Source organism: Apteryx rowi, unplaced genomic scaffold (assembly GCF_003343035.1).
Source record: "Apteryx rowi isolate R43461 unplaced genomic scaffold, aptRow1 scaffold_362, whole genome shotgun sequence".
NCBI classification, from domain to species: domain Eukaryota; kingdom Metazoa; phylum Chordata; class Aves; order Apterygiformes; family Apterygidae; genus Apteryx; species Apteryx rowi.
Genome location: NW_020450108.1, coordinates 324,637 through 468,815, shown reverse-complemented (window position 1 = coordinate 468,815; position 144,179 = coordinate 324,637). Strand labels below are relative to the sequence as shown.

Below are 144,179 nucleotides of genomic sequence, written 5' to 3'. Positions count from 1 at the left end.
ATTTTCCAAATATTTCTATTTAATTTAGGATGTTTACAACCAGTTTGAGTATTTTTCCATTGTTTTGGGGGTGTTTGTTCTGAGAATTGAACTTACACTGATGGATTTATGGTTTCCAGCTATTTCTTCATTTTTGGAAATATGCTATATGCTTGTCCTTCCACAGTTATTTAGTACTTTAACTGTTCTCAAACTCTCAACAATTAATGCAAATGGCTTTAAGATTACTGTAGAGATTTTTTTCCCTCGTATTTCAGACTGAAACCTTGTCCCACTATTGTTGATGCTCATTGCTTTAGCTGCATGAACGTGACTGATCTAATGAAGGAGTAATATTTACTCCTTTGCTCTCTTTATTAGCATGTCGTCCTTTATTARGAAAGTAGTTGTCAAGCTGACATGCCATTTTTGCCCTTGTGTAATCCCTGTGGCTGAGCAGAAATTCCCCAGAAGGAGGATCTTTTACTCCCTGTGTTTTTCCCTTGCAGAGTGACTTGACTTTACCAGATTCATGCCAATAGTGAGATGGGTGGCTTTCCTGACTGTGACGTAAACTTTTGTTTCTTGTTAATCCAGATGCCATCTGTTTTGCATTAAGAAAAAGCAAACAAACACAACTTGATTTTCAGATGGATTTTTAAGTCTTCCATTATCATATCACAGTCTGCTATTATATTAGTTGTCTTGACAGATTTCCCCTTCTCCCGACCCATTTTCTCAAATGATTTAAAGCCATATTTGAAGTTTTACATTGCAGCATCCCTTTTCTTAGTATGTTCCTCTGTTTTTATTCACTCATTCATGTTGGTTGCACATTACAGATTGGATTAAGCAAAATATTTTCTATCATGCTTTGCTGAATCAAAGCTCAAATTATGAATCAAGTTTAATTTTCTATTGATGATTTTCCAAATGCTGTGGCACTATGTTTCCCTCAGCAACTAATTTATTTACTATTCATGAACATGCGTGATATTTCAAAACTATTCTAAACACTCATCTAAACACCTTTTAAAATTTGGATCTGAACTTCACTGACTCTTAAAGAGATTTATGAGTTGAAATAATGTGGACACTTTAAAATGCGACTAGTTTCTTTCAAAACATTGACATAAGAGTTTAAATATTAGCTGACGCTTTCTTAAGTACAGTAACTGAACAATATGCATTATACTTCATTACAAAATTGCTTTTTAATGTTTTCTTTATTATACATCTATTTAAGAAGCTGTGCTTGGAAATGGGTTTAAAATGTCATGGAAGTCTGGGATATTCACACTGAATTTAGATTGGAATTAACCTCTATAAATATCTAATGTAGCAAGATGCAAATGCAAGGGTTTTTTTGTTTTTGTTTGTTTGTTTGTTTTTGTTTTTGCATAAACATCATTCTGTGATCTCCTAGGACTTGCACCACAACCAGCTGGTGCTGGTGATTGTCTCCTCCTTCAGTTACTGAATGGGCTTTGGATCAGGCCTATAAGCAACAATTTCCAACTATGACCAACTTGTTTTATTGGCATACTTTCTGATGATGCAGTAGACTCTTTCTAATGAAAAAAAATCATAACACCTCCCAGTCATAGCTGATTCTTCCAGATATTAGAACAGATAACTTGATTATCTGATTATCTGTACCTATCCATTTTGGGTGGTAAAAGGGACACATCTCCTTGCTATCTAAATGTCAGTATACAATAAAGAAACCTGATGAAGCTGAACCCACAACTCCAAGAAAGAACATTTTAGTTCTATTATTCTGCAAAATTGCAAGAAGACTAATACAGCCTGGGGAAGATTGTAAAATGAATTATCCTTAGCTGTATTTTCTTTTATGGTCTGATTCCAAAGCAAAGCACTTTCCTTTCATTCCCTATAAATATCTTTTCCTGTCATCCCCTGGTTTATTTTACTTTAGGGACATGATCAGCTTTTATCTGCTTTTAAAGATCCATTTCTGACAGAAGGTAAYGGCATTTGGAACCTCTTGCCTTCACTGTCGCTTCAGACATTTTGTGCAATGAAACTAGTCTTTTTCCTTCTTAGTTCACAGATGGCAAAAACTGATGCATCAGCCTCCGTGATGTTTCCCTTTGGGCATCAGGAAATGACCAGGCAAAAAGCCAAGTCTGAGTGAGATCAACACAGAGATAAAAATTCAACAACATTGTTTTTTCCTAAACTTTTTATTCAGCTACAACTCATATTGTCTGTACAAAGTAGGAAAGACTGAAACTCTCCAGTAACCCTTTATGGGAATTTCTGGACAACCAAAACCTAAAGCGATCCTTTACTGTGGGTGAAGGCCACCCTGCAATTACTTCAGTCACTTTTCATACTATGATGTCTAAGGTCAAGGAAGCAATGAATGATTCAGATTCCTTGCAGAGTTGCCAGTCCCTGGTTCACTATAGAGTCCATTGGGGGGAAGCAGCTGTATCAAGTTAAGCATTTATATGAGGTAATATGCTCAGCTCCAGTATTGTTACAACTTTTTTTCTGCTGACTGAATAGGGAGATTTTGTCGGGCAGTCTGCTGGTCTGGATCAGTCTTTGCTGTCTGCACACCAGACACTAAAGTAGACCCCATGATGAGGTTAGAAACTACGCAGATTAATATACTCTTTGGTGTCTAGGCCCCTCTTTAGGTTGTTTTTTTGGTCATTTTTACCCAGGTGCAAAGAGACTCTGGAAGTATGATGTACACAACTCAATAGTGTAACTATTATTTACTGATTAATACTCCCAAAAGATGGTTAGAATTTAACGAGCTGTTAGGCTTAAGTGTTAGTGTGCTCACCACGCCTGATAAAGCACCCAAGAGCCTTCGCTGACCAGGCAGATGTTGATCAGGAGGGGAGGCATCAGCCTTCATGGTACATGATACATGGGCAGCTGAACATCTGGGAGGTAAAGGAGAAGCTAATAGCAGATATAACACAGAGAGAAGGTTACGTTAGCCTTAATGAAGCAGTATATCTGAGTTCTCTTCAAAAGCTGGCTGTTTACATTTAGATTTTTAATAGTGAAAACAGCTAACAAATTGCTCATCTTTATCCCATGTACAAGCCCAGTGAGCAAGGCAGCTAGTATAGAGAATAAAAGCTTTGTTGCATTTTGTTTCCTTGATAGCCTCCGAGAAATACAGTGGTAGCATATACCTGGTTCTTAGGGTGCTCATATACATAATTATGACAACTGGCACTAGTTAACCTGGATGACCATATCCTCTGCTGTGTTGACACTGGAATTCAAGAATGAGAATAGTTTTGGAAATCAGCTGCTGTTTCACCTCACAGGAGTCGTCCTTTCAGATTGCTCTTCAAATCCAAAGATAGACTTGCCTGGAGAAAATTTTGTGGCTAATTAGAAAAAAATATTATAGTCATGTGAAAACTACCTTGAATAACTGGTGAAGCATTTTGACAAGAACTTTTGAATCTACCTCAGTCCTGATCCACCAGTCAACAGAAGATCCTGAATTTATCTCCTTTATCCATGGTACTTGACCTACATAGCTATTCTTCAGCCCCAGAATCTCTTGGATCATCTACCTGGGTCTACCTTGATGTTGGTGAATGGCATTAGGAATCCATTTGTTGTATTCAGTAAGCAGGTCAAAGGTATGGAGTGAAGAATTAATGCTCTCTAAGCATTACAGAAGTGTGYCATGCGTAGTCTTAAAACAACTAAAAATAAGCCATTTCCCACTTATATTGAAAGACAACCTAATATAGTATTGAATATTATGTTTATGTGCTGCTTATATTGCAGAATGAATAATTAAGCCAAAAAAGATGTAAAAGAAACAGACAATCAGATTAAACAAAGTATTAATATCTTGGATAATATTAATTTTATGAAATTAAGTAAGGAGGAAATTCTTATTAACATTTAAAATTATGTTCAGAATTTTCTATTTATGAAAGATCTTTTAAAAGTTCATGTCTTCTTAAATTATAATTACCACAGCATAAAGCAAAATGAAAAATATATGCATTGAATGACAATTGATAATATTCAATTATATTTCAAATTCTGAATTGGAATTAAAAACAAAAGGATGACATCACTGAAGTAACTGTGTAGTTATGAACTGGACTGAACTAATCAGGTTATGAATAAGAAATAACAGGAAGTTAAGAAGTAAAATTTACATACAGTAAATTTTGAGGAAAACATTTTAAGTTTTCTAGTATGTATTCTTCTGAGAAGATCATGGAATACTCTTATTTTTAATATACATGACTGTGGAGAGAAACATTCAGGAGCTTTCAATACCTCTTGAAAAAGTTCCTTTGACAGACCAGGAACCTAAAATCCGTGTAGACTAAGCTTTCCTTATAAAAGAGGGCTTTTAGAAAGACACCTCTTAATGTGACTCACTTTGATTTCTTTTTGTGGTCATGTATTAGTGGGAAGAAACTATAAAGCAAAGATGATGGACTTCTGGCAGGTGGGTTCCAAAAATGTGACTACYGAAGTGGTGCTGCTACGCTACACTTCACTATAGTGAAATGTCTGTTTAACTTTTGTAGATACTTTACTGTGTAGTGAAGTGTCACTACAGAAATCAAACAGAACAGGTGATCAGTATAACAAGTGTAGTGTAATACAGAAATCCTAGTGATACACCCAGTATTATATGACCTCCTTACTGAGTATCAAAATTCTTGTGTTCTAATCATGGAAGAAGAAAAAAACCAATGTTTTATTCATCTGAATTAAGATAGGAAACATATAGCTACAATACACAATCAAACTCACTGCAGCCTGATACCTATTATGTTTTTTAAGGTGATGGCATATCTCGCAAGGAGAATGATTCCTAACCTGGGGAAAGACACTTAAATTGAAAAATAAAATGGTTTATTTTGCCAGAAGTGTTAAATACTCTTTTGAAGTTGCACTAATGTGCAGAAGAAAATTCACAAGAGCTAAAGAGAGACTAATAGTGTCATAACCAGAAAGCATACTGGCTCCTAGAATGTGTGTGAGAACTGGGAAGTCTTGTGTTCTGGCCTCTGCTCCAAAACAGTTGTTTGTCTGGGGGTTTTTTTTCATAGGTTTCTCTTTTATGTAGTGGCACATCCATTTCCTTTCTCCCAAAAAACAAGGGTCAGAACTAATGGTTTTGACACAACTTTCTGGGAAGTGAAGTTTAATTCTGTTACTTAGGTATTAGTAACAGCTGACATGTATTAATCTTAAAAATGTTGATTTTCATTTCTTAGAGCACATAGAATACAGAAATCTTTTATGAAGTGTTGTTAAAGGCTATGTATAAACCTGGAAAGTATTCTTTCTGACTTTCACAGGTGAATCTCACTTTAGGCTCATACACCCGTACTTGCCCAAACACGTGATCAGGTTGACACGCTGCTATATTAGTTAATAAAACGAAGCCTACAATAGGAAAGGCAAATAGGCTCCTCAAGTTAACAAGTGTTTCCTGCACTCATTAGCTGTAGTTTTACTAAAGAAACTTTCAGTAATGCTTAGAATTCACCTAAGAGCCCTCTTGGAAATAAACAGTGAAACTTCTTCAATTTCTGAGAAAACACGGTTGTGTTAATGTCAACAATTTGAACATCTGAATTTAAATGCTTTTGCTATTTCTAACTATAATATTAATCTTTTCCCCAGTTTTGATAGCTGTCTACAATAGAACTGGAATCTTGCTAAAAGCAGTATGATAGGCTGTGTGACCACAATGATAATTTTCTGAGTTGAAAGAATCATTCAGAACCGTGAAGGTGATCAGGAAGTCATACCAGTCCAGGCTCCGTTCTGCCTGGGGACAGGATGACCTGAAGCCAAAGGATGTGTTCAGGAGGACTTGATGAATCTTGCCAGAGGTCATCTTGTATTGATGAAAGCAAGGACACTGACAGAATTTTAGAAAACATTGTTTTGCTTAACAAGAGTGACATCTYGCTGATGGAATTCAGGGAACAATTAAGAAACTGAAAAAATCAGAGAGGCCAATAGCCAGTAGCATTCTAGACATGATTGTGCCAGGAGTAGATAGTGATTAGTTGCATGTACCTTAGAACATTATGCAGGGAGAAGAAAAGATCCCTGAAGAATATGGAAAGTCATGCTTAAGGGTGATATCCAAAAAAACCCCCCAAAAAACAAAATGAGGAGCTCTGCTCTCATTAATCTCTCATTTAAGCAAAGTTCCCCTGGAAAATTTGTAAAATCTTCACCTTTGATAGAAGAAAGCATACCTGAGGAGCAAGCCAGTATCTGCAAAAACTGAAGGGCTGCTGAGGCTGAATGTGGACAGTCACAAAGAGATCAACAGAAACCTCTCCAAGTGTTTATTTTATTCAAAAAAATTTTGACTTTGGTTGATTGTGGATGACTGAATTCATTCTAATATGATGAAGTCATTCAGAAGGTACATCTACTGTCTAATAGAAAGATGGACTTGCAAAAAGGACTGCTGGCTACCATCCGTCTACTGCTGACACCATCTCATGGATGAGTTTAACAAAAAAAAAAAAAAGGGCAATTTTTGATACCACAGTGAGGAGGAAGGTTAAATTCTTTGGCCATGTCTGCCTAGTAGAGGATTCTTGTCTACCGGAGACTGTGATCTTCAGTAGTAGCAGACTAAGCAGTAGACTGTTCAGGAAATGTGTTAATAATAGAAGATGGATGGCAAGACAGAAAGGCTGCTGAATAGGCATAAAGGAAAGTGGAGCACAGTGAGTATGTTAAGGGTACCTAACTCAGACTATGGGGCAGAGAAAGGAAGCATGGGCTGAAGAAATGAAGAGAGATGAAAAATTCTGTGGTTTTGGCTACAATCCTAACTCTTCCACTAACTGTCATCTTCCAACATATGAAGTAATTTCATATATTTCCATCAATAGTTTCCTGTGTGGAGTGTGAATAATATAGCTTAGCAAACTGTCTGGCAGAAGAAGAGCAGGGATAAATTAGCTAGTTTATGTAAACTGTATAATTAAATATTAAGAACAGGCACTGTCTCTAAGACACAGAAGATACTAATTCAAGTAAAGGCCCAATATATAAAGCAGGAAAGTAAAAGTACAGTTTAATGACCAAAGTGCTGAATAAGATTGCATAATAGTTTTGTGCTGCAGTGTCATAGAAGAATTAGCTTGTCATATTTATTATCTGTTTTACTCGTGTTAAATGGTAAGAAAATGACATAGACAAATAAGACTTAACCAGATGCCATCCACTTGTAATTCTGTTTCATTTTATCAAGGGACTTTATAATAAAGCCCCATACTGCTCATACTAAAACTGTTTGCCTTTTAGGCTCACATAAATTCCTCTATTTTATTATGCACTTCCCCTTTCATCCCAATCAGAAATTGATTTTTTTCGTATTTTGAAGAGTGGAAAATTTTGCTTTAACTTCGTATTATTAGTTCAGTCTTTAAATATCTTCTGCAGGTGCTTTTTGTAGTGAAATGTATAATCTGTAAGTGATAGAAAAAGAAAGTAGGGAAAAAAAGACCTTAAACATAGGAAGATTAGTGGAAATAGGTATACAGGCTATGATGATTTCAGTATTCTCTGCTAACTATTACATCCTTTGCAATCTGTTGTAGAAATACAATATTTCATAATTAGTTACTAAGAACTATGAACTCTTTGATATTAGTAAGTACCAGTAGTTTATTGGTTCTGCTAAATAAGTAAAATATGTTTTTCATTGATACATTACTTTCTGTCATATACATTTCARGGAACCTAACAGTTAATGAAACATCCCTGGTCATGTGTCAATACAATTAAATCTTACATCTAATGGAATAGATAAGGGCTATAATTTTATATTAGAGGAAATAAAACCTGCACAAAGTCCAGAAATGGTCATCTCAGAAGGCAAAAGTTCAAGTAACAGTCAGCATTCAGTCAATTCCAGTTTTCTCAATGTCAGTTTACAACATGCAGGCTTTGTCTGGAAAAATATATATGCACAAACACACTGACTGGAAAGTCAGTGTTCTTAAATTAGACCACACTTGCTAATTAATGCATACAGTTACTGAACCCCTCAAATCAAAGGCAGCTTGTCTGCAGTGTGGACACAGATATCCAGCAAGTATGGATCTATGAGGACTTCTTTGAACTTGTAGGAATGATCTTACTGTGCCTTTAAACTCCAAATTCACTGAATAAGAATATGTTTTGAAGACAAGAAGCTTCCTGTAAAATTGCAGTCTACAGTCTATGGTATCTTCAGCCATGGCTCCCCCCCCCTTTTTTTTTTTTAATTTCCTCCTTTTGGTCTATTCTGTGTGAGGATTCTGATCCTGAATTATGATCCTGTATTTTTGGAGGACTGCAGTTCAAGCATAGAGCTTAGCTTTCAATAGCTTGATCTTTTAAATGTGAATGTGACATACTTTAAGGCCCTGCATCGATTCTGAAAGCAGGTTATATGCTATTAAATTTATATAACCATAGCCTGCTTTTTGAGATCTAAGGGGATTATTCTGTCAAAGAATGACTGGAGCACAGAAGACTTTTAGCCATGTCTTTTTTCCTTATTTACACCCTACACAACTTGCCATATTTCTGTTGTCTTGAGGCTGTCTGTCAGCATCCAAATCTACACTTTTCATGAAATTTTAGAGAAAACAAGTGTGCCATCATTATGGCCTTAGTTTAGTAAAATGAGTTGTAAAAGTAATAAGGAAAAGGGTTTTTTTCTGTGGGTTTTGGGTTTTTTTGTCATATGAAAAAAATAACAGATAATAGGTCTAGTTCGCTGTTCTTTAGRCAGGCTCTTATTTTTAATCCAAATTATAAAATATAGCCTATTGGTGTGATGTGAGAAATATAGGTAAATGTTGCCCTTTCCCTGCCTATGGAAAAAGTACATTTTTCTCCTGGTTTTCAAAGGCTGAAGAAATACCTTCATTTAAAAAAAAAAAGAAAAAAAAAGAAAAAAAAAGGAAGAAAAGATATAAGAATATGTGTAGGAGCACCACCTATAATGAATATTTTTTGCTGGGAGGATGTCTGTTGCCCCCCCAAACAGGAGTTTGGTATCAAGTGCTGTTCACTGCAGAGCTGAACCAACAACCTCTAGTACATCACTTCTAGTTCCCTGAGCCATTTCAGTTTACTCCCTTCTGGACATTCTTATGTTTKGTAGTAAACGTTTGGGCTAAGATATATCCTTTTTGTTTCTTATGTTACAAATTCATAATAAATCCATGCATTAGTGTTTATGACATTTCCAAGGGATAAACAGAAATGCCTATTTTCTCATATAGACTTAAAAAAAGAATCAGTACAATTTTAACAGAGGACAAAACTCAGCCATCTCTGTGTGCTGCTGATAACTCGTTAAATCAGCTTACCAACATGTCACTCAGAACTGCAATAGCTTGTTTTCCCAGAGACATGACATATATCTTGCATTTTTGATTAAATCTTCTCCACAAATGTATAGTAAAATGCCTCAGTGCTATTCTAGTCATTGGCCAAGTTAAAGGGTAACTTGGTAAGGACTTTCCTTATTAAAATTTTGGTATTAGACTTTGCTTCTCTGCCTTACTCATTTCTTTTACTCTGAAGCATTTTAAAAGAGAAAATGTATAACATGAAGCCTACATGACCTTTTCATTACGTATCTACCTCTTGTTATTGATTGTCTTTTTTCTTTGGTTGGCAATATCAAAATCAATCCTAAGTAACCACTTGTACATAGTGGAGTCTACTCATGCAACAACAGCTAGCTTTTCATGTCAAGCTATTCAGTCAACTTTCTGCCTAGCATTTCTGTTCTTTCTATAGTTAATGACATCTCTTCCAGTGCAAGCTCTGAACTATGCAATATCATCTTCAGTAAAGGCATGAACCACTTTCCTTTGATTTTTCTGTTCCCTGTTTTAGCTTTTTTTTATGGGCAAATATTGTAGTTCTGATTTTCTCAGAGATCTGGTTTTTATTCTCATGTTTCTCACTAAGACTATTATCATTTGTATTCAGAAGTTCCTATACCCTCAATGTGCTGGGGGCTGTATAGCCCTAAAAAAACATCCAGAAGCACAAACATTCAGCAGCACCAAGATCACTCACTATTTTAAAGGTGCAGAAGGTTTCCTTTTGTTTTCCTGCATTTGTTTTTTCTCACATGAGGCAAATTATGTCCTGAAAAAGAAAGTTAAATTGTAGCTAAGCGGTTGCTAACCATTGTCTGTTTGCTTTTGTTATGGAGCTGTCTAGAGGTCTTATGACTGAGATGGCATGTTACAACATGCTGTGTCCACTGTGATGTGCAGGTCACAGAACTACTCTTATCCAGCTTTTTTGTCTCAGTGTCACTGAGGCTTAGGGACATATTTGCAGATAGGTGTGAGCTCATGTGCTCTTTTAAATTCAGGTCTTAGGCTCTGCTTCAGCAATCAGAATTATGTAGGTGTATGGTGTCATCATGGGCACACAGTTCTCTGCTCACTGCGAACGCAATTACATGCTGAAGTCTTTGCTGACAAATCATACTGACACTAGAATGTGCACATCTGTGGGCAGATAACCATTGTTCTTAATTCATTAGAAATGGCATGCACACACACACGCACGCACACAAAGAGGTATGTCTCTGCAGCCCTAATTAATACATTCAATGAAATGTATTAATTAATTCAGGTAATTTTTGAGTAGATATTGGATTCATAAGTAGAAGATATCTTTGAAGAGTCTTTTCAGTAATACTTTTTAAATATGCTGTTAATTTTTTCATTCTTTTAAATGTATTTATAAATGTAATTATATGTATATACATAAATATCCTAATATGTATGCTATATATGTATGTATGTATGTATGTCTGCAGATAAAAATAATTACACATAGCCTTACTGAAGGGTCTTAATACCCAAAAGTACAACTGTTAAGAAGTTGTTCATCAACAAAAGTGAATCCTGTCCCACAGTAGATTGCAAGGGATTTTTCAGGAGAAATATGAGAGCTGTAGCCTTCTCTGCCTTCCAACTCTGGTATGCACGCAGTCATATGATTGCTACTGACAAACTGTTTTCTGTATAGACCATGTATCACAGTTGTGCGGCCAAGGGCTTAGTTCACTGGAGGGAAGCAAACTGACTTTCTTCCACTGTTAAGCAAAGCTTTTGTATGATCTGTATTTAACAACAACAGCAAAAGTGTCTTGAACATTAATTAATAGAAATGGCAATATCATCAAAGCATTTTTTTTCCTATTTCTATTTTTGTGTCACAGACTTCCTTTGCATGCCTTTCACAGAGCCCATTCCAAGCCGATATCTTACATTTTAACCTGAAAATTACATTAAATGTCAAAATTTGGTACTTCTTTTCCTCCCAGCACTGTCAGGAATTGCAAAGATACCTAAAAATAAATAAGGTAGGGGGACAAGAGAAGAGTCAGCTATCACTAGGAAGAATTTCAGTCAAGATTCATTCTTAGTTCTAGCAGTTTGAGTAGTTTTTCATTCTGTGCTCTTTGAATCATTTTTTTCTAGTTGCAGTTAGGAATGCTTGTCCTAAATGTTGCTTAAAATTTTACACCTTCTGAGTTTAAGATATGAATACTTCAAATTAAGGCTTTATATGAAGAGGCTCTAGGGGTACAGAAAATAACACAAAAATGATTTGTCCACTTTAATAGATAGATTTTCTTCTCGTTGCTGACAGAAGCTGATTAGCACCTGGGGGGAAGAGGAAAACAAATCAAGCTAAATAAAAGGAGAGCTGAGGGATAATATAGTTTAAAAAAAAAAAACCAACAAAACAAACTGAAAGAAAAAGACTGCTAGAACAGTGATCTTAGCACTGTGTATTTACCTTGCTCATAATGGCAGATGAAGATAGTGATAGTCAAATTCCTGTCTGATTTGAGCCACGTTAGAGAGGAATGGAGAAGAAATCAAGTAGTTTATACCTTGTAAAAAAACAAAACCAAACAAAACACAGACAAGCAAAAAAATCCAGTCAGTTCTCTTTGTTCCACTAAATAAGATGAAATAATCTCCTTTTGTCACAGCAGACTGTGCAGTAGAGTAAAAACAAAATCATTTCTATGCAGGAAGGAAAGGGTCTCTAGTGAAATAATAAACTACATGAGCAAAGGCTTTAAAATACTATAGCTGCAATTGCTTATAACTTTTACTTTTTGTTTAACGGAAGAAGGGATACAATTCTTCCTTGGATGCAGTAGTGGGAACACAGTCCTGAATTCAGAGTTTTTAATAGCTTTGCTTTTTAGTTTTAGATGGAAGAAGAGCTTTCTCTGTCCCCTGAAGAAAGAGTTTTGAAAGCCACAGACTTGCCATGGAATTTTAAATGAGAAGTGCTTATTTAAGGGAGAAATGTAGCATCCTCTCCTGTGACTCAGCCTTCCCAAAGAAACATTTTTCTAGCCTGGCTTGCTATTCCCCACTCTGTCTCAACCTGTGTAGGTAGCAGTAGTAATTTTCCTCTCTCTCCTACTCCCTGCAACAGCCCCATCGCAAATAAAGCTTATTTCCAAAAGGCCTTTTAAATAGCACAACAGACAGAAGTTCCTAATCCTAGGAGCTGTGACTATAATAATGCCGTCAATGATTGGCCTCCTTCTACTTCCACTGTGCCCATGGGCCCATTGCTGCTGCTGTACTACCATGCTAACAGAAAGCAATGTAAGTGATTTTTGGTCTTCACTAGTGCTAATGTAGGAATGCCTCTAGTTGCAAATACTTCTCTGCTATCCACAGCTATCGTCACCTGTGCCACAGTCTCAGTAACACATACTGACCTGGCTGAAAGATTTCTAATAAAATTTCTAATTAATCCTTTTTGGTTTTCTTTGATTTATTTTATTTTATTTTTTATTTTTTGCTGTTGACTTGGTGGTGAAATCAGCATTTCAGCCTATAACTTTGCAGACAACAGATTTTGCAGTTGGTGTTGCAGTAGCTTGAGGCATGTTTTAGAAGTATTAATTCCAAATATATTCCCTCAAATTCCTGCTCTGACATGTTCAGACAAGAAGAAGAAATATTTGGCTGCACTCTATTACAATTATATATTTACAAGACTAGGGTTGATATTGTATTTTTAGTCTGTTTTCTGCACTCCATTTTCCTGAATGCACCAGTAGTATTATGTTACCTTCTGTTTGAGTTCGTTTGTCTTCCAGGGCTGAAAAACTGTATTTTTCTGTGTTGTCATATCATCTGAAGAGACAGCCTGTAATGCCATGCTCAGTCTTGTAACAGTTTATGATAACATGGAAAGTGGACTTAAATGAAACCAATTTTAGGCCAGTTACTACCCAAAACTGCATGCAAGACCTAATAAACCTGCCTTTCTTTGCTGAACAGTAGTTCAGTAGAATCTGGTTTTACTCTCAGGTAAAATACAATGTGTGACCATTACGTTACATGGTAGGTTACACATACAAAATTTTAATCTTTGTGGCAGCAGTGTGTTGTTAAACATGAAATATGAAAATGTTTTGTTGGATATTACGAACAAATATGTGCAGATGTTTTTAATATTTGAAATATTGCTGATGTGTTTCCACATTTTTGTCTCCTTATTGGACAATAAATTTCCGTTAATATAAAAAGTTGAAATATCTTATTCCCTAAGGCAAAGGGAAAATAAGGATATTTTTTTCTGTTCTTGCATATCTAAGCATAAATTTATTGGAATGAGGGCTAGGTATACTTTGTGCCCTTCATAGTATTCTTCCACCTACTGTGATGTTGAATTTGTGTCCATGTTGTAACCTATACTAGCAAAATTCCTTTCAAAATTGCTAAAAATACATCTCTCTAGACACACATTCATAGAAAACTTCATTTAGACCAATGATGTGGATTCCTGTGGAGAACAGAAGTAAATAGACTCTTCCTTGATTCACAATGTTAAGATCCACAGATTTCAGATCTTCTTCTCTCATAAAAGCGAAGGGAAACTTATGGACCTACAAAAACTTCTTTGAAGGTTAATGTGTATTCTGCTTGTTAAAGAAATTTAGGATCAGAGCTAGTGTGATTAACAATTGTTCTCCTTTGAATATTGTCAATTTTATTGTGTTAATTTAAGCTTTAATGTCTAAATCAAAAGTAATTTGTATAAATAGCTGTTTGAGGGAACTRTAATGTTATGCTCTCCAATTTCATTCAGGAGATACAAAGTTGAGGCTACAGAGCTGAGAGGCCTCCTTGAGAAGAAATTTAGTTCAGGGAGTACTATACTCTTTTTTTTTTTTTTTAACCAACTAGTTAACTTCTGTAATTTTGGGCACCTTTAAATTTTCAAGTCATGCAACTTGGTATTAATAAAAGGAGTACTTCAGGTACTAATCAAAATAATTAAACAGAGTTAAACTGTGAATACGAGGATATTTTCATTATTCTTTGTAAAACATGAAAACTAAATTACATAAAATTAGATGTAGGAAAGGATGATGTTGGTTATTTGGTTTCTCTTTCCCCCACCCTGTCCTCTTTTTGTGWTGCAGAGTATGAAAAAAAAGAAAGGTTGTGAGGTAAATAGAAAGGAAAAGGGACATGTGGAGCACACTTCAGAAACAAGTATTTTTCATTAAAAAGTCTTAAAATACGCTTTAAAAATTGCAGAGCCTTTTGAAAAACAGAATAATTTTAAGTAGCACGGATACAGATTTTCACAAAGCAGCTCTATCATGTTTGACAGGGTCTATAAATTACAAAGCAAACATGAACAGAAAAGTTAATACATTTTGCATATAAAGGATATCCCATTACATGCCTATTTAACATTGTTATAGAAGATGCAACTCTTCCTTAATGAGAAATGAAATTATTTAAATATAGTGAGAAGCACTTCAAACATCCACCCCCATTTCAGAAGTTCCTGGAACTGACTTACTCAGAAATAGATCTATGGAAAAGATCAGATCTAATGCTCTGACTATAGTGAAAGATCCTGACTTACATCAACCATGATGTGAGTCTGGGCCACCACTTTCACCTTCAGGCCTAGTAGACTTTAGTATAGGAGAATACATAAAATTGTATCATACAACCATTTTCATATAGTGGATAACTGTAGATTTCAAACATTATCATTGTTATCCCATACTGTTTCTTACCTTACGCAAAATACTGTGAGATAGAGTAGGTAAGACTGTTAATAGTAGTTTAGCACGTAAGTATCACAACATTAAGTACACAGTAGGTGACTTGCATCAACATAGCATTAGGTTAGGCTAATTAGAAGTGACATAATCAGGAAATTAGTACTAGAGATGTCGGAGAGAGGTGAATTGCAGCTTTGCCCAGGTAAAAAGGTTAGAATAAATAGCTTAAGTGCAAAGTAGCTCGTAGATATAAATTATACCCTATAACCATAAGTGATTACCTGTAGAGATTAAGATAACGTTATATTAGTGACTAAAATGTTAGAAGAAGGATCTGGTACCAGATAGTGTTGCTCTGACCTTGAGATATGTTAATGCAGAAAATTACATCTTGAAACATTTCAGAATTGAGATGCTAGTTAAGTTTTATACTCCAGGAGGTAAAAATTCCTTACTACCCTGCTTCTTAAAATAAGCATTTTTATCTTTATTATCATTTTTCCTCCTTTTTTTTCTTGTTATTTAGTGCCCACAGTGTCACCAACTGCATATGCTTTGTATCATTGTATCCAACATAATAGTTATGTCTCTATTGCACTGTTATTTGCTTACTCAGTACATTACATCATTAGGTTGTTAAGTAATATTCTTTTTATCTATTACTGTCAATAGCTGTTACTACTGTAATTGCAGAGGAATCCTTGAACAAGAGAACTATCATATGGTTCTTAGCAACTGTTTGGGAGTGCGGGTGTCAACAGAAGGGCAGTGGTACCTCTGATACACCAAGATGAGGCACTGGGTATGAATGAATTCATTCAAATTCAAATTTGCAAATATGACATTCAAGAAAGTCACATTCAGGGAAGGAAATTTTGAGCACATTTTTGTAAGCAAATCGTGCTTATATGCTTCCTGAGCTATGAAGGGACTAGCTCACTGGAACCCGGCCCAAGGGTGATAGGCAAATGTAGCATTCTGATGCTGCTTTAGTGGCACCTAGCTTTCTGTACAAAAGTTTAGAGGGGAGCATGCTTTTCATTCTTAACCATGTCAGGATGATCCAAATTCTGTTCAAGGCTCAGTAAACATTTAAACTTGGAATCATTACTGGATTTATGTTTATATATATATATATATTTAAAATAGACTTTTAAAAACATGAGGCATGCACAACTTTGTCAGACCAATAGTCCATCTGTGCAATTCATCCCAATAGGAGTCTCTGTCTCTCAGTGGGAGATACCATTTAGGAAGCGTATGCAAGCCTGGATACCCACCAAGCCTCATTAATTTAGTTGCCCTCTGTACCTTCCCTAAGTCTACTCTGATATTCTTCAGATATAGAGACCTTAAACTGTCCATTCAGCAGAAACTGTGCTCAAGATATAAATGCGCCAAAGGTTTTAAAGACAAACTGATTCCCTCTGTCTTGTTGCCATTAACCTTCTTGATGATCCCCAACGTTTTGCTGGCTTTTCTGGCTGCCACCATGTGTTGAACTGAAGATTTCAGAGATCTGTTAACAATGACTCCAGGATCTTTATCCTGAATTGTAAGTGCCAGTTCCAGCTTCAGCAGCATGTAGGCATGGTTTAGATTATGTTCCCCTAGATGTATGATCTTGTGTTTATCTGCGCTGAAGGCCATCTGCCACCTATTTTGCCAATTAACTAACTCAAGTTTGAGAGATCCTTCTGGAATTTCTTGTCATTATTGCAGTTGTCAGTTACCACAAAGCTTAACCTCAGTGGCACTGGACATTTCACTGTGTGCTCCTTTCTTTAGGTCATTGCTGAAGAAGTTAGCTAAAACCAGTCCCAGTCACAGTCTTTGAGGGACTCCATTACAGACTCTTCCTACCCTGAAAAATGAGGATTAAGCCCTCTCCTTCGCTTTATGTACATAAAGCAGTATTCAGTCCCTTATGGGATCAATCCACCAGTTTTGTGGCAACTTAATTTCTTTAATAATTTTTTATGTGGAATCTTGACAAAGAATTTTTGAAAGTTCAGATACGTCTACCAGATTCCTTTATCTGTGTGCATATTGATATTCTTGTAGCACTCCAGAATATATTTCCAAAATATTCTTGACTTAGATGTTATACATAGTTGAGTGGAAATGAGGATGATTGATAGTAGGTACATGTTTTGTTCATCCAAAATATGGAGATGATCAAAAATATTGAGGTTAGTTGTTTACGTACTCTTCTTCTTTTATATGTTAATATTTAAATCAAGACCTTGTTTGTTTCCTTGAATTTATCTACAACAAAATGACTTTGCACTCACAGTTTCTTTCAACAGTTTCCTTTAAAAATTATGTTTACTGAGATAATTTTCTCACTGTTACATATAAAAGTTCATATTACTGTAGAGAAGAGAAACAAATGTGTTTCTTTAAAAAAGAAAAATGAAGCACACTGTTCACTTCAGAACAGAACAATACATATTTTTAATATTTAATGCCTGAATTAGTGTTAATAAACAACATTTTTTGCACATAGTATGCTTTCACTTTACTCTGTGCATTTTGGTGCTTCTCAAAATTGATGATGCATATAATTTTTCTTTATTGTGTTTYTTACTTTTCTAGTATTTCTGACTTTTTTAACTTAATTTGCATTTTTTAACCTGAATTTCTTTTTTTTTCTAGGTTTCAGGCATGTGATGCATACTGGCATAAGCAATATCTTAAGACCCCCAATGAAACTGTAAAATTGTTGAAGAAAGTCAGATGTTTACTATAGCACAGGCAAATATTTTATTTAACGAATGAGTAAAACCAAAATTATATAAACCAGACTTATTTTTCAAGCCTGTTCTTTTAGAAGAAATCATCTATCATCATGATTGTTCTTTTTAATTCTGGAAAAAAAATAAAAACTCACTCAGGCTTAGTATTTGTTATAAAAGATGTGGAACACAGCTACTTCAGCATTCACAGCTTCTGAATGTTACATCTACACCTCCCTACAGCCATAAACATCTGAAAACTTGTTAGATCTTGGGATCTTTGCTCCTCAGAAACAGAATCTCTGAGGCCAGTTTTTTGTAGACTGTTCTGAAGTCTCTTTATTTCCCAGACACCACTGTAATAACTCTAAATTTACATTAGGCTCCTTCAGAAGAAAAAAAAGATCTTGAATATTTTTAGTTAGTAGTAATGGGAAAACCTTAAAATATAGGTGTATCTTGAAATAGTTATGTAAAAATGATGCCTTATAATATGTGTACATATATCTATCTAGACTTCAAATTGATTTTAAGTTAAAACTGATCATTTTGTGACTGAAAATATTTTAATTTTCCATTTATATTTTAAAGAATCAACAAAGGTATGAGAGAGGGAATTGCATTCTTTTTTCTGATTTGCGAGTTGTCAACAGAATTGCCAGCTTGGTTCCAGTTCTGTAATTTTTTATGATTGCTATAACATGAATGAAAAAGAACAAATATCTCTAATCCATTTGCAGAGCAACTGGTTAATTAATAACCCATATTTTTACAGACAAATTGATTCAAAATGGGTTGCTCATGCAAAATTGTGAAAAATCAGGACTTTATAGTTGGTATCCTGACTACGTGTTTTGACATTTCTGTGAAAATAATCTCAATATCTACTAGCCTGAAATGCTCAAAAATCTTGCATACTTGTATTTTAGGCAAAAGGAAGGTAGATAAATAGAAACCAAAATGCTAAGAAATTTTCAAACTTAAGAATCCCCTTATTCATGCATCTCAATTCTTTCTTGCAGAATTATACTGAAACACCCAGTTCTCATTCCCTGTCCCTCCCTTCCCATGAAAGAATGGTGGATGAGATCTGAAATACTGGTCTGATCCATAGAGAATTTTTTAAGGCCTGATTTTGGGCAGTGTTGCCACCTGATAAGTTTCTAACCAATTTTTTTCCTGTTACTGAGTTTCAGACTGACCTTAAAGACCAGCTGTTTTTCTGTTTTTGTTTTTAATTTTCCTCCAGAGCGTATCAAATCTGTCAGAGTTGATTTACATTTGTATGTAAATCCTTCCATACAGAGTAGTCCTGTGTCCAGTTGTCTAATTTTCATTGTTTTTTAATTGGCAATTCTGATTTTTCAGGGAGACAGAAATGAGGCTGAAAGTTTGTCATAGATAAAAGCTATAAAATTTTAAATATTGCTGCTAGTGTTTCATGGGCTCTGTTTTATTTGACAATGGGTATTTTTCCACATTTTGGACAGATGTCAAAATAGAGGAAGTCATCAATGGTTTTAAAAACACAAAGTTATAAAGCTTTTTACCTTTCAGCATTGTGAGAGTGTTTAAATTGCTTCAAATGTAAAATTCTTATTTCTGTGGCACTCACAATGGATAATGATAAACAATATGAAGACAATGACCAAAACTTGAACTGGTGTACTAATAGTCCAGTCCAATTATATGAATCTTTGAGAAAGTAATTACATGTTTTGTTGACCTTATTTTCAAAATCCAAGAGCATTTTCCTCATCCTTCTGTGTTACCTGTCAGCTCCTGTTGAAATAATTATTATGATTATTATTGTAATTATTTTATTTCTTCCTCATGTTGTCAAATGTCCATTGTGAAAAGCTAATTAAGCGCCAGAAGTTAACTGGATTACCACAGAGCTCTAACCTGGATGCCTTTTCATGGGATTAAAAGAATATAAATTATCCTTTGTTCGGTAGTCRTTTCTTGGGTCAGGTGTGGATATTGCGAAGACAGGACAATAAGAGTGATCAAATCATTTGATGATCTAACTTTTGATCTCTGTTATCTTATTTGGGAGATTTTTGAGAGATGGAGTACAACCATCCAGTGTTCATTTTCTTACCATCCGTTTCCTCCAAAACAAACTTTTGAAGAAACATTAAGGCAACACATAATTGTTGCCTTACTCTGATGTTAAATTAGCAAGGTTTAAAGCAGGATTTTTCAAAGCCTTCTGCACTGAGGTCACTCTTCTTCTCCAAGCCCAGCTCAACTTCTACTGGGATGTTTTCTTTGAAAAAAAAAAAAAAAAAAAAAGGAGCGAGACTGAGTCTGAATGTTTTTGGAAAGCACATACAGGGTATTTATATAAGATCAAAAAATGTCATGCACTAAAGCTGTAATGTGTATTTGGAGAGAGCAAGCTTATGTCTACATTTGACACAATGAACAGTAGGTAAATCCAGTGCTCTTTTACAGCTTCTTTGGCCTCAGTTTTCTTCTTATTTTGTGCAATATTTTGATGAGCGATCCCCAAGGATTTCAGATTTCCTCCTTTCCTTCTTCCTRTCTTCTCCTTTAAATTGAGCATTCTCTCTCTGACCTGTGCATCTGGCTTCCCTTTGCTCTGGCTGATGCAGTCAACAAGTAATAATCCCTGTGAAGTTGTTAACAAATGACATATTAATGGAGATATTTGAGGGTTCATTTCTTATGGTCTGCCTCTTAGAATCTTGATCAGTTAAAATCACTGTGGCATTCATAGTATAGCTAAAGAATACAAATGTTTCATAAAATCAAAGTGGATTTCACATACAGATTTCCCAAATCATCCCAAAGGTTTATGGACAAATTATTTTAGTATTTATAGTATTTATTTTATAGCTTACAAGTAGAGACAATTGTTGCTTCTTCACAGGCATTTCTTACTCTTTCTGCTCTGCAGACATTTACAGCTAGTGTTTTCTAGAGTTGTAAGAAGAGACATCAGTTTTAAATATGAGTTTGCCGAAAAGAGCCAGAGATTTTGTAAGTTGGCCTGGAGACTGGGACTTCTAAAGTATTGGAATTTAGAGACATAGGTGCTATTCCCATTTTTGATAGTTAAAACATGATGATCTTCTAAGTGTCTTCAGTCAGCTGATCTGCAAATGGGGATAGTAATGCTTGCCAACCTCTGAGATCTGCAATCAACTAAGTGCTCAATAAATTGCAGTAATACTTTTATATACAGGCATTGATGCTTTAATTCCTCTTTGAACTTGAAATTTCCCTTTTTTGATGTTGTTATTTTGAGTCACAAATTTTTAAATATGTATCAAGAATAACAGTTTGGTAACTAGGGTTGACAGCCTTGGAAAAGGTTGCTAGAGACTACACCAAGAGGAGGATGCATTTGAAGGGTAGTTGTGGAGTATTTAAAACCAATGATTTTTCCAATTCCCTACAGATGTTACAGAAATAATTAAAGGGTTTACATAGGAAGGATAAAGGTTAGACTGGCCTGTATCTAAGTCTTTATTTGAGACCCTTTTCTTTTCTGTGTTTTGTGACCCCTTAACATGCAAACAGATACAAACTTTTTTGTTCCATAGCCTGTTTAGAAGTCAAATGAACCCATGCTGACAAAATCCTGGATAGCTAGTATAGGAAAAGTAGACTGCATGTGTTCTATCATTCCGAATAAAAGCAAAGTAAGACAGAGCAGAACCATATCCACACTTTTTTCATTTTGTTTTCAAGGCTTCCATACCAGCCTGTAAGACACAAGTCTACATGTACAGTATTGTTAYTGTAATTGCTTTTATTCATAGAAACTCTTATATTGTAAATTTACTGCTGTTTTCAGCTAATGCTCCATTTTTAATGCTCTGGCTTTTAAATTAATTCGATCAGAGCAGCAGTAATGTTGCTACRTCCTCTTGACCTTTCTCTTTTACCTGCTTATTTTGCCATTCAGCATTATCAGTGGAGATAAGACTGATTTTTTCCCATGTGTGCCATTATCTTTTCCTGCCTTTTGCTATTTACCTGTCACAGAGAACTTTGTACTGGTATGTTCTTTTCGTTGCCTAGTTCATAGTTTATGGTATTTTCATCTGTTGTCAGCCTGTAGTATCCAGTGTTTTGTTTTCTTGTCACTATTACCTTTAGATTATTCCCATGATCCACACTTTTTCCCCCCACATAGTAAGGGGGAATACCTTGAGATTGGTCCCATGATCCACACCATTTTCCCTTGCAGAGTAAGGGGGGATGTAAGGAAGCATGTGCATCTGGGGGTTCATAACGAGCTAACTAATTCAACACGACTATGTAAGTTACTTTCTGAACAGAAGCAGTCATGTCAGATTCAGCTCACCTAATTTTAACTATCTAAAAATTAGATATTTAGATTAAACTGTTCTAAAACTCTAAATTAGATTAAACTGTTTATCCACAGTGTTGCAATAGTCAATGAAGGAAAATTGACTGCCTCCAGAAGGAAGTTCTTCTCCTCATCTTTAGATCTCTAAAGTTAGGCGAGAGCCTTCATTTACTCCCAGTGATAACTGCCAGCTCTGCAATCACTTCTCCTGAAGTGAGCTGGATTCATCACAAACTTCCATTCTGGATAATCTTAATCTGTCCCACCTTTTATTTTAAACTGGTAAGAAATGCATCTCTCTTATTCTGAATTAAAATAGGATTCCCCAATTTTGTGTTGGGAATTATCGGCAAAGTAAGTGAATGTTGAACTGTGGATACTTGGAAGTCTGACAAGGTATTGATTGATCTGGAAGGTAGCCTGTGGCATCTTTCTGGACCTGCTTAAGCAAGGGAGGTTATGGTGTGCTTCTTGTTCAAAAAAAAATAAATAAAGTGTGCAAAATTATGGGAAAGGTAGTATATTCCAGTTTTGCTTTCTGTGCAGACTTTTTTTCACCCAGCCAGTCTGAAGAATTACAACTGCTTATGACAGCAGTGCATTTTTAATTATTTTTTTGATGTGGATCAATTCACATTGAGACAGATTGTTTCCCAGCAATCCATTTGGATCATTTTGTTGAACAGTTAATTTTAGCCTCTATTTGTGAACTCTCTTCAAAAGCTGAATGAAACCTGTGGGGTTTTATGCTTTATTTTTGTTAGGCTCATTGGAAGTCAGAATTTAATTAAACTGTGAATGCACAAAACATTCAGCATGGATTTTAGCTCACGTGATACGAATCTAAAACTCCTCAGAATCCGTTTGTCAAAGTCTCAGCATGTTTTCCTTGTAAAGTAAATGTATCAGTTACTTAATTCTGTTGTTACATATTACTGTATTATTTTGTGCATTACACAGTGCATTACACAGTCACATTACACAGTTCAGCAATCACCCCTAAGAAACTCTGATTCTTGTCAGCTGTGTGAGTGAGAGTTCTTGGATAGTAAGTTAAAGCAAACTCCACTTCTCAGATAACTCCATGAGTAGGTCTTACCACTGCCAATAAATCTTTCAGCGTTAGGAGACCAGCCAGATCCCAACTCAGATTTTTCAACAGTTGTTATTCCAATATATACACAGAGACCCAATCTTGGCAATGGTTAGGGACTGAAGGGAGATATCAGTGTCCAACTTCCTTCTCTATCCTCCCACCTTAACCTAATGGAGACCTTGATGACCTAGGCCYCTGAACAGTTATGCTTGTTGCATGCCTCTGAAACAGTAAAATTTTTTGTGTATTCTTGGTCCAAACTGTATGGCTGCAGTGGGGAAATGGAGGCGTTTTTTCCTTCATCCGTAGACTGAAATACAAGTCTTCTGAAAACAGCTGCTGATTCTGATCATCTCACAGAACCAGGTCAGTTATTGCTGAACACTTTTGTGTCCTATAGCATAGCTTTTTCATCATCCCTAGTCCAATATAAAAAAGAAAATTAGCAGTTGCTTACATCTTTAATACTGAATGCACTTTTAAAATTTTTAAAGGGTGTGATCTTGTCTAAGAAACTCAGGATAAGAAATACCGTCCTAGAAAAATGAAGATTCAACCTCCTAGCTGGATTATCCTGGAAATGGGTGAAAAGAGTATACATACAAAGACTGTGTAGTCCTCTGCTAAATCATGACGCTATTACTAATCCAAGACTTGCTGAGTCATATATACTTGACAAGGTGATTGAAGAGAGAATATCACATTAGTGATGTGTGCTGTGCCACTCATAGTCTAGCAATTTTAAGCCAATGGATTACACAGACAAGAAATACATTTTAAGTACCAAAAATATTGATAACTTATTTTGTAAATGAGGGCCATGTTTTTCATTTCATACGAAGTTTGATAGCTCGCAGACCTCATCCTCACATGCAGCTCACACATCTTCCTCATCCTCAATACCTGCAGTTGGAAGAATTAAAGGTGAGTAATTTTCAGGTTTTGGATTTTAAAATATTGCATTGCTGGGAAATTGTGCTTCTGTATGAGCCTCCTTATAAAATTCCATTTATTATGTAACAGTAAAAATAAGGTAATAGTCTGCTTCTGCACTTCAACAGCAGATTGCCGCCTCCCTCTATGGAAGTGTGTGTAGCAAAAGCGACARATCACTTAGCTATCTGAAAACAGCTGCCATAAGAAAGCTGAGTTTCAGTTCATTTTGATAATGGAGGACAAGCCTGTGTGGGTAACCAAAGCATTTTCCCACAGACAGATAGCTATTAATAGAATGTCAGACTTTAGGTATGTTTGTGATAGACTGGGTATTAGAAGAATTATCTGAACACAACRCTCCCTGCTTTCTGTGTCAGCAGTCTTTTTGCCTTCTGCTGGAGCATGATTAAACAAGAAAATAAAAGCAACACAGTAAGGCTATAAATCCTGTGGAGCTGCAGATGTGACCAACTAAAATGTGAATATGTTAGGCTTCTACCCCATCAATGATATGTCAAGATGGCCTAACCTCACATTCACTAGTTTAACTACAGTAATAGTTATGGAAAACTATCAATTACCAATACTTAAATAAGTTGCTAAAGTTCTCTGGTTTTGAACACTGATTAATACTATATTTGCCTTTTTACCATTTAAACTATTTTTAAAACACAGTATTATTGTTTTATTGCACAGTTCACAAAAGGTATCATAAAACTAACACTCAGAAAATAACATGCAAGTGATTACACTAGCTTCCTAGTTGCAAATTGTTTGTCAATAGAATTGAATATTCCAGTTTATTATTTTTAATTTGGTATTATTTTCTCCAGTGAATAATTTCTGCTCATGACCTGTGAATACTCTCAATTTGCAATATGAAGGAAAAGTATCTCTGATTTGGTAACTGCACTGGCTGATGTTCACTCTTTTTGTGACTGGATCAGGTTATTTTGTCAGTTTAGTCATCCAGCAAACCAACCAAACGTAACTTTCAAGAGTCCTATCAGTCTGTAGAGGAAGTGGAAGTCAAAAAACCCAAAACTTTAGAATGATGATCAAAAGAGAAAATGTAGGCCTAGACTGCCGATGGAGAGTGAACAAGAAGACAAATAACTGAACAAGGAGTTAAAGAGGAAGAGCGGGTGAAGTCAATGACTACAGGAAAGTTTGTAGTTATGTGGTTTATTTGTCATTAAGAGACATTGCTGTGAATAGAATTCTTTATGGTGGTGCTATACTACCAATTTTAATTTCTGAAAAAAAGTGATTGTGCAGTTTGCAGTGGTAGCATGTCTGTGTGTGCACAAACCTGTCATTTTCAGTTGCCTCGATCAATTTCTGTGCTTTTTCCAACTTTAGTTAGATCAATATTTGTATCTGGTTTAGTTGCYCCCAGACTTCATGATTTGGCTCTTTATTTGGTTATAATAATCCAAGGGATTTCACAGAAGAAGAAGAAGACAATGCAATAGTCAAACAGGCAGCTATGTACTTGGCAGGCAAAAGGGCTTTGTTGAGTATTTTGGTTGTGAATTATCGAATTATAAGATGCATGCCTTTAAGTTTTTCAGTATTCATTCTGTGACTGGAAACCTTTTTGACTGTTTAAGAAAGGCAAGAAAGAGGATTCAGGAAACTATAGGTCAGTATGCCTCACCCTGGCAAAGTCCCCAGGAATATTGTAGAGAAAGTCTTCCTGGAAGCTATTTTACTATGCTGGAAGAGCAAGAAGGTGATTGGAAGCAGCCAGCATGGATCTACCAAGGACAAATTCTGCCTGTCCAACCTGATTGCCTTTAATGATGGGATGACTGGTTTTGTGGGTGAGAGCAGAGCAATGGACATTGTTTACCTTGACTTTAGTGAGGCTTTTGACATGGTTTTAACATTCTTGTAGCCAAACTGAGTGAGTGGGCTGGGTGGGCTACAAGGTGRGTGTAAAGCTGGCCAAACCATCAGGCTCAGTGAGTAGGTTTGAAGTCCGACTGGTGGCTGGTTACTAGTGGTTTTCTTTGGGGGTTGATACTGGGGCCAAATACTCTTTAATATTTCTGTTAACAACCTGTTTAATAGTACAGAATGCCCCCTTAGCAAGTTCGCATTTCACAAGAGGGTGAGGGGAGCAGTCAATATGCTGGAGAACACGGCTGGCACGCAGAGTGAAAATGGGTTGACAGGAACCTCATGAAGTTCAACAAAGGCAAGTGCAAAGTCCGAGTCTGGGATGGAATAACCCCATGCACCAGTTTAGGCTGGGGGCTGAGCAGATTGTGCGGGTCTCTAATTGCTCTCTTCAAGTACCTAATGGGTGACTGTAGGGAAGATGGAGCCAGACTCTCCTCAGAAGTGTGTAGCAAAAGGGCAAGAGACAAGAGACACAAATTGCAGCAAGGGAAATTCCAGTAAGATATAAGGGGGAAAAAAAATCACTGTGTGAGTAGTCAAACACTGGCACAGGTGCCCAGAGAGGCTGAGGGCTCTTCATTCTTCGAGGTATTAGAAATAACCTGGATACAGACATGAGCAACTTGATGTAATTTCAGTTATCCCTGGCTTGAGCAGGARGTTGGATCAGATCACCTTCAGAGGACACTTACAGCATGAATTGTTTTGTTTCAATGATTCATTATTAATGGTAAGCTAGCATCAGCACAATGCTAATATCTGCCCCTAGTTTTTAAGATTTACAAATGAATTCGAGAAATCATGAGGTTTTATATTCTTTTTTTTTCTAAAAAGAGTTCATAGTAGCACAGACTGTAACATATTACAAACAAATTAATAATAGAAAGCTCATTCTTTCTTACTAGTAGCTCAGGCTCCAGGGCTTGCTTACTAATTACTGATGCCATGACCTTGGTGTCAGCTGGAAAGGTGCATATTTGTTTAGCAGATTATTTACATTATAGTAATCATAACTGGAATTGGAGACTATTCATGCAAGGTAATGTCCTTGGCCAAATTGGAATCAATGTGAGCACATACACAATTTGACTATCGTATGCCAGGTGCTAGTAGAAGAACTGAACTGTACATGACTACAACTTCTTTCACGTCCCATCAGGGTCGTTGCTTAGGACCATCATTAGGACATAAATTCAGAATTTAAGATGCAGTGACATCTTTAGGTAATAGTATTTACCTTTCACTAATGATGTACAATGTCAATGATATGAATAGTTACAGCATGAAAAATATGGCAGAGGAATCCAAAGTCTTTTCTCGTTTGCACGGAACTGAGCTTTGTGATAGAATATGTCTGCTTAGGAACAAMACAGGTTCCAGTGTTGTCTCATGCATCATGGACTAGGCATGGAATAACCTAACATTTTTTCTGTGTGAGCAAAATGAAGTATTCAGAAGTATTCTAAACTTTTGTGATAAAGTGAATGTCCAAAGAAATCCAGAAACCTAAATCACTTGGAAGGAGGGTGTATTCAAGTTATTGCTGAATCATCACTTAAGATTAGAGTTTACAGTACCGTAGTTCAGCAAAGTGTTCAGCAGTGGAGGATAATTCAGCAGTAAAAATTTAATCTGCATAAGGTGTCGTCCTTTTATCACGTATCCCGAGAACTATTCAGAGAAGACATTATGAAATGTATACTTGTTCTATATTTTCTTGCCAGGCTTAAATATGCCATGGGAAGACAAGTCCCTGATGAAGTTAGTGATGCGGACGGCCAATGCACATCCTTAATAAAGTAAAAGTAACATGAACAAACAATGTGTCATCCAATCCAAAGTCTTTTGATAGAAATTKAATCTGTCAAAACTTTTGAACAAATCAAATCCAGAAGAGCAAAATTGTATTCAACCTGTGTTTCATGTCCTGTGAATCGCTGTTTTGACTTTGGACCAGAAGTCCTAAATGCACATTTATTGTATCACATCCATCAGCCCTCCCTTTTGAAATGGAGAATCTGAGCAAATCAGCCCTATTCATGCCTGTAAATGGAAAGGGAAACTTGTCTGAGTCGGTCTTTGGAAAGGAGAGGCTCTGGCTACTGGAAAATTGATAGAAGTGGAGAGTGTAGAGATTGGAAAGAAACAGGGAAGGCCCAAAGTAAGCATCTTAGAGGATGTAACAGTGAAGGCATCTCTGAGAGAATATATGAAATTTAAAGTACTCTAAATCATATTCAAAAATCTTGGGCTGACAGTAGTATCCTCAGTTGAATCTGTTGTTGTAACACAATTAAAGAAATTCAGTAATCTTGCCCATTACTAGCTATAAATAATGTTTTACTTAAAAACAAAGTTAACGAGGTACTCCAGGATTGTGCTTTTTTATTTTAAGGATATATTCAGCCTTCAGCTGAACTGAGTCCTAGCAGTAAATCAGGAGAGCCTGATCATCTTGAGTTATAAAGCAAGAATAAACTTAGTCTATATCCTGCAAATGGAATGGGATCTTTGAGTCATGATATTGGATGAACTAGAGTAAGAACTCCTTTTGTATATATTATATATGACATATATACATACACACACATATGAATATAAATATGTGCATGTATAAATGTAGGTATGTACATATAAGGGGACAAGTAGGTTTGAGCCATAGGCTCTGTTTTCTTTTCTGACATGTTTACCCAAGAAAATAAAAAAAGTTATTTTGTTGTTAAGCAAATGGTAGGTAACAGATAAAAATAATTTAGATCCATGTAAGTACTTAAACCCTTTATTCATATGAGTATTTAGACCCTTTGTTTTCCTCCGATGTAGTTTTAGAGCTTAATACAAAGTCCACTGAGGAGCGGGCTGAAGTCTCAATGAGAGTCTGGATAGACTGGAATTTCTCTACCATCTCTAGTAGATTTTGAATCAGTCCCATGCTGAACARCTCATTTGGCAGCATTTCCTATACATATTCACTTACTTTTTAAGACAAATTTTAAGCGGATAAAAAAGGATGAAAGAGAGAGCTTTCGCTATGTTCTCATAATGGAAGTCATGTATAAAGAATTAGTGAAAAAGTAGTAGAAACAGTAAATCCAACAGCAATCATTTGTATTAATCTTCCCTTGCAAACACCAAATGACAGAAAACAATGCAAATCCAGTGATCAACCTTACCTTTCTGGGGTTTTCCTCCCCCCCCCCCTTTTTTCTTTAAAATCTAGGACTTAATCTTTAGTGCCCCTTTCTGAAGAGATTTGTTTTTCTTCATACTTGCATATCTTGTGTGAATATGACTGTTCAGGAATGCTGTAAAAGCCAATGTCAATGAAGATTTATGGTGTAATTAATTTACAGGCGTCTCCTATAAATATCAGTCCATGTGGATTATTACCCTCCTTTCTCAGGTTATTTGAGTTTTTTTGTCAGTTCTTATTTGATACCAGCTTTCAAGGCAGAAATGAAGCTACGAAAATCATTTAATAAGAAAACTGTTCCTCTCAGTTACTATGAAATTTTGTTTGCTTCTCTGCTCACAGTCTTTGTGTGTGTTTGTGTTGGACTGATTGTACTTTCATGGCTACTAATCCAGAAGTTAGAACAAGGTAAGCAGTCAACTTTTAACCTTTTCAGGGGTTCTTCAGTAGAAGTTCAGACTTTTTCAGACTTTGTCATTATATTTTTCAGATTTCATGCCATGCTTTTAATGCTTGAATGGAATTACACTGACTTGAAATACCTTCAGAGTTTGACCAAATGCTTATTATTATCACTGATACCAGAAGCAACTTTTATTTACGTGGATCTAGATTTTTGATTGTGAAGGAATGCATCTKTATCTATGTATTTTTTTAATCTACCAATCCTAGTAGTAGAAAGAAAAAAATGATTCTGAGACATTAAAGTTACTGATGCCTTCATTAACCAAAAGTTCAAACTAATTCATACTAAAAAATACAAAGCCTAAACTAGCTGTAAGCCACATGTAAAAATCCTGTTTTATCAAAATGCTGCTATTTATTCTTTTAGTTGCTGTCGTTTCATATTCTGGATTTTAAAACTAGTCTCCTTATTTACTTTATTCTCCTGTCACCACAACACAACACAAACATATTCTAGTAAAATAAAATGAGCCTATGTGTAATGATGGTGTATCATTGCATCTAGGTACAGATAAGCTTTGAATTGAAAGGCTTAGTTGGATTTTAGAAGAAGCGTAGGTAGGAATTTCATCATGTACAAATAATAATTTAAAAGCACCCTTTAAAAAGAATTAAATTTGGCATACAAAACAGAAAAAAAAAAGAAAAAAATACTATTTAGAAACCTTTGTTCAAATAGATTTGCACTTGCAAGACGAAATGGCCTTTGAGGAACTTAAAACAGGCTAGTGTTACTGGTTGATATTAGGAAGTTGTTGTTACCAGGCTGACACAGAGATCCTGTGCCCTCACTCATAAATAGTTTATTATAGTGTTTTTTAGTTACCTGCTTTTGTATTAAAACTCATTGTAGCTCTAAGTGCCTTCGATCACAACCTAAAAAATATCACAGGTAGTGCAATTGGTTAGCAAAGGGCATTTTCTATCAACCACATTAATTCAGGTTTTATCTGAACATTTCCAAAGAAGTGCTATGCAGTGGGGAATTACTTCTGATGTATAATGAATTGGATCTCATATGCTGTAGCTTGTTAAAAGTCGAGATTAAATGTGCAGTAGGGACCGATTATCTAGTTTCCTCATAAATTCTCCAAGCATTTCATGTATACATTGGTAAAAGAAAGGTCAGCTCAAAAATAGTTTAACTAGTCTGACATAAGTAGTGTCTTTAGTGTTGCCTTCAAAAATGATGTACATTTATATAAAAGATACACAGCTTTTAATATAGAAAGTGTGAAGTAGTGATTATAGACACTTTACATCCAGACCATACAAAAAATTCATAATTCAGTAGCCATCACCCTTCCTACATGTATTTGTCCCCTGTGTGTTACACATAGCTTGACATATCATTGTCTCCTTTAGCGATTGTCTCTTTCACGCTGCTCCTGGCAAGTCCAGTGTTTAATACAAAATTGAAAGTAATGAGAACCAAGGATACATAGCATTCATAAGAGTGTGTTTATAGTTGGAAGTATTGTCCTTTTAGCATATGAAAATAATCAGACACTTTTTAAAATCAGCATTAGGTAAAGCAGCTCTGATTAGAAAGGAAACCAGAAAGCTAACAGTAYTGATGATCTGTGTGTAATAAAATCTAACCCTGTATTGCATATATTTTTATATAATTCAAACATTTTATTTTTAATAATCCAGCTGAAGCAGTTGGAAATACTCATGGCTACATGGGGACATTTAAAATACTGTCTGGGACATCATTCAGTCCTGGATTGCAAGACAGATCATCAGCTGATTTCAAGATCCTTGCCTTTGATGTTGAACAATTGGTAAGAACCTGCTGGTCTGATTAATTCAAGAGTATATGATAGGTGTATGTTAGCTACATTAATTTCATAACATGGCCTGCTGTTGATGCCTTTTTTCTCTTTCCAAATTGAGATATTTTAGGTATTAAGCCCGGTCAGAACTCAGTATATTATTATATGTGAAGATTAGTGAAGCATCAAAGAAAAAAATTGGCTTCCATAGTCTAGATTTGAGGAGGAAAAATTTTTGAGTATTAGTCATGATTACAATATGCAACTGGGTGTATTTTTAATTATTGTGTTGGTCCACGATTTTTTTTTTCTGTATAGATACAAGAAATCTTTCAAGCAAGTCATCTGAAAAATGAATTTAAGAGATGTGAAATTTTGCAGTTCAAGTAGGTGCAGTTTAATTAAACTTTTCAGATAAACGTAAAAAAGTCCCCATTTAGCAATTTCTTTCAGAAATAGTTGCAAATACCTTTGGAAATTCCTGTATTATTCCTTCCACTTCTTTCAATTGCTGCTGTGGGAAGTTTGGCAACACTGTGTTCCCCTGGGCAAACTTCCTTTTCAGACTTCAGTACATCCATTCCTTGACCAGATCAGTAAGGCTGAATACTAGCCTAGCCACTAGACCTCTCCATGAAACATCCATATTTGAAAGAAATTCTAAAAAAACTCTCTTTTTTTAACAAGGTTTATTAGTTATGCTACATCTGCAGGGCTGTCAGTCCTTGCTAGCTTGAAGAAGGTTCAGGATAGAGGTATAAATTTTCTCCTGGCATAAGTTGAGATGAATGGAAGTACACTGATATRTCTGTACAGCCACAGACCCCAATGAATTCATATCCCTTGAGGCATTAGCAAGTGGGGCTCTCATTTGACACCAGGTAAAAATGTACCCTGTGTGTCCTAAAGAGGCACAGTAGACATTCTTCACTTAGTAAAGCTTGTTTGACCTCATTTTTCAATATCCCATTTTGTCAGTTGTCTTACTGAAGACTGGATGGCAAAAAAGTCCAATAAATACAGTGAGTGACATGGCATTAATCCCATCTGCACTGTTCTAGATAAGATCCTGATTCAGCAAAGCAAGTGTGTAGTACAGTCTCCCATTATTAAATAGTTTCAGAACACGCTTCCATCCTATTCCTCTGATTGTAAACTCAAGGTGAATCGTATGCTAATTTTTTTTCCCACTACAGGAAACGTGACGAAGGTCCTGAAAGCTCCAAGAAGTCTGAAACTGGGTAATTACATGTTTACTTATATATGGGCAAGAGACAATTATTCTATTAATTTAGAAAGTTCTGCAGTGGGACAATGAATGGATGCAGAAATATGGCTTAGAGATGGGATAGGTCCCTCTGAAGAGCATACAAAGCATGCTTCAAAGCATACCTTTTCTGCAAAAACATCCTTTAAGATTAGCACAAAAGAAAATGTAATAATCCCTGGTACTGTCAATTTAGAAAGAAAAATGGAAAGGTACAAGAACAGTGAGATTGGTAAGAAACTAGCTAGAAAGGAAAGGATAGTAGTATGTGCTGAGATTGTTTATGGAAAGTTGCTCAGACTTGGGATTGATCTCACTTGATATTGTCATTAGTAACTTAAGATTTTTAAAAGTACATATACTAAAGATCTGATGACATAGTATGGTAGGCAATAGCAAAACAGGGAAGGATCAGGACTCTGGAAGAACTGAAAGACATTGAGGAATGACAAAATTRGTTGTCCTATACACAAGACCATGAACTTAAAGAAAAGTTGTCATTACATGATGTTAGTAAACAGCTTATCTGTAGAAAATATGAGAGAAATAGGAAATCCTATATATACCAGCCATCTTTTCTATATAACTGTGATTCACTAATATGAACTAGCTGTAAAAAGGCAAAAGGATACAAAGGAAGGAGAGGTAAACATTAATGCTACTTAATAAATATATTCATTAATGATGCATATCTTTGCTGAGAACCAGTCAGAGTTACTGTGTACAATTTTGATGTCCCCTGTTCAAGAAAGATGATTTGTTCCAACTGGAACAGGTGCAGAGAGGGTTACTAGGATGGTCAGGAAATTGAGAACAAACTAGAAGACATTGATTTGTTTAACCTAGAAAGAGAAGGATAAAGAGAGTATATGAATGCCTTCTGTAAAGACATTAAGTGGATAAATTTTCAAAAGAAATTTCAATTCTCAATTTCAGTTGAGAGTGCTCGCAAAAGAACATTAGATATCAGCAAAGCAAGAATACACATGTGCTGAAAATGAGAAGCAGGTTTGAATTAGAATCATCTTTTGACTGGAATAAAAGAGACAAAAACCTAATTAGTTAGAAGGAGGAAGTATGATCACTTTGTGAAGGATTTTTTAACATCAAGGGAATGGAGTAAGTAGTGTGGGAGTAGGTTCCTTTCAGGCTTTTGTCCATGTGAGATGGCTGCAGAGCCGTACTATTTTGTTTTCTGCAAATAAAATGGGATTTATCTCACCAACATTTAAAATTTCTCATAAAAAATATAGACATGTCTGAGCTAGCTGCTCTGGACTCTCTTCATAAGCAATGGAGAAGAATAGTTATTTTAGGGTTTTCTCATCTGGTCTCTTTGGGATGCCTTTTTTAGGAGAGGATCAATTATGCCAAAGAACAGCTTATTTCTTTCCATCAACAAAAAAGGGAATCTAGATAGCTGCACTGAAAAAAATCTATATTTGGTCAGATCAATACAACCTCTACATCTTGAGACAAAGACCATAAAAGTTACAGAAAAACTAATGCCAGTGAGTGCTGGATCTGGCTTTTAATATGTTGGAAAGGATCTGTCTTCCTTTCTTTGAAAATACTTGAAGTACTACTTTGTCTCAAAATTATTTTATAGTTGACTCTTTTCATTAAAAAAGTGTTTAACTGTTTGGGCAATCTGATTGTTGTTTCACCCTTGGAACTCCCCTGAGTCACAAAGATAGCAATAAAAGCTTTTGTTTACTCAGCATGGCCTAGAAATTATCAAAACCATGTAAGAAACTAAAGATGAGAGTTTTTCAATATATTGCAAACTGTGCTCAGCACAATGGGAGGATTAATTACTCCTTATCAAAAAGCACTGTTGAATTAGTTGCAACTGGGTAGTATAAATGCTTAAGAGTAAAAAAAAAGATTGCACCTAAATTAAAGTAAATGGAGAAAAACCTTCTCTTCTTAAGCAAGCATAATTCATACTTTGACACTACCCTAATCTAACTACAAATATAAAATATAACAATTGAATCTAGAAAGGATGGGAGAGAGCAAGGAGACAATATTCTAGATAAAACTGAGGTCCCATAGAAGTTAAAAATAGTTTAATCACTGATTTCAAATGATCTATGGTTTCAACTCTTATTGTTTCCTTATGAGAATCCAGGTAGTCACACAAGAGATTCTCACAGATGTAGAATCCACAGATTGTTACAGATGATTGATTTGCAGAAGTGGTCGCTTTGTATGATATTTTAGTAACATGAATATTTCAAGGCTTACCATCAATATTTTAGGGCTTAAACTAGGAGACCTGTTCAATAATCAGTAAACCTACTTCTCCTTTAGTTTATTCAAATCCAGCTCCACTGCACACATATCAATGGCTTTTAGATTGTTCTTTAACTAATGAAAGTAAGGAGAAAAAGAAAGAAAAAATGTTTCTTCCAGGTTCAAACCTTCCTGAAAATTAAGAGGCATTTCTAGGTGTATTTAATTATCTTGTTTAACTAACCGTCTTCTCTGATGTTTTATGTTGCTAGTGCTTTTGTGATCTTCAACCTTTATTTTACCCAGTGGGTATCAGCTGAGAAAACAAAAAATGAGCTGGTTTGGGGTATAGAAGCAAATAAAACTAGCCTTATCCAGACTTTGAAAGTTGATGTGAACAGCATACAAGTCACAGGTAATAGTAATAAACATTTTTCTCTCTTTAAATCCTTGAGAGGGACAGTTAGCATGAATGAAAACTTCGGCTCCTAACCAGCAAAGGGCTCATTACTTATGCTCATGGGTGCTCTCCTTTCGCCACTGCAGAAGAACTTCCATTATCCACAGAGGAAAACCTGATTTACAAACTAGTCAACCAGAAAGTATGAGTCAGCTTAGCATATGTCCACTAAGGAGGGAATAAAAGGACAAAGTAGTTGTTTCCCAGTGAAAACCATTCAATTTCACCTCTCTTACGGAGCTTAACATTTTTAATTTCTTCGTCCCTCTAATTGATGCAATTAAGACCCAACTGTGTTGTTTCCTAAGTAAAGGCAATTATCTTTCTGTTTTGCTAAAGAATAAGAAGGAAAAGTGCTCGATCTCACAGTGAGTGAGGATTCATTTATGGGAACGATGTGAGTAAGAACAAACTGAATACAGGAGTGTGGCCTTGGGAGAATTATACCCAAGGAACTGAGTTCATATTTCTCTAAAGCTTAAGTAATATGTAAATGAGAAACAGGTAATGTGGCTTTAAAGACTAGGTGGTTTTAAATTCTGTAAATATACAAATGTGGTGATAATATGCAAATACTAGAAAATTTATCAAAGCTTAAGTGGAAGCCCAGCAAAAGCAATGGGAACTTTTCTTTTGCTTTCAGTAAGCTTCAAAACAGGCTTTCACTGAGGAAGAGGATGAAGAGTAATCTGAATCCTTTGAAGTGGAAGTTGATTAGCTGACATTTGAAGACCTGCTGGAGATACTATTAAGTAGCTACTGATTGCCTTAAGAGGAGTGGGACATCTGGTGTGAAATGTCTCTTACTCTACTCTAAAAAGTGCATTTCTTGCTAAGTACTTCAGATATTCAAAGGCTAAATTCAGAGTCTTGACATCTTTATTTCTCTTTACTACTTGCACCACCTATAAGAAGTTGTTCTAAATAACTGCACATCACTGTGGAAAGTGATTGCTCATTATACCTCAAAAATGCCATTAAAGAAAATTATGAAGAGCTTTTTAAAAGGTTGTGTATCTGCTGGTGAACTTTGAAGTAGTCAAACTTTCTTGTTGTGCATCATTAAAACGTCTCTCTTAAAATGAGACATCATCTGTCCATTCCATCAGGAGTGCTGCAATAAAATAACAAGTGGAACTAATTAACAATCATATAATAACGACAAACTAACATAACATATGTAGTACTTTTGCTTCCTATATTTCAATATGCTCTGCAAGAGAAGTCTTATTTCCATTTTAAAGAGGGGGGGAACTAGGACACATAGGGGTGTGACTTGACCGAGAAGAGTTTCTATAGTGACTAAAATAAACTTTTTTTTTTTCTTGCAAATTATCCCAGGTTAATTTTAACAAATTTATCTGCTCTAAATACTGTTCTGTAAGACCCAGGTGCTCTGAAAAAGCTCCATAGTATAAAAAGTGTCATCTCTATGCTTAGAAAGATACATTGTATGTTACAGATAGAGATTTCCCAGATAAAGACATTTTACCTGCAGGAGAATGAATAGGGATTGAGGATAGAAGGGGATTAATATAAACCATTCCTCCTTTGAATAGTAATAGAGTTTGAGGAAAAAGCTGGGAACAGGATGAGATGGTCAAAAGGAGGGAAGGAGGACACTGCTAGTGATTCAAAAAAATTTTTTTTAACTTTCCTTTCTCTCAGTAGTATAAAACTCCAGACTGCATTATAAAGAGAGCTTATAATGAACTTGCTTTTTTCCAGTGGCTGCTGAAAATCTTACTACAAAGCTGCCTTTAACTGCATCAGGTTAGTATCTTTAATAAAACAGAAACTATTTTTTGTTATCAATTAAACAATATAAAACTTCCTGTTCAGCTGGTGTAATTTAGCATAGCTGCCTGGACTGTTGGGACTTGACTGCTAAGGGTCCATTAAGTGATGTTTCAGCTGCATTTTGTCACTTCTGACCGTTTGAGAAACCAGCAGTCTGAAGACTATGAGAGCTTTAAGAGCTTGCTTAGAGGTTCAAAACAAAAGTTGAATCTCTGTCAACCAGCTTGTGACTACAAGCTGAAGTTTTGTTAAGATTCAGATGGGTAGATGAGTTTGGGAGTCCTACTCTTGTGCTGCAGCTACTGATATCTGAGCAATGTTGATGGATTTTCATTCCACTGTCACTGGAAGTCTTATGACAGTAGAATAGGATGCAGACAGAGCTTCTTGGTCTCACAAATTCACTGAGTACAAACTTGCTGAGAGCAAGTCAGGCAGCTGAAAAATACAGTAGGTGCCTTGTAGCGCTAGATCGAAGTATACTTACCACATACAAATTGCAATTATTCTTAAGGGTGGTGTACCTTACCAGACACCTCATGCAATTTATGTGGGTAAAGAAATACACCCTATATATAGACCTATGAATATAGAAGAATATATTTGATCATCTAGTTACAGTCTTAAGAGTGAAAGAATTATTATTAGTCCAGTTACAGGGATACTAGCATGTATAGTCCAAAGTATCCAATTATGACAGCTTATTCCCAATAATGATACAATTAAAACTGATCATACACACTTTTTCTCCTACCTATCTCTTTCTCTGGTAATATGCTTGTCCTTTCAATGCCTCTCTGTGTCCTAAGGTCAATGTTGCTAATCATCCTCAAGAAGAAATGGGGCAGGGTGGGAGGGCAGAGGAAGGGGAAGGGAGTCGTGAGTTGTCAGCACCACAGGCTGAAATGGGAATAATGTTGGTGGGGATCCCTTCCTCCTTGCTCTTGGGTCTGCTTGGGGTCATTTTTATATGTTTGTTAACACTGCTTACTTGTTCTTTCTTTATCAGTCCAAAGCCTATGGTATATCAAGTTTTACTAGATGCGCTATGTTTACTATGCTGGATGCTTCTTTTCAGCTTTATCCATCTCACAAGTTCCTTTAGTGAGTTCCTTCAGTAACTGATCATTTGTGATTTGTGTTTATAGCCCTGATGCTTCTGTTGTTACCCTGTGCTTTTGCTTTCCTGGCTTCTGCTATCAGCTTGTGTGTACACTTTTGGGAGCCCCGGTAACGACCCTGTTTTTTCTCAACAGCCTTCAAGATGTAGCTTCCTTCCAACATAATTGTTATATTAGCACAGCCTAGTCATGCATACATTCTTGTTCTGGGTCACTGAGTAGTTCATTCTCTAAAATATTGTAATGATCCATTAGAAAGTAGATAGATAAATAGCTAGCTAGGTAGATAGGTATGGATAAAATACTTTAGTAACTACTCAGAGGGTATAAACGATGCCTTTTTTTGAATACAGCTTTGTGAGAGTTCAGGCATACATGGTTTTATTGTGCTTCGCCGATATTGTGTTTTTTACAAATTGAAGGTTTGTGGCAACCCTGCACCGAGAAAGTCTATCAGCACCACTTTTCCAACAGCACGTGCTCACTCATGTCTCTGTGTCACAGTTTGGTAATTCTCGCAATATTTCAAACTTTTTCATTATCATTATATCTGTTATGATGATCTGTGATCAGTGATCTTTGATGTTACTATTGTAATTGTTTTGGGGCACCACAAACTGCACCCATAGAAGACGGAGAACTTAATCAATAAACGTTGTGTGTGTTCTGCATGCTCCACCGACCAGCCGCTCTCCCATCTCTCTCCCTCTCCTCGGGCCTCCCTATTGCCTGAGACACAACACTATTGAAATTAGGCCAATTAATAACCCTACAATGGCCTCTAAGGGTTCAAGTGAAAGGAAGAGTCACACGTGTCTCACTTGAAATCAAAAGCTAGAAATGATGCAGCTTAGTGAGGAAGGCACGTCGAAAGCCAAGACAGGCCGAAAGCTCAACTTCTTGTGTCAAACAGTTAGCCAAGTTGTGAATGCAAAGGAAGAGTTCTCGAAGGAAATTCAAAGTGCTGCTCCAGTGAACACATGAATGATAAGAAAACAAAACAGCCTTCTTGCTGATAGGGAGAAAGTTTTCACGGTCTGGACAGAAGATCAAACCAGCCACARCATTCCCTTAAGCCAAAGCCTCGTCCAGAGCAAGGCACGAACTCTCTTCAATTCTGTGAAGGCTGAGAGAGGCGAGGAAGCTGCAGGAGAAAAGTCTGAAGCTAGCAGAGGTTGGTTCATGAGGTTTGAGGAAAGAAGCCGTCTCCATACATAAACATAAAAGTGCAAGGTGAAGCAGCAAGTGCTGATGTAGAAGCTGCAGCAAGTTATCCAGAAGATCTAGCTAAGATAATTGAGGAAGGTGGCTCAACACTCAACAACAGATTTTCAGTGTAGACGAAACAGCCTTCTATTGGAAGAAGATGCCATCTAGGACTTTCATAGCTAGAGAGGAGAAGTCAATGCCTGGCTTTAAAGCTTCAAAGGACAGGCTGACTCTCTTGTTAGGGGCTAATGCAGCTGGTGATGTCAAGTTGAAGCCAATGCTCATTTACCATTCCAAAAATCTGAGGGCTCTGAAGAATTATGTTCAGTCTCCTCTGCCTGGACTCTATAAATGGAACAACAAAGCCCGGACGACAGCACCTCTGTTTACAACCTGGTGTACTGAATATTTTAAGCCCACTGTTGAGACCTACTGCTCAGAAAAAAAGATGCCTTTCAAAATAGTACTGCTCATTGAGAATGCACCTGGTCACCCAAGAGCTCTGACGGAGATGTACAACGAGATTCATGTTGTTTTCATGCCTGCTAACACAAGATCCATTCTGCAGCCCATGGATCAAGGAGTAATTTTGACTTTCTAGTCTTATTATTTAAGAAATACATTTCGTAAGGCTATAGCTGCCATAGATAGTGATTCCTCTGATGGATCTGGGCAAAGTAAATTGAAAACCTTCTGGAAAGGATTCACCATTCTAGATGCCATTAAAAACATTTGTGATTCACAGGAGGAGGTCAAAATATCAACATTCACAGGAGTTTGGAAGAAGCTGATTCCAACCCTCATGGGTGACTTTGAGGGGTTCAAGACTTCAGTGGAGGAAGTAACTGCAGGTGTGGTGGAAGTAGCAAGAGAACTAGAATTAGAAGTGGAGCCTGAAGATGTGACTGAATTGCTGCAATCTCGTGATAAAACTTGAGCGGATGAGGAGCTGCTTCTTATGGATGAGCAAAGAAAGTGGTTTCTTGAGATGGAATCTATTCCTGGTGAAGATGCTGTGAACACTGGTGAAATGACAACCAAGGATTTAGAATATGACATAAACTTAGTTGATAAAGCAGCAGCAGGGCTGGAGAGGATTGACTCCAATTTTGAAAGAAGTTCTGTTGTGGGTAAAATGCTATCAAACAGCATCGCAGGCTACAGAGAAATCCTTTGTGAAAGGAAGAGTCAATCGATGCAGCAAACTTCACTGCTGTCTTATTTTACGAAATTGCCACAGCCACCCCAACCTTCAGCAACCACCACCCTGATAAGTTGGCAGCCATCAACATCGAGGCAAGACCCTCCATCAGCAAAAAGATTATGACTTGCTGAAGGCTCAGAGGATGGTTAACATTTTTCAGCAATAAAGTATTTTTTAATTAAGGTATGTACATTGTTTTTTTAGAYATAATTCTATTGCACACTTAATAGACTACAGTATAGTGTAAACATAACTTTTATATGCACTGGGAAACCAGAAAATTTGTGTGACTTGCTTTATTGTGATATTCGCTTTATTGCGGTGGTCTGGAACCGAACCCACAATATCTCCAAGGTATGCCTGTAGTCCATCCAGCTGTATCATCTCCCTGCACCTTTGGCTGGACTATCCTATCTTTCTTTGAGAGGAACTGTCTCTTCAAATCTGTTAACATAGAATGCTCACTAATCCATTTAGTATAAAATGGCCTAGCTTAGCTTAATAGAATTTGCTAAATCAGAGAAAATTATTAGGAAGTCTTCATGCAAGTTTCCCCATTACTAGATCTGGGAGAGTGGTAACATCTAACAGAAATAATGCTCTGTGATGGCCAGTAGTCAGCAACTTCTTCTGCCAGCAATACTGGTAGATGATAAACCACAGAGATGGCATTACTACATTACTACATCTCCCACTTTCCAGTTCTTCATGTCATAGGTTACGGGAGAGGCTCCATTAACTGTAATAACATGGGAATCATTTTCAGCTGAGGACATCATCATATTCAAGTATTCGAGTCTTAATATAGTAAATAAAATTAGTGCAGAGGCATGCTAATGCAAAGAGCAAAATGAAGACTTCTGGGGAGCTGGGAACCTCAGGGACACCTTCAGTAAGAAGATTGTTATTAAGAATGTCACTAACGGGAAGGTGTGGTGGAAGTCAGAAATAAGCACTCCATTTTTTCAGGTATTTTTACAATTTTACTATCAGTAATGTAAATACCCATATATCTATGCATTTGTGTATGTGTAAATATAGATACAAACATTTATACATATACCTGTATGTAAACATAAAAATACTGCATAAGTTTGAGGCTCTTTTCCTCATGCTGCAATAACTGATTGGCTGAGCAATGTTATATGTATAAAAATGTACATATACATTTTAGTTCTAATACTGAAGTTCTCATAACTTCTTGTTTCAACAGATCCCGTAAATCTAATTACAAGCTCCCTGACACCAACTTCAGGTCAGAACTTTTTCATATCATGGGAAAATGAAAAAGCATTGTTGTTATTTTAATGGAAAAAAAAAGGCTACTGAAGTTACTAACAAATACTAGATAAGACTAGATCTAAAAGAACAAGACTAGATCTAAAATAACGAGGTTTAAAATACACTTGGGTTCTACATTATTTTTCTCATGTGTGTTTTGAAATTTGATCTTCAGGATCAAGATACTCATTACCTAAACTGGGATTTTTAGATACATCAAATAATGCAAATTTCTTAGCAGCCAACTAGCTACTGCTTAGTTCTGCCCAAGCAACTGCAGAGGGGATCCTAGAGAGCTAGCAGTAATGTTCTAACCTTGGACTGTGTTTACCCAGGTTCAGGACAGCTCACCACAAGCAAGTCCTTAACAACTTCAGGTAGGTAACTTTCATATGGGGAGAAGCAGGGAGGTTATATGAAACAATCTGAAATCTTAGACTTTCACCATTTCAATACATGCTGTTCTTATACCAGTTCTTTCATCCTCTTCCTACAAATACATAATACATAGATGTTCTTTTGATTCGACAAACAAGTCCCCCTCAAAGACAGGGGACTTCTGAGCATGTGCCATCTACATGATGATATATCTGGAATGTATGTTTATATATAAAGATGCTCACAGTGAGTGCTTATTTTTGCTCCCTATTATTTCTGAGGGGTTTTGGAAAACGTGACACAGATAACAAACTCTCATTTGACTTACAATGGATGGAAAACCAATATTGTTTGTATATTTGAAAACTTCTTCTAGCTTCATTAAATAGTGAAATATATAAGACATTCATAAGCATTTTCAAATGGGTCTGATGCATTTAGTACCATCTTTTAGTAGGAACACCACTGTTAATATTGCAATTTAGGGTAATTTGCTCTTTTGAAAGTCAGAACGTTTCGCTAGAAAGTGTTAATTCCTTTATAACCAGTAGATGGCAGTGCTGCTTAGTTTTCTGAACGAAAGACTACAACTGGACTTGATCATGTCCTCTGTAAACGTTTTCTTGCGTATTGAGCTTGTGCTAAACATATTCATAGATGATTGGTAGAGTTTTATTCTGAATCTAGAATGCACAATCTCGTCTCTGTTCATCTGTGGCAATTCATTTGCTGTACCTCCAACACTTCACTAAAATGTTTTGGTTTGGTCCAACTATCAGTTGGATGCAAAATGGCAGGTCCTTTTACTTTAAACTGTCTGTATTGCTAACACTGAAAGTGTTTTGTAAAGCCCTTTGAAATACTACAATACATTCAAATAAATTTTAGTCTTTTTCTCTGTCAGTTATACTGAATATTATGCACAGAATTACTCCGTCTGATTACAGAAATAAAGCTTTATGGAAAATAGAAATATTAAGAGACTACAAGATCAGTTTTACCAATTAATATTTTTGCTTCTTGTTTAAGAGAATTTGACCTTTACCTGGGAGTATTTACTGAAATAATTAAAGGAAAATAAAGAAAGCAAATATAGGGAGCTATGTGAACAGTTTCCCTAGTATTTAATGAAATGTTCAAGAATTGTAGTGCTTCTCTAAAGCTTATTTTAGCTGAGTGGTTTTGTTCACTTTAATATGACCTACTTCAGTTCTACAGATATCTAAGAACATGACCTACAGCATATTCTGTGTGGATGCATGTTTATGCTCTAGGGAAATGCTGTTGCTGAGATTCCACAAATTTAAGGCTTTACCCATGCATACTCTCTACCAAAATTTGGTCTTAGTTTATAAATTTAATCTGAAATTTAATTTAATCTGAAAATCTGAAAAAAGTACGGTATTTCTCCCTGGAGATTTCTGGTATTTCCCAAGCCAGTCTTAAAGGCTTTAGTTTTTCAAAAAGGCTTGTCAAAAATGGAATTATTTATCATGATGAAGTTTGACATTTTGATATACATATTGAAATTAAAAAATTGAATTGCATTTCATTCAACTAAACCTACAGATTTTTTACTGTTATTTAAACCAAGGAATAGTTTTGTCACATTGGTCAAGTATAAGAATTTGGAAAAATTCATTTTTTATGTGTAAAATAGTATATTTGGGGAGGGGGAAGAGATGGGAATTAATGAAAATTTTCTTATAAACCTACTTCAAATTTAGTTTCAGAAATGTCACTTCTCATAACTTTCTCAACTCTGTGCCAAATTTATCTTTTTAGTATGTGGTATTTCACTCAAGGCTTCTAAAAATGCAGTTTCTTAAAAGACAATAGAGTGGTTGATTTGATTTGTGCTGGAGTAACCGAAAGTAAGTACATTTTCCATTGTAGTGTAACTACATGACTGCTCTGTTGTTATTGCTGTTGTCCTTATTTCAGTTGAGTGCCTGCCTCTTGCTGAACTTTGTGCCAATGGTGTAACCTGTATAGAAAAAGATTTATTTTGTGATGGAGTCCTGGACTGYCCAGATGGTTCAGATGAATCTGAAAAAAGATGTGGTAAGAATGTAAACCACTGTAATGCAGTTTTCTAAACATACTTAAACTTGTCAATAGACTAAACTGCACAATGAAAATGAAGTCTATGAAAAATAATAATCTGAATGATTAAGAATAGTGTTATAATCTTTATCTTGTAAATGGAAACAATTTTCTTAAAAATTCATATTAATAAATAAGCTTAAATAATGAAGAAATATCACAAGCTGACTATATTAATATAAAATAATATGTAAATATAGAAACTCTTTATGAAGTTGTATGCCAGTAATATCAAATAATGTTCTATCCAAATAAATGAAAATATGACCCTATACAGATATGAAGTCACATTACCCAGTATCAGAAATCACCTAACATCATATCTGAAGCTGGGAGAGAAGTTTCTCTTGTGATGATTAGTAATGATATTCAGCCTTAAGCTGATATTATTCAAGTGTTTATTATATCCATATGATCAGAGAGTCTTACCATGTTTAGAAAATTTAGGGTTTGCAAAACCACAGTGCTTTCTTCTATCTTTCTCAAATATATTAGAATTGGTCAAATCATACAAATAATTATTTGTATCATCATTCTGTCCATCAATATTTTAGAATTATGAAGGTATCACACTTGCTCTGTTGCAATATTTCTTACTTTTTCTCAGTGTGCTATCTTCTGCTTTTGCAAACAGCATTAAGTTGGGAATATTCTTATAAAACAAATGAAAATCAGTTTTCTCTTGATAACCTTCCCTCACTAAAACTAAGTTCCAACCTGTACCATCATTAAGAATATCATCATATAAAACACTTCACAAACAAGTTTTCCCAAGATGCAAATATACTTAGATATATGAATACTGTATCTGATATATGTCTTCATAAAGAGAGCAGCTATAAAGGTATTCTCCTTGCTAATCTATCATGAGGAAAGATATTGGATTAATATTTTTTAGCCTCCTATGTAGAAAAATTAGGCAGGGAATAAGCTAACATACCAGGGCCTATTTTAAATTTGCTAAGCATAACATTAGCTTTAAAACACCTACTTGGGTTTGGCTGCTAAAATCCCCTATGCTTTCACTAAAAATATACTCTCTAAACTAAGGGTATATTGACTGTACTTTTCATTTTAGATAAGGTTATATATTTTCTTAATGTACTGTAATTAAAAATATAAAATAAATTAAATGATAGTCAATATTTGCCCTTAGAGAAATAATTAGACAGTGGTGAGGATTCTAAAGAGAGCTTAAAACAGTTCATGCTGAAGGCAATAGGGAGAGTTTCTTTCTGTTTCAGTGGGAACAAATTTAGATCAGTGTGGCACCTTTTTGAAAACAACTGTGACACAAACATTTGAGCTGCCGGGACCACAGTGAAGGGTGCAAGAAGATGATGAGAAAATCATACCAGCTTGAGACCTGTTTGGTTTTTAACTGAGCAATTTTATATCCTTTGGCACCAGTGGGTTAGGAGGAATCTGGAAAGCTTATTTGCATTCTGTGAGAATTTCTTTCTAAGCTTTCCTGGGAATAACGGTGGAGGCAGACTGGTCTGAGCTTTCAAAAACGTGTAAAATGCTGGGCTCTGGTTTAAAAACAGGCAAACAAAAGACCAAAGTTTTTAAAAGAATTTAAGTATACTCACTCCAAGCCTGATACTGAAGGGTGGTGACATGCTGACACTTTCTGCCAGAAGTGGAATTTTCTTGAGAAAGAAGGTGAATTGCAGACCTGCCCATTACCTGCACTTTTCTGAGCGCAGCCTGCTCAGAAGAGGAGGGAGGCTCTAACACTCAGTCCAACCTTTTGGGTAAARCATCCATCAAAATACTTAGGTAGAATATCCTTTGAAACGCATCCTGTTTATTGTAGCGACTGCATCCTGCCATATCATAACAACAATGGGCTCTGAGCAGTTCACTCTACAGGTCGGGGATTCAGAAGGTCCTAAAGTAGCTTCAGTTAGATCTCTGTTCCACTGCAAGTGTTGATGTAGCACATTCCCAAAGAGTTATTCAGTCATTCCTCTCTACCATCATACTGTTGTTTTTTTGRGATGTGGGTTTTGTTTTGGGATTTTTTTGGTTTTGTTTGGGCTTTTTGTGGATATAGCTAAAAAAGAGTGCAGATTTTTTAATATAGTTAAGAAGCAGTAGTATGGATCTCATCAAAATGAATGCTTTTTGGTTACTTTGAATGATTAGGTCTAGGTTTACAAGGTTTGCTCCCATTTTGTTAAAGATCTTACAATTACATCAGTTATGTAGGAGAGAATTTAATTGACATTTCTACATTGGTCAATACAGACAAAAACCAGCTCACCTGCCTGCAGTTAAAGCTATGTAGACATAACTCAGTTCTGCCCTGGAAGAGAGTGGTATTCTTGTGGTTTGAGGTAGGAATTGTGCTTGAACTCTTTAGCAGAGCTGTTCAGCTGAAGTACAGCCTCTTATGCACATGGCTTTTGGATCTGGTTTGCATCTCTTCCTGAATCACTACCAAATATAAGTCCTGAGTGCCCTGTTCCTCTGAATGTCATGATATTATTTCTTGATCGTAGTCACATTTCTCCAGTCAGTGAAAAAATGCACAACTGAGCTGAAAATTTTAAAATGTGCACGCACCTGAAAATAGGCAGGATATCATAAAGAAACTAGCTGTGGTTACAGTCCACTCTAGGGACCTGGATGACTTGCCCCTGTTCATCTTCACTGATGCCTGGCATTGGCAAGAAATTCATTCAGTTACCATTAGTTTGGCAGTTTCAGTTCATAACCTTATGGAAATACCAGAATTCTGGCTGGAGGAAAAATTGTTACTCAGGCTGTCACCCTTACTTTATGTTTTGCATCTTAAAATTTTCCATCCAAAAACTCATAGCTTCTCCAAACTTAAATATTTAGGTTTCCTAGCAGACTTCGCAAAAACAGTGAAGCAAATGGCAATAAGACATATGCATGTTTGGGATACCTGCCAGTTTTTCTACCTCTTTGATTTTTTCACTTATGTCTTATCCCTAGAGTGACTTAATACAGTCATATAATAGCTGAAATTATCTAGATTTTCAGAAGTGTGTCAGAGTTTTACAATGAGGTTAACAGCCAATTTATAATTCCTGTTACAAGCACTCTTGCACACAACGGAGCTGCTGCCGGTTAAACAGCTCTGATTGTTTTTTCTATCTTGATTATTATTCCCTCTAGTATTTCTGAGTTTAGCATATGTTAGTGGTTTTAAAATACAGGATAGAAGGGTGAATTTTTAGTAGTCTCTTCCTGCCTTAGATAGAGTTCAATGAAATTTATAAGATTCTCAGCAGAGATTCAGGCAACTGAATACCTTTATATTTTGCTTTCATTGATTAAAATTATCTTGAAAGGTTTCTTTCTGGCTCTGTGATGGAATGCAGTAACAAAAAGCCATTGCAGCAGTACAGTTAGCAATTTCAGTGAAAGGGTCTCCAGAGAAATGTGGAAAGTCTGAACGGCATCTATTAATAATGGCCAGTATTGCTGAAAAGCAGCCATGTAGCACAGAAGTGTAAGTAAAGGGAGGCTGGAGGCTGAGCACAGGAGGTGTTTCTGTTTACAGGCTCCAGTTATATATGTCTAGGGTAACATTTTGTGATTAACTACCTCACAGCATCACTACTGTACTGAGATTAACCATATGTAAACCGGGAAGTAATGTACTGCCATTGGCAGAGAAAGAGCACGTCAATTGAAATGTGTGGGCTTGATCTGACTTTTTTCTAGTTCAAGAAGATTCTCCCTTGAATTCAATGATAATAGGATTACATCATCTAAATGTGCCCCATATACTATGTAAGTAAGTAGAAATGAGCAGGGAGAGATGCATGTTGGGAAAGCCATGAAAGCGATCCTACAAAAGACTTCTCCTATCTCATTAAGAGAGCAACTGGAGCTTTTTTGAGGGCTCCAGGAGGAGGCAGAAATGTACTCACACCTGTGAGGCTGCCWACCTCTGACCACAGCTGCCTCCTTGCTGCAATGAGGAAGCACTTGGAGCAACATCAGATTCTTCAGGGAAATAGGACCAGTTCCAACTATCTTCATTCTAATTCCTGAGATGCTAAGCTTTTAGGCCAGAGATGAGCACATTTTTTCTTGAATCTTTTTGTCTGGTTTCAAGTCACTCAATGTCTCATAAGAAATAATAAGAAGAAACAAACAAAATAAGAAGAGTAGAAATAAATTGTGGAAGAGAGCAAACTTTTGTCATTAATTTCATTAGAATGCTATATCTTTTCTATTATTGTCAGTGCTATAAACTTTATGGTTTATAGCACAAACTTTTTTGTAAGACAAGTCTTGTTAACCACTTATTAAGAGTACTACTCTTTTGCACGCTTTATTAGTAACATGCTGAACACTTTCCTTAGAAATTTTCATAGAGATCCATTGTTTCATGTATTCTTCACAAACTAATAATGGCACAGAGCAGAAACTTCCATTTCACATTATCATTTGCTACCATTTCCATTGACTATCAAGTGCTGGGATCAGCTGCTTTGCCCTTTGTGCTCATGTTTCTGATGCTTCCCTGGGTTCCTCCTACCTGTTACTTTCCATTTGGTGATTTCATGTGGAAGTACATGTGCTGACACCTGAAATTCATACCACAAATACGTCCAAGGATTCATTTTGGTATAGATGAGGAGTAGTCTGTTGGGTAGTAGATAAATGATTTTTTTTTTTAATGTCTGCATTTAATATCTTGATTTCTTCTTTCATTCTGCTGTTTTAGAATGTTATATAAGTATTACCTTTAGAAAGATATCTGTAATGTTTTCTCTGCCCAGTAATCAAAGAAGTTGGACTACTGCTTTTTCAGAGAAATGGTTGTAAATATTAGCCCATTGGTAAGGACAGAAAATACATGAATTCAAATGGGCAGAAAAAGTATTTCTATACCAATACCCAGCTCTGAAGTTCTAATTTTTTCTGATAAAAAGGCTTTGTATAATAGCAATTATCTCTGTTACAGTCCTATTTTCATTATGTATTTAAAATCACATGCTCTGTTTTCCTCCCAAAGCCCATGAAGACTGCAAAAGGGAATATAATTTTATTCCAGTTCATGCATTAAAAGTAATATCACTAGTTAATTTCTTCCTGCACAATCTTTATTATCAGCGTATGCCTGAGCCTGACAGAAACAAAGTTTGATTTTCATATTCCATGTTGTATTTGTTGCAATGGTAGTCAGAAGGAACTTTGCATTTTTAAGATGAGCGGACAAAGAGATTCAATTTATAATTTTATATTATCATTTCCCAGAGGAGGACTATGTTCAATAAAACTTCCATTTAATTTTCAATATGATTGATTATTCACAATTTGAATAGCCATTGTAGGTATGATTTCATTTCTGATGTTAATGAAAAACTCTATCTAATTTCTGATTATCTGCCTCAAATTGATGAACTTGTCCTTACCTCTCCAGATAATCATGTATGAGACTGATTTTATCCTTATTTGAAAGCTCTGTGATGCTTTCTGAAAAACTGAGGAAAAGCCATCCTCAGACAGAATCTTTCCATAATGTTCAGTGAGGATGCAGCAAAAATTTCAATAGTGCTTCAGTGTCTACCTGAGTAAAATAATTCTATGTAAATGTAACATGTCCAACCTTGCTGAGGTTTAGAAATACCTTTTTTTTTTAATCACTGATTTTTAAAATTAAGGACATGCATAAAATGGAATAGCAGCACTGAAAAAAACAAAACTAATAAAAACCTTTAAAAAATATAAAATGATGGATGAGATTTACTTTAGATGAATGAATTCGATAGCTGGCAGGAAGCTTGGAATAAATAATTATTTCTTTGAGTACTTAGTAATATGTAAGGCAAGGAACTAGGAAGCTCATAAAATTAGAGATAGCAATAGTCAACCATATCCCTCCTTGCTTTTATTCATGTAATATCAAATTGTTTTTGATAGTGCAAACACAGCTTCCTGATTTAAAGTAGCAGTAGATAGGAACTATTAAGGCAGGATCCTGTTTCCTTACAAATGTAAAAAGTAAAAATGAAAGAAAGTAAGTATGGAAATAGTTGGATTGTCTTTGACTTAAAAGTGAATTATCTGTTCTGCTTTTCTTCACATATAGTACTCTGAGATCAAATAGTCATAGGAATTAGAAATGGGAGTAAGCTGGTAGTGGGTTTTAGTTTATCTCCCCCTTGCAGCTTACAAAGCATTTGCTAGGTAAGACATGTAAGCCAGTAGCTCAGGTTGCCCTCATTTTGGCTCTACTTCTGTTTTTCAAATGGCATTTTGACAAATGTTCGTAATTATTTTTTTTACAGCTGCAGTTTGCAATGGAAAATTTATGTTGACTGATTCCTCTGGGTCTTTTCACTCTATGAATTATCCAAAACCATACAATGCAAATATTGTTTGCCAATGGATTATACAGTAAGCCATTTTCCAACAATTTTCTACCGGGCGTTTGTTCGATTGTGAGATGATATTATTTTCTGCACATCAACCTTATGCCTCTTTCATTCCCGAATACCCCATCCTGGCAAATCTATAATAGCATTTTCTTCATTATATTTGCACAGCTTCTCTTTAAAAACTTGCATGCCTAAAAGCCATAACTATATCACTTATTTTACCACATACAAAAATTCTTATGTGTGATTTTCAGAAATCTTGTGTATTAAATGCATGCACAGGAATGTATTTGTAAGCTCACAATAAATCACACAACTCTCTTTGTAAATAATTGCAAGGTATGCATTTTAATGTACTACAGTAAATATTAGTCTTTAGATAATGGTTTTATATAAGACATCACTGTTACTAATAGATGGAATTTTAAAGAATTCCCTTGTGATTTAGGGATACATATTTCTTTTGGAAATCTATGGTACTTGTGCTCCTATGTCATTTAGAAGTATATTTTAAAGGTACCTGTGTATCATTTGAAGTAATAGCACAAAATGCYTTTCATGTCCTAGGCACGAGATGTGGGAATTTTTTAATCAAGTGTAAATATGTACAGGGAGGGACAGCTATCTGAACTTGACACTCCAGGTTCTCTTTATAGCCCAGGGAGAAAACTGGGTAACCGTAGTATGTGATAAATTTCATCCTCAAGCAGACATCTAAAATACATTAAATAAATCACAAGTTTGAAGCTCCTGAAAATCCACACGATTGTCAATTCAGAAGTTACAGCTTTACTGATATTCAGTGTTGCTTATTATGGCTTTGTAATAATGGCCATTCTTTGATTCTTAGAAATATTAATTTGGGAAAAGAGTTTCAAAAGAGATTAAGGAAATGCCTTTGAAACTCAGCACTTGGACTTCTCATTTCCACAGGCTCCTTTGAAAGCTCTAGCCTCTGAAGTTGTCCAGGTAGGTGAAGAATACTACTTTCCTCTTCACCTTGACACTTCAGGAAGAAGTCTTATGTTTTCCTCTGTTTAATACATTTGTTCCTTCTCAGCTTCAGCAGTACAATTTGCAAATAATTATGAACTACAGCTGGTTTTCAAATATAGTGTGTGTCATAGGAAAAGCACAAGATTGTATCCTGTGGATCATAAGCCTGACTTGTTCCATAATGCTTGGTGTCACACAATTTGAGCATGGTAAATAATTATGTCTCAGGTGTGTTACTTCCTTATAAGCTATCAATGGGAGCACTCTAAATTTTTGCATCAAAGGCTGCTACAGGTACAAGAGGCATTGTATTGAATAGACATCTATATCTGTCTACATAGTTATCAGAAACTTAGTTTTGGAAAAATTTGTGAGTAATTGCAAATAATACAGTTCAGGTTTTGCAGGTCTGTGTAATTAGATTGATCAATGACAAAGGCAACCATCTGGTTTAATTTTCCAGTTATTTGCTTTAGAAAAATCTGACAGTGCTGACAGTAAAGTCCTGAAAAAATCAGTAGGGTACTCAAATTTTGTCTTCTTTCAGAGCAGAATGGTTTCTATAAGGGAACTTTTTGGATTTTGCAGTAACCCATAAGAGACATTTTGTGTTATTATTTCTATTACCCTTTTAAAAATTTGTTAAAAATCTCCTTATAGTTCATTGAAGATTTGATTTATTTTCCACCTTTCCTTCTATCTGGAAAAAATTCCCATAACCTTCAGTAAAAGCTTTTACATTTTCATTCCTCTAATTCTTTCCTGAATGATGATGTAATTTCCTCTCCTTTTAAAAGCAAGAGCAGTATGTTCAATATTTCTCCAAAATATTAGCTCCCCATTGCCTTTCAGCTACATGTTTTACTCCTTTCAGTACCAGGGATATTTTTTTCCTGTGGAGAAGCAAAAAATCCCAAAACATTAGAAGATTCATTGTAACTTCACTGGGCCTCTCGATTCCAGAAAACAACAAATAATGGTATAGGGAGCTAAGCCGACTATAATAATACATTTTCAGAATACAGACTATCATATCTGTTTAGTTGGAGGGAAATGGGAGAACAACTGAAACTTAGATTGCTAAAAATAGCAGCAAAATAGAAAACAGCATTTTTTACACTTTAGTTAAAATGACTTTCACTGGGTAATGGTTAGGCTTGATAACATGTTCCCAAACAGTAGTTTTGAGATCCCCAAATCTTCATTCAAATTCTGGTTTTGGCATAACAAACATTATTTTGGACTTTCAGGAGATAGATTTTGGTATCTTGCTATGCATATTGATACCATACATAATTCCTCAGGAAGGCTACCTGAACAGTAGGATGTTATCCATCAGTAACATGTATTAAAGAATGAATGTAATGAGCAGCAGAGAAAAAGACTGCCCAGCTGAATATTAAATTCTGAATTTTTAGAAGATGTAGTCCCCAAAATGTACTTCACTCCAGTAGCTAAAGGAGTGTTTCTATTGTTACAAAAGGTTTATGCCCCTTTCCTTTGGTAATTTTACAACTAGAAATTCTCCAAATAGTTCATTTTGATTAGTCCCCTTTTAATGTAATTTCACTTTTTTTTTTCTGAACTGAAGTTCAGCATTCAAGCAAACAATTAATTTACTACAGTCAAAAAAAGATTATTGAAGAACATAGAATTCTGAAGTTTGTTTTTCTGTCATTATCTTAGAGTGCCTCAAGGATTATCCATTAAACTGAACTTCACTTCTTTTGATACACAACCGTATACAGACATTTTATATATTTTTGAAGGCAAAGGACAAAACAAGATTTTAAGAGGTAACGTTACTTTTCAGCCAATTTTACTTTTCCAGTAATAAAATCTAAGCAGTAAAATAAGTTTTCTGAGGTGAAAACAAAAGACAGAGAGAGAGTGTGCGTGAATGGTGTGTGTGTGTGTGTGTGCATATGTTTAAGTGAAAGAATGTGTCTCTGAACAGTTTTCTCTGTTAGGTGATTGAACTGGAAATACTTATTTTCTCTTATGAAGTAATCAGATAGATGCCTACCTAATACATAAAGAAATCTCTAAATTTTTAAGGTCCATTTTGAACGATCTTAATAACTTGACTGGGCACGTGGTCTGTGGGGCCCATGTTTCATTGAAAATATGTTGCCCAAAGATCCTTTAACATTACTCACAGTGACATAAAATGAAGGCATTTAAACTGAAGTTGATGGGAGAAGTACTGTGATGCTGCCATGTTCATTATTTGCATGGCGTTGCTTTGCTTGAGCCTGGGGATACTGATGATCACTTCCCTCTATCTCTATATTCTATTCTATAGAACTGGGATTTTGTCTGTTTTCCACCAGATTAAGTCTATTCAACTGAGTTCTGTCACATATGAGGGTTTATACAGATACTTGGAGATACTTCAGATGTTTTGGAAGCAGGAGGAGAGTGTGAATGAGAGAGAGTAAAAGAATCTTGAGATAAAGAAAGGAGAAATTCTACCCCTTTACTACTGCTCTGAACTTAATCCCTTTTTAGGATTTCAAATTGCATGTGAGGCATTGTTTCAATATTTTTCTCTGAAGCAACCATTAGCTCTCATAATTTTGAGGACTGCTATGGAAGTGACTGGTGATATTACAAAGACATAAAAGGAATGTCAAGGAATGTCCATCAGTGGATTGCCTAAAACCTTGCAGTTTGAGGGATAGATCACCAGGTATGGGAAATACCAAATGAAAAGGAAAGAAGTATTACAATACATCTGCAGATTTAGACTTTCCGTTTAAGTAAATAAAAATAACCTGTAGAGGAGAAGGAAGAAGAATGCTTATATAATTCAATTGTACAAGATGATGCCCATTGTCTTTCCTCAGTAATTCGGCATTATGTTAAATTTATAGTATTACATGTAGACAAAAAGTTTTGAAAAAGAAAACACACAGAAAAGGAAACACTCTCTATCTGAAATTGGGCAAGGACTGCTGAAAAAAAAGAGTGGAAGCAAACTCCTTTCACAGAACAGGAAAGAATTCAGGATTTGCTTTGTACTGAATACAGTGACTAGTCTGACTGTTGTTGCCTGGAGCCATATCAGGTTTATTTGGGGGAGTAGTTACTTTGCTGTATTCTCATTTGTGTCAGTCCTTTCATTTCGCATGTACAAAAGTTGTATGTGTGAATTTAAAGTAAAAATTTAGAAATATTGTAATTGTTCCTGTATATTTCTTCATACATATATCACAAAATGAAATTACTATGTAATTTCGTAGTTTCTTTACTCCTTTAAATACTTTAAGTGTATGTACTGATTATTAAACCCTGAAAGTAAGTGCATGTAATAAAAATATGTAGTCAACATTGTGATTATAGAGTTTCAGAGTGCATATATATAAAACTTCAGAATATTTACAGCATAGTGTGCATGGATATGAGGATTATAGTGTTGAATATATGGTTGTTATCAAACAAAAAAGCATGATCACAGTGTAATATAAAAGACTTCTCCTTTAGTTGATACCCATATTGAAGCTATGTGAGACAGGATATGTAAAATAATTATGGCAGGCAAACAGCTAAATGCAGTTCTGAGTTTTGAAGGTGTTTTAGGCAAGATGTACAGTACAATAGAGGGAGCGTTCTTCAAGACTCAAAAAACTAGTCCACTCTATTTTTATAACATCAGTGAGGATTTTATTGCACATGGGATTGTTTTCTCTCTGACAATTTTATTCTTTATTTATTCTCAGCTTCTCTCTCAGGGACAAATCCTGAAACAGTTTACATTTTTTCTAATGAGGCTACAGTAAAGTTTCAAACAGATTATTCTGAAAATCATGATGGTTTTAACGCATCGTATACTGCATTTGATACAAATGAGCTAAACAGTAAGTTTTTTTTATTTTTTTGTTTGTTATTGAGAACGCTTGATGAATCTGTATTTTCAGTTTGATAAAGGGAAAGAGTGGAGATGGAAAGGGAAGAATCATTTCTGGCCTCAGTCCTGTAACTAGATTCATTCTGAGAAACTTCTTCCTGCCAAAGATCAAATCATTGATATCAGTAGGACCGTCCACAGGCTTACAGTCCTGGATCTGGTCATGGGGTGAAGCCTTATAAAGTTTAAGCTGTTAAAATAAAAGAGTAAAAGTCTGGCCGTATTTCCTTGGGTTTCCTCACAGCTGGTTTATTCACTACTGAACATAGCAGAATCACTGACACTAATCACTATTCTGTGGTCACCAGGCAGTGCCTGTTACCCAGAGTTTCTGAAGTCTTAACTCATTGCTACAAGTAGTAGTGCCAAGTGGTTAAACCAACATTCAGGAAGAATCCTGCTTCAGTGAATAGACATTGGGAAAAAATCCAGATGGAGTAAATCTACAGTGATAAACAAAATGCAAGAATATGACATGCTTTGGTATTCTTAGTTAGGAAAGACTTAGATGAAGATTGGGCAAGTGGAAGCTAAATTTAGGCTGCTAAATTTTGATGGGTGATGTGACTAGGAAAGGATATGCTGCAGGAAGGGCCAGCAGATTCTTGTCTTGTGGAAACTCTTGCTGTGGGCTGACTGCATTTCAAGGCACCGTGAAAAGAAAGACTGAGAGAATATTACAGGAAGGAAAGTGATGAGGATGCCACAGCAAATATATAAGATTGAAGAGAAGTGGTAAAAGGCGAAGGACAAGTAAAAGGGCATTGCTRGTACATGGAGCACATTATTTCACTGCTGAGTATTCAGGTGGTAGCTCTGAGGGAGAGCCCTTTCACCTGGAGCAGCCCAGGCCTTGGTTAAGTAAAGGGGAAAAGAAAGGGGTTAGCCATTAGTGTTATCTGTGCAAGGGGTCCTCTCTCATTTTCAGCCACCAGGCTGCTAGCAAAGGATCAAGAAATAGGGTTGATTAATGAGTGCAAGAACAGATAGGGCCAGCGCTGCTGGTGCTACCACACCATTGGTGATCATGTATTGCTTGGCAAGTACAAATTACAGTTTGATTTGAGTAATGTTGCTACTTAGAAGAGCAAACTGAAAGTCATTGTGGGCTCCAGTTTTCAAACACTTTTAAGCATTTACATTGCTTGTTGTTCATTCTTACGTAATTCTGAACAAATACTTAATGTCTCTGTTGTGCTTATTAACTGGAAGCTTTTATTCACAGATGATGAGAAAGTCAATTGCACTTTTGAAAATGGCTTTTGTTACTGGAGTCAAGATTTAGATGATGATTCAGACTGGGAGAGAATTCAGGGCCCTACTTTTCCCTTTATGACTGGTCCTGATTTTGATCATACATTTGGCAACGTATCAGGTAAGGTCAACTACAAATTGCTTGTAGGTTAAAGTAAAAGCTTTCTTTATCTTATATTATGTCACTATATGACAGATTCATATCATAGTGATACTTTCGGGATGTAACTTTATCTACCATGAAGAGATGTGATGTTGAATCAGATCTTGAATTAGGGCTCCCAGACAAAAAGCTTTATGCAACACTTTATTACTTTATTGGCAACTTTATTGCCATCTTGTGTAAATATACCAAAAGTAAAAATAGAACTAAAGGAACATACTAAGTGATAAAGTGTGAGGTATTGAAGTGTTTCAGTGCTATTAAGATGCCAAAAAGCCTTATCTGAGAAAGATCTTTCTATTATGCAACAGTATCATAGGTCAAATAAGTTATGTTTATCTTAAGAAAAAACAAACATATTTACATTTTAGGGAGATTACTTCAATTTCATCTGTACCTGCTTGTGACAACCTCATGGTTATCACATGGTATTCTGATTTCTGTATGGTGCATAGGGCACCTATGTCCCCAGTTACAATTGCACACTATGAAAAATAATTTTCAACACACGTATGCACAACACAAACACTACAGCAACTGCTGTAGCAGAACAACTTAATTGGAAGAGTGATCACATCAAATGTGGGTTTTAATTAAAGAGATGATACTGCTACGAATTGGATTTGGAGTATGTATCATGAATGCTCATCCCAGAATTTGATTCTAAACGTTTGTTTCTGATTCAATAGAAAAACAAAAGTATCTCTTTCTGAGCTGATTTGTCAGTGCAACTAAAGCTAGTTAACATAATTTGAATTTTGCAATGACCATAGGTATTCTATGCAAGACTTACCCAGAATTTATTTAGTGACAATTAAATAACTGGGAAAAAAAAGCAAATTATTCTGGCAGATCTTACTTACAGGAAAAGAAAAATATTATTCAATATATTATTTGATGGGAGTTATTCATCTGTCTCTGAGTAAATGCACATTTTCTAAACAGTGTTCAGAACRCTTTTATCTTCATGCTCAACTCCTAGAACACAAATCAGCTGAAAGAATATGAAATTTATTTAATAAAACACTCAGCTGATTTCTAGCTGTCTTGAAAATTTATTCTAGATGGTCTTTGTTTCACTGTGCTAGATCTAAGCTGACAGTTCTATATGCAATGTTGCTATTGTTCTGAATATTCATATTTCTGCTACCTCCATTTGATGTAAACATATGAGCTGGCATCATTATTATGTAGATATTAAATATCTTGAGTGAGACAGTGTAATTTGGTTTCTCTACTCTTGGAAAGCAAACGGGAGTTAATACGTAGTCAACAAGCCTCAAAACCAAAACAGTATAATACTTCAGACCTCCACTTGAAAAAAATTGTTTTCTGTTCAAATTAAGCTTAAAACTCAGTTCACTTTTTCCACACCTGACTGTATTATATAGTGTTACACTTCATTCCAAAATGGTACAGGCTATGTAATAATTTATTCTAACAGAAAAAGTGCCAAAGGAAAACCACATTCATTACTAGACAAGATTTCCCAAACTGTTTCATTAATTCTCTGAGCATTCAGAAACAGAGAACTGTGTCTCTTTGGATGTATGAAGACCTTTTCTAAATAAGAATGCCATGCTCATTTTCTCAAAGCTAAATACCCTTTTTAATTCATGCTTTTCCAAGTCAACACAAGAAATGAAAGAGATGATTCAGATTTCAGACTAAAGTTTCATGTATTTGAACCTCTCACATGCAGAAAGCCAGATAATCTATGATTATAGCTAAAAGAATAATGCAATATAATACTATGCAAATATAGTATATAATAAATTATATATATTTATAAATTATGATTTATTTTAAAACTCTGTGTATGTATATTTTCATTCATATATATATATATATATATATATATATAATATGTAGATAGATAATATAAAATCTAAAATTACAGCCATGATTTCAATAAAGCAAGAATTTTATTTGGGGACTTTTAAAGTTGTACCTAATTTTGCTTTTCTTGTGGCAAACCACAGTGCTTCTGTACTCTGGTCTCACATTATATTTCCATATGGCAGAGTCCAGACTTCAAGCTGCAAGGAATTGATTCAGAAATGGCTGACAAACAGATTCCCCAAATGATATATTTTTCATGTTGATGTTACTTTCCATTGCTATAAAATATTCACTAAGGCATTCTCTTTCTCCCTCCCTCCCCATCCTGCATTTCCCATTATTATATGGATAAAAAGTATAAAATGTCACAAAATCCTTCTGCAAAGCCATAGGCAACTGTCAAACAGGAATACGTTTTTATTAACTAAGTAGAAATAACTCAAGTGAATTCCTGACTTTGCTGAATAAAAGGTAAATCTCCCACTGATTTCAAGAGGGCTAGTTTCCAATTTCATATCTAGTTCTGAGGAACATCCTGCAAGCCTAAAAGTTCATTTTAATATGTTGTTGACTGATAAACATAAATTGGGATAATCATTCACTTTTATTGGGTCAGGAATCTTCCAAATCATTTGGCTCTGTCTGTGCTTTTCCATTTGTTACTACTTTTAAACACAAACACTTGTTCTCATTAAAAAAAAAAAAAAAACAGTTATTCTATGTCCACTAAAATATGTTCATTATTTTACAGGATTTTATGTTTCAACACCCATGGGATTTGGATTATTCAGAGAACTGAAAGTCCGGATTGTGAGTTTGCCCTTGGTCTCTTCAGATCCATCTTGTCTAAGCTTTTGGTGTGTTGTCTAACCTCTATAGATTAAATAATTCCTAAGCATATGATTTTTTTAAGACTAAAACCAAATAATTTTCTTTCAAATGTATTACTAATCAAAGTCTGTGTACCAGGAATACATGACTCCTTCTATCTGGATTTCTATAATCAGACTGAGACTCTAAGCCTGATACCCTGACTCCATTATAGGTTTGAGTCTTGCAATTAGCTTTAATGTAGCTACGTTTTTACCCTCCATCCAATGTTCATTTCTGTAGAGAAATTATATTAAGAATCTCTGAAATGTTTTGGCCATGAAGCTTAACTAGAGCTCTACTGAAAATATAGCAAAATGTGAAGTAAAAATCTAAACATGTGATTCATTTTGTTTTCATGCTCAGCACAAATTAGTCCTTATTTCATAAATTGTTTGTAAAATTAAAAATTAGATATTTCTTCCTGAAATTTGAGGAATTTCACTTTKATCTAATAAAACAAAATGATGCTGTTACCCCTGTAGGTATCACATGTATGGTGCTGATGTTTACCGTTTGAGCATTAGCATAAGTAATAAACATGGTGTGGAAAAGAGAGTTTTCCAGAAAGAAGGAAACTATGGAAACAACTGGAATTATGGACAAATAACTTTAAATGACTCATCTCATTTTAAGGTTTGTCAAACTATTAGTCTTTTTTTTTTTTAGCTATATCAATATCCGAGTTTTCTGCCAAATGAACCCAATGAACACAGCTCCAAAGACAATATCTAGTATTGCTTACTAATGCATGCTATCAAATACATATTAGTATGCAGAAGACCGGGGTCCCCATTTGGATTTTTTTTTCCTTGGATTTAAAGTATTATTATTGTCCATTATAATAAATAGAAAATCTTAATGTTGTCACCGGACCATCAATGTTATCACTGAAGAGAGCTTTCCACAGAAGAAAAGAGTGTTCAAAGCCTATCAAAATCTGAGGAGATCTGAAAATCTTGCCAGTGAATGAAATATGAAGCATTTATCCATGCCAAGACTCAAATTGGAACTTTAGATTCTGAAGCAATATTTGCACTAATTAATTACAGAAGAGCTCTCTGGAAGCGTGTTGCAGACAGAAATGTATTTGGCACCAAATAGGTAACAACTGACCTGAATTATCTGTAGATCAAAGAAATTATTCTCTAGGAAACTTAYATGAGACCATTACTTCAGCAATTCTGTACTGAAAACAAATTCTTTTTATAGGTATTTGGGATGGCTTGTTCTGTTTTAGTGGTTTTTATCAATGCAAAAGCACTGCCAGAAAGAGGCATTTACCATCTGAGGAAGCAAATGCATCTGTGACCTGGTTATGTCAGATTTCTAGGAAATGTATGTTATATGATCTCAGGAAGAATATTATACTTAGCTGTGTGTTTCACCATCACAAATTCTCTGGTAATGGGATTACTTTAAATATGTGGATGTTAAAGCACAAAAATAAACAAACTATAGGTAAATCAGATTAATTAGTTATTCATGGAGCTATGTCATTAACCCAGGAGAGGGTTTGGACTGATGAGAAAATAGTGATACAGAATGTTGTGTGTTAAAGATGATACGTATTTCTCTATTAAAAAAAAATAAAGTTGAATAGTTTTAAATTTTGTTAGTCATTTATGAAGATGAAAAATATTTCATTAAGTTACAAAATTCTTTTTTTTTTTTTTTCATGAACTTCAGGTTATTTTTGATGCCTTTAAAAGGCCTGGTCAAAGCGATATTGCCTTGGATGATATTGGCCTGACAAAGGGAAAGTGTAATGAAAGTATTTATCTAGAGCCAACTGTGGTTCCAACTTCTCCTACTGTGCCTTCACTTCCTAGTAAGTAAATATTAAATTACAATCAATTACCATTTCCTATTAGTGTATTTGTGTTTGAGTAACTCGGGATTTGGAAAAATTTTCCTCATCTTTATAAAGTTCTCTCTGCAGCATTATGAAATTCTCTTCAAGATAATGTGTTAGGGATCCTTTCCCATGGCTCCATTGATAGCAGTGGAACTGGTAGATTCACAGCTTAAGTTATCAGTACGTTAGCTTCTCAAACTTGAAGAATTAAAGATAACTGAAGAATTCAGAATTTGTCTCTCAAATCTTAAGTTAGTGAAGCCTCCAGAAAGCCAGTGAAGGAGAGGGAAGAAAAAAAGAGACAATTACTACCTTGAAATAATAAGCAATATAGCAGGGGAATAAGTACATAATAATATGACTGTAGATCTCAACAGTAAAACTTTTCCAAGCTCATACATGCACATGTGTGGGCTTCAACAAAACCAAAAATCTTATGTTTATGGGAATAAATCTATAATAGTGCCAGACTGGTTTAAGAATGGAACACAGTCTATGTGAGTGTCTAATAACCAAAATGGAAGTATCATCTGGAACAAAGCTCACAATGAATAAGTTCTTTCCAATATGCATTTGGCCATGTTGTTCTTCCTACTGTATTTGGGTACACTAAAAAAAAAAAAAAAAAAAAAAAACGCACAGTATTTCCGTCAAAAAAATCTGAATAGGAAAACAGAACGGAAGAGAGTTAGCAGTTCATATGATTTGGGAGGAAACGAATGGAGGAAAAGAAACAATCCAAGGACTCTGTCTGCTAGTGAGAGGTTTTAATTTTTGCATTGATTATGAAATGTTTCAAAACCAAAGCCTAATTTTTGCAGTTTTTCTTCTGTTAACTTCTCCCTGTGGTAAGGTAGGAGTGAAAAGTAGCTGTTCACTCTAGTAATAATAGATGGGTTTTTTTCCTGCCTGGTGAAGCCTCACAATTTCTCACTATATCCTCAGCACCCCTTCTGAACCTTACGTCCAGTGGGAAATGGGGGAAGGGATTTTTTTTGTTTGTGCATTTTTGCCGTCTTCTCCAAGTCAAATAAAGGTTAATTAAATACAAGCAATTCTGTCTCCACCTATAGTACATATATTTTTTCCCTAACAGACTGCATGGCTCACTCCAACCCATCACATTCCAGAGTATTTTAGAGGAAGACACAGAGATTTCTTCCTCAGACTTCCTCAAAACATTTGGATTTCATAGAACTAGTTTTCTCGCTTAGAAAAAATATGAAGAAATACATGTAGCCATAATTATGCATCTGGAACATGTCTATAAAACAATGAAGAATGATTACATCTGATGTTAACCAGGTCCACTCCCACTGAAAGAAAAAACTGGTACAAATATAAATAGAGCTTGTGGAAAAATCATTAAAATATTTCATAGGGTTTTGTAATTTATTGTTAAAAAGACAAGAACTTTTTGGAAAAAAAGCGTTCTATGAAAGACCTTTACACAGATGGTTTGAAATCATTAAAACACTGAGTATGTTCTGGTACTGTGTCCTATTAGATTTATTGTCGTTTAAGCACAGCTAGTTGCTCTCTTGACCGCATATAGTAAGTAACAATGGCCTAAGATTAAAATAATAGGGAAAGACTATTTGCAATGTATTCATGTTGAAGCACTGTGTACAAATATTGTCATTCTATCATCACGTCTAAATCTAATGGATTAGGACAAGCAAGAAAACAAAACCTTCTAAATACAAGAGCAAAACTCAATTTTAGAGCTCCATCATGAGCTCCTAACAAAATGTCTCTGTCATCAAAATTAAGTTTCAATACACTGAAATTAATTTCAGTGATAATTTGCCGAAATGAATTTTGAAATTTTATTGCAGTTTTCATTAATGTAAAATAGTGGTGAGGTGCTGATGCCTGCCACCTCTAGGACTCTTTCTGATGCTGTGAGCAAATCTGCCTCACAAGTTAACATCACTCAATTGAGCAGAGGTAAAAGGTCTCTGTGCTAAGCAGTGGCTGTGTGCTGCTGTAAAAACTCCAAAGGAATGTCATTCAAACTATAGGTCTTTGCCCAAAATGTGGTAATAAAGTCTGAACATTCAAAAAAAGGAAGTGGTCATGTGGTATATCACTCCACATGAAAGAGATTAGAGAGGTCCATTCTGTCCTTCAGTATGATACAAAAACACAGTCTAAACTGTCACTGGGGAAAACCTAACTTGTTTGCATTTTCATATTTTTGAGGCATGCTAAGTATATGATGTCTATAATCTGCTGAAAAATGTGAATGTTATCAATCATCTTCAAAAATATATGGCATTACTTTGATGGATCTGGTGCAAATTTACTAATGCTAATGGTTTTACTACAAATGTCGTGATTATAAACAAGAGATGAAAGAATTTGAGCTGAGCCAATTTCCTTTGCTAGGCTTAGAGCTTCACCAAGAGGTCCTGGCATCATTCACAGTGCCACAGAAGCTGATGAAAAAGTCAGATTTTTTTTTCTGCAGGGGGGTGGGAATGGGATGTTAGTTTTGATTTGTCTTTTGCACAGGACTGTCAGCCTACACTTTCATCCAAAAGAAGTATTGCTTTCATCTTCATACCCATTTATAAGCCATCTTTTGACACAAAACTGTGGAAATTACAGTGTAGGTTCCACCCTTAAGGTGTAGATGTCTATATATTAAGGTTTTGAACAAAGCACAGAGGAGGGTTTTTTAATGAAGAGGGCATGTATCATTTTGCCCATATGAGGTAAATGGTGTCATATTCTGCAGTGCTAAGAAAATCTCCCATTATGCTCCATGAAAGAGACAAGCTTATTGGTGCTGATTGCTACTTGGTCCTCAAACGAGCATCAGGTATACAATCCAGAATAATTCCAAAAACTTTGTTTTTAAAGATCACTGGCAATTAAAAAAAAAAAGTTTACTCAGACATGAATAAAATCAGTTTCTTCCAATGCTTTTCCATGCAATAGAAAGAAGAAAAGAATCATTACTAATGTGCCTTATATGTAGTCAATACCAGATCCGATTTCACTATAAATTGCCCAAGTTCTGTTGTTCTTAAGAGAGTTGATTTTGCTGTGCTTGTGTCATCAAATGATACTGGCTCAGAATCATATATTCATTATGCAGCTTTAGAATAGTTATGTGTTTGTATGCACAATAATACTCCAGAAGAAATGCCAAATTTATCTTTATTTGTTGTTAATGGTATTTACAGAATGTAGTTGTCATTCTAAGACATACAGTTGAAACATAATATACTGCTTAGTCAAAGTGTGTCATTGTTACAGTTCCTTTTCATTTCAGAGAATTCAGTGTTTCTTGCCAGGACTGATTTGGTCAAAGAGGAAGTTCTATAAGATGACTGTCATGAGAAAATTCAAATCTTTCCTGTATTTAGTGGAGCTTCCTGACAGTGGAATTCAGTGGATAGCCTCAGAAGGACTTGTGTATTCTACAGGCCCTAAGCAAGTGGTTCTTAGTATGTAACTCTGACAGACTTATCTAAAAGCAAAATTTAAGCCATAACAGCAGACCATGTTTAGCCGAAGTCTGAAAGCTGACAAAATCATTTTTCATTTTAAAAAATGTATAAAAACAGGGATAGGTTTCTTTTGCCTTAAGTTCTGTTTCCTGGAGGGGGTAGAAGAGCAGGATTTCTTTTTGAAAGAAGTAACCAAGAGCAACTGAAGTGAGAAAACACCAAATTTCTCTCTGATGGTAAAGCTGACATTCCTCAATATGAAGTAAACTTTTGAAACATGGAACTGATATATTTCAGATGTAAACTGTCTTCCACTACTACATATTTAAAGAGAATGTTGAATATATAAAGCACAGTTAATTGTATGTGTGACTGTGCGCATACACGTATCTATAATATTTGCTTTTAAATATCAGGCAAGGAAAATTTCCAAAACCAGAAATCTACCAGTTCAAATCTAAACATACCTCATCTTAGTCCCTCAAAATATTCCATGAATGGTTGTCATGAATACATGCCATATAGTAACTAGCCCATAATAGCTTAAATTAAAAAATAAAAGAATCTGGAATTTTGATTGAAATGCAAAATAATTCCTTTCTCATTGCCCCATTATCCCTCCTACAACCCCAAAATCTGTACAAATGGTTGTGATTTTGAGTTCAGTTGTGCAAAAAGATGAGGTCAGATTACTTCAAGATATGAATCTGAAGTTATGCTTCTCAGACCTTTTGAGGATATGAATCACAAATGGAGGATGACTCCCAGGTGTTTCTGATAGCCCTGTTAAATCGCTCATATAATAGAAAGTGATACTTCCAATTTAAGTTAAAACCCAGTGTTCCTCAAAGGTTTTTAGTGGCTATAATTAATGGCAGAATTTGACCTGCTTCATTGTTCCTCTGTTTGCATTTAGTGCAAACAGAAAATGCATTACATGTTATTTCTCCAAAACCCTAATCTAAAAATATAAGAGGAATGATAGGTAAATTTATTAGTTGTCACTAATTGCAGACCACAGTAATTCTATGCTTGCTTTACAAAGTTATCATCAGTGGAATATTTCAGTGGAAATCTTTTCTAATACTGGAGTGAAAACAAGTATATTCTTTTCATGCTGTTAGAACTGTGTTTTATGATATGCAGGTAAATTCCTTAAAAGAAATAGAACCAGCAACTTAAAGCAAAAATCTGATGTAGGTAACTATAACTTTAAATTTTATTAGCATTTATATATAATTACATGTCCATGTTTATCATTAGCAATTTTTTATTGGAGCAGTTGTTTTGAGGAAAAGGCAAATGGCTACTTTTACCATTTAAAGGATTTAACTGAAAGAGCTTTTAGGGTCTTAATGATGTCAAAATAACAGTGTGAGTATTTAAAATACTTAAATATCATGCATTTATATGTTGGTACTGTGGTTGTGACCCATTTACCTAAAAACATTGCATAACAGGAAAGTTATGAATTCTATTTTTGGCCAGTCTTTTAATGCTCTGTTTCAGAATACATACAAGCTTTTGTACCTCGCCGTGCCATCATTAGGGTAAAAGGCATCATCATAATTATAGAGGCAGATACTGTAAGTGCTTCTGCCAATTTTTTACAGTCATTTGTATCTAGACCACTACTAATATATCTTGTAGGCCATGCACAGCAGATACCATCGAGCTGTTCAATATAAAATTATATTGGAAATTAATAATAAAAAAAGTCTTAAATAATTAAATTGGTCCTTTCATAACTCTCTCATTGAGTATATACATACTAGGAGTGCTAGTTAGTGTTGCCTGGCTCACTAATGCCACATAACATTGGCATACATCCTTCTAACTGTATTTTCCCAGGGTCCTCATCTCAGCTTCACATACTGCATTCGAATATATTTGGAAATGCCTGAATACCTGTGTGGATATCTTCAGAGTCCCTCAATGTACCCTCTTTTCAAAACAAACCAATCCAAAACTTATAATTCTCTTTCATTATTTTGTATTCTAAAGATATTCTGGAAGCTTATATTCCACTTTTCCTTAGAAAAGTTCAAAGCGTTTTCACAAAAGATGACTAAGAAGTATTATCACCTTTCCACCAATGTAGCAGATATGCTAATATCTACCAAAATAGTAGATACACTAATAGACGTATTCGTTTTGAACTATAATGGGTTTTGAACCTCCTTACATAAAAGTTTAATATGAAAGCTTCATKTTTAATTGATGAGTTAAGCAACATTAGTTGCAGTAATAACAATAATTAAGTAATAATACATTAGCTAAGTTTAGGAAATCAAAACAGATACTGCTGTTTATTTCTTACCAAAGCTTAACTGCGATAGGATGAAGGCTCCACCTGAGCAGTTATTTTTAGAAATTTTTAAGATATTTTTCAGCTAAAATTTGGCTACCAATAAACTTTCAGATAAACTCTAGTGGTTACCATTATAGCTCCACGTGGTATTGCTCTAGAGTTTATTTGCTCAGTGAGGAAAAGGGCTTTCTACTTAAGGGTATCTCTGATAATACTGCAAGAGCAATTAGGTAATAGGAAAGGCATACATGCTTAGTTCATAAATAGGTTATATTTGGGGGAGGAGGTTTTTCCTGTCTTAATTTGACATATTCTGGCTTTTATATTAATGTACTAGTAAATGATACAGTTAACAGTTAACACACTCTTTCTTCACGTTTTCTCTCATGTGCGCAGTTTGCAGACCAGTAGTCACCAAATGAGGGACAGACTCTGTCCTTCAACTAACTACATGGGGAAGACTTCTCGTAATAACATCATGAATGCAGTTGTGCTCAGAGGCACTAGAACTTCACAAACGGCAATATCTAACTATAGCTGTAGATAACACTGTGGCATTGATTGTATGGGTCAGCAGATATGACTTAGACAGTCTAACTAATAAAGACAGTGAAGTTCTTGCACAACTTGCTTCTCCGGTGCTCTGTGACCTCATGGGAGTAGTGACTTCTCTCAACCTAAAGTTTAAGCAGTATGTTAATGGCACCATAACTGAACCCTTGTAGTGATAATTTAGCTTGAATATCCTGTCCATGAGATTACTTTTTCCCAAATATATACAGCTGAAGGAAATAACTGTTAAGAGTATAATCTGTAGTATTTTTATTATTGACTGAAACATGATCTTTGTAGATAACTGATTGCAAAAGCAAGGCAGTAGATGAATTTTATTTTTGATATGTTTGCTTTTTCAGCTGACTGTGGAGGGCCAGTTGAACTCTGGGAGCCAAACAGTACATTCAGCTCTGAAAACTTTCCAAATAATTACCCTAATCAAGCTTCTTGTAAGTCACTCTTCTAAATGTCCAGCAAAAGTTTAGTTGGCTAGAAATAGAGGTTATAAATCTGCTTTCCCAAGTCAGATGCTGTCAAGCAAAAATGATCTATGTTATACTCAGTGAGCTCTTCTAACTGAAGTCTATATGGCGATTTAGCAGAAGCCAAGGAATCATGTGCCAATTGATTGAAAAATAATGAAGATAAGCACAATCCCTTGGAATGGGTTCAGGCAAGTCAATTCCGTTGTGCCTCTTATGTGAAACATGTTTATGTCAATACAGCAACAGAGAAGGTGCTGAAGGTCCCCATTTCACCTCAGTGTATTTGGCGGATTAGTAGCCTACTCACCACCTTTTCCATGAAACAGTAAAATTTTTTAAGATGGAAGAATATATGTATGCATTTTGCAAGTGATCCTCTCTTTATTGAATGTTTCCTTACATACCAATGGAAAGACAGCATTATTCTAACTGATGTTACTTGAGTTACATTAAGATACATCTGGCAAAAGTGAGAAGAAAATTAGACTTATAATGTGTCATGGTTCTACACTATGTGCTGATGATGGATGAAGCAAGGAAAAGAACCTTGCCATTGTTTCTTAATGAAATTTCAATTACTTATTACTTCACCTTTTACTGGGGAATTGTGTTGGGACGCTAATTGCAAGAGTTGTAATTTTTTGTTTCTGTCCCACTGGAGATACAGCTCTCATTTCAAAGTATTAATTCCACAGGTTTCTCTGCTAGTGAGAAGATTCTTTTCACTCTGTGAAGAGGGGGGGAAAAAAAGAATTTTTTCCAATTTCTTTACAAGATTTCCATAGTTTCCATGAAGGACACTTTCATAGATTAAATTCAATAAAAGGTGCATTAAACTGATGCAAATACTTCTTCTGTAAAAAGAAGTCTAACTTGAAAGACTTCTGTGATTGATTCTTTTTTGAAATTATCTTATTATCAAATAGCATAAGACTTAAGTGACAAGATTATTTGTCACAATTTCCCAGTTGCAAAAGATTTAGTTTTGTTACTTTATGGAAATTCACAGTTGTGATGAATGGTAATAAATGCATGTATGTATGACTTAAGAGCCTAAATCCAATTTTCAAAAGTTGTTTAGTGAACCAAAGTCAATGGAATTTGGGATCTTGACAGCATAAGTCACTTATAAAGATAAGATTTAGACTTCTAAGCCTCCTGGGTGATCTTGAACATTTTAGCAGAGATTTTTTTCCCCAAATCCTTCAACATGACAATGACACAGTAAACGTAACAACTGAAAAGTGTTTTTTTTGTGTGTGTGTATGTATTGTTACTTTCTAGGTATATGGTATTTAAATGCTGAGATGGGGAAAAACATTCAACTTCATTTTCAGTTTTTTGACCTGGAAGATATTTATGATGTAGTTGAAGTCAGAGATGGCAGAGGAGCAGATTCCTTGCTTTTGGGCAAGTAACACCACTGAGTACTAAGATGAATCAGACAGCTGGAGCAAACTAATGGATCTAATAGGGAATTCATTCTCTCTAATTAATTAATTAATTCTCTCTATTCTACATTTCTTCATCTTTATGGGTCTTGGAAATTAGGAAGAAAACTTGAGAAAATTTATTGTATGTGATATCACTTTCCCAAATGTTTCCACATGCTCAGCTTTCCATACAATCCAAAAGAAATTGACTGCTCAATCAATAAGACTGCTAATGTGTGTAGACAAACACAAGTATAATCATCTCTTAGTCAAACCTTATTTTGCTGTACTGAGGTGTCAAATTTGGAGTTGAGCTTTGGTCCATGCTTTCTGATAGCAGTTAGGTTCCCTTTTGATCCCCAAACATTTTGAAATATATAAGAACTAAATAGCTAAAAAATGTATTCATATTCTCCTGGGGATTAGCTGTTTATACAGGACAAAACCCATTGCCAGATGTCTTCTCTACAACGAACCAGATGACAGTACTCTTCTTCACAGACAAATCATTAACGAAGAAGGGTTTTCATGCAAATTTTACTTCTGGCTATCATCTAGGTAAGTGTATGATCCCTTGTATTTAAGAAGTTATACCAAACGTCAAATACATTTGATAAAAGGTGGAGAGTGGAAGCTGGATCTCAGTCCTTGAGCAACAGAAATATGAAACAATTAAAGACAAAGTCTAGCAGTATACTGCTCTGCTTTTCATTTTTTCTGGAGTGAAAAGTGACTTTTTTCTTTTTTACTTTACTGTAATAGAACAAAGGCTCTACTGTCTACAACTTTGTGTGATAACACTGAGTCTGCAGAAAACTTGACTCAGTATTTTGACCTATAAAGCATCTTAATGATAAGAGGGCAAATATGAACTATGCTCTGTGCAAGCCCCCCAAAAGAACATCTCCTTGTGACTCATTTGAGGGTGTCATTAATGTGTATTTAAATAGCATTTGTAATATTTATTATAGATCACATCCACTAGAAGAGAATAATGTATATGGTAACTGATTAATGTTTGTAATATGGTCCATCTTGCATCTTTAAAAATTTTTAAAAATCTTTAATGTGTGAATGGTCTGGAAAAAGTTACTGTTTAAAATATTTGGGCAGCAATGTTTCTGCTCACAGCCATTTCCCTGCTGAAAGAATTCTGTTTGTGATTGTAATGAGGGCCTGCAATTAGACCCTTCACTTGTACAAGTAATTTTACAATTCAGTCTCCAAAAACATGCAAAATAGAACCAAGTGCTAAAGATGTGCAACAGCAATATGCTTACCAGGAGAAATTCTCTCACTAATTCCTTTTCTTGCTGAAATTAATTAAAGACTTTGTTTTACTTTGGCGGAAATCTGACAGCAGAAAGAACAAAAAGGAAAAGCAGTATATGCTCATAGATAATGTAAAGTACCTTTCACCTGTATGAACAGAAAGTTAACAAGAATATACACTCTTTTTCTTTCTTTAAATATCAGAAGAGGCACATTTTTCCTGGCATGATTAGCTAGTTGTAGCTCTTTTGTAGTTTAATAGTAATATTAATTTCTTAGTGTCTGAAAAAACTTGACCATAGATTTACCATCATAAAATCAACTTAATTTAGTTCCTGTGTGCAAGACTGAGAGGTAGGTTAATATGCCTATTTCTCTGCTTCTTGTTCTGCTTTCTCTATCACATTTGTTCAGTCCAGCAACAGTATGCCTTTTTTTCAGCTGGTTCAGCATCTTTGCCCACATTTGCTGCAAAATGAAAATTAACCTTAGTAAGGCAGAGTTTTTAAAGTGACAATTGCCAGTTCTGGTTAAATATATCTAAAAAGGTCCATTTACAGAAGAATTATGCTTATTCATGATCTTTGCAGCCAAGGGACACAGACTAATGTCGTTAGCATGTGGCCCAAGGTTAAAAGGGTTGTCAGTAAATAAGTGAATTGTACAAGAAAAACAAATTTTTCTCCATAGTTTATTTTTCCATGAAATGTTGAGATTTGATTAGGAAACATAATTTTACAATGAACAATTTTTGACAGTATGCAATATAGTAAAATAGCATATTCAGAAATCTTATCTTCATCTAGCTGTCTAAGTGGGAACTAAGTTCTACAGAAAATCTGACATCAGCTGTGGCCACTGAATATGTGAAAATCTAGTTCAGGCCTTTGGGAAATCCTGTCCTTTTGCATCCATACTGTGCAACATTGCCTTATGAATGAATGTCTCATTTAATATGGATATTAACAATCCAGAGGCAAAGCAATAGTCTTGCCTTAAAAAAGACTTCCAGATATTAAAAACTTCAGTCAGTATGTTCAGGAAGGCAAAGTAAAGAAAATGCAATTTTTTTTTTCAGTAGAATTTATCTTTACGACTGTATATTTCCTGTAAACCATATTAAATGGTGTCATTAAAAATACACTTTGGCTAGAGAAATAATTATAGCATTATATTTATTCTATGTGTAATCTGCTTTCATATGTATTTAATACTGAAGTAGATTAACCCTTCTTTTGAGAATGCTGTCTTTATTGCTCTCCATTACTCTTGCCTCTTCTACATTTCTTCCCAGACAGGTTTCAAAAGAATGCTCTTGGCTTTGGATGGCTCTCTACTTCCATGTTTTATCTTGAGAAACTTAAATTCCTTGAACTTCTGTGAAAGTGCTGAACATCCAGAACTTGCATACCTTGCTCACTTTTTAAAAATTTGAGAAATCCTAGATGCACAAAGGTTAATAGGATGCTTGCCTTTGATTTCATTGGGGATAGGATTTGATCAGGATTTGACTTTTCTTATCCCTCCAAACTTTATTACACTTAACAGAAGAGCACTAGTAACTCAGCAATGTTAACTATAGGAACAACTACAAGATATACTATATATTTTCTACTTAATTAATTTCTATTTATATGAAAATAATCTTTATTTTGAAAAAGAAAAGAAAATGAAAGAGAAAGGGAAAGGAAGGGAAAGGAAAGAAAAAAGAAGAAAAGGAAATCAAAGGAAAGAAAAGAAAATCATAACAGGAAAGGAAAGGAAATTTTCTGGGTACTATCCACTCAATTTTTCCTTCAGGTGAACTGGAGGATCTCCATAGAACATGAACAATAATTATGGTTTCATCTTCATTTCCTGTTTTTTTTCAGGAGCTTGTGAATCGGAGGAGTATCACTGCGGTAGTGGGGAGTGTATACCATTGCATAATCTTTGTGATAACCTCCTTCAGTGTGAAGATGGCTCCGATGAAGCAGAATGTGGTAAAGTTTCCTTCACACAAAGAAAAGGAATACATGCATATTTGATAGAAATTACACAGGAAAATAGCCATGCAACCTCAGCTGGTGTAAACCACTGCAGCTGCATGCAAGTCATACCAATTTAGCCAGAAGTGTCTTGTTGAGTTTGTCTGGGACAAAAAAACAAAGTCAGTTCTTTGAGAGAATGCATGAAAGCTAGTGGAGATGTCTGGGAAAGGTAGGAAGCTCCTCTGTGCTTAAAACTATGGCTGCTTATAATGGCCTGTCCAAGCCTCAAAATTAAATAAAAACTCATTAATATTCTCTGTCTGTGTCCCTTTCATATCCCCAAATTCTATCACTTTTTGCTATATTTAATTTGAGTTTCACAGCAATATAAATGCTAAAGTATATGATAGAGAGTAACATTCTTCGTTGGAAACTCCCAACTGATCCCAGGCTTGTGAAACCGAACTGCAGCACCTGACAACCCCCCAGTCTGTCTGGACTCCCTCTCATGCAGGCATTGATGTAGAGCAAAGGGATGGCACAGCTGCAAAAGCATCATCTGCTGCTCACAGTGGATGTGCAGGTTCCTATGACAAGGAGAGCAACAGCTGCTGTTGCATAGCCATCTGGCAAAATGATTCTTTCCAAAATTTAAGTGTACAGTATATGGCTTTATTTCACATAACATAGAAATAATGTCCGCTAAACAATAATTTAAATATAAAGCCAGTGTTAATGTCATGTTGGTCCTAGCAGAGAAATTAAACTGCTGTTTCTGGTAAAGTGCTGTTTGACAATGCATGATGGAGCACTAATGGGAGAGCTAAAAGCAGGCTTTTAGCTCAGATACAACATTATGTTCCTTTGTTTTAAAGAGGACATTTAGGAATCAAGTACATTCTTGGGTGTGTGCTGGCAGTTCTCACTGATTTCAACATCTTTTATACACACACCCCCAAGTACATGTATATGTATATCTGAAGGCAGTTTCATTCTTCCAATTAGTCCAGTTAGCTATTTCGTTTCACATGTATTCTGCCTTTAGAAATGCATAGAAAAAAAAAATAACTTAAACTCTTCTTAAGCAAAAAGGACCTGGAGAGGATTTTTCTGCCATTGTTAAAGAAGATACAGATACGGTAACCATCACCTACATTAATATTAAGTATATTTTCCCAAAGATTTTGCCATGGATTGTCTATTACTTCATAACAAATTACTTCAAAGTAAAGGGTTGGAAGAATTGTTTCCAAAAAAACAGTTAAACCAAAAAAATTGCTGAATCAATCTAAGTCTCAAAATAAAATGAAAATTTAATTATACACCCTCACACTGCGTCTTTTCAGTGTCCAAAATTACTACTCATTTTCCTGAAACCCATTTCAGTTTCTCATCAGATGTGGCAATCTAAACTAGGCAAACTGCCATTTTCAAATACTCCAACTTCTGAAATGTCCCAGGAACTGCAAAGAAAAGGTCTAGGATATCTCATCCTTTGCAAAATTCTGTAATATATGACATTTGAATTAAACAGCTGTTAAGATTCCATGTTAAGATTCAAGCTTCTCTCATTGCTTACCAGCATCTCAAAAGCAAGTCACCAGTGCATCTGGCAAAGAACATGGATCCAATTAGGAGAAAGGAAAATGAACTATAGTTCAAGTAGAAGACAGGAAAGGTATCAAGAGTAAATTAGAGAAACCTCACAGTACAAGCAATTCTCAGATCTTTCAAGACTACTCCAAAATTCCTCACAGCTGAGGTTTACCATTATTTAATGATGGTACATGACTTCTTTCAAACATGTTGGCTGCCTATTGAAGAGACATTCTCAAAAATATAATTATTTTTACTATAGTGTGTGAGCTTTATTTTTTGTGGAAATATTTTGGTGGAAAAAAGGCTTTTGGACAGGTAATATTTTTCAAATTTTTTTATTTGTTCCACCAGTAAATTAAAATGCATTGTTTCTCCCCCCCACCCCCACCCCTTGTTCATGCTAGCAATAACCTGAAATGTAGCTTGACTCCTGAGTCATAGGTGTAATTCTGTTGTCCTTCTGTTGACCTTCTGACCAGGCTTCCTTACTCACTATGCCAATAGCATAAGATTTTTCACAAAATACTCAATGAATTCATAATAAACCATTGAGGTATTTCCACATTTTTGTTCTGAATATTTTGTTTTGGAAAAAGTTTTGATAAAAAGATTGGTTTTAAGGGTGCTTTTGTTTTAACTAAAGCTGCAAAGAAAGCAAACAGTGAAAGCTCCCATAGCAATAGGAATTGGAAAATCCAATTTTTCAGTCAGCCCTGTTTTTTACCTCATCTCCAATCTATGTTACTGAACTTCATGTAGCTAAATCTTCACATAGTAGATGGAAACAACATAATGCTTGCCAAGATGAAACCTTGGTTAGAGTAAATGGGAAATGTACTGCTTTACTAAATCAGCTGAAGAGTATCTATTTGTGACACACCTGCAAAATACAGGCTATAAAGCTCTCCTGTAGCAGAAGTATAGGAGGAGATAACCATAGCATTTCCTTCCTGGGAGACTGCAAGATCCTTGAGACACTGGGTTTCTTACTGCCCTAACACACCTTAACTTCTTTTGTTCTTTGCTGGCACTAATAAATCTGTCTATATTACATTTACATGGGGTTTGGGGGTGGGGGTGGGGAGGAGGGTTTTTCGTTTGTTTGGTTGTTGTTGTTTTAAACCACCTACCTAAAATGCTTATGTCCATTTTGGTCTACAGTGAGATTGCTTAATGGTTCTGTAAGTACCCAAGGGCTGATACAGATCAGGATTGGGAAGACGTGGAACCTGGTATGTGCAGATAATTGGAATGAACAGATTTCAGACAGTGTTTGCCAGCTACTGGGGCAAGGGTGAGTGTATTCTTTGTCTTGTAACTTGTTTGCAACTCTGTTCATTTTTCTGTGCATTTGTGTTTTCCTCATCATTTCACTAGTGTCTTTACCATCCAAAAAGGGACATATGTACTTTTCCATGGTAAAGTGAAGTGCTTGGTCTGCCAACATATTTTTAAGTATCACAATGCGTAAGATTAAAGCTGGAGCAGACAGCAGCCTTGGCTGCTCTGCTATCATATTAAAGTTCGTTTCAGATAAATTCAGGATAACCACTTGGGTATTCTGCAATTGGGCTCCCAGTACATTTCATACCTGTCATTAGACCTGATCTGTTTAGATAAGAAGTTATATTTCTCTTGAGATATGGCAGGGGGAGGGCAATTCTATCAGGAAAAGCATGTGATTGAAAAAAAAAAAATTTAGCTTCAGTCAGTATTCAGTAAGATTTCCAGGGAAAAAAGTGGGAGGGTTGGGTGAAGAAGTGCTGTCTTTTAACATCTGTGGTGAAACTTATGGCCCCAATCCTGGCCTCACTTACGCTGCCATCCACTGAATAACAAATGGTTTTCCTGCAGTGCTGAGTTTTTTAGGGGATATCACTCATCCAAGTAAAAATCAAATAAAAGCCTGAGCTTGCAATTTATTATTTTGGTCTCCAACCAAAGTAGGATGCCTGCAAATGCCTTTCTGACAAATTAATTATAGAAATAAACAGAGTTGAAAGGACTTAGAAACATATCCAAATGTTATTTAAAATTATTTTTAATCATTAAATGATAGAATGTATGCCGGGTTTTTTTTTTTTCTCTTCAGGTAGGTATGGTATTTATGTATATTTCAGATACCTGCATGCACAAATCCTGATTATAATTTACGTATGTAGTAATGTCATTTGTGATGAATATAAGGACATTAAAAGTATGACTAAAGGTCCCTCTAATCAAATATTCTGTCCTTTACTGGCTGGTAGCATTCTTCCTCTCCCTCTTTCTCCTCTTTCCTCCACCCCCCTTCCCTCTACACCTTCTGGAGACTGCTCATTTCTTCGTCTGACTATTTAATTTACATTTTTATATTTCATAGGCTTCAATGAGCTTTGTCTTACATGATATTTTCTATTAACTTACTTATGCTTTTGTCTCCATAACATTCTGTGGCAATACATTTCAGAGTTTGTCTCTATATACTAGTCAAATACACTCCTTAAAAAAACCTCCCATTAACATAAGTGTTCTGTATTAGTTCTTTCTGATTCCATTGCTCAGTTTATTACATCTTCCCATTGCTAAGAGAAAGTATTTTTAAACCTAAATTGTGTCACATTCTCTTATCTTGGGTACAATTCTGTTTTAGATCCTACAGAATAGCATAAAATTCTCCTGCTTTTCTATAGAGATAACTTTATTAGATTGTATGCCATTTCTGTAAAAAAAATAAAAAAAAAAAAAGAGAGAGAGAGGGAAAGAGGGAAAAACTAGACAGAAACCACCATATCTTTTTATGTAAGCTGTTAGTCATGTACAGTACAGTAAAGATTTTTACTCACTGCTGACCTGTTTCATGTTTATGTATTCACACAGAATTTCAAGTCTGCCTAAACAATTAGCAATCTGAAGTACCACCTATACAGTCTGTCAATGTAATTTTGATATCCACATCACTGTTCTATACACACCTCCTGGGGAGAAGTGGCTTTGCAGCCGACAATGAGGGGGAAAAGAAGTGTTGCTTTAAGCTTAACAACATTAAGCATCATTCTATTTCTGCCTTCTATGAATCTCCCTGTAGCAGCATATTTGTTACTAAATGGATGTTTGTAATAACAGGTCTTGGGTAGGCTATAGCTCATACGGCTATATTGAATAATTATCTAGAATCATGCATTATCAGAGAAAGAGGCTAAGGTTCATCTAGGATGATTTACTTTTGCTGCTAATTTCTTATACATTTGCTAGTTTCATTTGCTGCTCAATTTATGAAAAAAGCTGAAATGATGAGTCCTGTAACTATCCTGATTATTCATGTAGCTGGGCTAGAAAGTGTAATGTTCCACACAGATTCTAATAAATCATCCATCTGAATCCTTTGCTTCCATTTTTCAAATATGTGACTGCTGCATTTGTGATATGTGCCAAACAAGAAGCATATCTAGAGGGATGTCCATGTGTTCATCTCCAAAATGTAATTAGGCAAATCATTTACAAATATTCTTAATCCAGGCAAGGTACAGAAATGGGTGCAATTCAGAAATCTGAATGAGAACCCTTTGCTCAGCCTGCTTGTGTAATTGTGTGTATCCGATGTCAGTGCTAAAAACTATCTTCTTCCATGAGTATTGTTAGCATCACTTTTCCTTAAACCACCAAAAAGTCAGACTGACAAAAATGTTTTTTATCCTGTGTTAAGCTCCCCACTGAGCTTTTTGCCATTCTAGTGGTCGAGCTTGATACATGTTTATTTCTCTAGAACTGGAGCCAGCTCTGGGCAGCTGGTCTGACCCATTCCTGGGTCATACCTTGCAGTTTTCTCCCACTCAAAAGTCCAACAAGGACTGTTAGTTTAGGACATTAGTGTTATCCCTGCATTCTGGTTCATGAACTCACAAAATTCTTGAAAAGGAAAGGAGTTAATTGGAGTATGATTTCTTTTTTGAAATGCCTAAGGAATTAGGTTTTCATTCTCCCCACAAATGATCAGTAGTAACTACAGGCCTAACTCTTTGAAACACAAGAGAAAATCCTTTCTTTGACTGTCAGACTCAGACTCTCCAGTTTGTTGAGAATACAATGTATGGTCTAAAGAAGCTGGAAATGGTCCCCCCAAATTTCCGCCCAAGGACATTTTTTGCTGATAGATAAATTAGGATAATAAACAGACATAGCATGACCTTTCCCTGGTATAGAGCCAGTATGAGTTGTGTGCTGAATATAACACAGAACCTGGTTCTCAGTGTGTTCAGAATGTTTGCAGCATTGAGGACCAGAATTAGGACAGTTTTGATAAACTTGGTGACAGATCTAGTCATGACAGATCATGTCAATTTTCACCAAGCAGTAATGTGCTCCTTGGTCTGAAAATCTCTAGAGGAGTCTCAGTGGATTTGGGGGGATTTATAGGTCCACAGCTTCACTTGTGATCGCATACTGCTAGTAAGGTTGGCTGAATAAACAAACCAAGTGCTTAAGAAGCTTTGTTTCAAATCCAGAAAATGTAGAGAGGTTATTTATATTACAAATTTTCATATAAACTAATTTGTGTGCACCAAAGCATTTAGAGAACAGCTGGTTTTCATATGAATCCACATGTGAACAAAGCTATTTATATGCCAAAGAAAGTGCTTGCTATTGGTAATTTGCTACTATTCTTTAGTATTTTTTGTTCTCTAACTAAAACATCAGTGGAAGAAGCAGAAACACTGTCCTGTGTCTCCAATATAATTTAAACAAACTGGAAACGTCCTATAGCCTGAAAACTGTTCAATGCATTACAAAATGTGTGAATATGTCTTCAAGTAAGAAATATTTGGTTTTTTTTTTCAAATAGGTAAAAGAGTTACAGTTATCAGACAATTAGCCTTTCTATTCTTATTCTGAACACTTTTTCAGCATGGGACCACATTATCTTAATTCTTCATAACATTTGGTAGTACTAATTGTTACAGAGCACATCTGAGACAGAATTAGACTGAAATCATAGCAATCCATAAAGTATTCAGGTACCTGAAGACCACCAATGTCAGAAATTTACTGCCCAAATACCTCTGTAGATCTGTGTGTAAGAAACTTATCTAAGATTATCAAGTAAGTTCTGGCTAGTGTGCAGGTTTAATGGAATGGGGGGTATCTAATGCCTAGGTTAGCCTCTTCTTAAAGGCATTTTTGTCACAGCCTCAGAAATTTCTAAAAATCACATTTATTAACAGAAGTCCTGCCATGAAAAGCCAAGTTATAACTTTAGGACTTGGTCCATTGTGTTAATCTTTTTTCCTTTTCAAATGATAAGGGTCTATATTATTACAGGTAAAAGATATCATAATTCCCCCCATTTGAAAAATAAATGTAGCTTGACTGTTGATCAGTTCTAGCAAAAACGATCTTATCAGAACATTTTTATCATAGGTGCACTTAATCTATGTGTGTTGAATGTCCCCCTGAATCAATGAAAATAAAAAGGCTGTAACACTGAGTTTCTGGACCTATAGAACAAATCATATTGTCATTAACAAACTGACTATCTCCCAGAAAAGCACATGGTTTCTTGTACTTACAGAAATGCTTAACCCTCATCATTTACCAATATATTAATTAAAAGAGTAGCAGATTGATTTTGCAGTCACTCAAAGATTTTAGGAATCTCCATTTGTGCATGCTTCAGCAAGTCAAACTAAGAAAACAAATGAATCCAATGAAAATATCAAAGGTGTTCTCGAAAAAGGGCTTTAGATTTTATTTCAAAAAGTTAGGGAAGCTTAATAAAGCCTTTATGGTTATAGAGAAGCTCAGAGAAAATCTAAACTGTAATCCAGGAATTACAGTGTTTATGAAAAAGGAGAATAAAGGGAAATATTTTGCTCAGTCTTGGCTGAAAAAGACCAAGAAAGACACTGCAGTGAGAAGGGAGATCTTCACAGGTATTATGAGGTCATTGGGAGCTTTGACTTCAGCACAGAGGTTTACAGTGTTTGCCCTGTTACAAGATCTATTACAATAATCTAGTAAAACACAAATATATTCAGTTGAAGTATCATGATACAATGTGCCAGAGAAAATGTAAGCCAATAATATTCATCAGTGTACATACTCTTAGCTTTTCCTGGCAACATGTTCATTTTTTACATTAGTGGAAAATCTCCCACTCACTAACTTTCTCAAGAACAACTTAGTGGCTATTACACACTTTTGCCCCAATTGTAGCTTGGTGATTAGACTGGTCTCTGTGAAGTTCTTCAGGGTAGCATTTAATTGTACCTACTTGGTTTGATACTTTGCTTCTCTTTTGGACTGTCTAAAAGCTCAAGTCATGGTTCAGGAGGAATCTGTGAAGTTAGTATTAATATATTAGCATTTTATATTGAAAGCAGTGCTGTACAATAGGCTGTACATATATCTAGGGGCAGAAACAAGTGGGTTTTGCCATTTCCAGGTTGAGTAATGCTGCAGTGGTGCCTTTTCCAGTCGTATGGCTTTCCTAGTGGCACAGAAGGACTGCTGAACATCTCCTTTCTCTTATACCTAGCCTTACTCTCCATACACAGCAGAACTGATTTTCAGGCAGGTACTAGGCTTCATACATCCCAGGAGAAGATTTACTGCACTTGAAGAGTTGACATGATACTGCCTAGATATATAGGTGCTCCTTTTATATCGCACCTGTACAAATTGTTCTCTTCTTGATCCTGAAATACTTGTGGCTAAAATGCCAGGTGGGAGCAGGCCAAAACAATTATCTAGTCTGACCTCAGCTGCCTTTTTTCTCTGGACTTCCTCAAGAGAAAGCATATATTTTTCTTGGATATAGTCCAAAATGAGCATATACAGTTTGCATTAAAAGTTTGTGATGCAGAATGGGCTATAAACTAAAGCTGGGTATGGGTTGTAAAAGCCAAAACAACTTATTCAGCCAATAGTACACAGAATTGTTGGTGTTCAAGAGGCCATTGTGGAAAAACTGGAGTCTTGGAGTACACTCCAGTTTAGATGAACTGTCCTATTGAATAGCAAACAAGACATCCTTGACTTATTCCACAAATAGTTCTTTTGATTTCAATACATCTATGAGGTGGAACATACTTCTAAGGAAGATAGCACTTGTTCCTTTAAATTCTTCTTGATGGAAAATATATTTTAATTTGTTCTCTGTGCACAAAGGTATAATAGTGATGAGATTACCCTTCTCAAAAAACAAATCTGTGATATCCCAAGGCTTAGTTTATTACTGTTCATTATTCCATAGAAAGTTTTGGCTCCATACATCCAAAAATTGGCATTGCAACCCTTTGTTGTGGCATAGAAAAGCAGAAATTGATAGTTTACTGCCCTTAAATTAATTAATTTCTGTCTCTTTCAATATTATTCTGGCATTATAAATCTTAGCAGAGAGGATGTGTGTGAAAGTAGGTGACACATTTTAATCCATGAAAATTTCAAGCCTCAAAACTCTGGGGATAAATAGTCATTATTTTACAAAAAAAACATGCTGCAGTTTATTCTACAACACAATCATCTCCAAAATATGCTTCCACCAATGGAACAGGATAAATTTCTAAAAATATGCATGTGTGTCTTTTCCTTCCAGGGATGCAAATATATCATCAGCTATATTATTCACTGGTGATGGCCCATTTGTCAATGTCACCAAGGCAGTTAACCAGAGCCTAATATTTGCACAAAGGTAAGTAGAGTAATGTTTCTTCCTCATACTAAGGATAGCTTTAAGCATGGTGATGATCATTTTTATAATAATTTCCAGCTCAAGTTCATTTGAGAGGTAACATCCAGTATACAAGGTCTAGACTATTTACATACCTAGGTTTTATTCTCTGTCTACTGCTGAAATTTGTGTAACATTGGGYAACTCAGTCTTCCCCCTTCCGTTCTTGCCCATTTTGTCTATTTTAACTTTGAGAGAGGTACTTGCTACTTTTTAAGCTAGAATTCAGTACTATATTTTGTGAAGTCTTCACACATTTACTGTGTAAAAGAGAAATACTGTTATTTTTACAAAGCATCTCTATCTAGAGATCTCTAAATTATGTCCACCTTGCAGACAGAGAAATGAGAGGAAAAAAAATCTTCTGTCCCTAGTGTGTCTCAGATTCAATGTGAATACTTTACAAAAATAATGAAAGCACATGAGTTGGAATCAATCCAAAACAAGGAAAGAGAGAACACGAAAAAAATGTAATACCAAATTAAAAAAAGGAGCATGCCTTTTTCTCCTACTATGAAAAAATATACTTTTTCTCATTTTTGTTGATTTTTACTTCCTTATTTTATAATTTCATTCATATTAACCTTTTAGTGATGTTTGGTTTGTATGTTTGGTTTATGTTAACTTTTTTATTAAATTGATATATAAATATACATATAAATATAAATTTTACATAAATTTAATAAATTGACTTCAGTTTATKTATATGTAACAGATACAGTTACAGATACAGTTACAGATATATAAACTATGTGTATATATATATGTACACACACTCACACACACACACACACACACACACATAAATATATACATATATACTTAAGCATCAGTAGAGGAATTAAATGAAGATGGAGTGGCATTTGCCCATAGTTGTGTTGGAGTTACCACACTAGGTTCCCTCTACAATCAATAGAAAAAAAATGGCACTTCCAAATTGTGTCTTCTGAACTTTGCTGGAATGAGATGAATCACACTCTATAATCCATTGATTTTATTGACACACACTTCCTATAAAAGAAGCCTAAGGTGACTAATCCATATACAGATATCTATATTTAGACAAATGAATACCACGTGCATAAGTCTTCTAGATTTGTCTCCACACTTTGAATTGAATCAATAGATGAGATGATCCTCAGAATGCATTAGATTACATTCTGATCTTTCTCAGTCCAGATAACACACCTGAAGTGATTCTGAAGGAGCGTACAAACTGGCAGTGTGTCTTGTAGATTAACTGTAAATGTAATATTTCCACAGGGCTATATTCTCAGGAAATCTTGGGATTTACAGTATACATCTAAAAGGAGAAAGACTTGCCATCATTGAATAAAACAATATATAATGACTTAAGTTACTGTCTTTCTGCTTATAAGATGGCTTACTATAAGCATTTTCCTGGAATCCTACCAAAAGCACTGATGCAGAAAATCACTGTATAATTGCTAAAATGCTGAAACCTTGTTGAGGATGGCAGGAGTCCATTTTCTTTCTAGTTTCCTTTGTGAAAAATATCACAGAGTAGCAAAGCTGGAGAAGGTTGTTAAATTGCTGTGCAGTATTTTATCTACAGTAAAAATAGATTGATCCATTTTATGTTCTAATTATACTATATTAATCCCAAACATTTATCATTCTCACTGGTGGTGAAAGGGTCTTAGAGTAATGGAATAGCATTGCAAGCTGTTTTTCTTTTTTTCTTAAATACATGTCTAAGCAAGAATTGACACAAGAGATCTTAAAGAGCAGCTATGATTTAAAGATGTCTTCTCTTAATATCTGTTAAACTCTAAAAAGTGATTAATTCAAGACAAAATGGAAGAAGTTCATTCATCTTGATTGTATTCCTGTTACAGAAATAGATTTCTTGTATCATTTTTTATCTGGACAGTTGATAGGAATCATTCAGGGTGACACCATTACAGCTTCACACACATTTGTTGCTCATATACTGATTGAGAGGAAGATCACACAGATTTGTTAATTACAAAAAAATCATTAACTGGTAATTGAGGTATACGAGGTGTTTCTCATAGTGCCTTTGGTCTTTATTCAAACATAGCTACCAGTGAAGGAAATAAGAGCACAGATAATATGACTTGAAAGTTGTGGTGCAGAGACAGCGTAACTGTTCTTCTCTGATGCCCTTAGGTAATGTGTTTCTTGGCAGGATAGCTTCATCTTGGGCAAAATCCTGCCTTGAAGAGGCATGTGAGCAAAGTCCACAGGCATAACTGCATTCTACCAATCTGTCCCAGCTGCTCCAGATTTCTGCCTAGCTTCTTGATAGAAGATGGCATGCAGCGGGGCACAGAGGACTGATATTCAGCATGTGCAGTACCTGTGTTGCCTTATGCACTGTCCTGAGCTGACCAAGAGGCAGCTGAGGACTAATGAACTGAAGTGCAGGCAAGGAAGTGGTTTTCAGACTGAGAGCTAGCTCCAAAAAGAAGAAATAGTAGATGTACACAAAGTAACTTCTACTAAAGCAATCAGTAGGTGCTGATGGTGAGAGAAAGACTGTCATGACATGTGACTCCCTGCTTCAAGGTAAAAAAATGGGGACCAATCTGACATGTTGGATATTAGATTGGTTGATTGATACACCTGCATAAGAGAAAACATAGGACCAGATAAAGGAGCTAATATAGTGTACTACTGACCACCCTTTTCAACCCAACAGAGAAAGCTTGTTGAAGATTTAGTCACTGTGAATTTTGTGCAGAAGATGGTATTGGCTTCCTGTGGTTTTATGCATTTCTGGTTGTCCTCCTTGATGTCTGGCTCACTGCCAAAGGGGCGCTTTTATGAAGTCAAAACAGATTTGAATGCAACTTACAGAATTTGCTTTCCACTTTGTAAATTACAGACTTAAAATTATGCCTCTATCTTGAAATGGAGGATGGCTATGTAAGGCCATGCAGAGCTGGAGGCATATCCTACCCTCCTACCCCCATCACAATCCACTTTTAGTTGGGGGGGGGGGGGGAAGGAAGAGGCAGTTCCCACTTGCCCTTCTTCTAGCACCACTATGACATTGTGAAAATGCTGGATCACATCACATTATTTCCCTCAAAACAGATGTCAAATTCTAGTGTGAAAATAGTGAGGAATGCTTTATACTATATTAAATTATATTTATGTAACAATTCTCTCTTTTCTCTGTTTAAAAATAATGTGGAAACACATACTAAAAACTATTCCTTCACAGAGTTCTTTTTTTTTTTTTCTGTTTTATTTCTGTATGTATCAGATTTAAATTGCTAGCACAGTCACTGTCCTGAGTGTTCAGACTCATTACAAGGTATGAAGATAATCTTAAAACCTCTGGGTATCAGAAATGCTTGAGCAGTTTTGATATGTGGTCTCTTGCTCTTCAGACTCTGACTTTATATCTCTGCTAAATAATTCCCAAAACTCTATATTCAGCTATTTATTTTACAGTGCACTGTAATCTTGGTGAAAAGATACATTGATACCAAACTAACCTTTTWTTATTATTATTATTATTTTTTTTATTCTTTGGTTACACTGATACCTAGTGGTAAGTTACTGAAAACATCTCAAGAGGTAGAAAAAATGCCATATCCAGTTACAATTTTCCTGAGAATCTATTGTATGCAGATGACTCGTTTCCCTAAAACACAAGCAGAGTCTACTCTTATATCCATAATATATACTATTTAAGGGTCCATTAAAAAAAAGTGTATATTTAATATTATATATAATATGATGTTGTGTATTTATAATTCAAGCATGGAGGACTATAACCCAAATACAATATTTAACATTTTGATACTGATAGAGTAAATTGATGAAATTATATATATATAAAATATATAGCATTTTATATATATAAATATATACATACACACACACACACACACACACACACATATATGAGACAGACATTTAGTGTTACCTGGTGCAGACACTTGTGATTTAATTGTGCTTTCATTCTAGAGAATATTGTTTGAACAATCTGGTGATTCATCTGCAATGTAACATGAAATGTAAGTACATATATGCTGAGATCATTCCACACAGAAATCAAATTGTTCAGTCCATAAAGCCTAATATTATTTGAATTGAAAGGTTAGGGAATGAATTATAACAACTATACTCATAATAATATAAACACAGGAAAAATTATAATCTTCACTTGTTTCTAGGCTCAAATATATGCTAGAGATGGGTCTATACTGAAAATATATATCCAAAATCCAGAAAGTCTGAGGAAATAATACATCTAAATCCAAGTTATATATTTACCAAGTTCTGGATTTTACCTATAAAATGTTAAACTTATCTCCACAATAGTAGTATTTCTGAATAGTAGGTCAGGAATTACAAAGCATTTTTCCAAGAATATTAATTAGTCTGATAAAAAACATTACCTCTCCCTACAAATCTACAAATCTTGATTTTTATTTATTTATTTATTTATTTATTTATTGTACTTTAGCTTGTGGAAAACGCCTTGTAACTCAGAACAGCGGGACAAGGATTGTAGGTGGAAGTGATGCCAAAACAGGGGCTTGGCCTTGGATAGTTTCACTTCTTCATAATTTTAGACCTGTTTGTGGAGCTTCCCTTGTCAGTGACGAATGGCTGGTGTCAGCAGCACACTGTGTATATGGGTAATGTTCATTTCATCCTTAAGCTAACACATGCTGATACTCCCACAAAATGCAGGTAGCCAAATGGTGGATATTTGTCAGTAAAGCTGGGCTGAAGTATGACCCTGAGCCATCAGTCAGTTCTGTGTAGGGCAAAACACTTCCACGGGATTGTACTGAAGTCAGTGGAGAACCACGCATTCACCAGGCTCTGTTCCTTTCTATCTGACTGGAGCACTAGGTTTGCACTTCAAACTGCAGAAGTCAAACAGTGGCATATTTAATGATTTTCAAGTTAAAACAATGCTAGTTTTCAATCAACATAAAAAAAAATCTGTTTTCAGGTTTGAAAATGATTTTCTTAATGGTTCAAAAAAGTCATCATAAAAATGTTTCCAATCCAATTGTCCATGCTCCAGCCAATAACTACAGTAAATACAAATGACCAACAGTTTTCAGAGCACCATTCTAGAAGGCACTAAAGGGGAAAAACAACCAAAGTAATGAATATCCTTAAAAGCGAACAGAGAGGAAAAGGGAAAGTTTTAGAGGTTTTTTTTTTTTTTTAATGTTTACTTTAGAATGAAATTAATATAATTTCATAAGTGCCTGTTTCTCTCCACTGACCACAGGGAGTCTTGCCAACTAGCTGAGACAGTCATATGACTTCCATGCCATGTCTTTTCTTTTTGATTTTAAGAATGATGATGAAACTTTTGTTTTATGTGCAAGTTTTCCAAGGAGACATCAGATTATGTGTAATTTGTGATACTGCTATGAGAAGTTAACCATTAACTCACTGTTTCATTACTGTGTTTCAAATCACATGTGGAGTTAAGCTAAAGGCTCTTTACTTGCTGATAACCCCTTAATCCTTAGTTTAAAGCACAGAATTATGGAAACCAAGAGGCATTTTCTGTCAATGAAAGATTACACTTTAAATATATGGTATAGATACTGAGCACTTGCACATTACCTGTAATTAATGTGGGCCTCTATTATTTAGTTGAATCTCTGCAAATGATGTAAAAGATGACCTCATACCTCATAAAGGTAAATTCGGTGTCGCCTGTTCCTTCTTTCCACTTTGAAAGATTGATCAAGATTTACTAAGCATAATTGGAGTGAATCTTGATTTATTTGCATTGATTAGGTAATACAGAATATCCTCTAGATGGTGTTATCTACCTGCACCATTCAAAGTGATGCGCACACACACACACACACACACACTCTGTTTTCCAGGGTGTGCTTCTATTATGTCTATAATGAAAACAAGTGCTGTAGAAGACACCTGGAAACTGGAAGGGCAAAAAAGAAATGTTAACATTGAAAATTACAGTGCAGCTTTCATTATAAATAACTAAGTAATATAATGCAATGGACCCTGTGCCAATATGTCAATGCTCCCTTACTTCATGGTAGGAACTATATTCCATACCAAGCCATAGAAATGAGAAGGATCAAGCCCTGTTAGTTTGCACACAATAAATCCACAACTGTCTTGGTACTTCCTTTTCTGTACTATTTTCACTAGTTTCATTATTTTTAAATAAAATTTAATTTTATTATCCTGACTTTGCTGGAGTTTTCCCTAAGTGAGGGCTTGGAGTTTCTCCTCTTAATTCTGAGCTTTAAACTTAAATGCTCCTGATCTATACCAAGATAACCTCTTGAAGTCCTACTAAGAGATCAGCAGAAACCAATTCAGTACAACAGTCAGGCTGAAGAGATATTTTTGAAACTATGAACTTGCTTATTAAAAAATTGGCAAATGGATAAGTTCTCTAACTTAAATATAGCCTCAAACCAACATGCATAGCTCAGCAATAAATGTGTATTATGTCATAATTTGTCTTAACATCACCTTTTCAATTTAGATAAAATATTAAGAAACCAATTTTCTGAGTCTATGAGCTGCAGCATTTGCAACTGTAATGTAGATCTATTACTCTTTAGATTATAGATAGTCCATGATAATTTTCGAACTGGGGCCAGTATTAATCGCATGGTAGGCATTCAGCAGTATTCTCTCCAGTGTTTAAAAAGCCATAGTACTTTAGCTAATGTCTTTTCCTCCACTGCACTACTGTCTGATTAATTCTTTATAAATAATGCATTATAAACTTAACATCAAAATCCAACCACATATATCTACAATGTTTAATTGTTTAAGACAGTATTCTATCACAAAACTGTAAGCACATCCACTACATTCTCCTATTTATTACAACAGAATGTGCAAATGCTATGCAATACCATGAGATTAAAGGTTAACATTGCCTAACATATTTTTCAAAACTTTCATTAATCATTGATAATTGTAAATATTCTTTGCAACTTCTAGGAGGCATTTAAAACTATCTCAGTGGAAAGCAGTTCTTGGCTTGCATGACCAATCGAATATGACATATCCTTTAACAGTACTTCAAGACATTGATCAAATAATTATAAACCCTCATTATAATAAGCGCACAAAAGACAATGATATTGCGATGATGCATCTTCGATACAAAGTGCAATATACAGGTAAATGATTTGGTATTCTCCTATATAACAGACTTACTCTATTGTACAAAACTATCTCTAAGCACATGAGGGTGATGGGATGGCTGTACTTTTTTATAACTTAATCATTCTGGAGTCAGTCCAGTACTTCCTGAATATTTTGCCTGAAAAGCAGGTTTGAATCAATGAACATTTTCCTTTATGACTTCATAAAACCTGAATACGGGAAAGAGGTTGAATTGATTGCTTATTTCTCATTCACAGATTACATACAACCTATCTGCTTACCAGAAAAAAGTCAAGAGTTTTTACCAGGAATTTACTGCTCCATTGCTGGCTGGGGTGAAATTGCGAACCAAGGTGGGTAGTCTGCTTGGCAAATTAAGACAGGCATGAAGCAATGAGGGAAAGTCTGCTCCTGATTCCACAGGGGTTGCTAAGGTCAAATAGGTTAGGGATGTCCTCCTCCATACAGAAGTTAGATAACCATCCCCCACCACCTTTCTGCCCTAAAGCTAGGTATTGGAGGTATAACATATTTATTAGAAAAAATATGTATATTTAAGGTCATTAAATTATGAAAAAACATTACTGCATCCCCTTTTAATTTGTTAGGATGACTATTTTTCTCAATATGAAATATGTACATCTTATTTCCAGTTACGGGGGTAGGAGGTGGAGATTAATGTTTCTAACTATTGTGTAAATAATTTCCCAGAAAAGTCAGCATACTGACTATACTGTGAAATGTATGTTCTGTTCATGTATCGCACACTTGGGATTTGGAGTCACTGCTAAATAATAAACATGTCATTTAAGTTCCACAGTTGCTTGTACAGATTTGCTTCCACATTTTCAGAGTAAAATTACATTTGAAACTTCAGGCAGGAATTAATAACAGAAATTTTTATAAAAAATTGAATTACCCAAAGTTCCACAATGGATAGTGATGAAATATTGGACAATCCAAATTCCTAAGCCCTTCTTTGGCCCTTAGATCTCTCCACAATAAGTTCATAGTCATTGATTTTAGTAACCTTAATTTAACTATAACCAGATTCAGTCCCATTACAGAAATGAAAGACAGGATTCAATGAGCACCATTTAATCAGTGATTGTATTACAGTGGTATAAACCGGAAGAATACAGGAGTGAGAAAGGGCTTCCTGCTGTTCTATAACATCCCTAGAATTTTGGAATAAGAACAAAATTACTGGTGTTCTGAGTATGTATATTTACTACAGTGGTTAAATGTACTGTATATTTTCATCAGGTCCCCCATCAAATATATTGCAAGAAGCAGAAGTCCCTCTCATTACAAACGAAAAATGCCAGCAACAGATGCCAGAATATAATATTACTGAGAATATGACGTGTGCAGGCTATGACAAAGGAGGAGTAGATTCCTGTCAGGTAAATATAGGCAAATCATTTCCACTGCCAGCATACAGCACATCTAATTACTGAATAACTGTTCCCTGGTCCTCTGATCATTAAAATTGAGGCAGTCATTGTCTGTGAATATAATTTCCACTCAAAATGTTTTGTCCATTTTATACTTTATCAGGATACATGCTGTAAAGATAAAAATCTATTTTGTATCTTCTTGACATAAACAACCATGGAGGGATATAAATGAGAGTACTGGAAATTTTCTGCACTAAGCTTTGAAGAATTACTTCTGAGTAATTCCATGGGGAAAAGAGGAACATGAGAACATGTTTATGGAAAAGTAGGATACAGAGGAATAAGCAGATCCAAGTCTCAGAAATACTTCAGGCAGGGAAAGAGAGAGCAGTGATGCTTTTTCACAAAATTTGTAGACTCTGAAAACCTTTTGTGAGTGGATGCCACAATATTTTGGAAAGGCTGGCTTTCTGCATTGCTCTCATAGGCTGCTTCCTGGGGATCTAGTCTGTGTCTAGTCTAGCACTGCTAATCATGCACTGTGTCTCCGTGAAGACGTAGTCACTGTTGGTGGTCATGTAATTTTACTTCCAGTAGTGCAGAGTCTTTGGTACAGAGACTGGCTGTTTCTCTTAAAGTCTGATGAGGAGCATTCTTAGGTAATTGCTTTTGCCTTACCCCCCACAACCCTAAGCCTTCAAGTGCAGTGACTTTGGCTAGTTTGGAGGAAGGAGGAATGTATGCAAGGCTACTTTCACTCGACATTTCTTCAGCTTCTGTGTCTTTGCTTTTTGCCTTTTGCCCGTCAAACTAAGAAAAAAAGAGTGTAGCACCATAGGCTGATATAGAGTACAAGTGACCATGCTGCAATCAATGACCATTCACCTGTGAGCAAAGAGGAATGAGTCCTGATAGTGCTTCAGCCTTTAGGCTGCTGTCACAGCCTTTGAACTTTTGCGGATGCCCTAGAGCCATAGGCAGAAGCATTTTAATGGCTGAATCCCCACAGAACTCTTCTGTGCAAAGCTCCATTAACAGGGCTGAATGAAGACAAAAATAATATTGGCTATACTAACTCATTCCTGAATAGACAATGAAAACTAGTCATTGTTTTCTTCTGAAAACAACACATTCAAGGCCACTCAGGATGCGCAAAGTATCAAATTTGGTCTCCCATACTCTCTTGGAGTCTTGTAATTGCTAAACTATTGAGAAAGAGGTGGGAGAAAAGGACACCTCCTCGTCTGTCAATCTTGCCCTTTTTTCTCTGAATTTGAAATTGCAAAAACTCTGGGGTGACAGAAAATAGAATTATATTTTGGGTAAATAAATTCAGCTGAAAGAAATCCTACACGTTTACCCAGGCTTTGTGAGAGATGAAGGGCTAAGCTAAGAGTAATAAGCAAAAAGAAATCATTCAAAACCCAGTCTTGTACTGAAAGATCAATAAGAGCTTAAGATCACATCCTTAAAAAGAAAGGGGGGGGGAGAGAAAAAAAGAAAATGGATCATTTTAAAAATTCTCAATATGMAAAAATCTGTACTGATCTCACTTCTGATGCCCAAGGCATACCAGGATGCAGTGAGTAAGATAAAGCATCAACAAGAACAAAACATCATAGACAACAAGCTTTGTTTCAAAGTTGACACTGTTCAATTTTAACATTTGAATTGCATATTGCAGGGAGACTCAGGTGGCCCTCTGATGTTTGAAGATGGTAACAAGTGGTTTTTGGCAGGTGTAACATCATTTGGCTATCAGTGTGCACTTCYCCAACGACCAGGAGTGTATGCTCGAGTCACCAGGTTTGTGGACTGGATCAGAAAAATCAGCCATTAGCTTAATATTTTTTAAGGATACAAACAGATTTTAAAGGTTGAAAGTAAGCCAGCATATAATCATGTAAAACAGAGTAACATTCAAAACTCATAGTTAAGAGAAACTGAATAAATATCTCTCAAGATGCAGTTTAGATTTAAATTTGGGGGAAGAAAATGTTAATTATTAAGAACTTCCCTCCTTCTCATTTGAGAGCAGTATTTCAATTAATAACTAGTTTTATTATTTTACTTTTTCCTTTATATGAGATGTGATTCTGTTATCTGTCCATAGAGGGGAAACATTATTTTCTTTCAGCATCAGTACACAAAATGTATTATGAAAGGCTTCAAAGTGTTGGCAGTAATAATAATAATAATAATAATAATAATAATAAAAGTTTGTAAGCGACAAATGCTTTATTGAAAAATGGTCTAAATTATTACTTTCAGGCCAAATATGTTAACTGTTTTTAAGTTTAATGCTGCATTTCCCAATGTGCATTCTCATTTCAACGCGTAGTGAATTAGCTCAGTAATCGCCACATATCAAAATGAAGGTATATGCTCTCTGTTTAATCTGGGAGCTCATGAGAGCTCTTCTATCTTGTCTATTACAAAAAGCTCTTCAATGAGCTTTATAGATTGTGCATGAAGGTTGATCATGTATCATGCTGCTTTATAATGAATAAACTGAATGTAAGCCAAAAGTTCTCTCTGGTGTAATTTGTTTGTAATTAATGGAGTTAAATAAAGACTGAATATAGCTTTTAAGTCTTTTTACCTAAAGGTTTTGGCAATTACTCAAATAACTATAGACATGTGATTGTAGACTTGCAAGCGCAGACTCACAACACTGCAACCTCCTTCTTATAAAGTGTAATTTTTAAGAAAATCTAACAATAATAAGTATCAGCCATTCATGGGTGACTAAACATGCAGTAGGATTCCTTTGATATATTATATGTTTTTGGCTTTCTGTACAAGGATCTTTTAATATTAATTGTGTTTGGAATAAAAAATAGTGTAGTAGCCCATTGGAACATTCCAAATGGCAAAAGATAGCAGAAAAAACATTCTGCTTTATCTTCTTGAGCTCTTTTCCAAAGGGGGTTCTATTCAAATATAAGTTTCTGCTTGTTAAAATGGCTAATATTCAACTGTGTAATAATGTCAGTGTAATACGATGCATGTCATTTATTTTCCTTTATAGCTTGTATAGGAATTTAATGTCTTTTTAATTCCTTGTATCAAAATACAGAACCGCATCTTAATTTACTGTGCCTGTTTATCTACATATATACATACATGATTTTGTAAGGAGGCCCCTCACTTGGTATTACAACCACTAAATGCAGATATGAAGTGCTCAGAATATGAGGTTAGATTAGAACTGTGTTTTTAAAGAGCATCATACTAGTCACTCCTCCACCCACCTGCTGCTTTTCAAAAATTCTTCAGAGTTTTGATGCTTCCCTTTGTTGGTCTTAATTATTTAACAAAAGTGCATGACCAAATAAAATGTTTTAGAATGTTATATTTGAAAACTATATAAAGAAAGGAGCAAACAGGCATTGCCAAGCTTTGTGACCTCTCAAAAGACAATCAGAGTGAAGTGATGGAGCATATTTAATACATTTATGGCTTAGCTTACCAGAGATTTTTGATAACTGAGTGGTTCTGTTGGCAGCAGCACAGATGAGTGTTTTAATGAGCTTGCCTTAACTAAATCTCTCAACAAACAATCCTTAACTAAATCTCTCTACGAACAATCTGGCAATGACAGAGTAATTTCTGAGTTCATGAGTGGGCTCACCCCAACATTGCTTTCCCAACAAGCTTTACCTCAGAATTAAATTGGAATAGGGTAAAGATGAGGAAACAAAAGGTTCTTTTGAGCAGGTGCCACATCAGCACTCTTTAAAAGTTTGGTGCTATTGGGAACAATTCTGAAGTCCCAAACTGCCACAAGGTCTTCATAAGAATTAGGGGAAAATTAAATCAGAGGGAAGTTAAAGGGTGTCTTAGACTCCTGTTTGATATAAACCACACAGCATCAGTCAATTCAGTCTCAAATGAGATTCCTGAAAGCATGGTAGCTGTTTACCTCCCCGCCCTACCTTTTATTTTATTTTTTTAATAACAGAAATCTGGGCAGAAATAATCTGTCTAGGTCAGGAGGCAGCTATTTATAATTTATTACTGACTAGAATACAGGCAGTGACTTTTGCTTTTTCAGCTTTTCCATCCTGCAGAAATGTTTAGCTCTCCAGAGGACCAAATAAACCTGCTAACCAATTTATGACAGGCTGAAGAATCTCTTCAACAACAATATTACCTACAACACCAATAGATGCTTCTTGTTGTCCACAGCAAGCATGAATAGATGTAGAAGGAAATTGTCTTTTTATCATTGCAAATTAATTATCTAAGGCTAGCTGTTTCTAAACTGTCTGGGGAAAAAAAAAAAAAAAGTAAAATGACAAATTTTGCAAATCCTATCTTTAGCAGTGGACTATTCTGTTTCTCCCATTCCTCTCCCTCATTGAAAAACAGCCACTGAGAATAAAGTGTGTTCCACTATCAAGTATAAAATGATGTGGACAAAACAATTAAGTTAAAATCCTTAATTAAGATGTGAAATTCAGAATTGCTTTAAAAGATTTGTTTCTTGTTGTGTATTCTTTTGCTCATAGAATAATTGCGCAGAAACTTTCTAACTGCCTAGGACTGTCACTCCTACTATCCTAAGTGCTGTATCTTTAGCCAATTCTTATATTAATGAAATATAAGAGCCAACTCAAAGTGGACCCCAGTTACTAGAAAATGTGCTTCCCAGAAATACAGTAATATACTTCTATTTTTACGTGCATTCTTTGCTTCCCAAAATGCAAACTACAGATTTATTTTAAGCTGTATATTAAATGATACCATTAGTCTGAAAATTTTCCTCTTTAAATCTCAAGTATGGAAATGCATATGAAATGTAGAATAGTATAATTAAAATTAAATACTTTATTGAAATAAATTTGTGTCTAGATAAGATCAACATAAACTCCAAGTCAAGCACATTGCAGTCTCCATTCAGCCTCCATTATTTTAGTTGCTTGCATTAGTCTGTGATGAAACCAGTAACCACCACGCTGTCATCACCAAGTTAAAACATGCAAGCAGCAAGGATGATTTCAGATTTGATTCAGAGGTGAGTTTACAGAGTCCGAGATGCTCTGAAGTAGGGGAAGGGAACTTGATGCTGACCAACGCTTCCTTGCAGTGGATAAAAGTTAAAGGATTAAAGAAAGAAACGAGCAAATCCTTGGCCTTCTCTTTGAGACACTTATTGACAAATGGCCAAGACCATTATTAAAAAAAACAAGAAAGGATATTCCTAGGGAAAATGAGGGGGTATGTTTCTGGAACCCCAAAATGAAGTCATCCCATCCATCTGTGGACCATTTAAGGTTTTCTTTTGTCCTTCAGTTCCTTGCCTCACCTACTGCTGCCATTTGTCAAGAGATCTAGGGAGAGAGTGAGCAGAAGGGAATATGGTAACCACAAGCTGACCCTGTAGCTGTATGTAGAAGCTAGCTTCTTCTAAGGAGCTCTGATTGAATCCAGTTGCTTGTAATTGCTCTTTCTCCACTCTGGTAAGTTTAAAGTGAATGAAGGACAGGAAAAGTTAAACAGTAATTCCATTACCACTAATGGACCATGTCACACCTGTTGCTCTGGATTTTCTGAGCCTCAACAAAATCCATCAGAAGAAGAACCAGCATACAGTCTAATTCTAGGTATTGTTTTCAACTGCGAAACAGGACAATCTTTCTCTCTTTTTCTCTTACCTCCTATCTCCCTTAGTAAGTGGAAATAAGGGAAATAAAGATGAAAGAAGAATTTATGTATGTATGGGATTTGTATGCTTTACATGGAAAAGAATCACCCACTTAAAAAGATCAGTCATGAGGCTATGCACCAGTCATGCTAAAACCTCGTCAAGTTCTAGCCTTCTACATTGGTAAGTAATGTGTTTTGTGTATCATTCTGCTTTCCTTTAAATAGGATTCTTCATAAGATTTTTTTTTTTAGATTTTATCTGGAAGTTAGGAACATCATCAGATAAAGTTCATAGAAATGTATTTCCTTCCCCTAAACAGGTAGGATTATTGGAAATAAATACTTCCATATTTTCTATATTTCTTACTTCCATATAGAATCTGAGAGCTCATTACAATTAAAGCATTATTTGCCAATTTCCATCTCTCCTTCAGAGAGTTTAAGACAGATCAGTGCTGATAACTACCCAGCACCCTCCTTCAACCCAAAAGACTTGCAAGAGAAAAATGTTGTTTGTGTCCTCCTAATTGCCGCTTGAAAATAAATTCTGTCACTTCTGTTGCACTAATTGTAATATAGACTGCTGTGTCTTTACATGACTATTTGAAGCAGAAAGTATAATGAAGTGACAGCTCTGTAGTGTTATGTAATCTTCATTCTCCCTACTTCCCTATTTTCTTTAGTGAGTTATTTTTATGGTTTTAAAGGATTAAGTTTTTACCCCAAATGTTCAAGAAAGATGAATCTCTTTCCCTCAGCTGAGTTAAGCAATCCTTAGGTCAAGAAGGATAAGCAAATTTCATCTTGGTGATAATGCAGGATCATAGTATTTTTTCTGTATTTATAATCACTAAAAAGGAAATTGAAGTAGGGGATTGAGCAAAGAAAGAAGTTGTGACTAATTGGAGAAACTACAGAATATTTTAAGTAGGAATGGCAATACTTACCTGGGTTGCAGAAGAAGGATAGTTTTTCTCAGAGGAAGTAAAAACTTGGCATAACAGCAACTTTAAGATGCTTCCAAAAATGTTTTAGCAATAGTGCTGCACAATTACTATTAGTAGGATTGAACTATTTTTACTCATAACAATTGATACATACATCTGAACTTCAAAAGCCAAGTTCAACATCAGCTAGTGCAGTTTAGGCATTCCCAAGAGTAATATGCTAATACTTCTGTTCAGTTCTCCCCAACTTCTATCCAGTGGCGCTTTGCATCCAAGTTAACTGGAAGCCGAATTCAGCTTAAACTCATGCACTTGAACTCATACTGCAAATGCAGCAAAATCCCTCAACCATTCTGCTACAGCACCAGACTGACACCAGCAAGTAAGACTGAGAGGTGTTGCTACCACCCCATGATCTAATCTAGTAACTGGTAAGACCATTCTTGTGGCAAAGCTTTTATGGAACCAAAAAAGAATGAACATTAATGATACTAAAAATTGCTAAAAGATAACTTTAAATGCATCAGGGTTACATCCAAATCTGTTTGCCAATTAACATAATTAATTAACTTTTCTGGCTATTGGTCTGAGTAATGTTGAGATGAATTATTAGTGCAAGAAAAGACATTTATCTTATCTCCTTTGACCCAATGTTACATATTCCTTACAAGCTCTATTAGCTATATTTAAATCATATTTAATATCTTTTTACATAGATTTACCTAAACAAGTAATTTTAATTTTAAATTCTTGCCCATTGTGATACTTGTCCTTTTTTTCCCTGAGAAAAGAGTAAACAATGTTTTATTTAAACAACAGCTAACAAAAGCTACAATCAAAGCACACCTCATTAATGTTGTATCACTGACCGAATGATTTATGTTGACTTTGGACCAATAAATATGGTCCAAAGATATGGTCATTTACTGGCAAAGTGAACTCATAATGTCAAATGACTTTTATGAATCCTTGAATTTTGCCACAGCAGATCAATGTCACAACATAGTAGCTGTCTCTACCAGTGAGCGTAATTTATGTAAGATAAAATAAAATCTGAGAATCAAGAGCTGTCTTAAAAGTATACAAATAAATACTTAACAAATGTTTTGTATCAAACATTTATGCAAAGATAAATAATCTTGTTACACTGTAAAATTGTCAATTCAATTTACAGTACATCAACTAAGTTACAATGCAGGAGAGATTAAAGGAAACAAAGAAGCTGTGTTTAACTACAAAGAATCTTAAAACTGACATACATTGTAGATATTTCCCCATAAAAACTTCAAATGCACTGTTCATTTCATTGCTTACTACTAGCTGACTTATGTCTCTTAGCAAAATAAACACATATCCTTTATTTAGCATGGCATATTTTGTTACTGAATTAATAATCAAACATTATAGATTAAAAAAAAGATCATTTGCCTCAAGGGGGAGCTTACAGTTCGTCTTGTTGATCCTTTGCAATTTTCAAGCCATTCCAAGCTAATGTTCTGAGATGACACTATAATACAGCCTGACTGCAAAAATGTTACTTTTGCTTCATTTTCAGTCATTAAATCATTATACCTCCATGCTACTGTTCTTCCTAGGTGTCTTTGAAATCCATAGCGTGGACTGGTTTGGACTGGTTTTTGTTCTTCCTTTACTGAAAAATAAAAATATAAACTGTTTTCAGTACACATGTCCCTCTATGGTCCTGATTCAGGTTTGTGATCAGATCTGGATCTTTCATCCCTACTTGAAGGCCATCTTTATTGTTCACATAGCACAGACTCCCCTTCTACAAAAAGGTTATGCCCATGCTGCACTGAGCATATCACCACAGTGGTCAGTCAAGGCAAGCAACTGTTACCAAAGCTATCAGACCACGGTGTTTAGGAGAGCTCCTCCCAAGAACTGAAATTATTCAGTCTATTTATTGTTTTCAGTTTGCAGTCATCCACACCTACTCATACTGAGCAGTCTTTTCCAGAGATGGATAGGGACACTGTTTGACCTGGGTGGTGGGAGGCTGCGTGCTTCCCTCGCCCCAGGACAACACAACGTGGGGATGGGAGTCCACGCGCCCCAGAGCCTGCGTCCAATGCGCCCAGGCTGCAGCCCACCCACCCAAGGTGGCTACGGCAACCCTGCCCACACTCATCCTGAAGCTGCATCCATGTGACTGTGATGCAGGTGCTACCCTGTACAGGTAAGTCAGAAAGTCTTTTCCCTTCAGCGCTTGACCTAACTTCTAATGAAATAATGGGATATGAATCAGACTCCTAGCAATGAATGACTGTAGTAGAAAACTTCCTTAAGCCTAGTTTTCACTCAAAACTGTTGTTAGTTTTTTGGGTTTTTTTTAATGAAAAAGATAAAACTGTTCCCAAAAGTACTTGCTCTGCAGCACTGTAAAATGTTCAGTCTCTAATACGAACAAGAAGCCCTGAGGTACCCTTTAAACTGAAGCTAGTCCTTCCCCATGGCTAGCATCTTGGCTGGTACTACTGCCACAATGCATCACCTTCCCTCACTTAGATGGCAGATGACACTGCACTGTAATCTAGTGAAAAGAACGAGCACTTAATGACCTGCTGCAGCTGCATTTCAATCAAAAGGTTTTAGACCCTGGCCAGAATATTTTGCACTTTGGTATTTTTTCCAATTCAGTAAAAACCAAAGAAGTAGTCCTTCTGCTACAACATACTTCTGTAAATTGGAAGCCTGGGAATCAAGAACCCAGCAGTCCTATATATTCAGATGTAAGTAAGCTTAAGTGAGTAATGTGAGTGAGTTTAACTTGATTTAAAGCGTACTTTGAGGGAGCAGATGGTATAGTAATTTCTAGTCCCTCCAGACTTACCTCTGAAGTCCTACAATGTAATGCATTAGGTACCTGAGCCCATTGAAGTAACTGAAAAGACTCCCATTGATTTCAGTGGACTTTAGATCAGGCAACAATGCTATAAACAAAGCAATTGCAATGGATCAAACAGTTCCAATATTCTTTCCGTAAGAAAGACATTCACTAGTGCCTTCCAGATTAATACAGCTAAAATCAGGCATATTTTGAAAATTGTAATGAAATGCCTTGAATGGAGAGTCCTTGCCACAGAGCAAGCACAATTTCTAAATACCTTGGATCAGAACTTTAGCTGTCACCAAATGAACATATCTTCAGCTAACCTATGCTGAATTTCACCAGCTATACATCTGGTTCGGGAAATAGATTTTAGTTAGAAAGGTAAAAAGGTGCCATAAATAGCTTGAGGATATTACTGCTTTTACTTTGAAATGTAATCATAGAAACTGAGAAATATACCAGGTTGGAATTTAAACTTTCTGCAAGGCATTCAGATGATAATGGAGATGGGTCTTTGAAGCAGTTTCTCCTTGCTTCCCTGGAAGAAATGAAAGGGAGAGCATCTAAGCATGAATGAGCTGATCATTTCTACTAGCTACGAGGAAGATGTTTTGCTTTGCCTTACTACTACCCTTTAAGAGCCCACACCAGGCAAAATTAGTCATGACCTTTCAAGCTAGGCATGTCCTGGTTGGCCATGGATTGTGGCTTTCAGAGGAAAGGTCACCGTGTTGTGGAAGCCTAAAAAAGAATGAGAAGTCAGGTTCATTTGGAAAGTTGGGGATCCCTCCTTCCCCAGCAGGATAGAATTCCTTCTCTAAAGCTCTGCAGTTTCCAGCTGACCAGTGAAAGTGGTTGCTTCTTTATTTTTAGACTTGCTTTTTGCCCAAGAATTGTGTGTTTGTGATGAAACAAAGTGACTGGCAAAATATTTGGTAAATACAGATGAAAATAAAGTGGGAAACATTTTTTAAGAACTAAAATCTTTGTCTTGACAGATACAAAGGAAAATACTTCATTCTGGAGATACCAGTATATTTCTTTGGACTTTAATAAATTTGAAAGAAAACTACATTTTATTTGCTTTAATCAGAAGTCTTGGTGCAACACAAAAATGAACATTCTGAAAACAAACAAAAAACTATTTTGCTTCAAATTTTTCCCCTTGCTTTTGTATCAGTTCATCTACCAAATCAATTAGCCAAACAGAAAAAAGTACAATTTTCCAAGCTGATTTCCAATATCTGTGTCAAGCAATTTCAAATTCCTGGAAGTTCAGATGAATTATTTATGAATGAACTGCTACAGCAAAGGCCTGATCTAAGCCCACTGAAGTCAACACTGCTATTGCTATTGATTTCAGTGGGCTATGAATCTCATTTTCTTGCTAGGACTATTTGAGAGCTGAACTGATCCTTACTTCAGCCTCACAACTCTTCATTTTTTGTGGAGAAAAAACTGCCAGAAAAGGTATGAACATGTATGTCATTATACGTACCAAGAAATCCAGGCCCTCTGTAATGTATTCCAGAATTAGATTTAAATAATTACTATTGTTATACACAGGATTCCTTTATTTTTTTTTACTTTTGCTTTGAGTTTTCATCCTTTTATCCAAACCTCAGCACTGGGACTATACAAACTTTCAAAAGCATGAATTTGCCTGCCACAACTGAGGTTGAAAAATGCACATTTCCCTTTTCTTTATATGAAAGTGCATGTCATTAGGACACAATTTATTTTCTAATGAAGATCTCAGAATATCTTTTCTGTATGTTCACTCCTCTCAGTGGGACATGTTACTAAGGAGCATCGTGAACACCACAGTGTATGCTGTTACAGATAGGAGCAGACTGACATTTGAAGTGTTTTCTCCCCCTTACAATAAGGTTTTTAAATATTTGCAGAAAATTCAAGGTGAAAAGCCACAAAGATGGAAAATAACGGCTTAAAGTGAGGATGAAAAAACTTCTAATTTCCAAAGACAGTCATATCACAAATCTCATATTAGTATTCCTGCCCTCTCAAGAGGGCTAACAGAGCTTCTCAAACTATTACTGTTGTTGCTGTTTTACCAAAATAGTTTTTAGCCATAAACAAGTTTCAGTTAACCATTTTTTTCTGAGCTGCATTAACATGAGAACACTTCCTGAAGAAAAAAAAAAATCCCAGAATGAAAAATACTTTCAACAGTGAACAGAAAGATTAGACCAGGAAAAAAAAAAATCTGTCTTGATAGCATATTTTGAGAAAGGTAAAATGTCAAAAAAAAAAAAAACCCTTTAAAGCATGAATTGAAACACATACCCTTTCATAGGTTAAAGTGTTTCTTATTTGTATAGTAACACAACTGTTTGACATTGTATCTATCAAAGAACATATAAGAAGTAAAAAGAAATTGCAAGGCCTGTGGCTCAAAACATTTTTTTGCTTTTTGTTTTCAATGTGTCTGCTATAGCAGCTCTTCTTTTACTCTTATGAGATGTGCCCTGAAACAGAGGTAACCAGCTACTGGGCTTGCACATTTATCCTTGGCATAAACTGCCCTTTTGGTCAGAAACTGAGGTAAGTCCTCGAGTTTCTCACAGTGAAGACCCCCACAGTTATTCCCCAAAGCCCAGATGCTGTAGAGGTGGCAATCATGCTGGAAGAGGTGAAGTAAAAATGCTGACAGTGGCTCAGCACATCAAATAGTCAAAGATATCTTTTTCAGAAGTGGGTAAAATCCTAGTGGCAATATACTTTGAGACCTGGAACTATTTTAGATCATTGTGGAAAAGCCTGAAGGTGAATGTTGAGCTGTAACAGCTGTAAACTGCTTGGATTTTAAGAGATGAAAAGATGCTCATTTGTATATTTGGCAATAGATGTAAGCAGTCTTTCAGTATGAATAGCTTGACAATGGAAATATGAATTCTGCATTATAAACCAGTTCAGATCAGTATTTTACCTTTTATGAAGCATCTGGAAACAGCAAGTCCCAAAAGCCACCAATATCAACAGCAATAGTGGTATAGTGGGTATTACGACATATATTAGATTTGGAATTATACCTACAAGACAAAGGTTTCTCATTAATGCCTTCCATCTTAAAATACCATGTTAATAAAAGAATCTAGAGTAAAATATGAGAAATACATTGGCTTAAATAAAAGAACATTTCTGCATTTCTTCTGTAAGAAGAGCTCCAAAAAGAAGAAAGATGTGGCAGTATCAGTAATAAAATAATACTTCCCCAGCATTATGTAAAATATGACCTTAAAGACTCAACTTCTGGCATTTTCTTTGTGGATTAATGTAAGATTTCCAATTTTTTGATTGCAAATTCAAGTATTTAACAAAGTACATTTCACAGCCTATTATTTTTACAGTGCAAATAACCTGTCTGCTCAGTTGTCCTTATACGTTGGATTCTCATCCATGCAGGACCACAACAGGAATGAGTCCTGCTCTTGTCCCCTCCCACTCATTTTACAGGCATACTTACACCGTCCCTGGCTAAAGCGGGGGAGAGCTGAAGCTACTCCCCCGCAAGTCTCTGGGAAAAAGGAGGAGGAAAATGGTATGAAGCTGGGACTCTTAATCACTGCTTGGAAGAGCTGACTGGGTTTAGTTTCTAGAGAGGATCCAATTGCTTTTCAGTAAATACATGTCCATGTTTTATAGCAATTTGCATTTAAGGTACTTATTCAAAACAAGGATGATGGGTAGGAAATAGTCTCTACAATGTATTTTCACTAGCAAGCATAAATGTGAACATTCAGATACCCCACCTGCTTGTTTGTTGGGTTTGTGTACAGCAATATTAGGTTAGATATCGAATCTTTGCAAGGTTCATTAAACTTGTAATACTGATTTCAAAATATTCATCAGTTCCTCAGTGTATCTATTCCTCTGGAGTTACAAACAACAGTGGGAACATCAGTTAGGAAACTGGCTCAAATCCAGCCAACAGGGATGGAAAAGGAATGACAACTTTCCATAATCTAGTGCTGGAATATTGTAAGATTCTGAGTGAGGTGAGGAAGACCTCAGAGATGGGGCAGAGGTGAATAAGGTGTTGGCTCTCACAGCCTAGAAGCAGATGTCCCATAGCTGGGTGATCACTGGGGAAATCTTGTGCCTTAACAGAGATTCATCAAGTTCACAGAAGCACTGTACAGATTTCAAGGACTGCTACACCACAGATCTGGATCAAAGTTTGAGGTAACACAGGCAATATTTGGTTTCTACAGTTATCAAAAAAAAAAAAAAAAGGAACGATTCAAACATTCAAACTCTGGAAATGTTATTTAACAGTATATTTTTTCAGGGCATTTCCTGGGCTAATAGAGAGCTTTCTCCCATTGACAATAATGGAAGTAGTTCATAATTAATTTAACCAAGTATACTGTTAATGTTTTTACCAGAACACTAAATTCATATGAATACATTACCTGTTTCAGTAGCAATAACATGATACTGATCTTCTGGTTTGTTTGTATCATATGGATTTCCAGCTGGCACTGTTGGAAAGATGCCTGAAAAAGACATTAGACATTTTAGAAAAACAGTAAGAACAAAATATGGCAGTTATATTGTTAAATAAATAGTAATTACATTTGGAATAATGAACATTTCCATGTTCATATAAAYGAACAATGTTCATTTATATCATTGGATATAAATATGTCAATGTGATTTTATTGCAAAATTGGGATTACATCTGGAACAGTATTCTGAACTATATCCATACATCTGTAGCTATTGTATACTCTCTATAGGATTCATTTCTCATATATTCCAGTGCTAATCTATGCCTGCTTTTCTAATTTATGCAATTTGGGGGGTTCTTGTAAATTATCCTTACAATTATGTATTTACCATTGCAACTCAATTTAATGTTTCAAAATATCTTACCGTAATCTAGCTCCGCTCTGTCTCCTAATTCTTTTTCCAAGACATTATCTGTTAAATCAATAGTTGAACAATGAAAAAATGTGTGTAATAAAACAGATTTTTTTACATTAGTTTGCATGCAGTACCACAGAAATAGTCTCCAAAATGAGAATTTCTCAATTCTTCAGCATTCAGTAAGTACTTCTTACCAAAGACTACTTGAAAATTAGTATTAATTTGCTTCTAGTTCATACTTTTTTTTTCTTAGAATTTAGATAAGTAAGTGGTGTAGTTTAGTGTAGTTCCAATGTCTGGCTGCATCTGCTAGGTTACTGGCTAAATCACTGAATCCCATACTTTCATGTGCTGAATAAAACTCCTGAATTTAGTTTTTTAACATATCCAAAGTTTCATTCAGGCAGATGATCCTAAAACAGTTGAAGAGAGGAAGTGTTCTTTATTAATGCTCAAGCCTTATTCACATTTTCAAGATAATACTGCAAAAATATTAGCTATGAACCAAAACAGAGAAGTGGAAGTTTGAGGCTAGATGTCAAGCTTCATTTGGTTTGGTTTTGCAAAAGCAAATACAAGCAATGAGCAGTGAGTTCTAATATATCAGACAGTAAAGAAGTAAAATTACCAAAAGAGGAATGACAGCATCGTACTTCTTGTAATGCATAATAAATTGGACAACTAATTCATATCTGAGCCATACAGCAGAGGCTTGTAAGTTTACCTAGGGCCACTGCTATAATTAAAAGATTACTCAGATGACAGAAGGAATTCCCTCCAATTGAAAGGATGGCCACAGATGTGTAATTGTTTGAATACAATTCTGTTATCGTAAGATTATAATAATGCCATAGTACTATTAGCCTGCAGTTTGCAAGTGTCCTGATAAATGCAGAAAGCAGAAATGAGAAATCAAAGAGGCAATAAAGCCTATTAGAACAAAAGCAATTATTTCACCTACTTTAGTAAAAGCTGGCTGTATTTGGCCATGATATAAAGAAGATACCACAATACTACAAAACTGAGTTGCTGGCTCTAGACAGTAGGAGAAGAGATGAGTTTTTAATTTGATTGCATATTCAAACCTGCAGGAGCTGGTCAGAAACTAAATGTGGTTGCAATTGCCAAGCTATAATTAAGTTTAAGATCCTGAAATGATCAATATGATTTAAAGCCAGACTAAACATTGCAACACTAAATGTTGTCAAGGGAGGTACTATAAAAAGGACTTAAAGCAAAATGGAAATAACTACCAGAAACATAATTGCTGCTTGCGTATGACTGCCTAATGAAGCATAGCCCTGAATTCACTGTTAATACAAGTAGATACAACTCCATTATTGCCACCTACAACTTCTCAGTTTTGGCCTATGAGTGGTACCATTCACCATATACTCAAAACAGAGGAAACAAATACTGCTGGTAAAATGGATGTTTTGTAATACAAATAACTAAAGCTATTGCTATTACAGTAATTTGGAGGAAAAAAGGTCTTTTGTATGTCTCACCAAGTTTTAGATAGAAAATGTAATTTTCTTACTTTGTGGTACTTTCTTTAGGTAGTGAAAGAAATGTCATATACCTATTTATATACATTTAAACATCTACTCTTCTCTTCCATGTGATAGACAAATACATTTCTGGAGAACAGTCTGTTTCACTAAAGAGCACAATTCCAGCTGCTTTGAAAAGTAAATAGCTACAATTCAGCAGTACTGCATTTAGCTGAATAACTATGTCAGTCTTAACAACATTCTATCTATATGTTGTTTGCCTTATTGATTTGACATTCCTCATTATAACCAGTAAGCTACTTCTATATGGTAAAAGAAATATAGATTTGTTTTTGCTGTTACTGTTATCGCTGTTTTCTGCCAACCCCAAAACACCCAGCATTTTTTGATGGTGAAAGCAATGGGAATTAATAATTCTGTATCAGATCACAACTGGAATGGGCAAGTAGCTCACTATTACAGAATATTTCACTTACATTTGTTTCTTTTTTAAAGATATAAAATACACTTGAAACTGAGCCCTTTTAATCAAACTTGCATTTTCCAAAATAAAAATGTGAAATTATGTTGCAATTGTAATAACTTAAAACTTTTATTTTATTCTCTCATTTCAAAATAATTGTGAACAATTGCAAAAAGTATTGGTTAGTTCTACAGTATAGGTAATTTTCCTGTATGGCACGTGTGACCAAGATCAGCAGGAGACAGAGATAGCCACTAATATTTTTTTTGGTGAAATGTTTGGACATATCAAGCCTTCCAAATATTATTCAGTATTTGCTGGCTAGGTATCCTTCTCATTAAGACACTAGAGAGTAAGAAAGTTATCTATCCAACAAAACTGGTGGAAGAAAATATCTTGGATCTCTACTGACAGATATGTCTCTACCAAGGGATTGTGTTCATTGCTAAATCATGAATACTGGGACAGCAGGTAGGAAACTCTGCAGACTTAGATAGCTCAAATGGCTGCTAAGAATAGGATTTCATATGCATTCCAATTCCGTTGAGCCAAATTTGTGAGCTTTTCAAAAGCTCTTTGAAAATATTTGCACAATCTTGCTGAAAAACATGTTTTTCATTCACTGTAAATACTACCAAAAGTAGAAACTTGAAGTTTGCTTTTCATGTCCTTTTTCTGTTTGCAATAAATTCTAGCTTATAGTCATGTTTCCTCTACTGGCATATGCAGAACCTATGTCATGTCTGGAAGTACAGCCAAATTGCATAAGATCTGGATTTTTTTGTCATCATCTAGTATGTCAAGCTAGTATACATCTGCTTTTCAGATGTAGATAACTACGTGTACAAATGCAGAATTTTCTTCATGCTGTTCTGGACTTCTGTTTGCTTTCTTTAAGCCAAAACTTCTAGACAGCTGTTACATATAAGTTCATATAAATTGCCAGAGATGTAAAATTGCAAGGACAGAACACTTTTTGCAGTATGACCATGAGATGCCTTGGTCATCCTGCTTGATAAGGAGCAGGAGAAGTGGGAGATGGCTACTTATAGTGCTTTGTGGAGAACAGAGTAACTAGTGAATGAGTTAAATCAAAATTAAACCGAGAATACATAAGAGTGAAACTAATTTTGAAAATATTCTTTATTATAAGACCTCAATTTAATGGAGAAAAATACTGGATACAGATAAGTAAGTACAACTTTCACTAGATTTCATGTATTACATCCCCTATTAATGTTCAGTTGCTCACACACTAAATAAATCACTACGACATGCAGATCTGATAGTGTGGCCACAAGATACCTGCAGGTTCCCTCACAAAACAAAAGGCACTGTTTTTCTAACATTTCCCACCGATGAAAATGACTTCAGTTCCACCTACCTGGGCCATACTTGCAGATAAAATTGTGCTTCATGTTGCATCTATCATCATTCCATTGATAAAGATATGGCCCTCCCAGACCGGGGTTTGCAGTTGGCTGATGATACATCACAACACAGGCTTCACTTCCACAGGAAGGCTCATCTGTATACCAATTTCTAGCCGTACACATAAAAACATTCAAATATTGAAGATTAAAGATTCATCAGAACATCTAGGGAAGCAATTTACATGCATGAAGAAATGTCAACCACAGTGGCTTCACTCTATTTCAAGATAAGCTGCACTTCCCACAACTCCTCTGGGAAAGAGTTTAGGGCCTAGGCTCCAAATCTCTGGTTCTTAAAAAATTCTGAACAGCCAAAGCACCTCTGAAGAAATGACACACTGCCATTCTGTTACCCAGTTTCTTTCTTATCTGACCCTTACCTGTCCCTTCATATTCCGAGTCCTGTAAGCTGCTACTGTTCTGGCCTTTGACTTAATTAAAGGCTTTTCAAAAGACAGGGTAGAAACAAAAGCATTTATGTTAAATAATATACATTAATTTCCTTGCTGGCCAGCCTTCTGATTTGAGGTGGCCAGAGTCTTGCAGAATTTGTCTGCCTGCTTCCACACCGTATCCTAAATCCTTTATGCGGGGCAGAAAATCTCTGAAAGCCATAAAAAGGCAAATTCATGAGATAAGAGTAAGGAGAACTGTAGAGTGAAGCCACATCATGTCATCTTTCTACAGCTTCAAATTCAAAACCCTGGCTGCCAGCTCCCTTTTATCTGAAGAATTTAGGAAGTTATGATGTTGATTTCATGGGCAGCAAGCCTCATGCTTGTTTATAAAAAATTTGACTTGCTAAGCAGTGCACTCTATTTCTCAATGAGCGATTTCACAGACTTACCTGAATGGTGAAATGCTTCCATCAGCCCATTTGTAAAGGTCAGGGCAAGCAGTTGTGACTAGTCCATCACCGCTTCTCCACAACCCAATCCAGAAATCACCATCAGAAATCCCAGAGCCTGATTTAGTGAGGTTTTGTAACATGTTTTCTATTAGCTGCTGTTCAGCTTCACTTTCCAAGCTCAGTAAAGCCCCACCATCAATTTCACAAGCTTGGCGGGCCTCCTGAAAGCCCACACGTCTAGACAAGTCCTGGAAATATGCTATCTTGTAACATGAATGCTTGAAGTCACCATAGCACACCTTCTGACCTGAAAAATACAAATATGAGAGTGTTTAGAGTATGTTAATGAATATCACAACTGAAAAATATAGCACAGCATGAATACAGTGATGTGGAAGGACTTTTTTTTTGCCCCTAATTGAAAGGGCTGATAATGATAGAGTTAACACTGCTGAAAACCTTAGCTTGAATTTGCTAAGGTTTGCAAATACCATACAGTTCACAGGAACTGAGGGCTTTCTTCCCAAGGCCTGTAAAACTCTCCAAAACACTGAAGACTCCCACTGACTTCTAGAAAAATGATCTCTACTTAATGATTATACCATTTGGCCCCTCTGTTAAAGCTAGGATTTAGTTTGGAAAATACCCTCCAAACATTTCATACTAGTGAAAACTCCACTTCTGCTAGATATTCAGCAAAAATATTTGATCAGGACAAAAGGTTTCAAATTCTCGATTTTTAGTGGCAAGCAAAAGTCAACAGTTTCTTCAGTCTGTTATCTGACATTGAGAAGCTGTATTCACATCGCACTCATAGCTAAGTTAATTCACTTATCTCCTGAACTCCATTATGTTTATGGGGGATGGGGGGAAGGCCACACAGGGGAAGAATTCTAAAAATATGTATGCAATTCAGTATGCAATTTTGTCATTGGAGAAGAAGAGTATGTCGGTTTGTTTTTCTATCTAAGTAAGAATTACTGAATAACACTTAAGTAATAAGAACTACCAGACACTATCTAGACTGTTTAGAAGCTAACAAAGTCTATCCTTCTACTGCCTGTAAGCTTGAAATTTCGAAAGGATGATATTTTACTGTATCAAATAATTTTTGCATTTGAAAATCTTGCATTTACACCCATCCTTAAGCAAATCCAGATATGTCACTATCATGTAAATAACCCCTTGGCTTTACCTTTGAACAGTTTTTAACCTTACCATTAAAAAATATATATATATTTAACACTTTGTCACTGGAAAACAGAACATCATCTACATTTGCCAGTGCTTTTCTATAATAAAAATAAACAGCAGTGAAAAATAAAGCCTAGAAGATACAATGAAATTCATTCTTCTTGCTTTAAAGATACTTCATTTTCATATTTAGTGACAGAGAAGCACATGCTTCTTCTGTAGCAGGTTGCATACTGCACAGTAGCTGACTGAAGTTTTGTCTCTATTTGCAGGTGCACAGAGTACAACTTCAAGAATTCACAGAGAACAATCAGGACCGCATCAAAATTGCATGAACATAGGAACATAAAAACATGATCATCTCATGCCTTCTAGCTAAATTTATATTGCTGAAATCTTTTTTGTTCTGGCAAATGATCTAAATTATAGGGGCAGTAGGGATAAACACCTACATTTAGTTTTTCTAGCGTTTCCTATGATTCTTTTAATCTATCTCTAAAACCTTTTCTTTACAACATCCCATTAAAATTCATCTGGGAGAAAAGACCCTCAGTAAGAGGAATGTCTTTCTGTCTCATTCTTATGTAGACTTGACAGACAAACTTTCTTCCAAGGAGTCATCTTTTTTTTTTTTTTAAATCAGTAATTAACCTGCCTAAATAACATAGGAACAAGAACAACCTAATGTAAGGACAACCTTGTACCATAGAGACCTGCYGAAAAAGCCAAACTGTGAAAGAAGAAGAGAGCATCTATTTGGACTTTCTCTGACAATGTCCTGACAATTCTGTGCATGTCCTGATTCCTTTCCTCCCATTTCCCTTTATTCTTCTAGGTTAAGAGCCTTGCTATCGTGAATGTAGTTAAGGTTTGTAGTGCCAGCTGGCCTATGGTGCTGAAGGATCAAGAGTCAGGCTCTCCATCATTACAGAGGCATGTAAGATAATGTATTTGTTAAGACTTCTTTAACAAAAAAATATTATCAAAGTAACAGATTTAAGTGCTCAAAAGCTAAGCGTGAGCTACATTTGTAACCACAATTCATCCCACACGTGTGTGTATATGTGTATATATATAAAATATATATTTAATATATGTGTATGTATGTATGTTGTATGTTACAACTGAATCCTACTAACCTGATCACAACCTTTTTCTTTCCCCAGGACTCTAAGTCTCATTCACAGGATGCAGAGCGCACAGTGAAAGATAAGCTGTTCAGCATTTTCATCCTCATTGTTTGGTGAGTGACTATGGCTTATAGCTAGCATACACATATGTATACAAGTGTGCAAATATCCAAAGGCTAGTACCGAACTATGAGAGACAAGAAACATTTATAACGAAAGAGGGATCACCAGTTCTAATGCACCAGTTCATATAAATAAAGGTTAGATACAGAGCTTTAATTCAGGATCGGTATGTAGATTTATGGAGATTTCTCTATCCATTGTCATATTCTTTTTTATTTCCCAGTGGATTCTTAGGAAGTTTTTATGACTTCTTTCATTTTGTACACATACTCTTCATCAACCTTAACAAGTAAATTATGAGCAAATTCAGGTAACAAAATATCTCTATCATCATGATTTCACTCATGCAGGAATGCCCAGATCAAATGGGTTGATTGGCCACTACAGATGCCAATTCATACGCTGTGACCCCCTTTCATGGTAAAGTAGCTAGCTTCCCATCCGTTCCTTCCCTCATCTCCTCCTCTCCCAACATTTCTCACACGTCTGAAGTGATCCTATGCTCTGTTCCCATGCATGTTCTCTGTTTTCCAGTTCCCCTGCCAGTAACAGTCCCCAAAATTGACTCCAATGACCTATCCAACAGGATACACAGGTCCTTGCAGGCCAACTGTCTAAGCACCTTGAGCGTATTTATCTTCCAGCCAGGTGCAGGATGATCAGTTAGCTGCTGTTTGGAAACACTTTGCCAAATGGCACATGCTTTTTGTGAGCGGCTAGAAGGCTTACATCCCTAAGCCATAAGCTCTGCTGTACACTGGTCCAATATTGAAGCTGCATCAGTGTCTAAGCTCCATCACCCATATCAAGCTGAGGAAAACAAGTAGGGAATGTACGGAGCTGGGAGAAAGACAGGCAGTGGTGGTACACAAGGGCAGTACAGCAGCTCTAGAGGTGCTATGGCAGCCCCAGCCATACCCTCATTTTGTGGAGCCCAATAACAACAGCTTGCTACTACTATGCACTTGGAGCAGAAGCCGCCTTGGAGCTGTCCAGAACATAAAAGCAAAGGCCCAATCCATACCCAAAGGTTTTAACTCATAAATTCTTTTAGATAAAACCTCTAAAATGTGTGAAGATCCTTATATTGTTTTCAAATCGATTTGAATCACTTTTGAGGATACCACTATTATTACAGATATTTGTGTAGGGTTAAGTAACTCTGTCTACAAAGGTTCACTTGTACAATTCATTTATTTTATAATAATTTTAAAATCTAATCACTAAGTTGCTTCTGTTCCATTTGTTACCCTCTACATCTGCAGCAAAAGAAATAATTTCCTCCTTACAGGTTGAGTGCTCATGTGACAATATAACTTCAAGGCAAAACAGAGAAAACAGCAAGAAACTAAGAAATATTTGGGATGAAGATCCATCCTGTGTGAATGAGATGTCTGATGGAGAGTAGTAAGCTTTCTCCAAAAAGCTGTGAATAGTTTTTTGTTCAGTTAATTTAGTTCCTTCTGTTTAGGCACTGACCTACTCTGGATTTTTCCTTTCTTCTTCTGAAGGAGACTTTTATCATCTTATCTGCTATAGCATAACTAATTCAATGTGTTAATGGAAATCTGGAATTGTGCATTAATAGCTAGAAAAATCAGTTGACATTTTAGTGCTCTTCTCAGAGCATGCTGAGATGTCAAGTTTTCAAGCTTCATTTTTAACAGCTTTGTCTCCCTGCTAATTTATGAACTACAAAGCAGAAATAATTTACCAGTGAAAAATGACAGAATGGACCACATATTGTATGGCAGACAAAATACATATGAAAACATTAACTATAAGCTATTTTGCCTTTTTCTAACATCTTTACAGCAGACAACAATCCACTGTTAATGCGAAAGTAACATTTGTTATTTCTACTTCATAAGTTTAATTCCAGTTTTCCTACCTTTACCATGAATAGAAACCAATTTTGTATACAATTCTATTGGAACATATCAGGCCAAGATACTACGCAACATGAACAAGTATAGGTAAGTCAGGCCTTTACAGCCTTTCCACAAAATCTGCCCTAAGCTGCTTGGGAGATGAAGTAAGACGAAGGAAAACATTTTGCTTCATCCCAGGGCATCCAGAAAAAGAACAAAAATGTAAATTTACTTAGTACTCTCGAGCATGAGACCAAAGATCCAACTAATGCATTCTATAAGTTTTAAGAATTCATTCTTACTATTATCCCTTATACAATGCTCAGACAAATTGAGGTTTCAACCAACCAATGCCTCTATCCAGCTTATCTGCAGATACTGCATATGAAGGTGGAGTGCTTATATCTTGCTTTTATGGAGTGTACTTTCTCCTAATCCTTAGCCCACCTTCCCTCACCCAAACAGAACAGCTCAGACCCTGGTCAGAAGAAGGCATAGGTATAGGCAAAACATGCACTTGGCTTGGTACCATGAACCCACATTACCTTTTCATCAACATCAGAGCCCTAGAAACAAAATTGCTTTCTTGCTTGTGAAATAATAGTGCTGTGTTGAAGCAATGACTAACTGACAGATGGGGAAACTGCTCTTTGCAGTCTCCCATCTTTGAGCTGGGATCAAAACAGCAAGACTAACTCTCCCCAATTTCCTCACTGGAAGTTTCTTCAATTTTCTTCTCTTTCTCCTTCTCCTGAACATATCAGGCATACCTCAGGCCCTACTCCCTCAGCCTTGGCAATTTCAATTGCCTATACTGCAGAGAAACTTGACTGTCTGAAATTGCCTCACTTTCACTCACTTTCTGTCTCACTGTTCCATTAACAGAAGAAAGCAGATGTACAGGATTGCTCTAAGAAGTGCTAGCCACCATCTTCCTCCATATGGAACAGTTTTCATCCTTGAGTGTCACACAGCAGCTCCATAACATAATGTTTTGATGACAACATTAAAATAAAAATAGCTTTTCATTCAAATACTTGATACTTCATTAAAACATTTCTACAGATACTAATTTTGTGGGGAAAAAAAATCTCCTTTAAGAGAATGAGAAACAACCAAACAAATATTCAGCTGGTATTTCAGTTAATTAGTTCTCCATTATGTTCTCATAATGATGCATCATTAAACAGAAATAATAGGTTCCTTTAGGTCTGCCATGACAGATAAATTAGACCAAAATGTCACTGAGAATCAAAATTACTGTTAGACTACTGAGCTCTAAGACTCATCCCCCTAAGTGGTCCTAACCATGCCCATGGGGTGCATGAAGTTTGCCTGGGTAAAGAATGCAGCTTGAATTTTTGGAGATCTGGGGAGCTGACTGGCAGAAGAGATGCTCTCCACTAGTGAATCCCGTCCCCCTTCCTTTCGGACCTCGGGAACAGACCTACAGCCCAGTGCCCACTTCAGCTACCATTAGCATTCACCTAGGAGATTAGCAGGGACCAGCAGCTGTGTTCCTTTGTTTTCTCTTTTCAGAAGCTATGCACATACATAAAGCCTGCTGTAGCAAAGTCCATTACATTTTCATACTGTGACACCCACCCCCCCCAGATAATGAATTCAGCAGAAAAAGCAACAGATGAATATTTGGTACAGAGGAATGTGGAATATTTAACACTAACCAGAGTCCCACAGGTCAGAGGGAGGCTGATGGAGGCCTCTGAAAATAAAGTAAGAGAATAAAGACACAGACTTAAGTGAAACTGATCATGCATTAATGAAGCAATAATATGAATGAGATAATAGCATGAGAGAAATATCTACATAAATTAAGCAAAATACTCCACTGGCTATATATGTTTCTCCCCTTGCATTATAACGACTAGGCTTGGACTTGAGCTTGTGTACGTTGGCACATTGACCTCAGTGGCAATGTAACCAGTGCTCAGGATACAGGACACAATTTGTTTTCACTTATCCTTGTTTCACAGAGTGTTCCCTGCTGAGTCACAGTAAAGAATTTTAGAATGTGGCCAATAAGTGGATAAAAGGTGTTACAACTTTCTAGTCACATTTTAATTCAAATCTGATGCATTATATGTTACCTAATCTTTGTATCATCCAGTCAGATTTTGACTGGATTCAGCTGCTGCTCATGCTGTGATATATTATGTTACTGCTGTTGATGTTTTACTGTATCATATTTGTGTCCATCCAGCCTACTGAATTTAATTTGTATTTTTAATGAATCATATTACTTTTTTTCCTTAAATTACTTCTGTGATAAGATTTCATAATTACATACTGTCTTTCTTTATGATAAAAGTGAATTGCCATCTTCTCCACCAAGGTTTGTAATACTGAAGACATGCTGCCCTTTAATTTAGTCATAGTACTCAATTCAAAAATGTTGCCCAGCTCATGCTCCTGACAAATCTAACTGACAAATCAGTGTGCTACCAATTTTGCCATTTAAATACAAACTGCTACACAGATCATTATGCCAGTCAGTATCTGTGTTAATATTTTCATAGGTAACTTTTCCACACCTTAAAAGGGTAGGCAAAAAAGTATCTACTAACATCTATAAGTCTGCAGAAAGAAGAGCCAGTCATTATCGATTCATACTATTTCTGGTTCAAGGGTTATAGCTAAAGGTCATAATGGTGTTTCTCTGCCATGATTTTTGTGTGTGTGTGCATGTGTGCACGCACGTGCGTGTAAGAAAGTCCTTTAGCAAAAGTTCTGAGTCCCCTTCAAGGGCTTACATGAAGTATTCAGAGGACCACATTTGCCTATTAAGCAAGTACTTAAACTTCATAGAAGTGCAACCCCCCCTCGAAACTGTTAGAGGAAGGGGCAAAGCCTACAAGCCAAAGCTTGTCAGATAGTACAGTTTGCTGGTTCATTTTAGGAAAGAGAATCAGTATCTCTCCCAGCAATGAAGATGGGTTTTGTGTGTCATGTCACTAGTTCATTAGTGCACAGACTATGTCTAAGGTGGCTTAATAGAGTCTGGCTTCAGCCACCTGTAAACCATTCATTGCAGAAATCACCTATTAGCCAGAGTTTTTACAACACTTTTCATAGTGGAGTCCCTTTACTGATAAATTCTTAGGTATTAGCATATTTAAAGTGATAAAAGACAAAGAAATCTTGGTTCTCTCTCAGAGGCTGGACAACCTTTCTTTAATTATTAATCATCTAATATCCTATGGAACAGCAAAGATGATCTGATAGAGATCCTCAGCCACCAGCAAAACAGCTATCTCTAGGATTAATGTAATTCTTGCACAGAAAGAATACAGGGGAAGTTTTTTTTGTTTTTGTTTTTTTTAAATGTACTACATTGACCACACAGAGATTTAGTACAGTTAGGCTGAATATGTAGCTACACAAGAAGCCGTTTGTTTAGTTCAGGTAGATATCTTCATTTTCTCTTTTGCCATGGGGAACTGGTCAAGATTTTAGGTTCATCTATTGCTGAAATTGAGTTTTCATATGTAATGCCAGCCCTTATTTATGTTATGGTATTGCCAAATTCTTTTGGGGACACAGAGTTACCTTGCTCATTTTTGAGGAACAACTACTTCAGCTAACCAGCAATGCTATAGTTATACAAAGCACAGCTATCAGAAAGGAGACAGTTTGGTTTGTAAAGTGGCATCGGGCAGTGCCCATTTGAATATTAGCGTTTTATTTATCACTGCCCCCTTCACTAATACCTAACTGTTCCATGGATTTTGCCATCTGGCTGAATGTGATTAAAATGAAATCTGATTGCTTCCCTGCCTATTGTAGCAACAAGGTAACTAGTCAGTAAAATAGATAGAAAAAGTGTGCACATATGAATGCTGATATTCATCTGAATTGGTTACTATTCTGGGGTTTATTAAAGCAAAGCAATTCTGTCCTCAGAATTTGCACTGCTATAGTTCTTGGGAAGATGGAAGCAAAAGCTCTTTGTCCTGCAAAACGGGCAAGTTTTTCATTGTGCCAAATGAAGTGCTGGAGGGATTTGCACTCCCCAGAGAAGAAACCAAGTTTGTCTTGATTTTCAGAGTCAGAGATGTGGTGCTTCAAATGCTGGTCTGTTCTTGACATGCTGGAAAGTGGAATACCTGCCCTCATGAAAGGCTGTCATTTTCCCCAAGCATTAATAGGTTTATTCATTCGTTTCCCACAGAAAATACACACAGGTTAATTTCTTATAATTAGCTTCACAGCACAGGCTGCAGGAATCTCAGGTCATTGCTAAGAAGTAGCTTGATACCTAAATCTCATTAGAAGCTAATCAACATTTCACCATCCATGATTACCCTTGCAGAAAAACATACCATTACAATAATGTGAATCAATGCAGGGTAAGGATTTTTTTCCCCCTCCAACTGGGATATGAATATTCATTTTTATGAAAGAACAGTACAGTTTTAATCACCCCTTTGAATGATATGTCAGTGTCAGAAAACTACATCTATACAGTATTTTCTGATTAGTTTTTCTGGTCAAACCATTAAAACCATGACAACTTTCCCTTCTAAGAAAAACATACCTATTTTTGACGTGGGTTCTGTTTCAGATACTTAGCATTTCATAAGTTTAAAGCCCAAGACCTGTATAGCTTTTCCTGTCAAAATCGTTTTCTTACTTCTGATCACGTGAACTTTATGAGTATATAGCATAGGGTTGATCACGGCAGACAGTCATTTGCCTGTGTAAATGGCAAAATGGTACTGTCCTTGGGTTTCATCATCCAGGCAAAAGTGTCACAGTTGCTCTGACAATCCTCTTAAAAAAGTTGCTAGCTGACTTCTTTTCCCACATTATGAAGGAACTGAGACTACAATGTCAGACCCATATTTCTTCCCTTCTATATTTGAGGGGTCTGGCAGCATTGTCACTGCAAGAAATGCAGGGCCCTTGGCCTCACTGAACATGAAGAAAACGCACTTAAACTGAGCCCTGGCATCTACAGATATTAGATGACTTAGGTTAGCACTTCACACAGAATATGCACCTTCTCAATGGGCAATAAGGGAACTCATCAGGAGCATAGGATATGAATACATCTTGCAAATGAAAGTGTTTATGCTCTGGCACCTCAATTTCTCTTACAAAGAATGATGTTTATAAAAACAAACCTGCAAAATTACCCTAATAACAACACTCTTCAAGTTTGCAAAGGTTACACTCATGAGGTATGAACAGTCCCACTCACCTCCACAGACTCAAGCAGAGACCAATGATAATACCCAAATGTCAATACAACCTATTCAAAATAAGAGGAAATATGATCTACATATCTAGTCTACTCTGAATTTACCCAAGACTTAATCATATTATTACTAGCAGCTTCAGCAGTAAGTGTTTGTTTTCATTTTTCTGGAAAGTCTTCATCTTTCTGAAGTTTGTTTTGTACTGGTAGTGTGTATATATATACATTGTTTAACATATCACAGCCTAAATCAGGCCAAAAATGTTCTATTATTTGATCTGTTTAACAAAAAAAGCATTAAGTACTAACACCAGAAACTCTGACAAGACTACTGGCAATCTGAGTCTCTTCATCTATAGATTTCAGTGTGGCTGTAAAGATCATAATAGATTTCCTAGACATTTTTAGACAGGAGTAATATGCCTGCATAGTAAGTTGTGGTTAGCATTTTTTGAAAGACCTTTGACAGAACTGTAGGGTCCAAATAGCTTAAGCAACATGTGTGACAGCCTAGGGGAACAGGGAATATACTTTTTCTCCTGCCCGAAACCAGCAGACATTTTCACACATACCTAATTTTATATACATCAGTAACTTCACTCAACAGGATTTCTCAAAGGCATAAATATAAGCACTTCTGTGAGCTTTTCCTCATTCCTTTTTTTTTTTTTTTTTGCTCTCTAGAAGGAAGTAGTTCATAAATCGTTAGTCATTGAAATACTGATCATCAATCATTATTCAGAACAAGCACCATCTATTGTCTGTTATTCGTTCAGTGAACTGTGAACTCCATTTATCCTGTTAAGTGTATTTTTCTGGATCTGTTACCATGATACCTGTATTTGCCATGGATGCAAGTAAAATTTATGTATGGAAGTGGAAAAAAAAAAATCATATTCACTTCCTCAGTTTATGGACCTAAAGTTTCCTAGGGTGTAACACCTTACATGCATCTCAATATAGGAGTGCAATAGAGTTGCCATCTTTTTGCAGTAGTTCCATGATGAAAGGAAGTAGTAATAGATGAGTCCTTGCTCATCCACCTTGTACTCAAAATAATGGGAAAAACCTTTCAGACAGGAACTTAGAATTAGTGACAGTTCACCTAAAGCAAAAATACCAGAAGGGTCCTTCAAGGGGCAGAGATAGAGGTTAGAAGAGTTTTCTTCTAGAGCAAATTATTGTAAAGCCAGAAGGAAGTAAGGCATACCCGTTTACTTTATATCACATCTATACAACCCTGTATGGGGAAAAAACTTAAGATACCTAGAGTGGGATTCATCTCACGTAACTTTAGTCATTCATAATGTAGCTGTATGTACCTGATCTGACTCACTTACCTCACYGTATGAACAACTGAGAGCAATAAGCATTCTGGTATATGCATTATTTTCAAGACCTATATTAAGATCAAGTTAATCGCACCCTAGAAATGCCTATAAAGTGAGCCTAGAGTGATTAACTGCATACTGCAGCTACATTTACACCTAGAGCCATGCCAACTGTTTAGTTAAGACTCAGTATTCTTAAGACTGCTTGGAGCTGAAGGTCCTCCTGTCTGTCAGTGGTGGGACTGGGGGCTTCTGAAGCAACAGTCTAATCATTTCAGACCAGTGAGTGCTTGGCGAGTACAGGATTTAGTACTACACATTCTTATCTCTTTTCTGATCTATGAGACTGATTTATGAGTCTGTCATTATAAAGAATGTCATTATAAAGAATTAGTCTTAAAATAAAACTTACAAAATAGTGTTGTAAGTTTACAGATCCATTTATGACTTAAGGCATATTTTCTGCAACAAACAGCTTATGATCCAGAAGTTTCTTCTTCACAAGATCCAACCTGAACACCACGGGAGAAGAAAATTCAAGGTACAGGAGTCCAACAAACAGGCGAGACACTGTTTCATACCTAGCTGCTGCAGTGGGACAGCACAGCAGCCTGGTCTCACTCGGAGCAAGAAAAGCCCCTTAAAAGGGGTGCAGATCATCCATCCTGTCCCACACGTTACAGCTAGGACCATAGCCTCCCCTCATCTCGTAACTCCTTTCATGCTTCCCATCCTAGGTGTTTTCTCTTAAGACCTTAAGCCAAACTGAGGCATGGGATGTACCAGGGATTGCCAGTCTCAAGAGTGAGAATTGCATTGCCTTACTCTGTCTTTGAACAAGTTACCAAAGAGAGGAAATTGTATTCCTGGAAAGCGTAGTTGGTTCACCTGAGCCAAGAGATTAATTTTTCATCATTCTTTCTTCAGCCTCTGAATAGAGCTGCAATGCAGCCAGCCTGCATAACTATCCCTTGGAGGCAAGGCAAGCTTTACAGGGTTGATACAGGGAGATTGTCTCTAATACATAAGTCTGATTCCTGAAACTGATTTCTACCCTGCTATGGTATTCATCTACCATAAAGTATCTCAAGTTATCAAAACTATGTTCTCATCTGAATCATAGCAGTTTACCTAATATAAAATGTCTTTCCACAGGATATAAAGGCATTTCTTGCTTAGGAGCAAGAAACATTTAGAAGAAATACTTATGTATGTATGCCCTAAAGTCATCATCTCATTTCACTTTAAGCACATGCTTAACCTAGATCATTAAGCAGTTCCCAGGAAGTCATTGCTCGAGACAGGTGTCTAAAGAGAGACTTAATACAGGAGTTGGAGAGTTAAGTGCCCAACTTGCCTCACAGTCATCAGAAGGAAGGAAAAAAACAGAACATGTCTTTAGTGATTAGAGACCTACATTTAAACCAATCAAGCAAAAGAGATCTTGTACCATTTGAATGTCCATTTCGATTAAAACCTTCCTTAGTATGGAACCAAATGCTGCCAGTATCACCTTCATGACCTGGGAGTGAAACTACCATCTTTTCACAACTAAGTATTGTGTTCAATACACAACTGTTGCGTGTCTATAGTCTTTTCTAGACTATACTGGTAGAGTTTTTCTAATTATACTGTTTCAACTTTTCTTAGAACTACAAATATAGCAAAACAGCCTTAAAAATAACAGTCCATGTTCCTGAAAAGGAACAGAAGCTTTCATCTACCAAAAATGCTCAAAGCCTGACAGGCCAAACTCAGGTGTAACAAGCAGGCTAAGCCAATTGAACTAAATTAAATTGTGTCTTTTGAGAAAGGGTTTATGTTATCGCTATTCAATTCAATAACTGTAAAGGTGCATCTTTAATTATCTTGCTTTACAATATTTTATGACCGTCTCAGATCAGGTCATAAGCTACATGAATGAACACATCCATATCCTTAAAGGCATCTGAAGTAAACAAGCCTATAGTTTAAGAGCAGCTTTTGTTGTTTCACAACCCGACAAATTTTTTTCCTCATTTTTGGTAAGTGTTATATATCCAATTATTTTTGCATTCAAAATAGACCTGTATTGCTTTAAAATACTGTATCAGTATTTAATCGCCTCTAGATACTTTGCCATAGTGAAATGTAGAATTTAAAAAGCCACAGAAATACAGAGTGCCAAACAGCCATCAGTAAGGTATAATGTTTATGATTAAGACATAGGTTGTTAAATGGTTAGTAATAAGATTAGCTTGCATCTTTCCTGCCCAATAGATACTTAAAGTAATTGCATCTTTGCAAACTGCATTATCATCACTTCATGCTCTTTATGATGTCATGGGACAGCGAGGCAGACTCAGCAGTTTTTCCTGACCCTGCTTTGGTTTTTTTCCCCCCTTTAAGAATCAATTCTCTGGCAACACTAGATATTCTGATACAGGAGGCTGTGAAACATCTCAGTCCACATTAAAAATTGCAGTCCATTTGTCTTCTATTTAACAACTCCCAAATTAAAGATGGCTGATAAATACCACCCAAGTGTGAAAGATCTGACACAAATAATATATTTGATTATATCCTTGAGAAATTAACACAACTGGAAGAAAAGAAATGGAACCCCCTTAGTTAAAATAATGGCATATTGAAAAAGCAGACCTTCCCTTTCATGCCCTCCTGACACTATGATCAAAATTGCTACAATTCTGTAATTATTACTAGGTCTGATGCAAACTTAAGTAGTTAATGGAAATCTTTCCATGAATTTCAACTGGCACTCAAACAAGTCTGTTTCAGGAACATTCTCTGTGCGAGGGATTATATAGCTTATTTGGAAGAAGAGCAGAAAGATTCCCACTTACTAAGTATTATGGTGACTGAAGCATAAATTAACAGTTTTCCAGTATGTCACACATCTGTTTCTATAGGATGTAGGCTACTATGATTTGAAATGTGTGCCTGCTTAAGACCACAAATTGTTGCTTCTTATATACAGAAAAGCTACACGGAAGTGAGGAGAAAGCAGTAGTACTATCTCTTGTTTGAAAGAGTGCTGACACTACTACTACTATCCATGCACATGTGGCAGGATAAGGGTGTGGTTCTTGCAAGAACTAGAGAGCTCCCCTGTCAGTATTTCAGAAGATACTTGTGCTCTGCAGGCATAATAAATATATTGGCTATTATTGCATAGTACAGATCCCCTTTGCCTAATGCATATAACTGCAGCTAATGTATCTAATAATCCTTAACTAGTTTCTTCTATAACTGGCTTCAAATCCCCTCCTGTATTACATTAGGCAAGTATCAGCTAGCATAGCACAGTGACAAAACGGATTCATCACATGCTTTGAAATGCTTCACAGTGAAATACGAGGTAGAGCCTGTATACTTTCCAAAACCCAAAGTCTCATATGCATCTAAGACTAGTTTGACTTAACAGTATACATGTATATACATTGTTTTAAAAGCTGGAGCTCTGTTCAGTTTGCTATGTATGTCACTTAAACATGGAAGATTCAGCTCAAGGGTTAAGGCACTGTGTTTTCTCAGCCACACATAGTCTCCCACACAGAATTTTGATGCAAAATACAAACCCAGGAATGAGCAGTCTTCACTATTCCTTAAAATAACAAAGCACATGGATATGGTCACATGCAATACAGCAAAGTTCTTATTCTACCTACCTTTGTCATAATGTTAAACTATTTCAGGATATACTTTGAGCAGGTATGATTTTTCCAGAGTATTACTACTTAACTATTGTTTCCTGAAAGGAACGTTTTTGCATTTAAGATCAACAGCACACCTTAGTTCTATGAATGAACCTGCTTCAGATAGGATATCACTGAAACAGTCAGCAACCATACTCCACAGGTGACTAAAAAAAAAAATCTTAGTTCAGCAACCACGCGCATTTGCTACAAAAAAAATCCTAAAACTAAAAGCATATTAAAATTTCTTGATATGCCACCGTTATAGCACCTGAAACAACTTGTATACAAATAATTTGTGTTGTTTTGGAACTGGTTTACAAAGACATGTTCCTACCTGTGTATACAGAGATTGGCACACAACTTGCTAATAAGCATTGCCAAGTGTGTCAATCTTTGTTTCAAGACAAGTGTAAGCACTTGCTTGTGCAGCCACATGCATTCAAGAGCCCATTAGCTTCAACTTGGAGGATTCAGCCCAGAGTCCAGTCAGAAGTAGCCTTTCCATTAAGCCTAGCAGCTTCTGAGCTTACCTGCTTGTGTGCCAGAAATGTATAGAGGGATTCTACAGCTCTTAAACTAAGCCTAAGTTCACATTTTAGTTATGGATGATTTCTAGAGTACTGTCTTCCTCTTGGTTTTGTGGCAGCCCTCAAGAGAATTGGAACTATACCCACACACAATAAAATTATGATTTATGCTAGATTTTAAGTTTGCTTCTTTCTAACTGCATTAGAACATGAAGAAACATTCCTGTATAGCTGCAAACAAGTCTCAATGTACTATTATTTCTCAATAAGACACTGCACCAAGTATGCTCTCTTTTGAACTGCTGTGTTCAAATACAGCAAGAACTCTATTCTGCAGGCCAACAATCAAATCTAAAAAGCTATCTGTAAGAGACAATACCATATTGGCAGAAACCAGTTTAAAACACTGCAGAAGTTTGACAGCCTAGGTTTCTATCTCTGAGGACAGTTATTAAAGACACAGCTACAACAGGATGTTTAAAAGATGCCCAGTAAAAATATGCAGTTAGTTTTCACTGTGCACTCCAGAGAAAACTTCACAACAGCTTGCTTTCTATACTCTTAATATTAATGAGTAATTTGGGTCTAATTTCCTTATTCTTGATTCATCTTCCTTTAACCGTTAGATTTGCACCTTCATTCTCTGCCTCGATAGCAAAGCCAAACACGCAGTAACACCCAATTCAACACACTCCACGCGATTTAAAGCCGGACCCCTCAGCGATACAGCTCCTCGCCTAGAGCACCATCCTTCTCCCTGAGCACTAGAAGAAAAAAAAAGAAAGAAAAAAAAAAAAAGAAAAAAAAACGCACGTTACCAACACTGCCCAAAAAGCAAACCTACTCTCTGTTACGCTGAAACTCATTACTAGGCAGGTAAACTTCATTATGGCAACAGCGCTGGCCCAGAGCACCCTTTGGGGGGGGGGGGGGTAAGTGCCCAAAGGGGAGCGCGCCAGCAGCAGGGGCGCGGAGAGGGGCCGCCGTCCCGCCCGCCCCGGCCCCACTCACCGCTGAGGACCCGCACGGCGAGCGCGCAGGGCGCCCACAGCACGGCGGCGGCTGCCAGCGCCAGCAGCGGCACCGGCCGGGCCCCGCGGGCAGCGCCCATGGCAGCGGCAGCCCCGCTGCCGCCCTCACCGCGGCAGGCGCGGGGCCACGGGGCTGGGCTCGGTTCGGTCCGGCTCGGCTCGGCTCGGCGCGGCTCAGCGACCAGCCGCGCTCCCCGCCGCGGCGCCGCACATGCCCGGCGGTGCGGTGCGGTGCGGTGCGGTGCGGTGCGGCTCCCCTGCGCGGGGCTGCGGTGCCGGCGGCGTGCGGGCGCCGCGCTATATAGCGGCGGGGCGGCGCCGGTGCCGGCGGGCGGCCGCTGCCTCCAGCAGCCCCCGCCCCGCGGCAGCCGCCGGTCTGGGGGTGCCCCAAACCGCCCAAACTTGAGACTCCTCGGGTCGTTTCTGCAAAATCCCGCGCTGTTGGCGTCGTTCGCCAGTAATAACTTACTGACGTCTCCGTGTGATCAAGACCCAGATCCGTGTGGATTACATATCTATTAACGGCTATCCATATTTTTTTTCTGTAAACTGTGTTTTCCCTCACAGAAATAGGAATAAATACTTTTGCCAACTGAAAAATACTTATATATACGCATACGTACATGTATAAACTCCTTTCTCCCTCTGCCCTAGAAGGTCCTGCAGCCAGCTTCACATTGTTGCCACTCTTAAAACACCCTGTGGTAATTCTTTTGGAGCTCTTCAAAGGACTGCTGTAAAGACTTTGTCCTTCTGAGTCATGTTCTTAAGGGTTAAACATACACAGTTTGTAGATTTCCAAAGGCACATATTCATTCCATGCATCAGTCTATTACTCGTGTGCTTGTGAATGGTTTGATTTTTAACAGGACAAATCGTTACAGAGCATAGGTTTAAAGAACATCCTGTAGGCAAATTCTTCAGTAGTTTGCTAGACAACAACTTTCGCAGAACTCAGCTGGAGATCATATATACATGTCACATTTGTAAGTCATGTTCCCTCTGAATGCTTGTAGCCAAGTTTGAAGTCAATATATCTCAGATTATTAAGGATTTCTAAAACACTTGATGGATTTTCTAGCTACTTTAAAGCAGGTACCTGCGATCTTGCTGAAAAATGCACATGAAGTTTATAAGCAGTAATGGAAAATTATTTGAAGCACTACAATGTTTTGCTCCCAACTTTGATTTCTTAATAATAGAGTTATTCATTTGACTGATAAACACTTTTCCCCATTAATTTTAGGCTTCCAAGCCAATATCATCTTTTTTTTCCAGATCTATAGGTAAGTTGAGCGCTGATCTAAAACTGGTCATACCGGTCATAGGTACTAAAATGGAGAATTTATCTGAACTCTCCCTGGTATCTGAAATTCAACCTTGTCTTCATGTGAAGCTGATGGTATTGCAGAAGAAGAGGAGCATAACCAAAAATGTATAACAAATACACAGGGGATTTTGAAAAACATATGGTAACCAAAACCTTACAGCTCTATATGTTTGTAACTTACTTCAGTGCCATAAATTTGAGGGAGTTTAAGTCTCGCTAAATTATCCAGGGTCTTAAATTATGTCCAGAGGAGGTGGGGAAAATTACAAAGATGTTTAAAGTTTTCCAGAGTGCAATAATCTCCTACTCTGTCAGGAATGACAAGTAAATACAGTAAGGGATGAAATTCCCCAGATTGGTGGGAATCTTATCTTGAATACCTGCCACGGATACCAAAAAGATCTTCCTACTTTTTCTTATGCATTTGCAAGACTTAGTTATCTTATCATTTCACAAAGGCGCAGTTTGTTGAACTGAAATTGTATCTGTCTTATATTTGCCCAGCTAAAGAAACTATCCAGGCGGCCACACCACCGTCTCTTTTCCAATGGAATTAACTGTGCAGAAGGAAACATAAAACAAATTCTGTCTTTAGTGAATTATCCAGCACTTTTTTGACATGCTTTATGCTAGTTTATTAGTCAAAATTGTATATACTCTGACTGTTCCTGGCATTGTGGTGATCTTTGTTGCACTTATCATCACACAAGTCTCTTGGGAAAAAAAAAGAGGAACATGACCAGCTGTGTTTTAAGACCAAACAGCATTGCCATACTTTTCAAGCTCTTCTTCATCTTACAGCTACTTGTTCCTGTGGGCCTGCTAAAAGAAAAGAGCACTGTGGTACTGTGTCAGAGGAATTTTCCTTATCAATGCCAGTTCACACCAGGTAAGAAGCTACTTATTTTTCTGTCTACCTTCCCTGGTCCCTTTCATAGTCAAAGTATATTTCTTCTTTCAGGAAATAGTGTTTTCAGTTAAAAATAGTTGCTTCCCAGACCTGGCAATTGCAAAATTTGTAATTGTTTATCTCAGCCTACTAAAAAGCCCCTACAGAGGAGCAGCTGGTTGCTTACCTCAGGGACCACACTTATGGCCTTTATAATACATTCACTCTGTGTTGGTATCCTGTTTTCCTCCTTAATGTATATCTCATTTCAGGATTGTGCATACCGTACAATGGCATTGTCAAGTGACTGAGCAGCCTGGAATTTTAATAAAATCTGAAAAATTGTATTACAGCTYAAACACTAACAACACGTATTTTAAGGTTCTGATACCTAAAACATCTATAACGCTAGTCCCTTAAAAGTTAGGGTATTCCAACTATCTCAAGTTTATAATGATTGCTGCAAAATCCTAATACCTTGTATGTCCATGAAACACCTCTCTGAAAGATGGACTACCTTTTCGTTGGCAGCATTATTTTGCCACATAGTAGGTTTTGCTTCCTAATCTGGAGAAAACAAAATCGAAAAGAAGGTAGTTTAGCTGAACATTATGTTGTCAAAGTATTGCTATCTTCAAATCAGGGCTAGGTACCTTTCTAAGAGGATTTTTAGTCTAACACAAATTATTTGCCAAATCACAGGAGAAAATGGGTAAAATTGTATGCTTTTGTTCCACTAGGTGTGTAAAACATTGGATGACCTAATGGTATTCAGCCTGTGAATTTGTGAATTAACGTGATCTTTAAATGCTGATGTGTGTCTCTTTACTGCTTTTTAACACTTAAAGACCAGATTTGGCCAATCTTAAAAGGAGGGTACCATTTAGTATCAGTAATCAATTTTCAAACAGGCTTAAAAGGGGACAAAAAGCAGTTATGTTATAACAGTCACCCTTTGGGGCTTCTTTTGAATTCTTCTGTTTTACCAATCACCAAAGTAGTAGTGTTTTATACTTTGTTTTCATGAAGTATTATTTAAAATGTCAGTGACACCTGTATGCTCAGTTAATTTGTCATCAAAGATTATTTTCATTTTCTTATTAGGTTCCCCACTCATCTAGCTGCCCCGGTGTAGAGGTAGGAGGAGAAAATAGTACGGTCTGTCAGTCTGATATCTCATGTCTTCCAAAAATGGTTTAAGCTACTTATCTTCTCCTGCCAATTTTCTTGGTATTATAATTTTTTTTTTTTTCCCCTGTAGTAATGGAAAAGAATTTAGTATGGATTCTAAAAACATTTGATAAGATACAGGATTTACTAAAGGGCGGAAGAGAATAGAGAAATTTTAAGTTTTCTTCCCCTCCTCCCTCCCCCAGGAGCATGAGAGGTACTATCCACACTTGGAGTTAATGCAACCCAAAAGAAAAAGGGGGAGGAGAAGAGAGGAGAGGAAAGAAAATGTATCATTGTTTGCAGTTCAGATGTCTAAAAGGTGACAGTGTCACTTAAAAATGCCAAAGCTGCCTGTGACTTAGTGGTCTGTGTAGCCTGGGACCAGCGAGGCGCACTTGAATGCTGATACCCCTGTAGCCCAGTTCGGATGGCATTGTTCCCATGTTAATCCATCCGGCTCTGAAGCCAACTCCTTCAGTGCTAACTCAGGTATTTCTGCAGAGTGCTGCATTGCACAGTGCAAAATACCATTGTGGCTGTATGTGGAATGCAATACGACTGACAGTTACAGAAAGTCCTGCCAAGGAGGACCAAAGTAATTTAATTTCCTTCGATTATAATCCATTTAGGTATAACATATAGCAGAGGTAGCTTTAAAAAAATGAAAAAAACCTTTTAGATAAACAGGGTCTCTTAAAAGCCACAGGTCACTTATTGCATATTACTATAAACATAGTAAATTCACAGAATTTTTAAACATTCTTAAACTGTAATATTGTGTATTTGGTTAAGTAGCAAGCTTTTTTTCTCCTTTAAAATCCTGTTAAAAACTAATTCTTCAGCAAAATCATCATGGCTACAAACCTAATTTATTTATATTTCTTGGTTTTAGTTCAGACTAATCAGTAGAATGAAACTCTGCAAATGTTAATTAAGCCTGTTTCTCAAACCAGATGCAAAATATTAACTCTAAGTGAGCAGCAGTTCTGTCCCAGCCTAAGATAGTAAGTCCTGCTTTGAATTGCCAAGATGGACATTATGACAACTTCAGAACTTTCCTAATGAAAATGTGTTCAAGGCAAGGAGTTAATTGAAAACAGCTTTTGTTAGAAAATTCATCTTTCTGGGTAAAAATAATGCTTCATCTGAATTCACAGTTGTGAATTTCTGGTGACTCTTCTTTCCCTATCCTCTTAGAGGAAGTAGCAAGTGCATAGAAATATTCTCCAAGTCAAATGCCCAGCTTCAAAGTCCTGGTGGCTTCTACCAGAAGGAGATTAATTTACATATCCTTGGGTGAGTGCAAGCATATACCTCTACTTGATTTACTTGGATGAGAACTTAATCTCGATTATTGGTGTTCATCAAATATCACATAGCAAAAATTTGGGAGAGAAGAGGTGTTAAGGTTAATACTATTCTTCCACTGTTTTATCCTGTTTTCCAGGATTTTCAGACTTTTATTTTTAGTGCTTCCTCTTAAATAATGTTTTAAGAACAATTGAGCAAGACAGGTGTGCTGGGAGAATTGCTCAGGTGCTTTTGTGGATGAGTAAACATGTTAGAGAGAGCATAGATTTTATCTTGTACTTCTTTGGTTTAGTTATAGTGTTGTTTTTCCCCAACAGCTATCTGTTTCTAAAGCATGACTGTTAGGTTGACACACCCATTCTCCTGTCTCAGCTGCTTTCAGGCTTCTGAAAAGAAGAGGTGATTAGAAGAAGATCTGGCAACCAATAGAGGTTGATGACAAGTAGGCTTGCTCAGCAATAAATGTGTGTTTGCTGTCTTCCCTTATTTTGCTTGTAGAACCTGAGCAGGTTGGTTGTGCTTTGCTGTCTCTTTTTCCAGTTAGAGGTATTTGTACCTAACAACTGAAGGGTTTCACCTAGGCTGTTGGGGATAAAGGAATGGCTCAGGTGAGTATTGCAGTTATTTGTCATGGTATATAGATAATTGCTTTTATGCACTTTTTTGCAATTATATTTCTTACCTGTTTCTTTAATGGCTATCTTCTTGTCCTATGTGTGATAACTGTATGACCATTATTGTAAGGGTACTTCAATGTTATTATGCCTCCTTTGTTCTTTCTGTAACTCTACTGCTATTAAGACCAGCAGCTCGTTCTTACTCCTGATACATTTGAATCATGCTCTATAAGCCTTGTAATGCTGTGAAAGCAACACAATAGTGCTGCTTAGTCATGATCTTCTTTGAGCATCAGTAATACTGCCATGTGCAGAACTCTCTGTTCTTTGGTGCTCCCAATTCACTAATAAAACTATCTTTCTTCTCAGGATCTGCTGCCTCCTAATGCTGAGACACGGGATTCTGACATGTCAGACGAAGAGGTGAGAGCCCAGGAAGCTCTGACTGGTAGGGATGTCTTCTCTCTCCCTCCCTCTCTGTAAGGGTTTAGTGGTTCATAAGCAGAATAAGGAGTCCTGCCTGTCACTCAGTGTCTGCTTTTGTCAGTGTTTTTAATGACCTCAGTGATTCTGTTGCAACCCTACATTTGAGTGGAAGGGGAAAAAACCCTATATTTCACTGGCTAGTTCTGTTTCTTAATGTGTTCTGATCAAATTACATAATTTCTCATCAAGAACTTTTATAATACAAAGTTCTGAAGTTTATAATGTGCCTGCTTCTGCCCCTTCCAAGCAAAAGGGGAGGAGAAAGGGGCAATGTTGATGGTGGCAAGTTGCAATCCCAAGTCTTCCTTGTATAAGCAGCTCTTTGAGTCTCTTCCTCCCGACTTGGATAGGTCAGACCATATTACCGAGGCAGCCTACCTGATATGTTTCTCTATGATATAAAGAGTGAAAGAGGAGATGTTGCATGCTGTGTCTGAGCAGCCAAAATTATGCTTAAAGTCTAGCTGGATACACTAAAAGTGCAAGACATGGGTGATGTGTGCAGAGATAATTTCTTGCATCTCTGCTTGTTGAATTGCATGGACTGTATGTCAGTTGGATGTTAAGATCAACAGAAGCAAAAGTGCAAGAGCAAAGGGGAAGGGACATCAGAAATATATGTGAGCACAGACTGTCCTGTATTGCTCCAGAGGCTGTTGTACTCTGCTTTAAACAGCTGATCTTTTAGGTTTTTCTTGCTGCCCTTCAGATCCAAACGTTCTTGCCAGCAATGTCAATACTGCTTGGAAAACCTCAAAATAGAAATTTGGTTCTTAGAGTAGAAGAAAACTGTTATTCTTCAAGGGTCCCTTGAAAGTGCCTTAGAAGAAAAGGCCTGACACAAGTAGGGTAGCTTACATTAGTAGTATGTAGTGAGTATTTTCCAGCCTTAATTTAACTTCCAGGTTGGTAAGACCTGACTCCTTAGGGCAGAGACTGAAGTAAGAGCTCCCTAAATCTCTGACCTGCAATTCTTTGTTGGACTTATGCAGGCTTATAGCCTGAAACTTTCACATTGCCCCCCAGCTCAGGACATTCTCCTGTGCAGGCAGTAGATCTGATCAATTTTTATCACTGTGTCCAGGTTTCCACTAAGAAAGAGTTTCACTTGCACCTGGGAGAGGATAACCTGAATGATACTCTGGAGTATGACTTCTCTGGCCTAGCCTTGAGGAAAGAGACGCCAAGATCTCAAACCCTGCAGATGGGAGGCTGTAGCCTAACAACAGGCAGGAGCCCCAGGAAACTGAAGGATAAGGACTAAGGGCTTCACATCTTAGATCTTTAATACCTCTGTATGAGAAGTCTCCCATTATCCTAATTCTCAGACTTCAATGTTGAAAGAACATTGCGTGCTGATATCCTCGTCCCCTGTCTTCCCTTTCATTTCCCCAGCCTGYCCACACACACTTCCTCCACAAAATAGACCTTCACTGTGCTGGCTTTGTTCTAACCTAAAGTTCTGCAAAAAAAGGGGTTCCTGAAAGCTGGGTCATGCCTCTTGCTGCAAGCGAAAAGGTGGCAAGTGGTCTCCGGGTGACTGTGACTGGTGGCATTCCTGTAAAATTCCAGGTTTCTGGCCTACCCTCTTTGTTTTGGGTGCTGTCCCAGACAACTGGATCCAAGCCTTTTGCTGGCTGGACAGCCAGCGTTTCAAACTTGTGTACATTTGTGCTCTATATATAGTTAAAATTTAAAATTAAAAAAGGCTTCTGTAATGAAGACGGATTGCTTGCATACCTGCAGCTTGAGAAAGGGGACTGGGCCTGGGGGTGGGGGAAAAACTTGGAGTTCAGCTGGTAACTAGTCACAAACAAGACAACACCTGCAAAAGCACACACTTCTAGTTCAAACACACCTAACCTTTGGTGCTCCAATTAAGGAAAGTATACTGTATCTTCACAAGAAGATAATCACTTTCCATTGGTATACTGCATTGCTATGCATATGATATTGCCCGTTTTGTTTACTAGTCTCTTAGTATTTCATTTCGAAGACTAGACAGCATGGCTCATTAACATGATCTAGTCCTCTTTCTGGAACTGAATGGTTTGGGATGCTAAAGCTCCAGAACAGGCTAAACCGAATGTCAGATTGTTATTCTAACCTAACATGTAACAGCAAAATAGTAATCTTGGTGGATTTGCTCTTTTGAACTATAGGTGGTGATATTTTCCAGACACCAGGTCTATTAAGCCTACCCACACCTTAGGGGACTGCTTCTCTAATCAGGAATAACTTGATCACAGATACCTCTCCAATGTGGAAAATTACTATGGTCTTATAACCTTCAGTAATTCAAGTGCTGGTAACAAGGTGTCAGTGGCTCCTCAATGTCTTGTGATTCTAACTCCTGGAAAGTCAGGATCAATTCTGCTGTGGTTCTTAAGAGTTTTACTAATTAGTGTCTTGGGCAAATTTTGAAGAGATGAGGTGGCTGATTCAGCAGAAAACAGAACTGATTTTCTTTAGGACATGTACTGGTATCTCTTTTCACTAGCAAAGCTACTTGTGATCCTACCTTGCAGAAGCAGGAGTGCTAGTTATAACCATTATTTTTTCATTCCCAGCTAGGGAATCAAGGTTGGGGCTGCCAGGAATTCTGAAGGCTTGGCTCTCATTCTTCTGTCATGTGAAAAGATTGTCTTTGCATTATAAAGACATGCCTTGTAAGTGTAAAACTTCCTTGAAAAAAACCTGACCTTTGGCAAGTAATATCGGCTGAACATGCTACTGATTTTTAAATAGTTTTGCTTTCCTCCTCTTCCTTCATCCCCTTTTCCCTACAACTTCCTGCAGTGAACTATTAAAAAAAAAAAGGGGGTGGGGGGGAACATCCCACAGAAAAGACTGTGCAGCAGCTAATTTGATGGATAAGTTGCATAAAATATGAAATCATCCTCTAGAAAGTGTAATCAGCGTATTTTTTTTACTCCTTCTTTAAGGAGGAGACTGAATAATCTCATGAGACTCTACATTTTTGAATTAAAGCTTCTGCTGTTTTAAGGGGTGGAAGGACTTGTTCAGGGAGGAAGGGTTGCTGACATCTGCAGCACAAGTGTTTTTTTCCGGAGGAATAAAAATTCCTAGATGAAAAGTTAAATTACTAAAAGTCTGAAAAGAATTCTATAGCTTTGTAGCAAGAAAGTGGACATGCCAAATGATCTCTACAGACTCAAAGATTACTTTTATTACAAGAGTATGTATTACTCAAGATACCACTTCAAAAGCCAACATTTGGGGATTTTGTCTTTGCTAAAATAAAGCAAAAGCAAAAACTGACATTCCAAGAATGCCAGTTATACTTGCTATAATGAAAGCTCTGTGTAGTAAGGTTATGCAATACATATTCTAACTTTAAATATGGAATACCTTAGGGATATCTGCTTGTTAAAATGATTTTTGTCAAACTCTGCATTGCACGAGTTCACCCATGGTTTCACAAATTTCCAAATTTGGAACACCTTCAGCTAACTAGTGTGGAGTTCCAAACGACAGGCTGCATCCACAAGAGGATGGGATGGAGAATGCTTCATGTCCTCTTGGAGGAAAGGCACTGCAGAAAATTGCTTTGGATGTTTATTATTTCTTCTGAAGTCACCTGTGTTTTCCTCTGTATGTAGGCTCGTGTAAACTCTGGCCTTTTAGTTTTGTAAATGGGTAGTGGAACAAGTCTGATTTTAGACAATATATGTAGTGGAATGCAGAGTTCCATTTTGCTCACCGGCAAAGCTTCCATCATGTGGCCAGTCCATAAGTCAGGCAATTAAGGATTACTCCTCACCTTTCGATATCATCCTCCCTGTGAAGGACACTTAAACAGTCTCTGAAAGTGTCTCTGTTCTCCTTTTCCCCAAATCCTGCTACTAAGCACTTTAGTGGGGAATATGCTACTTAACTAAAATGGTAGCAACTCCTCATAGCTCAGTTAAAGAAAAGCATTACATTAAATAGAACAAAACTGGAGCTAAAAGTGAATATAAAATCAGGAGTTTATTACCCTCATACAGGTAAGCAATTTCCAAAGCCTCAGACTTTAATAGAACTGCTTATGTGAGTAGGGATTATACTTAACAGAAACAGAAAAGCTTTTTGTTCATCTTTGAAAGATCACACTAAGGAAAAAAATCTTCTTTTGGAGTTGTTGGTAAAATTATGATATGCTTCAGTAGTAGAAAACTTTTTTTGATACTTTGTTTCACAAACTCTATGTGAGTCAAGAAAACTAGGAAAATCATGTTTTACAGTGTGATATTCCCTGCCATCCAGGTAGAGTGATGATAACTATAAAGCAATAAAGTGCTGTAAGCGTGAGTTCTCCGATTCAAAACAAAGCAAAAAGCTCTTGTATTCTATTTAATTGCTTCAGTCATAAAAATGAAAAAAATCACTTCATTTGGGCCATGTATCCATCCTTGTTGAAATCTAAGGAGAATCTGAGACATCGTTGATAGTCAGGGATATTGCACTGCCATATCTGGCTAACTCAGCTTTAGCCAAAAGGTTAATTGTGGGTAGTTGTCTCTTCTAAGAATTTCCCCTCCCCCCCCACCCCCGCCAAGTTCAGGAAACTAAAAACTTAGCACACACATAACCAAACAAATAAATAATGTAAAAATCAACAGTGTGTATGTTTGGAGGTAGGGGATGGTGGCAGGAAAGAACCTTTGTACTTGTAAATGTGTGGCTACTACTTTCCTATTCCTGTCTCTTATGATTTCCCCTGAAAATGTGAATATGAGGCTATTTTCATCTACTTCTCTTAGATTCTCCTTTTTCTCCTTCATAGATTTTTAGATGAGACCAGTCTGTTTTTCATCTTTCATTGACATTGAACATGAGCTCTTGCACTCTCAACAGAGCCATCTAGTTTTATTGAGGGATTTCTTGACTCCTGCATACATCCTGTTCAACCATTTAGCATTTTTCAAGTTAGTCCTAACTTTCCCACTCACTGAAGATGAGTCCACTTTAACGCATCAGAATCTCTCACCAGTTGAAGTCCTTTGGCTACTGCTTTACCTTTGTTTACTCTTCTTCATTGACATGACTTCCGTTCTGCTGGTGTTTGTTGCATGCAGTTCTCTTCCCGTGGTCCTCTCTCTTCTCTATAGAGAGAGAATGCTAATAACTGAATCTTTCTTTATAAAGTGTTAAAATATGAGGTTATTTAGCCTTTAATGAAAGTAGAAGGTCACTTTGGCATATACAAGGTGTATGTTTCTGTTCTGTGAACAGGGAGCAAAACTGATGAAAGCATTAAGTGCAGAGCTCCTTACTGTGTGTGGCTCTTCCAGCTGCCTAATGTGGAAAAGCTGAGAGCATTTCTTAGTGAGATGGACTAAGGGATTGCCACCAAGTGACTGCAAAGGAATGGTACTAGAAGTAGCTGCCTTAGTTGGTAGAACTGGCTAAAGTATGTCATGCTGCTGAATTAGCTCAGGAAAGGGTTTGGTCTGATTAGAAATCAGAAAAATGTTACTCTACTAGTATTTCCTAAAGAGGCTTATACTGCCATCTTCTGGGAGCATGAAGAGAGGAGAACTAAAAAAGATGGAAATGAGCAACATGGAACTTAGGAAAATGAATTCTGTTTTCAAAGACTAAAAAGCTCTTCAGTGACTTCTCAAACCAGTTTGCAGAGTTCAGGAAATAAGGAGACTGTTGAACTCCATTTTGCATCTTCTTGACCTCTAAATAACCTGTACACTTGTATAGTTTTTGATCTGGCTTTGACATACAGATGAATAACCAAGATGATTTGCTTACATCTTTCAACCTTTTATTAATATAATATTATGTTTATGATAGAAGCTGGTCAAAATAACTTTAAAAATTTCTCACTTTTTGCTTTTAAAAAAAACTTGAGTTACAATTTCAAGAGATTTCACTCTTACTTTCTAAAAAAAAAAATTTTGATTTTTACAGAAACAAATCTTTCCATCAGAAACATCAGTCTGCAGAGGTATATTGGTTGGAAAACCCTCACAAAGTAACTCAGAAGAAACTATGTAGAAAATTCTCATTTGGTAAAATTAATTTTTTTTGGTAAAACTAATTTTCACCTACACTTCTTGATTATAAGTAATATAGTAGCTGGTAGACAAAATCTCACTTTAAACCAGGAAATACTTAGTTTTTCTATTTCTTTCATTCTTTTGTATTGGCTAAAATCACCCTTTTACCCATTACCATTACCCATTCAATTACCATTGAAATTACCCATTACTACTTTCACATTGACACTTTCACTTTTTGACAAATTATATATTCCAAATTAGAACTTTCTGTGCTCATAGAGTCAAGTCTTCAAAGAATCCTAGTGGCACAAGTAGGATTGCAACCCATATTTGACCAAAAAAAAAAAAGGAGGAAAAAAGTGCTAATAGTATGTCAAAAAAACTTTCAAGGTTTCGCATACTTTTTATAAGTAGTGGACCCTATCATGAGAGCATCACAGGTGCTCCATATTCCATAATTTTTATTTCATTGAATTTTCAGATTTCAGATTACTTGCATATCCATGAATATCAATATAATTTCTGTATCCATTTATTAAGTTGTGATGGAAAGGACATGACTCATCACTGGCTAACTTTACTTTGTTCAGTATGATACAGCATCAACTTAATAGCCTCTGAACATATCCTCACATTTAGCAATACACCACTAATGTTTCAACTGTTTCTCTTTAATAGTGATCCATATACCCTATGTCTTCCAATGCTGTTAGTATGCTTCCACCTTTAATGACTAGCTTCACCTGGGTAATAGGTGTGCTTCTAGGTGTATTGCTATAGGTTCAAGGTGGTAAACAAAAGTGGTGAAGGAATATAAATGCTGATTCACTTTAATGCCTTGTTTGTCTGTATTTGTGACCAACAAGAAGACTATGTATCTTTCTCCAAATGTCACCCTGATATGAGCTTCAGATGTTTGTTCTAAAGGAGCAAAAAAAAAATTACAAGGACAATGAGAGGGTCTGCATAAGAAGTATGATGACTTCTCTGCGTTGAGAAAGTGTACAAGTCTTCTGATTTTGTAAGGAGCAGATCTAGAAAAGGTATTCCCAAACATCTAGTTCAAGTTCTAGATTTGCTTACCTCCGTGTTGCGAAAGGAGTGATGCACTTCACTTGTAAGAGGGAAGCAGCACTACATTTATCGCAGTAAGACAGCGACTTAACAAAGTTCAATTGTCAATAAGAACGATTTAGTGAGGTTCGATTGGCAAGGTTCACTCGGTTATTTACTGCATGAAGGACAGGGTCAGATGCATGCACAATGGAGACCCTCCTGTTGAGTCACGAGGTTCAGACTGGACCCCCTTGCTTTCTAAACTCCTTCAGAGAGGAGCCTAGGTGCAGCTGAATCCAGTCCTAGTCCCAGACTTGGGTAGTGGTTTATGTCTAAGGAATCATGCGTGCACTTAGCCAGAGATATAACTCAGCAAAGTTTCACGAAGTTCGCAAAAGTTCAGCATGCTATTAATCACTTACCAAGGATCTGTCACGGTTAAGAAATCTCTCTCTACCTCTAGGAGTAACCTTGAGAGGCGTCCTGCATCCCTGCTCAAGAGGAGGTCCTGCAGGGTGCAGCCTGCTGCCATGCAGGAGAGCTCAAAGGGCTCTGGGCTGCCCCCTATTTATGGGGGGGAGATGATTGACTCATAGTCATATTTGCATACTAGACAGGCCTTAGTTGGCACATGCTCAACTAGTCCCTACATACATACTGTTTACAGGGAGGTCAGGTTGAGGGGGAGAGAGAGCACATCGGGGAGGGGGAAAGGAGCACATAGTCACACTCTAACTGCACAGGACTGAAAGGGTTCTCTTAATTCATTGAATTCATCCAGTGTAGAAGGAGATAAATCATCCTTAAGAATGCCTTGGATGCCAAAGTCAGAATTTTTTTTAAACTCTTGTGGAAGTAATCCTACCCTTTGACTCATTGATAAACTTGAGAAGCTCAGTCTTAAACATGTGAGGTTGTTGTGATGGAAAGGACATGAGTCATCACTAGCTAACTTCTAGGGCTTAGAGGGTTTAGTTAGTGAAAACCCTTTTGTGTTGACCTAGGCAATAAATGTAGCCATCATAACTCTGTGTGTGCTAGTAAGTTCTTCACAGAAGCTATTGGTGCATTGACCAGATCTGAGATTTTCTTCTTTAGTTGAGGGATACAGCAGGTGAAAGTACACTCTTAAAAGTGAGCTGGAGAAGTTGAACAGGAATCCCTAATTCTTCAGTCTGGAAGTGTGTGTATCCAGTTACTTTGCTGTTGATGCTGAGAATTCCTTACTAAACAGAAAACAAGATCTACTAAAGACACTTCCTCAGACAAATAGTTTCATGTGCTTTTTTTTTTTTGGCTCTTCCCCCCCCCCCCCCCACAATTGTTTGAGGCAAAGGATCAAAACAGTCATAGCCTCGTGCAAAGGAGTATGCCGAAGACCAGACAGTCTTTCGGAGTCAGTGGAAGTGTAATTATTAATATCAGTGGGCTCAGATCCATTCTGTAGATCCATTTAACCTCATCTGCATTCATTGGCAGAACACTGTGGTACTTGCAACCAGGGCAGGTGAAATCTGATCTGATGGGGAGAGGGAAGAACTATGCTGTAAGAACAGGACACAGGACCACACATTGCACCAACTGGCATTATTGGAGGAATCCTCATTTGCTAACAATCTTGTTCTTCTGCAATATGCAAGAACCAGTCCTCTTAACTGTTGAGAATTATACCATGTGGATGGCATCCTTGACAATTATACCATAATGAGTATTCTGCTTTTTAAAACATATTTCCTGAATAGTATTATGTGAACAGTAATTAATTCTGCTAGGCTCAGAACAGGATTATACTACTACTGTCTAGTCTATCTAATCAATTTATTGCATCAAAACACCAAATAAAGAAACAGAAATGGGGAAAAATATTGTCTGCAAACTTTGTTTTCTTGCACTGTGAATAAAAATACCAATTCTCTAAGGAGGAAGAGAATTATGCTGAAAGTCTGGAGTAGCATTCATGGCATGACAGCTAATATAATAATCCTCATTCACGTCATCTTCATGAAATAGAGGAAGAGAACAAAGGTGAACTAAGTGGTCAGAATAAGTACTTGAGTTAGGGAAGGTACTTTTGTGCAATACAGACTCTTCTGCATGCTGTGGATTTAATTTTTACAGTTTGTAATACAGTTGATCAGAAAGAAGAATCTTCCCTTGGGAGGTAAAGTCTAATTTTTCCACAATTGGAACTCCTCAAATGAAATGTGAATGAGAAGATTCAAGAAAGATTATAGTAGTTTTGAAGCTATAAACATGGGTGCATCAAATACAGAGGTTTGTTTTAATTTTAAATCTGATCAATACACCTTAATTCTGGTTCATAAATAAAAGTAAAACAGTTAACCTGAAATTGAAGAGTGCAGTGGAACCATCTTCTAAGAACATCAGAACAATTGAACTCTTTCTTCCTGGGAAAGAGTGACTATTTTTGAGCCTCTACTCTTGCCAGGAGTTCTGCAGGGCCAAACATCTTATGACTGATGCTGGGTCAAACTCTCCTTTGTTTTCCCTCCAGATATGTCCTGGAAATGCAGAGTACCGCTACCCTGGTCTTTAGGACGAGAGTACTGGTCCTGAATATCTGATATACATCTACTTTGTGCTCAGGAGAGAGATCTGATTTCTTTCTCTTCTTTCTTGTTTTAAATTTCCCTAATGTCCAAAGGATGTATTTCATTTCATGCCACCATAATTACTGGCAAGCTGACCCTGAATAGTTCTTGTTTCAATTACCCTGTCTCATTTTTTTCCTCTATTGCCCTCTGCCCTCCTCCTTTTCTCACTTCCTTATCTCTGCATATTTGCTTCTCTGAAGTTCACTTACACAATGTCAGTTCACAAAGTGGGTGTTACCTGCATTTAAAGTCAGAATCTAGGAAAAAAGATCAAGATGCGTGTTAAATATTTTGTCAAACATCTGTATGTCTAGTTCAAAATCTGAAGGTCCTTATATCTGTTAAGGAATGCTATTCCCCTGAGTCTACTGGTCTACTATTTATCTGTAAATTGGTGTCATCTGATGGAAGTTTTGAGGCAATGTGTACATCCATAATAAGACAGTAATACTGCATAAATTTTATTCTCACAGCTGCTCAAAGCCTAACCTTAATAGTAACCGAACATTCCTTATTCTACACTGAAAGCTTAAAAAGACAGTTTGTACTGAATCAAATGATTTGAAATGTATAATCAGCCAACTGGACACCTAGTACAAGGTATCCAGTGTAATAAAAAAATGTTAACATTCAGAAGAAGAACAGATACAGCTGTCATTCCATTTTCAGTTGTCAGCCTTGTTCTAATAATAGTTAACTGAAAAACTGATAAGAAAGAAAATACTTTTGTCACCAGAGCTGGGCTTGAGAGAGACTTCACTTCTAGTTTTCCAGCATCCTGGAATTTATCTATTAGTACTTCAGATCCCAATCAGTAAAGTAAGGATAATAGTACTTGTCTTACACTGGTTATCTATGTTTTCTTTTCAAAGTAGTTTTCTCTTTGAGGCAGGAATGATTTCCTCCTAAATCCTACACAAGAATGTGGTCACAAGAATGGTTGGAGCTTCAGGACACCTTGGCTACACAAACAGTAATGCTGTGCGCTAATCACTGCAATGAACAGCTGATGAGCATCTTAGCTTGTACAGAGATTCTGAGGTTCTTCTTGCTTCTTTTTTTAATCATCAGCCATTCGTGTTTGCTGTCTTTGCCAATGCATTGTATATTTAACTGTCTCAGTTGAGGCAGAATGTTAGAGCAGAATGCAGTCTTTTTGTAAACTTCATCTGCAAATTAATCACCTCCTTTTTTCTGCCTGAAAGAGGAAAATATCTATTTCCTTCTTCCATTTGGGTTGGCTGGTGATTAGTGTTCTGATCTGCCTGTTAGTGGGACATCAGGCACTTGGATGTCTTGGCAATGTCTTCAGCTGACAGATAAGGTGGAAGAACAGTTCAATTTTTCTATTGTCCTCAATATTGGAAAATCTCAATATTTGTGGTATTCATAAGTTAGCTGTTCAGTATTCATATATCTGTAGTCACTTGCCTACCTCAGCTCTTTCAACAATGCCAACCAGTCAGATGAAAAAACATTTTTTTATGAAGAATTGCATATTGTACTTATGTCCCTTGTCCAGCATATCATTTGGACAAATAAACTCAGTCTAAAAAATCTGGAAAGTTTAGAAGGAATATAAATGGTAAGAATATAAACTGTTTTATACTAAAAATAGCTGTGTCTTAAATGCTGTGGTAAAAGCTGATGAACGTGCATAGATTACTGTAGAACTACACAAAGAGTTACTAAGAGTTTGTCAGAAAAGTGATCAGGGAAAAAGGCTTCAATTTTTCCTGTATCTAAATGCTTCTGTTGCACATTTAAAGGAAAACAGTTTTGTAGGGTTTGTGGTTTCTTTTATTATCTTCCTAACAATCCAAAAGGAGGGGTTTATACATCTGATTTTCAGAGTTCCTAGTTTCTTCATGGCATGTTTGAGGTTGGAAGGTACCTCTGGAGATCATCCAGTCCAACCCCCCTGCTTAAACAGGCTCACCTAAAGCATTTTGCCCAGAACCCTGTCCAGATTGCTTTTGAATATATCTAAGGATGGAGACTCCACAGTCTCTCTGGGCAACCTGTCCCAGTGTTCAGTCACCCTCACAGTAAAGAAGTTTTTTTCCTCATATTCAGATGGAACTTTCTGTGTTTCAGTTTATGCCCGTTGCCTCTTGACTTGTTGCTGGGCACCACTGAAGAGAGTCTGGCCCCATCCACTTTACTCCCTCCCTTCAGATACTTATACGCATTGATAAGATTTTCCCACCTCAGTCTTCTCTTCTCCAGGCTGAAGAGTCCCAGCTCTCTCAGCCTTTCCTCATAAGAAAGATGCTCCAGTCCCTTAATCATCTTAGTAGCCCCTTGCTGGACTCGCTTCAGTAGCTCTATGTCTCTCTTGCACTGGGGAGCCCAGAACTGGACACAGCACTCCAGATGTGGCCTCACCAGGGCTGAGTAGAGGGGGAGGATCACCTCCCTCGACCTGCTGACAATGCTCTTCCTGATGCACCCCAGGATACCATTGGCCTTCTTGGCCACAAGGGCACATTGCTGGCTCATGGTCAACTTGTCCACCAGCACTCCCAGATCCTTCTCTGCAGAGCTGCTCTCCGGCAGGTCAGCCCCCAACCTGTACTGGTGCACTGGCTTATTCCTCCCTAGGTGCAGGACTCTGCACAATTCTTAAATGCAAAATACAGAATTTTGAAGTTTGTTCTGATTTTGGCATGCTGCAGCTGTGAAAATCCATTGCCATAACATCTTTGACTTTATATCTGTAATCTTGTTTCTCTCACACCTTC

General features: G+C 36.3%; 2 protein-coding genes across 2 annotated transcripts; one reads left to right on the top strand and one right to left on the bottom strand.

Moving 5' to 3' along the window:
* The first annotated feature begins 31,460 nt into the window (after positions 1 to 31,460).
* TMPRSS15 (transmembrane serine protease 15) lies at positions 31,461 to 93,052 on the top strand. The gene is made up of 26 exons (XM_026073135.1): positions 31,461 to 31,562; positions 31,872 to 31,939; positions 32,750 to 32,794; positions 35,331 to 35,473; positions 37,247 to 37,291; positions 42,469 to 42,510; positions 44,456 to 44,575; positions 50,899 to 51,007; positions 53,671 to 53,780; positions 55,707 to 55,844; positions 57,120 to 57,269; positions 59,905 to 60,010; positions 60,509 to 60,659; positions 61,713 to 61,854; positions 68,568 to 68,657; positions 69,978 to 70,103; positions 70,553 to 70,684; positions 73,270 to 73,380; positions 76,129 to 76,261; positions 82,541 to 82,636; positions 86,642 to 86,691; positions 87,144 to 87,318; positions 89,645 to 89,826; positions 90,070 to 90,165; positions 91,079 to 91,218; positions 92,897 to 93,052. Exons 1-26 carry the CDS (start codon positions 31,461 to 31,463, stop codon positions 93,050 to 93,052), a joined length of 2,958 nt encoding a protein of 985 aa, XP_025928920.1.
* Positions 93,053 to 98,919: 5,867 nt separating this feature from the next.
* Positions 98,920 to 126,018, bottom strand: CHODL (chondrolectin). Its single transcript, XM_026073130.1, has 7 exons — positions 125,919 to 126,018; positions 109,813 to 110,122; positions 108,917 to 109,074; positions 105,562 to 105,609; positions 105,099 to 105,182; positions 103,613 to 103,715; positions 98,920 to 99,462 (listed from the first exon to the last, which is right to left on the bottom strand). The coding sequence occupies exons 1-7, from the start codon at positions 126,016 to 126,018 to the stop codon at positions 99,378 to 99,380; spliced, it is 888 nt and encodes a 295-aa protein (XP_025928915.1). The 3' UTR covers positions 98,920 to 99,377.
* Between the last annotated feature and the right edge of the window lie 18,161 nt (positions 126,019 to 144,179).

Coding starts and splice junctions, on each gene's coding strand:
- CHODL (XM_026073130.1), bottom strand. CDS start 126,018: ATGGGCGCTGCCCGCGGGGCCCGGCCGGTGCCGCTGCTGGCGCTGGCA. Junction 110,123..125,918: donor CGCCGTGCGGGTCCTCAGCG/GTGAGTGGGGCC, acceptor TGTATTTTTCAG/GTCAGAAGGTGTGCTATGGT. Junction 103,716..105,098: donor TGTTATTGCTACTGAAACAG/GTAATGTATTCA, acceptor TTTGTCTTGTAG/GTATAATTCCAAATCTAATA.